We start from the raw sequence: 144,179 nt of genomic DNA, 5'->3' as shown, positions 1-144,179 counted from the left end.
GAAAGTGTTACGTGTTGACTTTAACAGTGGTTCTCAGAGTGCAGTGTGAGCAGTAATCACCCAGGGAACATGATAGATGCAGATCCCTGGCCCATCTCCAATGATACCGATACCTCTCGGTCTGTGTCTAGGTCTCTCTGTGGATGTCACTGCACTCCAGATAATTCTGAGGCAGTGATTGATCAGATGTATGGGCTAACATATAGATGGCAGTGGGGACAAAAGGATGACAAAATAAAATAATAAATTGAAAGGAAGAGACGAGTAGGAAAGAGAGAAAAGGAGAGCATATGTTAATTGCAAAATGCCAACAGAAATTGCCTAGCAGACCACGTGGTGAAATGGATGCCAATTTGCAAGTTCTGCCTTAGAACAATAATTAGAAGAAACTTATAGAGGTTTTTAGGTATGCTTTTCTAAATTACCAACATTTAGTTAGGCTGTATGCACCTCTCCCCACCTCTGTTCCTTCGATTCCTCCACCTACTTATTTCTTTTCTTAAAAAAAGATATATTTATTTGAGGTGGAGAGGAGAGGGAAGAGTCTCAAGCAGATTCCCCACTGAGCACAGAGCCCTAGGTGTGCTTGATCCCATGGCCCATGAGGTCATGACCTGAGCTGAAATCAAGAATCTAAACACTTGAACAATTGAGCCACCCAAATTTAACAGCTGAGACAACTCAACCCCTACTTGTTTTTTTAAATGTCTTTTAAAAGATATTACCAAGTTTTATAAAGAAGATTCTGCAAAATCTTTGGTAAATGTATTCTGGAGTTTTAGTGCTAAAACTTTTTTCAGATGTTTTTATGTTGCAGCAATCATAGAATACATCTGTATGTCTTTGATATATGCCTGCTTTGTGTCTTTACATATTTCATAAGCTTTTCTATATTGTGATGTATCTTCTTATGATACCTACTATGGTACCAAAGAAGTACAAGGATTAGCATATTCAGTGCATGTAAAGCTCAATAGAATGAATGTCATACGATTAGTGTTCATTAAATTATAACATTGTTGTATGCCCTTTACTAAGCTCAGATTTTTATAGATGCCCAGAAGAAGAGTTACTGGGTCATTGTGTATGAACATTCTTTTTGCAAAAACATTTGAAGGTCTTAGTACAAGATCTCTGTATGTGTATATGTGACACATTGCTTTTCAGAGTCATTTTAATTGCAATGCCACTAGCACTGTTTGTGACTGTCCATTTCATTGGCCCTTGTTAGCATGTGTAATTTTATCATTTTTAAAAAGCAGATATTTTTAAATTACATTATTACATTGTGTATGTGTGTGTGTGTGACAGAGAGAGAGGGAGCGAGGAAGATAGGGATTTGTCTGTCACCTGTTCCCATATATTTTTTGAAGATTTAGTATTTTCTTATTGTTTTACATGGGCCATGTAATATACTATGAGCTGCACATATATTTCTAGGGTTTTTTTTTCCTATTTATTTTGCTATGGGTTTTTTTTAAATGCATCATAAATGTTTTTCTTTGTCTTGAGATCCAGTCTGTTGATATCTCAACTGCCCCCACACTTTCATCCCTAATACTTATATCTGCCATTTCTACTTTGCAGAGTATATAACATTTATGATTAATTTCAATATTCATTTCCATTTTTTAAAGATTCATTTATTTTTAGAGAGAGAGAGCGAGAGAGAGAGAGCAGTGTGTGGGGGAGGACCAGAGGGAGAGAGAATCTCAAGCAAACTCTCACTGAGCATAGCGCCCAACACAGAGCTCAATCTTACAACCCTGAGATCATGACTTGAGCCAAAACCAAGAGTCAGCCACTCAACTGACTGTGCCACCCAAGAGCCCCTTCATTTCCATTTTATTTCTATAGTTAAACCTATTCAATGCCCACTAGTGTCTTTTTGTCATAGTTTCTCCAATTACCCCTTTGTTAGAGGAAGTTTGTCCTCAGATAGTTTTATCAAGAAGAGCTTATGGGGAAAATCATCTGAGTTCTTTGGTGTTCAAAACTGTGTGGGCTATGTGTGTGTATTTTATTTATTTTATTTTATTTTATTATTTTATTTTATGTGTGTGTATTTTAATAGCATTATTCTTTAAGGACAGTGAGGAGAGGAAGGATATAAAATATAAAGTCTTTGCATCATCCTTTACTTTCCTATTTTGTAGATGTTGCTTGACTCTCTTCTGATGTTAAAAATGTCATTGTGAAGAGATTTTGAGGCCAACATCATTTCTTTCCACTTTAACAAGTGGCTCAACTTTTTGTCTTATTTTCCACCAAAATTCCTTTTTTCAAAAGTTTATCACTAAGTTCAAAAAATTTACAGAGATATTATTCAAAAACTGTACAAAGAAGGATCTTGATGTTGACTGCTTCTGGCCAGTTATCTATGGCTCATGGTGTATCCTTTCTTTAAGGAGACTCAAATCTTATTCTGTCCAGGATATTTTTCTTGCATCAAACCTTTAAGTGTATTAATTTTCCATTGCTCTGATCTTCTTCTGAAGACTCTAGTAATAGAGATGTCATATCTCTTTTTCCTACATTCTATAGCTATTATTTTTCTAATGTAAACTTGTCTTTTCCTTATTTTGTGTGTGTTTTCCTCTCTATTCTCCATAACTTCTTCCATGCTTTCCATGGTAACTATTCTTATATTCTTTGTAATGTTTTGCTTATTGCTTTTGTAATTTGGGTGTTTGTAAGAGTTTCTTTTTATATTAAACTTTTCATTTTGAAATAGCTGTAGATTCATATACAAGCTATACAAACTGTAGTACAATACAACACCACAGTATGATACCACACAATATCACACTCAAAATATTAACTTGGATACAGTTAAGATATAAGAAGTTTCCGTCACCACCAAAATCCTTGAAATTGATCTTTGATAGCCATACCCACTTCATTCTTGAGCACCAAGCCCCCCTACCAATAATAACCCTGGCAATCACTCATTGCCTATTGTTCTCTATAATTTTATCATTTCTAGAATGTTATAGATATGAAATTATACAGTATGTAAACTCAAGATATTTTTAGATGGATAAAAAGTGTGTGTGTGTATGTGTACATGAATGGGGGGAAGGGAAGAGGAAGAGGAAGAGAAAGAATCTTAAGCAGGCTTCACACTTAGTACTGAGCCTGATGAGGGGCTTGATTTCATAACCATGAGATCATGACCTGAGCCAAAATCAAGAGTCAGACGCTTAGCTGACTGAGCCACCCAGGTGCCTCAAGATTGGACTTTTTGACTCAGCTTTATTCTCTGGAGATCTCTCTAAAATGTTGCACATATTAGTAGTTTCTTCCTCTTTATTGCTGATTCTGATGCAAGGATACAGTCTTACTGCAGTTTACTTAATCATCTACCTACTGAAGGACATCTGAGTTGTTTCCAGTTTTTGGCCATTAAAAATAAAGGTCTTAAGCATTATTTACAATAACCAGTATATGGAAACACCCAAGTGTCTATTGATAGATAAATAGATAAGGAAGATGTGGTATACATATGCAATGGAATATTATACAGGCAAGAAAAAGATGAGATCTTGCTATTTATGACAATGTAGATGAACTTGGCATTATACCAAGTGAAATAAGTTAGATGGAGAAAGTAAAATACCATATGATTTCACTCACATGTGAAATCTAAAAAAATTTAACAAAGGAATAAATAAACAACTCTCCCCCCAAGAATCACACCTATAAATACAGAAAGCAAACTGATGACTGCCAGAGGGAGAGGGGGGTAGAGGAATTGGCAAAATGGGTGAAGGTGAGTGGGAGGTACAGGCTTCCAATTATGGAATGAATGTCATAGAATAAAGGATACAGCATAGGGAATATAGTCAGTGGTACCGTAAAAGGGTTGTATGGTGACAGATGGTACCTACACTTGTGATGAGCAGAGAATAACATACAGAGAAGCTGAATCACTGTATTGTACACCTGAAACTAATGTAGCATTGTGTGTCAACTATACTGAAAGTGAAAAAAAAATAAGCTGCTAAAAATATTTGTGTATCCACTTTTCCAGGATAAATGCCCAGTAGTGCAATGTCTGGGTCTTATGGTATTTGCATTTTTCATTTATTTCTTTTTTTTTTCTTTTTGGAGGGGATGCCCTGGGCTCATGTTGTATGTTTCCTACCTGAGTTCTGGAATCAGCTATTTCTCCAAAGATCTCTGGTTCTTCTGTTGGAGAATAGTTTTAAAAAACAAGATCTGGGAGTTACATGTGCTCTTTGCTACTGTTTTTTTTTTTAAGATTTTATTTATTTATTCATGAGAGACACAGAAGGGCAGGAAGGGCAGAGACACAGGCAGAGGGAGAAGCAGGCACCATACAGGGAGCCTGACGTGGGACTCAATCCTGGGACTCCAGGATCACACCCTGAGCTGAAGGCAGGCACTTAACCGCTGAACCACCCAGGCGTCCTGCTACTGGAGTATTGTTTCTAAGTCCTCTCAGCTTACAAACCAAGGAAATATATATGTGTACACTAATGCCTGTATGTACACATATCTCAAGATATATATACATATAAGTATCTCTATCTATATTCGACCAAACATGAATTGACACTGTGTCCAATTTTAATTCATTATCACACATTTCATTAGAGCTTCCTTCCCTTCCTTATCTCTAAAATATCCTTCTAGCAGTAGGAGACCTGACTCCCATCATTTGCCATCCATTTACCTTATTGTTATTTCCAGCAAACCTTTATACGGTATTGGAATTGTTAGCCAGTGCCCGTGTAGGAAATAACTTTATTAACTAGAGTTTAGTATTTATATATGGGTTCTCTTGTCTTTCATCCTAAAAAGTCCATTCATTTCTGGTTACCTAGATCAGTTCCTTGGAGCAACCCTTTCTCTGAGTTGGATACACTTGGCAATCCACTCAGATTGTTTTGTCACACTCTTCATTCTATTCTGTGATTTACTGACCTCCTGAATGCTTTTTATTTATGTGTAATAAGGTTCATTCTTTGTGCTGTAAAGTTCTATGTATTCTGAAAAATATACTCTGTCATATATCCACTATTATACTCTCTTACACAATAGTTTTGCTGGCCTAAGAATACCATGTGCTTTTGCAACCCACTCTGCTTCCCATTGAATACCTGGCAAGCTGTAGGAGTGCTGACAACACTGACTCTATCTTTGGCCCCCCATCTTATTCAAGCCTAGTTCAATGACTTCCCTTGGGGCTATATGTTCCGGGCCCCTTAGAGGTTAATGTATGCCCAGGTGGGAATGTGGGGAGGCTTCTTCTGATCTTCCCTAAAGAAGACAAAGGCTCCAATTTAAATAACTAGTAGAGATAAAACTCACACACAGGTGGCATCCCTTTAGATAACTACACTCTGACCTCACCACAATGCCCGTTGCTCTATAAAACCTGTGGATTGATGTCAGCATGGGTGGTGGAGGATACTTCTGTTGTGCCTGGATCACTTACTTGTCTCATCCCCCATCAATAAGTTACTGTGAATAAAATTGTGTCAACAGTATGGAGTAGCTTCCTTCATTTTCCCAGTCTCAAAGTGCCTTCTCCATCTGGAGAATAGTTTACTGTCACAATTCCAATTCTACCTTCTTTTTTTCTTTTTCCTTTTTTTTTTAAAAGATTTTATTTATTTATTTAGAGAAAGCATGTGTGTATAATCAAGGGGAGGGACAGAGAGAGAGAGAGAGAGAGAGAGAGAGAATCTCTAGTGAACTTCCCTGCTCAATGCAGAGCCCAACGGGGGACACCATCTCATGACCCTGAGATAATGACCTGAGCCAAAATAAAGAGTCAGATGCTCAACTGACTGGGCCACTCAGGTGCCCCCCCCTCCACCTTCTAACACAAGCTCTGATCTTTTTAATGTTTTTGCCTTTTCCTAAAGCATCATATAATTGCAGTCATGACTTATGTAGACTTTTCATAGGCTTTGTTCATTTAACAACATATACTTATGATTCATCCATGTCCTTGTTTTGTTTTGTTTTTGCCCTAGCTCATTTCTTTTCATCACAGAATAATATACTAGAGTGTGGATGTACCACAGCTTGTTTATTCAACTGTTGTCCTTCAACTGTTGAAGACATTTAGATTGCTTCTACTTATGGATAGTTATGAGTAAATCTGCCATAAATATTCATGTGCACGCTTTTGTGAGGACATAATTTTTAAAATCTGTTAGGTAAATACCTAGGAGTAAAATCACTGGATTCTAAGTTAAGACTGTTTTAGTTTATAAGAAACTGCCAAACTGTCTTTCAAAGTGACTGTATCATTTTGCTTTCCCACCAGTGGTGAAGCAGAGTTCCTGTCACTCCACATCCTCACCAACAATTGGTATTGTCAATTTGAACCAAATATATGTGTTTCATATCAGTATTTTAATTTGCATTTCCCTAATGACAAATGATGCTGAGTACATTTTCATATTTTCATATTCTTATTTGCCATCTGTATGTCTGCTTTAGTGAGGTGTCTGTATTGTGATTTTGCCCACTTTCAAATGGAGTTGTTTCTTATTGTTAAGAGTTCTTTGTATATTTTGAATACAAGTTCTTTATCATGTTTTCTGCAAATATTTCTCTCAGCCATAACTTATGTTTTAATGTTAAGAAAATTAAGGGGCACCTGGGTGACTCAGTGGGTTAAGCATCTGCCTTCGGTTCAGGTCATGATCCCATGGTCCTGGGATGGAGCCCCACATCAGGTTCTCTGCTCAGCAGGAAGTCTGCTTCTCCCTTTCCCTCTCTCTCTCTCTCTCAAATAAATAAATGAAATCTAACAAATAAAAACAAAACAGTGTCTTTTGCAGAGCAGAAGTGTTTAATTTTAATAAGAATGAATATCTTATCAAAATTTTTCCTCATGGATTATGCTTTTGGTGTTCTATCTAAAACCTTATTACCAAACCCAAGAGCACACAGATGTAAAACTTCTAAAAGCTTTATAGTTATGGATTTTACATTTAGGTATATAATACATTTTTAGTTAATTTTGTGTAAATTTAAGATCTGCATCTAGCTTTATCATCATCATTATTGTTTTTTGCATATGGACCTCCATTTTGCTAGTACCATTTGTTGAAAATAGTATCCCTTCTCCATTGATGTGCCTTTGTACTTTTGTCAAATACCAATTGAGTATACCTGTGTGAGTCTAGTTCTAGACTCCTTCCTATTCTACTGATCTATTATCAGTTCATTCACCAACACCATACTGTATTGATCATTGCAGCTTTATATCAGGTCTTGAAAGAGTATAGTGTGAATCATCTAGCTTTGTTGTTCTCCAATATTGTATTGGTTTTTCTAGGTCTTTGTCTTTTTATAAATACTAGAATAAGTTTGTCAATATATACATATATTACATATATATAATTTCCAGAGTTTTAAGTTGTAATTAGTGAGAGGAATAATGAAAGGCACATCTACTTCTTCTTGCCATAAGCAAAAGACCCTCCCAATTTATTTTTTTTGTTCTACTTCTAAGTACCATCCACGCACACCACATTTTATATCTTTGTTTTTATATCTCAGTGTCTCCCATTTTTATATCTTCTTTTTTATATTTCATTGTTTCCCCTAAATTCTTGCTTTTATGCTTTGATAATGTTCTTGCATTCATGCAGGTGTTCTTGCATTTTTCTTTATGGTCTTCTTAGAAGCGAGTGCTACCTCACATTTTCAGAACACTCAATGATATTTTCGGTTGGAATTATTTTCTGCTTCCTGGCAGTATTTTATGGTAAATGTATTTTTACCTCTTGAACCGTTTGCTGTTCTTTGCCACCAATTTCATGTTACATTTTTGTGTTGATATTGTTCTAGAATTTTTCTTATCACTCCTAACGACTGAGTGGTTATTTGCAGGGGATTTGCCACGGTGTGAGAGTTTAGGATGGGGAAGAGCTCGGGACAACCTCCAGGCTGAGAACCAGAAAGCTCTCTCCTCTGTTACCACAGAGACAAATATGTAAATATACCCTTCTTAAAAGCATAACACATCAATGTGATTATTTGTAGAGGCCCACCTCATCTACTTCTCTGAACCAAACTAGGTCAGAGTTGTTCTATTGCCCGTCCTGTCTATCTACTTCATTTTCTGCTCACTTGCTGCTCATATAGTATATGAAACTTTTTCACTGCAGGTGAGGCTCTCCTTTTCAGGAAATGTATTATTGTTAACTCTTTCTGATAGTTACTTTGCCAGGTTCTCTCAACAAACTTTTTTTTTAAAAAATTCTCTTCACCCTTTCCCACTCTAAGCTGTCTTTGGCAGATCATCTCTATGTCTCAGGGTTATATCTATATCTTAGCTTCATTGTAATTGGACTTTGCAGACATTTCCCCCTTTTCTTTGTGTTGCTGTTATACAGTTTCTAAGAAGAGAAGGTAAAAAAAAAAGTGTTGACTTAAGTAGACATTTTCGGAGTGGAAAAATTTAACCAGCATTTATTGAGGACCTAATGTTTCAATCTTTCATTTTCATACTTCAAAAGAATCAAAAGAAGATGTATATTGGAAGATGAGACAACAAAGAACATGTTGATAGGGTTTGTTCAGGGGTAACAATTTTCAATTGGCAATTTAGCCTTCATCAAAATATTTTCTCAAGAATTCACAGAAAATTTTTTTGAGTTAACTAGGCGTTGTCTCCAGTTTATTCTCTGACTAGTTGGTGATTTCAGGTAAAGTGCCTTCAAAATTTCCACATGAAGCGTTTATTATATGTTGGAATGAAGTTATAAATGCCCTATACACTAATTGCTATTACTTCTCATGAACTCCAACATAATGCTTATGTTGGAAGACTGAACTGGTGTGCTTATTTTAGAGTTTCTGTTTTATAAGGAAAGAAACGTTCTACACATATAATGGTGCTATGTAATTTGACTGAATCCATCAGACACCTTGTCATAGAGGGTTTTTTATAGGTCCTTCTGTGACAAAATGGGACTTTGGCACAGAGCAAGAGGAGCTACTTATTTTTCACTATTGATTCTAGGATTCCTACTTCACTACCTCTTTCAGGAGGCAAAATAAAAGAGTTTATATGCTTTTTTCATTCAGAAACATGCTCTGGGTCCAAACCACTGCTAAAAGTTTGGAAGCTATAGAAAATTATACATGGTAGATAAAGATCATCTACAATTTTTTTCCTCAGATATTCCACATTGTTAACGTTTTAGAATATTTCCTGTCAGTCTTTTTTTGCACATTTGAACTTAATTGGCATCATGCTTTCCATATAATTTTTATTTGTTTGTTTTTATTTACTTTAATAGTAAATGTTATTAAGTCCTTTTTAAAATCTTTACAAACATCATTCTAATAACTGAATAATATTCTTATTCAATCTTGTTGAAAACACAAACCTAGACAACAAGAAAGCAAAGGCATGCCATTCTTGGATAGCAAGATATGTCATAAAAATGTCAATCATCTAAAACTTAATGTGTAAGTATATTTCTATCTGTATTAGAAGTCCAGAGGTTCCTTTAAAGTATTTTTGAAAAGAGTGAAGGAAGAAGGTAAAATGCTCTATTATCCATGTGGAAGAATAAATATTCAAAATATCTAAAAGTTATATTAAAATGGAATAAGGTGATTAATTTCTAGAAATTAAAATATGCTGTAATTTAACATGCTACTCAAAATATTAATGGATTAGCATTAGAACAGACAAATATATCCGTGGAAAAATATGCTTGTGTATACTTGGAAAATTAAAATATAATGAAGATGGTACTTTGAATTCAGTAGAGAAAGAGTGGTTTATTTACTAACTGTGCTTTCACAACTGGCTATCCATCTAGATAAATGGCAATATAAGACCCTCACCTCATTCAATAAACAGAAATAAATTACAGATGGGTCAAAAAGCTAAAGCTTTTTTTAAAAAAATCAAGAACCTGATTTAGAAAGAAAACTTAGGAAAATGTTTTTATAACTTCAGGGTGAAAGAAGATAATTTAAGTAAGACAGAAAATCCAGCCCCCCCTCCCAAAACCTGTAAATCCATAAAGGTATTTTGCATGTTAAAGTACACCCCAAACCAAGTCAAAAGACAAATTATAAGCTGGAGGAAAATGTTGTAACACATAGGACAGAAGAAGAATATTAGCCATAATATTATAAAATACCTATGATTATATGAGCAAAAAGTAAGTGCCCCAATAGGAAAATGATCATGGAATATAAATAAGCAATTAACAGAAGAGGAAAATCAAAAGGCCCATAAACATATGAAAGAACACTTTATTTCATCAGTAACAATAAGATGCTACTTTTTTACCCCATCAGACTGGCAAAACATTTAGTAAAGTATATGGGATGAGGACATTTTCATCCCTTGCTGGTGGGAATGTTTACTGGTATGGACTTTTTTTTTTTTTTAAAGATTTCATTTATTTACTCATGAGAGCCAGAGAGAGAGGCAGAGACATAGGCAGAAGGAGAAGCAGGCTCCCTGCAGGGAGCCGGATGTGGGACTTGATCCCTGGAACTGAGATCATGCCCTGAGCCAAAGGCAGATGCTCAACCACTGAGATACCCAGGCAGCCCTGGTATAGGGACCTTTTAAAAAAGTAATATGGAAATAAGCATTTCAAGTTAAAACAGCATCCCCCTTTGCCCCAGCAATTCCACTTCTGGGAATCCTTTCTATCTAAAACACTCAATGTAGTCATATGTATAGGGATGTGTATTTAGCATAGAGTGGCAAAAAACAAAACAAAACAAAATCACCTCTCCATTCCCCCAGACCTTGCAATCATCCTGAATGCCAATAAATGAGAAAATGGTTAAAATAAAGTATGTTTCAATGCTTTAGGAAATATAATTCAGCTAACAAAGCAAAAGAAGGATTTAGAATGATATCTGATGGCCCCCAGTGATGACCTTGACATATGCTATTCAGTCAGACAAGATACTTACTGAGACATGTCTAAAGAATGATCACATTTATGTAAAAATAAGCAATGAGCAAAATGTTCTCTGTATGTGAATTTATGCATATAACTTAGGTGAGTAAGGAAGAAGGTGAGGAAGGGAGGATACAAACCCACCAACAAGTAAGCTAATCTTGGTGGGGTGAGAATGAGGTAAGAAATACCAAGGCAGTAACAATATGGAAACATATTGATTGTTTGTTTTGTAAAATGCAAACTACCAAATTCTATGTTATTGTAACTTTGTACAAGTTGCATATACATGCAGCAGCACTAAAGTTTTCTTCATACAAATGGAAATTGTGGATGGGTGATGAAATTCCAGAGAATTTTCCTTTGGGTTGTCACTGTTATTTTGATAGCAGGTTTGAGTTAAATTATTTAAAAATAATATTCATTCTTATAACCACACAGCATTTTTTACTTGTGTCCAAAATTTGTGCTATGAACAACTTTGCATATAAATCATCCACATTTCAGACCATTTTCCTAGAAATGATTTTAAGAGCATAGGTATAAGACTAAAATACACAAACACTTTGAAATTTCCTAATATCTCTTGCCAAATACATTTTAGAAATTACTTCTACCATACTATTCAGGTTTTAAGAGAATAATGCTTCCAACTTCTGTCTGCTTTTTCTCCCCTATTATTTCTAACTTGATTATGTTTTTAAAAAAAATTTTTGGAGAGTTTCTCATTTTTAAAATCCAAACAATAATATATAAACACTTAAAAATAGTAATAATTTTAAGCATGCAATGCATTAGAAAAAAAAGACTCTGTAGTAAGAGTGATCAATAATCCTCTGATCCAGAGAAAAGCAATGCTAACATTTTTATCTCTATCTTTTCCACCATACCATGTTGGCACAACCCTCATCGAGGGGAATGGGCAGTATTTAATAAAATTGCATACTTGCTCTTGATGTGGCAATCCTATTTGGGAGAATGTACCCCGAAGTGCAATGGTACAAGTACAAAATGATATTTAATTTAAGGACTACAAGCTATATTTTTAAAAGATTTCATTTATTTATTCATGAGAGACACACAGAGAGAGGCAGGGACACAGGTAGAGGGAGAAGCAGACTCCCTGCAGGGAGCCTGTCACAGGACTCCATCCCAGGACTCTGGGATCACAACTGAGCTAAAAGCAGTTATTCAACCAAGAGCCACACAGGTGCTCCACGACTACAAAACATCTTAAACTTCATGATTACAGGTGCTATTATTTGAGACTATAATACATATATTGCAGGATAAAGAATTATGCTAATTTTCAAAACTTGAATTTTCAGTGTAAGAAAAAGGGAGACACAATTACTAAAATCAAAGAATTTAAGTAAATATTCTGCAACATTATATTTGAAATGGAAATATCAGAATGACTCATTAATTTTTTCCCCCTCGTTCCCTGTTCCTACATACAGATCCATGTACCTAAAAGCACTTAGTTCTGTGCACTGCAAAGCCCCAGAAAAATGGGACACCCTAGGTGCCATTTGTACTAACTGCTCAGATTGTGGTCTCTAAGTACCATTCTTTTCTAAAAGGAATTTGGAGCTCCTTGAAGAATATCAGAGAGTATATGAGAAAGTAAGGTATTTTTCAAAAATTAATGTGGTTGTGTTAAGAGGTTAAGAAACCAAATCTTTACTTTGAATGTGGGAAGTAAAGCATTTTTTTTCCAGTCTTTTCCCCATGAACTAGATTTCAGTTCATATTTACAGCTTTTGGTCTAAAGTATATAGATTTTGAAGCTCTTTCTTTTGCAAGACTTGAGAGGGATTGATTTGAAAGAAAATTAGAGAGAACATATGAGAAAAGAGTATTTCAGTCATTCTCTAGTTTATAAAATGAAGGTGGTTGCTGATGTTTTTGTTGGCTTATTTTTTAGTTCTCAGTAAGTGAAAATTGATCCTTTCTGCCTTTTCCTATTTTCTTCATCCCTATCCCCTCTTTTCCATGCTTATTCTCTAATAGGTAACCTCCCTTGATAATCCTTTTTCAGTAGAAGATTAGACAGGAGGAATCCCAAAGCATAAATCTACTATGTTTTAAATATTTTTTTAAGATTTAAAATTTTTTAAATTTATTTGAGAGAGAGCAAGAGAGCACAAGCAGGGGGGAGTGGCAGAGGGAGAGTGAGAAGGAGAGGGAAAAGCAGGCTCCCCACTGACCAGGGAGCCCGATGTGGGGCCCCATCCCAAGACCCTGAGATCACAACCCAAGCAGAAGGCAGATGCTCAACCACCTGAGCCACCCAGGTGTCCCTTAAATAGTTTTCATTAACATTTTTTACATTTAATTTGTGTACTTCTCTGAAAATCATAAACTAACAAAATAATCAATTACATACAAAGCTACATCACTCCCCCAGTGCCTAGCAGGGCTTAATGTACATTTGTTACATCTATTGACCATTCTGCATGGTTTAAAGTGTAGCTGTATTTTTATAATTGTTTTCCCTTAAAAAAAAAAAAAAAGAAAAAAGAGAGAGAGAGAGAGAAATCCTTATGGTCCTCTCAAGCCTAACAGGTAAAAGCGAGAAGTCATATTGGGAAATAGCTTTCATTTTTAAATAAATGCTATAATTAATCATTTGAGGAATAAAACTATGGCAGTGACCCCTCATGTTCTTTAAAGCTTCCACACCTACTTTCTATATGAGTTGGGGTGTTAAGTCCTGGTGTCAATGCCAATTCTAACTTAGAAATTACATTCTTCCCACTCAGAAATTCCTCCTGGAGTTTCAACAGGAGAAATTATTCTTCATTTTCCCTCCTGAAAACTGTTGTGTAATGTTGCTGGCAGAGGGAGGATGTTTGGTTCCACCCCAAAGGTAGCTGGATTTCAGCAGTGTTTGAAACGGTATCTATATATAGAATGCAAAAAGCCTTAGGCTAACCGTAGATGAAAAGCACTCTAGATATGTAAGGTATTATTACTACTAAAGCATTATTATTTTAACTTTGCTACAAGTTACAACGAGCCTATAAAATCTGCCCAACAGTATTACAGCAAGACATGCCTTTTGCTTTAGGTTCTTCGCTTCTAACCAGTTATTTCTCTTGTATCAACACTACCTGTCAATTTTTATTAAGCAACATCATTTGAGGCATTTTGAGTTTTTTTTTTTTTTCTCTAGATGTCCTTGGTGAGGAGTGAAATGACCAATAAAACCCTTGGTTAAAGTTGCACCACTTGAGTGCCATTGAATAAAGGGGAGATAGCAAGCCTTGCCAGATTAAAAAAAGGCTGGGGGTTTGGTGGGGGGGGACCTGGGTGGCTCGGATGGTTAATCTGCCTTTGGCTCAGATCATGGACCCCACATAGGACTCTGCTCAGCAGGGAGCCTGCTTCTCCCTCTGCCAGCTTCTGGCTTTGCCTGCTGCTCCCCTTGCTTGTGCTCTTTCCGTGTCAAATAAATAAAATGTTAAAAAAATAATAAAAATTAAAAACACAACAGAAAAAGACCCTAGGAATAAAATAATTGACTCCCGTCATACTGAGTCTTAAACACGATTCTGTTGCTACCTGCTGATTTGATCAATCCTTTTCAGTTAAAAAATAGAAATGAGAGTGTAATATACTTGATGAAAATTTTTAATAAAACACATTGGAATTTTGTTTTCCTTAATGGAAAATAAAAATGATCTGAAGGTGGCTAGTGCACCTTTTAAGGCTTCCTGAAAGGGGCACCTGGGTGGCTCGGTTAGTTGAGCATCTGACTCGTGATCTCAGCTGGGGTCTTGATCTCAGGGTCATGGGTTCAAGTCCCATGTTGGGCACGACATTGAGCATGCAGCCTACTTAAAAGTAATTAATAATAATAATAAATAAAACCTCCTGAACAAGGAAAACCAAATAGTATGAATGCATCAAAGCCTACTTGCAGTTCTACATATTTATTAAAATACAGAAATGGTGAATGCTTTCCTCCTTGCAATCAGAGAGATAAATATGGTTCAATCTGATGACCTGCAGCCAGTTGTTTCTTTGAGGCATTTTGATCTTGATCTCCAAAACAATCAAATAGTTTGTTTCTCTGGACACAAAACCAATCAGCTCACTCTCAAACTGGAAGCAGGGGGCAGAAAAAAAGGGCCTGGGCACAAATTATTGTAAATCCCTTTCCGTTGTCACCAACAGGGAGAGTCTCTTACACTTCTGACCAGCAGCTGGCTGGCAATACCTATAAACAAAAGACACATTTTCATTAATAGATCCAAATAAGAAGGCCGAATAAAGAACAAACTGACTAAAAATTACCTTTTGTCTCTCACCGAAAAGTGGTAGAATGTGGATTTTTTTTCTCAGAGTCCTAGGAACTAAGGGTTTATTTTCTATTAAGCAGTTGTGATCTGATACAACTTCCTCTGCTGCTGGAACTGTTCTATCCCCACGGAGGTCAGTGCTGTCCACATGTGGCTAGTGAGCACTTCTGAAGTGAATTTTATGCAATTCCAGTTCATCTTAATTGCCACACACAATTTTAATAGTGGCCAACATATGGGATGACACGTGGAGGCTGCAGGGAATGAGTTAGCCAAAGTGGTAGACATCTCCAGCCAAGAACGTATCCATCCCTTCTAAGGAAAGGCTGGGCCATGCACCCTGATAGGCAAAGTGATATACAAGTAAGAGCCAGGGGGTAGTGGAGTCTGAGCGTCTAGGTTCCAGTCCTGACATTCCACCCTTCGGACAACTTTTTCTTCAAGCATGGATTTCTGTAAAAATAAGAATAGTAACACTTACTTTGTTAATCCACGCTGAAGATTAATGGAGAAAACGTTCTTAGGACCACTAGAAAAAAGCCTGCCATCTACGAGGTGCTAATCAAATATTAATACTTCCTCAAAATCATTACAAATATGTTCATGATGGAAGACCTAGGCCTAAATTGGGCACAGCCATTAGCCAAAGAGCATTTAATTGGTGTAGGTGTGGGTGGGTTCCTGGGAAACTGGCCAAAATGTGTAAACTCATTCAGAGGTTAGATTTATTCCACTCATTCACTTAATATATAGTCAGTGCCAGGCTGCACACAGCCCTCCGGTAGGCACTGCGAGAGTGACGAGGAGAGCGTTACCAGCTCTTGAGTTGTTGGGGTATGTAGGTTAGGACAGTCTGTGATTATGTGAGTTGGGAGGCCACAGCAATGGTTTGTCGATCTTGAAAATTTTGACTAATGGCATGACCTACGTGATGACGGGTGTCAAAACCAGAGCTACCTCATTAGCTGCAGTAACTCAATATCTTCTTTCTCCTCACTGTTGTCCATTATTGATGTTAAGCTCCTAAAGGACAGACACATTGTCTTAACTTGATTTACATAGTGGCAGAGTTCACGTTCTGTTTTTTGAAAAATTCTTTTGGATAATGGTAAAGATTAAAAAGTGTCAAACAATGCTGGAAGGACACCATTAATAGTCTCTTTTCAGCAGTGTTTTTCCATCATGAGTTTTGAACTAGCAGTGTGATGCCCAGAACAAATGAGGTAAGCTTTTGAACAAACATCCAGACAGGGTCACAAATCTGCGAGAGTTAGGAAGGTTATTCACGGTGGAGAATCACACTGGCTGCTTGCCTCGGTGCTTGGGGAGCAGGACCGCACAATACTATTGGCAAGAGAGTTTTGAAGCAGCCTGGAAAACGTGAGTGAAAATCTCAGCCTTATGCTATCAGGTCAACAATTTAAATTCAAGCCAGACATAAAATGACAGAAGTTCCACTGATTGTCAAGGTCCCTGGCATGCCCTGTCTCCCATTTCAAAGTCAACAGCTCTGTCTGGCTCTCTGATTTCAAGAGGGGAGTTAGGTTATCAGCCACTATTACCCCCCTAAGTGGTTTACTTGAGGCAAATGGAAACAGAAAACATGTGATGTTAAGACTATATCCCATTTGTGAAGGGATTTAACTTCACTTTTAAGTATGTAAAATGAAAAAAAAAATAAAGCCACTTGAACTCTAATAGAATATGTGATAAGTGAGAAATAAACCAAAGAAATAGAGATTATATATTACAACCCGTTATTGATTACTTTAACCAGGGGTACTGCAGGAATTTGACTATGATTCATCTCATGTTAAGTTTTTGGCAGATGGGGAATTTGGAGGTGTCAGTTAAGCCCAATGTAATTAAAAAATGATTTCTGAAATTTGGAGTAGCAATGGCTATTAACCGATTCAGATGCTAAATTCCCATGTAAAGCCCTAGTGGAGATGCATGAGGGAAGTCTGGATCTTTGTAGCAGATTCACGAAGGTAAAGGGAGGTAGCTTGGAAGGAAATGTCCAAAGGAGTTTTTTAGTTAATGAAAAAAATTGACACACAAAAAATCCAGGCATGAGGCACTTGATTTCTCAGTTGGGATGTATTTCAGGAAAAGATGGCACCGTGCCTTCCCCATCAGGATTTGGTAACCATTCCACTATTCATGAACAGATGCCTTGGTCAGATCCCCAAGTGTAAGTGAATTCATTAAAAGATCTAGGGAATTGGGGTATTAATTCTAAATCATTACATATTATAGATTTTCTGGAAACAAGTAGGGGGACATGGCAAGGAGAGGAAATAGTGGAGATTGTAGCTAACTCTGGGCCAGAAGTTGGTCTCATGAGATCACCAAAAGAGCTCTTTTTAGCATAAGAATTAAACTCTTAAAAAAAAAAAGATTTGCGCAGTTATTGTCACAGTGTAGAAGGCTGATATAAGACAAAATAGAATCATGAATGCTGCCTGCCATATATGGGAAATAATCTATTGGATAGAGGCATGTGCACAAATCATTTTGTTTTTTGCATACTTCAAAAAGAAACTCTTCTGCTATAATTTTTATAAAGGAGACTGTCCTGGAGAATGCTTGAAATGATGCTGTTTGTAATAGTAAGTAGTGTTCTAAATATATTGTGACATATTTTGTATTGGGGCTTAGTTGCTCTCTTTCCAGATTTTTATTTTTTCACTCAGACAGTTTGGCACTGGTTGATGTGTAGGTGGATATATTTTTCTCACCTGCACAATTAACTTGAAGTTATTTTTGGAGTCGTTTTCCTTTTCAGCTATTATGATGATACCATACTTGGGAAAATTCTGTTGAGTTCAAGAGATTCTGACTAACTAGGGGCAAAATGTAACAATCAGGTCACATGGAGAACTTCAAAATAGCACTGAGATTGTTTTATCAAGGATAATGTTTTTTGAGTACACAATTTTCAGGAATATGCTCTTTCTTGTTTTATGGGGATAGGGTCCATCGTAACAGTCCTGCAGAGGCTCTATGAGATGCTTCTACTTGCCTCTCAAATGACTTAATATCATCAAGATACAAGAGTTACTTGAAGAGCTTACATGAAATTTTATTGTAGAGCATGATCAAAATGTATTTTTAAAAAAGGCTGTCTTTTCTTGTAATGAAATCCTGATTTTACATTAGTTCCATTTAAGCCTATTCCTGTTTGTTTGCTTTGTTATTGGTTGTTTGTTAATTCCCTACCGACAAAAGCAATGAGGTGACGAATGCTTTCATGGCACGTTGGTCACAAATAGAAGGGTGGTTCTTAGTGACTTTGTGGGCCACTGAGTAGAGGCATAGGACTCTGAGAATGTAGTCGGTTGGGCACTATCTTTGTTAAAGTTGGTGTTTTAAAGCAGGGGTGAGCAAATAGTGACCCAAGGGCCAAATCCAGCCCACCACTTGCTTTTGTAAGTAAAATTTCATTGGAACACAGGCCCATTGGTTTACATGTTGTCCATAATTTTTGCACTACTGTGGCAAAGTTGAGTAATTTGGGCAGAAATACATGACCTTCAAAGTATTAAATATTTCTTATCTAGGACTCTACAGAAGAACATTCCTGACTCATGATACAAAAGATAAATTTTTATTTGTATCTTTTTATTTTGTTTTGGGGGGGTTTCTTTTAAATGGATATTACTATAGATTCACAAATGCAAAAACTAGTCCAGCTCTCCTCTCCACTGTTGTCTCTAAAATGTAGTCTGAAAAAATTTATTTACTTGCTTTCTAATTTCTTTTATAATTAAATGCAGCTGTGTGACTCAGGTCTAGTCCTTGATATTTGAATGAAAGGTGGCTGTGGAATTCTGAGGAACAACCATGGCTAACAACATCCCATGCTCACTCGTTTGCCTTGAATGTGAACATAAAACCTTCACTTGGAGCAGCTATGTTGATCCACATGGGAATGCCTAAGGAAATAGCAAAAGTACCAGTCCTGATATTTTTATATTTTTGTTAATCAGTCATAAGTAAGCCTATCTAATATAAAATGATAACTTGAAACCTTATAAATCTTATTTTGGGGGGTACAAAAACAAAAATGGGGAGGAAGTGTTGCCACAAATTCAGACTAAAATAAAATAGTCTGCATTATAAGCATATAACACTAAATTATGACTATTTTATTTAAATGAGACATAGTTCCCTTTGTCTCCTCTTATTCCATTTTCTTTCATCCACTTATTTAACTGCTATTTATTCTTGAGGTCTATGCTCTTGTCTCCAAAGATGGCTGTCCACAACTCCTTCCCTCCCGGTGCACTTATATAGTGAAGTCTATTTCCCTTCCCTTGAATCTAGACTGGTCTTTGTGACTTGCTTTAACCAACTAAATGCAGCATATTTGACATTCTGGGACCATAAAAAGATTGACAAATTTTTCTAGAAGCCAAGAGAACAAACTGATTCAAAGAGGGAGGAATTAAACAACTGTGTCAAATGCTGCTGAGAGATCTGGTAGGTTGATGACCAGGAACTGATCACTGGATGCAATCAGGTGGATATCACACATGACGTGGACTGTAGCGGTGTATGGGGAGCATTTGTAGCCATGTCCTGATGGAAGTGTATTCAAGAAAAAATGGGAAGAAAGAAATGAGCACAAATAAGTACAAATAACTCTTTATCTCTTCTAAAAATCCAAGAGCAACAACTGAAGGAGGGATGACGATATGTGAAGAACAATTTTTAAGGGGGAGAAATAGAGTCAACTTATCTGAATCCTCTAATATAATTCTTAGACTTAACCTACAATTTAGGAGAGTATGGCCTTATTGTAAAAACAGGATTCCTAAAAGCAAGGTTAATGCTTGGTGCATGATATCTTGGCAAATTATCTTCCTTGTATTTCAGTTTATTCATTTGTAAAATGAAACAAATGATCATTTTATAGAGTAATTGCTCTGATAAAATTTCTTCATTTGTGCTTTTAAGTTTGATGGTTCTCATTGTTACAGATTGTTCTATTCGAACTTGGTAGAAGATACAAAAGTTGATGTCAAGAAACATTATTTAAATAAATACAATTTTTCTGTACGTAAGAGAAACCAAATAAAAAGTAATTCTTCACTCTTGTGATTTCTCCTAATTTTGGAGTAATATATAAGTTAAAAAATGGGGGAAGGAGAATACGTAGGAGATGAAAATATTATAAACAAAATTATAAAAGTATTTATCGCTATATTAAGATATCCTGTTAATAAGTTTTTATTAAATTGACCTAATTGTGCCCCTGCAATTTGCAAAAAGTGCTACTGTATTTTATCATGGTCAGGCCATATCTTAGGTAGAATCGTTGGTGGTAGAGAAAGGCTAAGTGCTAATATAAAAGAAGAATCCTCACCTCTACAGTTTGATCTATATACCCTAGGAATTAACATGTTGCATGCTCTTTTATTTGATTTGAGATCACATCTGAAGACAGTAGTTTAGAAAAGTAAATTGCCACCACTCTTTTGACAAAACTGTATTAAAATAGGAATGGTTAAGTGAGTAGAATATTTTGAACTTAAAAGATTCAAATTAACTGAATAAATATTTATAATCATTTTGATACATTCTTTAGAGTTATGCCCTTTTTGGCATAATATTTTGTAATATTTTGTGTACAATTTCAGGTTCATTTCATGTTGGCACCTGTTATGGGTTCTCAATGGCACAACATGTGTTTTAGGCAAGTGCCAGTAATGTGTGTCTTTCATGGTATTTGTAGGGATATTCTTCTTATAATTGCAAGGCGGAAGTTGTCTGTAGTCCAATGATATGTGCATAATTGTCTGTGTTCAATATAGCCAAAGTTTGATTGTCAGCAGTATTGAGGGTTATGCTGTGGTTCCTTTTTAATTTAATAATTAATTGCATTTCCTGATAAAGGGGGTTTGGAACAGAGAATCCTGGTTTTTTTCGAGCTTGCTTATTTCAGTTTCAGTTTCAGGGTATTAAGCTAAAACGTATCCCCCTTAAAAGAATGGGACTTTTAACTGTATCAACTAATATTGCTCTTTATTTTTGTTACAGGAAGGCAACCTCACCAATCATGACAAATATATGTGGCAAGAATTTGACAAATTCTGTATAAAATAATAAAGCCTTTTCAGTTATCAATAGACCCATGAAACAAAATTTATAAGATTTACTGGTTAGCTTTTACTATATGCCAAATATTCTCCTGTTACATCAGAAGAACCCTACTATTTCTCTCCATGAGTGCTAAGCCCATCTGCTCACAAATACCAATCTTCTTCTGTCCAGTGATAAAAGAAGTGGGTACATCACCACCTAGGCAAGCTCTAGACATATTGCCAGTAGATGCAATTTTATCATGGAAATTTGTCTTCTTTCTGAAAATTTAAATAGAAGACAGAAAAATATTAAAGAACTTAATCATAATAGGGCTCTGATTTTTGAACACTTACTCTGTGACAAGCACCATATGATGGTTTTCCATCTTTTAACTCCCTCAGAATCTCGCCATCCTGAAGAGAGGAGGGTACTATTTTATCTTCATGAATTTGAGACTCAGAGAGGTTATGTAACTGAGCCAGGGTCACACAGAAAGTTGCAAAAGACACAAGCCTATGGTTACCTGACTTCAAAATCTGTAAGTAAATAATGTGTCCATGGCCCTCCCTGTAGGGAAGATTCACTAATGGCAGGCATTCAGGGCTCTGCAGCCTGACGGGACTCATGCCAGACTAGGCTTGCTTTGCAAGATCGTGGTTTTGCCCCCACAGAAGTGTCACAGAACCACCCTGAAGAATATTCAAAGAGTTACAAGCTGAGGCTCTGGCATAGTTATACCCACATTTGAATTCTGACTTATTACCAGCTTCATGACTTGACTAAAAAACTCAATTCCCATTACCTCATCTGTAGAGTGGAAATAGTGATAATATATACCTCAGAGGGTTGTCGTGGAATGAAAGGAGATCAAACTTGTGTTAATTCTGACTCACGCCAGGTGATGATGGGGCCGTACCAGGTGAATGCAATATGAACAAATTGAGGATTCAGGTAGCAGAAACCACAGGAGCATGGGATGGTGGGAAGCCAGGGGCTTCGGGGTCAGGCTGATTTTAATTCCCACCACAACGTTAATTTTGCACATTTTGGGATCTCCACTGAAGATTTTGCTTAGAATAGGTAATTCCTATCTCTTTTTGAAGAAACGTGATTCAAGCAGGAACAGAGTAGAGACTGAGTAGAATGTTTTTGGAAAAAGCTTGAATATCTGAATATTATTGTAATAGATTCTTCAGTAGTATGCCATTTTATGATCTGTGCTGTGAATATCTGTGGTAAATTTTTATGTTCACTTGGTATTGATATGTTTTCTGGGTTCCAAAATACTGGCACACCAGTTTTTAATTCACATTACAAAGCTCAACTTCACATGTTTTCGGCTTTGGGTGAGTCCATAAAACTCTATGAGCCTCTGTTTTTTCACATTAAATTGGGACATTAATATGAGATGGTATATGTAAAGTGCTCTGTGCAGTGTTTGGCACTCAGTTGATTGCAACAAATGGTGGCTGTTTTACTCCTTTTCATAAAACCTTTGTCACTTGTTTGTCATTGTTTCAACAAGTTGTTTGAGTACCTACTGTATGCCATAAGCAATGCTAAAGGGTAAGGAGAAAGCCATCCCTGAAGGAGTGGCACTTATTTTCCAGAGGTAGAGAAAAATAAATATATAAGCCATTAAACAGAATAATATAAGTATAAGTGTGTGATAAGAGCTTCTTAAAAAAATAAGATGTGAAAGAACTTGGTGCCCTTCTCTAAAGAGATGATACCTAGGCAGAGGTTGGAGAGATGGAAAGGAGTGAGCCAGGTACAGAGCAAGGGAAACAGCAGATGCAAAGGTCTGGAGGTAGGAACAGGTGTCACTGTTCTGTCTTTAAGCAAAGGAAGAAACCTAAGACAGAGGTGGAGATGAGCTCAGAGACGTGGGCTAGGCCAGGCTGCCCAAGGTTTGCTGAAGAGTTGGATTTATTCAATGTATGTAGAACAGCCACTCATGAGTTTTAAGCTGGGTAGTGACACGATTCAGTATTTCTTTCTTTATTTTAAAAAAATCTTTTATTTATTTATTCATGAGAGACAAAGAGAGAGAGGCAGAGACAGGCAGAGGGAGAAGCAGGTTCCCTGTAGGGAGCCCAATGTGGGACTCGATCCCAAGACTCCAGGATCATAACCTGAGCCAAAGGCAGATGCTCAACCACTGAAACACCCAGGCATCCCCAATTCAGTATTTCTTAAAGATGGCTTTGGTAGCTGTATACAGAACGGATTGGGAAAGGTATGTGTACAAGTGCTGAGAGGGGAAGCATCTGAAAGTGAGTGCAGGCACAGCATGGTGATGGCTTGGGTTCAAGCAATAGCAGTGGTGCCTGTCAGAAAACTTTGAGTCTTTGAAAGTTGAACCCATGGGAAATCTTTATGGATCAGGTGTGTCGATGTGAAGGTGTAACAGGCTGAACTACTAAGCCTGAGACTCTTTTCTGGTCATAGGTTTTGCTACCTATAGAAGAGATGGCTCTGTAATATCACTTAAGAGAAATGTGTAAGTTTCTAGCGTGCTGGGTCAATTATGTGTGGAAAGTGGAGGTTTTGTTTGGTTACTTTATTTGGATGAATCCTAGCCTTTTTCCAGGATTGCCCAGAATACCCTGATGACTGACTAGAAGTGACACATGCAAAGAAAAGCAGGTAATAGCCTGCAATTTCCTTTGCAGTGTTTTGCCAAGTCTATTGGAGCCAAAAAGAAGTATGCTTGCTCCCATATATATGTATCAAAACATATTCTCATATTTTGAACCAAATGGAGGATGTTAAAAAAAGCTCAACAACCAAACAACAGTCTATAGCAGCTACTAGGACTGGGGGAGGGAGAAAATGGGGAGTTCATGTTTAATGGGTGTAGGGTTTCAGTGCAGAAAGATGAAAAAGTGCTGGAGATGGATGATGGTGGTGGTGGTTGCATGAATGTGTGTATATATATATATATATATATATACACACACAATTCAATTGTATATTGAATTCAATATACACATTCAATTATTTGAGAGACACAGAGATGTGAGCACATGGAGAGGGAGGGGCAGAGGGAGAAGCTGACTCTCTGCTGAGCAGGAAACCTGACTTAGGGCTCAATCACAGGACCCCGAGATCATGACCTGAGCTGAAAGATGTTTGACTGAGCCCCACAGGCACCCAGTGTGTGTGTGTGTGTGTGTGTGTGTGTGTGTGTGTGTGTATCGCCACAATTTAAAAAATTTCTCCAAGAAAGAGAAACTATATAAAGGCTAGTGTTGTCCAGTCTTTCCAACCTCAGTGCCAATCCTTTATAAACACACCCATCAGGGGACACAGCAGCAGTTAGAGGCCAGGAACCACAGGGTGATTGGAATTGATGGTTCCTCTTGCATAATAACCACAGCTGTAAAACAAACAGCCAACAACAGTTGATCTTTACTTAATATTTTGATGTTTTGTTCATCATTGTTTTTCTGCATTAATTTTTATTTGTTTGAGATCATACATTCTGATATTATTTATTTTGAATAATGGGGTTTAGGGACTCCCATAACTGTTGTGCCCAAGGCCCAAGACTTCATTCACTTGTTTCTTTGTTTATGGTGTGAGAATCATCATGTAGTTGCTTAGTGGTCTTGCTGTGGACTAAGGGTCTCTCAGAAACATGACCTTTCTCTGGCTCACTCTGGGGGACAGGACACAGTGGTCCCTATTGCTATCAAACTTCCCTAATCCTGTTAGGGATTATGTTATTGCCTCTGGATTCTGTTCTTCTCTCTCCCCAGGACAAAAGCCAAAGTGGGAAGGGGTAAAAACCCATTGCCTGCATCAAAGTTCTCCTCTGTCTCTTTGCTACTATCCACTCCTGTGCCTCTAACCTGCACAGAACTTTGCTCTTGTCTGTGTATGGCGAGAAAGTAATTTCACAAAACCCACAGTCTATGGTTTGAATTCTATGCTTTGGGACCTCTACAGTTGTGATATTATTATTTTAAACCAAGCTGTAGGAATGCCAGCAAAACTCTTCTGTTTTCTCCCTAAAAGTACTTGGCTCCTGGATTATGATCTTCTGTTTTAGGTTCACAAAATTCATCCAGAAACATATTTGATGGTTTTGTTGTAGGCTTTTTGTGACTTCCTCTGAAGCAACTAAATGGTTAGGAAAATACAATGGGTTCAGGGAACCTGGAGTGGCAGAGACAGCCACATAATAGCTCAAATATCATAATCCCACTAAATAAAATTAAGTAAACTTGTGGTGAAGTGTAAAGGGACTCAGGTCAGGAGTCAGCAGTCTGATTTCTCGCTGTGATAAGCACAGGAAAGGGCCGAGTTCTTCCCTTGGAGATTGCATTGCATGGTGTTTAAAGGCATGAGCATGGGAATCAAATGACCTGGGTCTGAATCTTGGCTCATCCAGCCTCCCCTCTCACTGGCATGTTATTTCATCTCTCTAAGTTTGTTTTCTCCTCTTTAAACTTCCTAATGATTATAATCCCCAGCTTATAAGGCACGTTGCTCATGAGGATACTGAGCTTATTCAAGCTTGTTTCCTCATCTTTAAAAGATGTTATTTAGCACCAAGGATTAAACATGATCAAGCATTCCAAGCACAAAGCATACTGCCTGGCATACAGTAGGTGTTTAATAAATGAAGGTTATTACTATTTTATCCATTTATGACATTTATGTATATGTACATATGTATCCATGTATGACATTTATGTACTGTGGCTGATTCATAGTTTGTTGAAAGACTGATGAAAAAAATATGAAGTGTACATTATAAAGTGCATTATAAAGGGTTAGGCCAAAATAGGGGATTATTTTGCAGTGATTTTCAGGGATCACTCAGTGACTAATAACCATAATTGTAGTGTACTCAATAAATCAAATCCTTTAAAGATCCTTGGCCATGTAGAGGTGCTCTGTGACTATTGCAGGAGCTCATAGGCCCTTGGGGTGATAATTCGGGTATTTATCCATCCAGCAAACATTTAATGAGCATCTACTGTGTCCACACAGTACAGTTTAGGCATTCTTTTAGGGATATCCGGCATGTGTAAACCACAACCTGAGTATTTTAGGCTTTGGATAGAGTAACTGAAAAGCCTATAGATATCTAATTTAAGGTTTGAAGTGGACAGCTGGTTATGTGTTTCTAGAGTTGTAGAAAGAAACCTGGCTTAGGAACATAAATTCAGGAATAATCAGAGTATACTTTTATGCAAAGTCAATATCTAGAACATGAAAGCAAAGGGATCATCTCTTATTCTTACCCTTTACTGCTAGGGGAGAGAGGGCAGATTTTGGGGAAAGAAAAAGGAAGTCAGGAGGACTCAAGAAGATAATCTAAAGGAAAATGGTACTACTTGCTTATCTTTGTAAATTTTAATTTGGCTTTGAATGGAAAAATATTTCATAAATTTAGCAAATACTTAATGAGTCCTTTATTTGGACTATGGTCCATTACATGAAAACAGACAACAGAAGCATTCCAAATTATTATATGTATATACTCTTTAGTATTTAATGTGATGAAGAAGAAAAGGGCAAAACACCACAAATCTCACCATTAAGAGATTTTCAGCATTATGTCGATGTATTTCCTCACAGTTCGTTTATTTTTAAAGATTTTATTTATTGATTTGATAGAGAGAATGAGCATTGGGGAAGGCCAGAGAGACAGAGAGAGAGAAGCAGACTCCCTGCTGAGTAGAAAGCCTGATGTGGGGCTCCATCCCACCACCCAGTGAACATGACCTGAGCCAAAGGCAGGTGCTTTTTTTTTTTAATTGAAGTTCGATTTGCCAATATCTAGTATAACACCCAGTGCTCATCCCATCAAACGTCCCCCTCAGTGCCTGTCACCCAGTTACCCCAACCCCCTGCCCACTTCCCCTTGCACAACCCTTTGTTCATTTCCCAGAGTTACGAGTCTTTCATGGTTAGTTTCCCTCTCTGTTTTTCCCACTTATTTCCCCTCCTTTCCCTTATAATCCCTTTCACTATTTCTTATATTCCCTGTGTGAGTGAAGGTGGGTGCCTGAGCAACTGAGCCACGCAGGTACCCCCACAGTTCATTTTTCTTGAGCAAAATGTACAATTTTTAATCAAGACTTTGAGTATTGCTACATGTTTAGTATTCCATTTTTAGCTGATTGTTATATCAAAAGATTTTTCATATATCAAAAGATTTTTCATTTGTTCTCTTATCTTTTAGGAAAATGATTTTTAATGTTTGGTAAATGGAGGGATATAGAATGATTATTTCTCAGTTATTGAAAATCAACTTTTTGATTAATGTGCATGAATGTATATAGTCATAATGAAATATAATTGTAATGTGATTATAATAATATATATTTAACTTCATTTAATTTTCTTAGAAAAAAATCCTAAAAGTAAAATTATTGGATCAAAGGTATAAATATACTAATATTTATGATCTAATTACCTTGAGAAAGATGATATCATTTACATTCTCAACATTGGGAAAGAGAAAGCTCATCTCACAGTACCCACACCAGTGTATTTGGTTGTTATTTCCTAGTAGGTTAGGCAAAATACAATATCACAACTTCTTTGTACTTTTTGTTGTGCATAACGTTGAATAGGCTTTAAGTTCTGATTTTCTTAGCTTTTCTAACATCTTAGCAAATATTTATTATTTTATCTCCTCATTTCTAATAGTTACATATTACATTTTTCCTAACTGAATTCTCTAGAATTTCCAAAACAGAGTTAAGTAACAACGGTCATAGTGACCATTGTCTAGAAGCAAAATGTCTGGAAGCAAATTTATGGGACACAATGATTACACTAGAGCAACTTAGAAAAAAATTCCATGAGCTATAGAGCTGATATTTAAAAGAAAAATGTAAAATTACCTATTGTATGAGTGTATTGTATGAGTGGTTTGAATATGTTTGTCATTTGAAAAGAATGTGAGGTAGTTACTCATATTATGAGTACTAGAATCATTTACTGATCTCATTTGAGAATTAACAAGATTTTCTGTATATTTTGGACTAAATAAAATTAAAGACTTTCCATCTGAAATGGATTCAAAATAATTTTGTAGATCATATCTTAACGTGTATCTCCAACATGTATTCCTACATTTCCATAATTTATAAATTTGTTTTTTTAAACAAACGGAGAGAAATTTCTAAAGCAATGTATTTTTTAACAATGCAAATAAAAATAGCACATTCTTGTTACTAATTTCTTTTTCAATAGGATGCATCTTTGTGATCCTTAACTAAACCATTTTTTGACCAGTTATGTAAATAACAGATGTTTCTGAAGCATTTGTTAAATATTAAAAGAACACAGTACAAAATAGCTTTTATATATAATGACCTGAAATTACTCTTCATAATTTGTGGAATCCTAAAGATGTCCTGTAAATTTTATACTCATCTCTTCAAATTTGACTTTTCACTTCATCAACAACATAGGGAGTGTGTGGTAGAAAATGTAAATGCTCGATGCTCTGCTGAGACTCACATAAATATAGATTTGTTGGAATTACTACAGCTATCTGTCAGCCTCATGGCTTTTGGGAGCCAAAATTTCCTAACTCCAGAATTATGAGCATGTGACAAAATATGATTTATATTGCTTTGTGAAACTAAGGCCTCCATATAAATAAGTTAATAGACTGAAAAAAAATAGACTTGGGCTAATGAGAAATATACCTTAATTCATCTTTTAATGATCATTTGAAAATGTGAGGCTTAGATGAATTCTGTTTTAGAGCTAGACACATCTGAAAGACAATATATGAATCTTGCGATTTCAGTCTTAGAGACATTTACAATGGAAATAGAGACGGAAATGTTTTTACTTGTAATAAGCAGCTGAACTCCTATTCCATGACTTCCTCATTGTCTTAGTTTTTAGAGGGAGACTTTGTAATAGGATAGATAATGGGTAAATTTCAGTTGATTAGTTCTAAGCAAAGTGCTTAAATTCTTTAAACCCAATTTTTTTTCATCTGTAAAATACAGCAGGGGACAGGGCAAGGGGAACAGCAGGGAGGAGGTACCAAAACCACTGAGTTATCATGTGAATAAACTGTAGTTTAGTCAAAAGCCTGATAAAATGCCAGCAAATATGATAGTGGATAATAAAAGGAGCTGATTATTCTTTACTGTTAGATTTCCCCCAGGCTGTAGACTAACTAAAGGTCCATGCAATTAAAAAAGTATGTTTATTGATATTATTTTAGCAAAATGTTCTGTAATTATAAAAACATTTTCATGGATGTCAGTTTTCTCATCAATTCAAAGTATACTTTTCTAATATAGGTAGTTTTTCTTTAAGTGGGGGGTAAGCAGAGTATATGATGATTTTATGTGATGATATTGATAAGCATTTTTAATAATACTATTTTTATTTTAATATGTATTCAAAATATTACCAGAACACCAAAATCTTCATTTCATGGTGATATTAAGTTTTCTTTTAATCCATTTAATCCAGAAAAAAATCAGGTTGATTACAATTAGTAGACTTTGCATACAAACATGGTGAGAATCATGAACTTGATACATGAGTCATTGTGATTTGGAAAACATTAACCTAGCAGAATGTTGGAGAGAGTTAGAGATGATTGCCATTAAGAAACTCTAAATATATAATTTTATATTACAGTTAAGGATTAACATCAAAATAGGGCCCACCAGTGTTGGAAGCTGTTTTATTACTTTTTATTCTTTTTCTTTTACATTTGTTCCTTTCATTTTTTTTAAGTTTTTATTATTTTATTTTATTTACTCATGAGAGACACAGAGCAAGAGGCAGAGACACAGGCAGAGGGAGAAGCAGGCTCCATGCAGGGAGCCCGAACGTGGGACTCGATCCAGGGTCTCCAGGATCACGCCCTGGGCTGCAGGCAGCACTAAACTGCTGCGCCACCGGGGCTGCCCTGTTTCTTTCATTTTTAAGGCCAAATTCTTTCCTTGTTCACACTCATAATTTATATAAAGATATTTGTATTTTCCCCATGGGAAAAACATTTGTCTTCTATTAGAAATTAGAAATGAACAAAAAAAATTTTGATAGTCTTCATATCAATATATACCTCAAGACAGGAAAGCCAGAATGAAGATCTAACCACTCATTATCTAGATTAGGCCATAATTTAGGTAAACCCTAAACTCTGTGATGCTTGAGAAATTCTAGACAATCTCAAAATGCATGTTTCAGTGTAGGCTCTTGCCCTACTCCCACAAAAGGCAGTCTTAAGTGCTTTGGGTTAAAGGAGTCTCATTAATATTCTTTGAATAAAAGATAATCCTTAGGAATTTGGATAAAATAACTCAGTCATACATTTATTGTGTACTGTTTTCCCAGAATAATATGAAAATGAAATAGAAGCACAGATCAGTTTATTTAAAAAAAATTTTTTTTTTTTTGCTAATTCTCAATGCTAATTTTTCCATAATTTTGTTCCAATTTTTTTCTGGAATTTTTTTTCCTATTTATTTTCACTTTTTTGCAATTCAAAAACATTATTGAAAATGTGGTTAAGATTTAGTCTGAAGATCTATTTCTTGCTAAAAGAAATATACCTTTTTAGCTTAGGTTTCCTTTTTGAAAAGCTCAAAGCAAATTCATTGGCAAAAAATCTTCCTTTTGCCTAAGGCAAAAACTAGTGAAATTATGCCATATGAAAGAGATTATTAAATATTTTATTTTTGCCTTTTTGAAGAAAGTCATGAGCAAACATTTACAAGGTTCTTCTTTATACTGAAGTTTATTTTTATAAACTTTGGCTAAAGCACTTCTTGTTCTCCTTTTTCTAATCGTAATTCTTTAGTATGTCTTTAGTGCTCACGAACATTCAACAGATAATTAACCAGCCCCCTTTTTCCAGGTTACATAAAAGCACAACACTGTACACTCTAAGTCTTGGTCTATTATGTGCTTGTCTTTCAATGTGATCCATCATCTCAGACCTGTTCTGTAGAGGTAACATGTATATTTATATACAGTGCCTTCTAGGGGAATGTGTGGCTATTGCCAATGTCTTGGTTCCTTATAATTGCAGTTGTTAGTCCTTCTAGAGTAATCAAACTTGAATTGAGGAATAATAAAACACATATTTCTTACTAAAGCATCATTTGAAAATATACATTTCTTTTAACAAATTGAATTAGTTATTGAGATAACTCAATTGAGATATTTTTTCCTGCGTCTGATACGTTACAGTAATGGAAGTAGTTTTGAACGCCGACCATATGACATATATTGTCCTGGGCAGTTTATATATATTGTCTTAATTAAAATTTCACAACTCATTGTTTTATGAAGCTCATCACACATGGATTAGGTTGGCATATTTTTCAGAAGGCTGTAAATAACAAAACTGGTGGAGTATCCTACATATTCTCTTAAAAGTATTTATTTCAAAATTGCAAACCATGTGCACGATGGACGTTTTCCCCTAACCAACCTGGCCTAAGCCACGACTTCTGATTTATAGTCACAGATGCCCAGTTCAGAAGCCATTTTCATTTTGCTTCTGAAGTTAGTTTAGGGAGGCCCAGAAAAAAAAAAGAAATGGTTTGGATCACATTATTCTGCAGAATAATCTGTGAAATTAAAATAAGAGTCTTAAGAGTCCATGTGCCCACCCCACCTTGCTCTAGGTAGATTCACCCAAGGTTTAGGACACAGATAAAATAGCATTTGAAAAAAAAAAATCACATTTGAGTTTCCTGCCTCAAGCACTCCAGAGCAGAAAAAGCCAGAGAAGAGAGACCCAGTCAAAATTTTTTTTTCTAGAAAATTGCTGGAGAGACCAAACAAATATCCAAAGCCAGGAGTGGGGGCCAAAAAGGAAAATGGAAACAAGCACACAAATGGATTGAAATGTGAACAGATAGATACGCATCTGGGTTGATTTCTAGCCCTTCAATGTTACCAATTCCATATTGTGCTTACACAAGAGATGGGCACAGAACTTTGTCTTAATGGTTCAAAGCTGACTCTACATAAGGCATCTATCTTCAAGTGACTTTAGGACTTTTGGTTCTCTTGTACTATATAGATCACTAATTGGCAAACTATTACTCACAAGCCAAAACTGGCTCACCACCTTTTGTGTAAATAAAGTTTGATTGGAACACTGCCCCACCCACTCATTTCCTTATTTTTTATGGCTGCTTTCCCACTACAATGGCAGAGTTGAGCACTTGTGACAAAGTCTAAAATATTCATGATAGAGTTCTTTACATAAAATGTTTGCTGACTCCTGCTGTAAAGAAATCTTGTAATAGGATACCAAATGTCCTCATTTGGATCCTCTGATCATAGATAAAGATATATAGATAAATGTACACATATGTGTATGTATGTGTATGTAATGCATATGTGTGTGTGTATTTTAGTAGAAACTTCCTTACATTTGCTAAAAGATTTTTCTTGACCCAGAACAGCTACTATGCATTCTATCAAATTTCACTTTTAGTGTCTATAAAAAATTTCCAGATTTTGACAAATAGCTTATAGTTTTCAAAATATAAGGTCCATGTTTGGAAGCAGTATCAAATGTTTTTTTCATTAACTTTCAAAATAGTGATTTTATTGAAACATTCATGAGTTGTGAATGAATTTTTTGGTTATATCTTGAATATCTGAGGGATTAAAACTTTTTACTGCTATTACCTTAAAGCTGATTTAGCATGCAGTCATCATGGACACTATATAGTGTCTTATTTTCCTGATTTCATTACCATCATTATCACAATGCTTCCTTATATTTTTTTTGGGGGGGGTTGTTGATATTTAAAGTCATGCAATTGAGAAATGACTCATTATCCATGACTTTGAGACCAAAGAATGTTGTGCATCAAATTTAACCCATATAAGACATTAATGAACCTTATATTGACCTAGACCCTTGTAGATATGCTTCCATATGGCAGTTTTGATCTTGTCAAGATTCAGAGATACCCGGTAGACAGAGAAGACCAGATGGGAAGGAGCTATGCTGACTTGATATAATTAATCTTCTTGGGATTCAAGCACAAGAATAAAAACCATAGTAATGATTGTATATAGTTTGAATTAGTTTAGATATTCTATTATTAAATAAGTATGATTCTCCTCTGCTTCTAAGTATGGTAGAGTGGTGGTACTAGATTTGTACTCCAGTCATAAACCAGATCTGAACAAAATATAAGAAATGAAACTAGATAAAATGCAGCACAAGACTTTGATCCCTAAAAGAAGGTGGGGAAAGGCAGCAAGCCCTATGATTGCCCTGGATTTCTGTATGAGACACTTTCTAGACAACAGTGTAGGGAGGGAGCCTAGGCAAAGCACAACAGTCTCCCTTAGTTGAGGACACAAGTTTCAGAGTTTGGTGAACTTGAAACATCTGGAATTTGATGAGCAGAATACAGGAGAGAAGGGAAGCTATGCTGAGAAAGAGCTCCAGAAATCTATAAAGGGTCACCTTGCATCTTTGGCAAAATAATAAACGGTTCATGTGTAAAGTGAGACTCACTGAGGGCAGCAAAAGAACAAAAATACTGATGAAAGAATAGCTGCCAGGTGGTTTTAAATGGAGCAATTGCCAGAACTCTCACAAGGCTGAGAGACATCCAAATTCCAAACGAGTAAAGTGACAAAACCTCATTAAAACTGTGACTTTTAGTAGATATCAAAGAAGGGTCAAACCATAGTAGTAGATAAACTAAACAAGCCCTAAATCAAAGATTATTCTAGACCTGTCCTAGCAAAATTTTGAAATAAGAACCATAGGATAAAACTTAATGCTGGCCTGAAAAAAAAAAAAAGAAAAATCCTTGCTTCTTTTTAAAAGAAGTAAAAATCCAAACACTCAACAAAATTTTAAAATTACCAGACTCTGATCAAAAATTACTTCACACACATGGTCTAGTAAAAAGAATAGGAAAAGTGTAATCCATGACCAGAAGAAAGGCATTCAATAAAAACAGACCCAGAAATAACAGAGATGAGAGGACTTGGAGATAGCTGTCATGAATATGATGAGAGGCTTAAAGGAAAATATGAGCATAAAAGTAGATAAATGGAATTTATGAAAGGATAGCCAGATGTACCTTCTAGAAATGAAAATAAAATAGCTAACATAGAAAATTCACTGATTGTGCTTAGTAACAGATTAGATGCTAGGGAGAAACAAGCTGATAAGCTTGAAGACATTGCAGTAGAATAGAAAGGATCCAAAACTTAGGCACAAAGAAAAGGTAAGGAAAATAATGAATGGAGTCAATGATTTGTAGAGCAGTATCAAGCAGTCTAGCATACATGTTGGAGTTCAGAAGGTAAGGGAGAAACAAGTGGCAGAAAAATATACTTGAAGGAACTGTGTCCAAAATTCATCCACATTTTGTCAAGTTATAAACTCAAAGAGCCAGGAAGTTCAATGAACTACAAGCAGGATTTTTTTTTTTTAAAAAAAAGACTTTACATAAACCACATCTTCTTTATCCATTCATCTTTCGATGGGCACCGAAAAAAAAAAAAGACTTTATTTATTTATTCATGAGAAACACAGAGAGAGGCAGAGACAGAGGCAGAGGGATAAGCAGGCTCCATGCAGGGAGCCCAATGTGGGACTTGAGCCCGGGACTCCAGGATCACGCCCTGAGCCAAAGGCAGATGCTCAACTGCTGAGGCACCCAGGCATCCCTACAAGCAGGATTAATGCAAAACTGTACCCAGGCACATGATAATAAAATTTAAGAAGCCAATGATGAAGAAAAAAAGAACTTTAAAGCGGACATAAAGGTGTATTAAACATAGGAGAGCAAAGATAAGACTTGCTACTAATGAGAAGTTAGTAATAATTCTAACCAGAAGACAAAGGCACAACATCATTAAAGTGCTGAAAGAAATACACAATTGAGTTAGAATTCTATATCCACTGAAGACATTCTTAAAAATAAAAGTACTGTAACTTTTTAGACGGATGAAATCTGAGAGAATCTATTGCCAACAGACATGTACTTAAAGCAATATTGGAGGATCCCAGAAATGGTATCTATGTGAAGCAAATGTAAAACACTTTGCTTTACTGGTTTTAAAAATTTCTTCAAAGGTAATTGCTTAAAGACAGCGATAATGTATTAAGAAAACTTGAACTTATATAGAAATAAAATTTATGATAGCAAGAACCCCAAGGATCAGAGAAGAAAAATGGAAGACTTTATATTATACATGATATAATGGTGGCTGGTGATAAGTTATATATGCACACTGTCACCCTAGAGCAGCAACTAAGAAATAAAGCAAATAAGTATACCTAAAAAAGCCAAGAAGCTGATAGAAGAGATTAATTGGAATCTAAAAAAAACAAAAACAAAACACAAAACAAAACAACAACAAAAAACTCAGTTCAGTAGAAAACAGGAAAAGAAGAAAAAGAGAACAAAGAATAGATGTGATGAGCAAAATACATTAAGTAAGATGACAGACCACGTACAATATTAAGATTATATGTAAATGTTCAGATGATTGAGAATCTTGCTGTGAGCCCACATTCCTTTTTTTTTTTTTAAGATTTTATTTATTTATGAGAGACACATGGAGAGAGGCAGGGACATAGGCAGAGAGAGAAACAGGCTCCCTGTGAGGATTCTGATGCAGGACTTGGTCCCATAACCCCAGGATCATGACCTGACCACTGAGCCACCCAGGTGCCCCTGAGCCCACATTCTGATGAGCCAATATAATTCTTGGTATCAACCACTATTTGTGACATTTCCTTGAAAATAGATTTTGTGATACATTATTGGCATTATAAATATTTGGGAATGAAGTTTTAATTTTCTTGGGGATTAATTTCATGAAATACAATTAAATTTTAAATATAACATGTAGCAAATTTTGCTCCACCCAAAAAAGAAATAACTTAAAAGAGAAAAAAGTTCTCAAAGACTAAGATTTTTTTCCCATTGGAAAAGAAGAAAAATTTAAAATATTTTAGTGCTGACCATTGAAGATCTAGGCCTGTATTCTGGTTATAAAATGGTCCCTAAATAACAGTGTGACCTTGTCTGTTTCATTTCACCTTCCTGGCATTTAGTTTCCTCTTCTGTAAAATGAGGGGGTGGTCTGTGTTACTAAGATGCTTTGGGACCACAGATAATTTTAAGGCACAATTAACACATCAGTAATCTAATATTTTTAAAATATTATCCTCCTCTTATTATCCATTTTGACTTTAGGAATTAGAAAAAGAAAGTCTCACAGAGTGAGATATGTTTAATTCTGGTGTCATTATGTCCTTAAGAGACGTGGCTTTTGGTACTGAAGCATCAGGATTTTGAATTCAGAACTCTTTTCTCCCTGAATTATTCTCCATCTCATTTTAAAATGTCTTCCTATCTCCCATTTTCTTTGTGTTCCTCACATCTATGTTTGACCTCCTCATTAAACTCTGCTTGTGAATTTTTCTACAACTTATCTTCCACCAAGCTAAATGCCATATTCTGATAAACCAGGTCTTCTGTTTGTTTTACAGCTACAGAAAAGAGGATGACACAGCCCTCCATCCTGATGTTTAGTGTCACTCACCTCTAGTTCCTAATCCTTTTCCCAGGCTTCTCATCAGCTAGGATTTAAACAACAACAAAAAACGAAACAGACAAACAAAAAACAACAAGACATTGACAGTCAACACTTGGAGCCTAGAAAACATAGTCCTTCTTCCAAGATGCATTTAGAACATGACTCCTAAAGGTCTAAATAGTACGTACTTGAGAAGGAGGGTCACCTGGCTAGCTCAGAGGAGCACATGACTCTTGATCTTGGGATCAGGAGTTTGAGCCCCACATTAGGTATAGAGATTACTCAGAAAATAAATAAATAAATTTAAAAAGAAAGAGAAGGTACTTAAGAAGGATAAAAAGGGATCCAGAACAAACAAGTTAGACACTGTGATAATAAAGGCAAAACAGATTTCTGGACTATAGGCCTTTCTAGACTCTTCCATATGGTAATAAGAATTATGAAGGGGCAATACAATTCAAGCTCCACAGTTCTATAATTTAAAAAGTTTGGTGAAGGGGTACCTGGGTGGCTCAGTGGTTGAGTGTCTGCCTTTGGCACAGGTCATGGTCTCAGGGTCCTGGGTTGAGTTCTTCATTGGGCTCCCTGCAGGGAGTCTGCTTCTCCCTCTGCCTATGTCTCTGCCTCTCACTCTGTGTTTCTCATGAATAGATGATAGATAGGTAGATAGATAGATGATAGATAGATAGATAATTTGGTGAAGTTCTAGCTTAGAACAAAGCAACAAAAGAAACTTGTGAAATTATAACTTAATCTTGTACCACAAAAAATAATAACCATAATGTTAAAAATTACTACCAGACCTGTTTTTAAATGACGAGGCCAAGAATGACTTTATGAATAATAAAGTCTCTTTTCTTAGAAACTCCAAATAAATGTCCACCTTTCATTTTCTATCTAAAATCTGTTGGTGTTGTAACCACTCCATAGCCTCTGTACTTGTTGAGGACCTGAACCCTGTCTCAGTAACTGTTGTAACTAAGAAGGCAGGGGCATTGAGATTATCACTATTGAACATTATTTGTTCACTCTTCCATCTCCCCAATTAAATTTCCTTTTCTTGGAAGGCCACCATTGATCTACCTAAAGTAGTACACTTACAGACCCAAAAGGTAGTACAACTACAGTACTTTATTTTTTAAAAATTTTGTTTATTTATTCATGAGAGACACAGAGAGAGAGGCAGAGACACAGGCAGAGGGAGAAACAGGCTCCCTATGGGGAGTCTGATGTGGGACTCGACCCCAGGACCCCAGGATCACGACCTGAACCAAAGGCAGATGCTCAACCACTGAGCTACCCAGGTGCCACAATTACAGTACTTTAAAGCCAACGGAGGCCAGAATATTGCAGAATTGTTGAGACTAAAACAGAGGCAGATTGAGATTCCTTGTTCATTATCAGAGGTTTTTATATTTTGTCAGATTCAGCCTCTTTGGATGGCTTTGATTTGAGGCTGTAGGTAAGGATTTTAAAAACATGAACTAAAAAAATAATAATAAAATAAATTAAAAATAAAAAATAAAAACATGAACTAGTTCTTGATTTGTGGATAGCAAATTCATTTTATAGAAGAGTCTTCATTCAGACGTTTCCTCTACCCACAATAACATTAGATGAGAAACATTCAGCATGTCCATTCGTGATAAGAGAATCAACAACTTTTTTTGTTAGATATTGAAAGCTTTGGTTCTTGTACTAAGTGGCTATGACAGTATATATACCATGATGGAAATAATTTTGTTTATGCTTTTTAATTATGGAAAATGTATCTACCCAGAAATAACTAACAAAACGTGCTCATGATGTTTGGAAGAAAGAAGGACATTTCCTCCTGGTTTTGAATAATTTTAATGATCTCACAATCCATTCTATTCATTTTTCCTCTCAATTTCCTTTCACATTAATGAGGGGAAGCTTTTAAAGGACTAATTCAACACTGATGAAATTAAAAGAAGCAGTTAAACTTCATGAATTGAATATGTAAAAACATATTAACCATTATAGACTTATCTTACCAAAGTTATCAGACAGACGTCTTTAAATATGATGGAATGTAGGACTCAAGCCCATAATATATGGTATATCCACCCTCGTTTAAAAATATCAGACTGACACCCTTCCTCTGATGATATGTTTACTAATTCTTATTATATGGGCACATTTAACAAAATATTTGATCATTAAAGTAGTTTTTGAAGCAAAAAAAAAAGGTGAACTGTCTAGAGGCTCACTTTTTCCTTAAGCTTTTTTTTTAAGATTTTATTTATTAAAAAAAAAGATTTTATTTATTTATTCATGAGAGACACAGAGAGAGACGCAGAGACATCAGGCAGGGAGTCTGATACAGGACTCGATTCCAGGACCCCGGGATCATGACCTGAGCCAAAAGCAGATGCTCTACCACTGAGCTACCCAGATGCCCTTTTCCTTAAACTTTAAGAAAAGTTTTGGTACATGCAAAGTGATCAAGGCAAAAGAACATATAAAATATACGAAAAGGCAATTTCCTAAGAGATAGCATTGTGCATCCAGTCACAAATGATACAGAAATGTTTGATTTAAAATAAGGGACAACAAAGTCTGCTTCTTGGGTTCTGACAAGGACCTAAGAAGCACAGATCAACAGTACATTCATGGTGTTTAAAAATCAGTATCTTCTTTGTCTGCAGTGATGTCAGGGAGATGACCTGCTGTGATGGCAGAGATTATACAGAATATAGTTGGTGAGTTTGTGTCTTCCTAGAGCCGATAGGGCCTCATTTATATACCTTGAGTCAAGAGGTTGGTGACATCTTGAATGAAGGGACTTAAATTACTATGCTGAATAAAGGCATTCCTGGGACCCCTGGGTGGCTCAGCGGTTTGGTGCCTGCCTTCAGCCCAGGGCATGATCCTGGAGACCCAGAATCGAGTCCCATGTCAGCCCATGTCAGGCTTCCTGCATGGAGCCTGCTTCTCCCTCTGCCTGTGTCTCTACCTCTCTCTCTCTCTCTCTCTCTCTCTGTCTGTCTCTCATGAATAAATAAATAAAATCTTTAAAAAAATGAATAAAGGCATTCTTAACATATCACTGGTATACTTGTATCTTGCTTCTCTTAGAGATTGCAAAAATAGATATATTTTATACTTAAAATGCATTACATATTTGTTGTATATATTACATATAATATATACATATATGTATATATACACACAGTTTAACCAACCACAAGATATTTTAAGCCATGTATGAGGCTCATTTCTCTTTTGTTCAGCCTCATTATTTTCCATTATTTTGTCTTCTATCTCAGTAATTCATTCCTCTGCTTCCTCCAGCCTGCTGTTCATTGCACCAGTCCTCTTTCCAATCTCATTTATTACATTCTTCATTTCTGACTATTTTTTAACTCTTTTATCTCTGTGGTAGGGGTCTTGCTGATGTCTTCTATTCTTTTCTCCAGGCCATTGAGTATCTTTGAAATTATTACCTTAAATTCTCCATTGGGCATGTTACTTACATTCACTTAGATCTTTGGCCATGGCCTTATTTTGTTCTTTCATTTGGGATGAATTCCTCTATCTTGGGATTTTGTCTATGTCTCTGCCTCCTTCTGTGTGTTTGAAAAGCCAGTTATGTCTCCTGTTCCTGAAAGTAATGGCCTTTGGAAGAAGAGGTCATGTAGTGCCCAGGGCCTGGCACTTCAGGGATTGTCTCTAGTGTGTGCCGTGGGTGCTCTCTCCTTCAGGCTAGTCATCTGCAAAGACTGTCTTTGACTACTGGCGTTGGTATTTGCTCCCTGGCCATTTTAACTAGGTGTGCCCTGGTCTGCTTGTGAAATGAGACATGACACCAACTTCACCAGAACTGAGGCCCTGGGACTGAGGAAGTTTGACTTAAAAGGGCAGTCCACCAGAGCACAGAGGGTGGGACTTGGTGTAAACAAGTTTAGGCCTGGAAAGCTGACATTGGGAATGCCAGCATTTTCATCTTGGCAGCTTATTTTTTTTAAAACATAGATTCTGCATTTCTTCAGAAAATATCCTAAAAATAAGTCCTTTGAAACTTATTTTTCCTAATTTAAGTAAACTGAGAAAGAAGGAATCAAAATATCAAATAAATGGAGTAAATGTCAAATATTTGGTGTTCTGAGCTTTTACCCTGAAAAATCTTTGATGCACTGTAATTCTAGATAGCCACAAATATGGATTATTTAGCCTTCTTTACTAATCTGCTCTCGTGGTCAGTCTTTCTTCAAAGATTTTACTTAATATTTGAGAGAGAAAGAGGAATGAGAAGAGGAAGGAGCAGAGAAAGAGGGACAAACAGGTTGTCCACTGAACTGGGAGCCCAATGCAGGGCTCCATCCCAGAACCCTGAGATCATAACCTGAGCTGAATTCAGATGCCTAATTGACTGAGCCAGCCAGGTGCCCCTAGTGTCTAGTCTTTATTCTCTCCCTATATCAAGCTGAACTTTATTGCTTCAATAGAAATTTAGGCCACACTTCATTTAGCCTCGACAAATATTCCTATATCAGTTGTTCTATGTAAATAAGCTTTCTAAAAACACTCTATGTGTGATAGCACCAGTGGGTCTGTCCAAAGTCACCCTGAAAAGGACCAGAAAAAGTCCAATCAGCAGCCAACTGAAGTGCCTTATTGTAAGCCTGTCCTACAGAAGCCAAATTAATCGCAGAAGCAGAAAATGTACGCAGAGTAATCAAAATACAACATCAAATATTAAAATTACATAAAAAGAAACTGAAAGCTGAATACCCCCAAGAGGGCACAACTACTAATTTGTCCTCGAGACATTTCTGAGACAAAAGGAACCCAAATACTTCTTATAAAACATTTTGTGGAGATTCTGCTTGCCATGCAAATTCTGTATATTTTCAGAAATTGTGTGTATAAATAGCATGTCAAAAGAGGGCACTATTTAGGGAAAATAATAGGCATTAATTAAAATATGGACAATAGGGAATGAAGGTTCTTCAGTTTCTAAAATTAGAGGAAGATGATTCAATAATAAATAGCTCTGCCATTATTAGTTTGCGGTAGCTTCTGTTAATTGTACCTTTTGTTACCTTTACAGCCTGTCTAAACATAGTGTGCTTGAAAGCTCGATATTGTTTTCTAGCTCGTCCTTTATAGAAACTGTTCTGAAGCTTATCGGGCAAAGAAAAAAATGGAAGAAGGGAAAATCCAGTCTTTTGTAGCAAAGAGCTTAATAAGTAGAGTACCAGAATAGTTTTTGATATCTGTCCTACATTTGTTTTGGATACTTTTATTCTATTGAGAGCTCTCTAAAAATTTCTAGTTTCTAATCATTAGACAGTATGTAAAGTCTTATATGAGGGGTACAAATTTTGAAAAGTGTAAGAATAATTTGCTTTGATCAATAACATGTACAAATCCATTATCATGGTGTCACTTCAGCTCATCTCAAGATGTAATGCCTGGCCCATTTTTTTTTTTTTTTGGTAGATTCATACAGCTTGTAAATAGAATGAGATGGTACTCTTTACCAAGGTGATTAGTTTATTTGGAGTTAGGTGGACATGACTGACAATGAAGGTACCATTTAATGTGAAGTTAAAGATGGAAATTAATATTTTTATGAGTAACCTACCTATTGTGGTTTGATACTAGAGTGGCATACCACAGGGCTATACTTGCAGTCAGCAAGACTGTCATTTACTGTGTGACCTCGGGTGAATTAATTCCCTTCTCTGAGCCTGAATTTTTTTTTGAATTTTATTTATTTATGATAGTCACAGAAAGAGAGAGAGAGAGAGAGAGAGAGAGAGAGAGAGAGAGAGGGAGGGAGGCAGAGACACAGGCAGAGGGAGAAGCAGACTCCATGCACCAAGAGCCCGACGTGGGACTCGATCCCGGGTCTCCAGGATCGCGCCCTGGACCACAGGCAGGCGCCAAACCGCTGTGCCACCCAGGGATCCCCTGAGCCTGCATTTTTTTTAATCTACAATGTGGTGATAACTAATGCCTGGTTTTCCCAAGAGGTTTTGAGAGATTCAAAATCAGAGTGCAAAATACAATTGAAAACAGTTTGCTAAACACTTTTAGTGACAATGCCAATGTTAGGTATTTAATGTGACTTTGATTAAACCATGTAACCTTTCTGGATCTCAGCTTTCTCTTTTATAAAATGAGGAGGTTGCTGTAGATGTACCTTGACAACTTCTAGTGTTAAAAAACGAAATCACTCAAATTGAATCCTGTGAAAACATCTTTCAAAGAAAGAAATTTTAAAATTAAGCATGATTTTGATTAAGAGTATTTCCAGTGATTTTTTTTTTAACTCATGGTCCCAGTGGCAGAAACTAGACAATGGCAACTTACTTGATAACAGAAGAGAAGTAGAGAGGAGAAAAGATCCATGAATACAAAGAAAAGATGAAGTAGATGGGGTGATGGGGGTATAGACAAACTACAACAATTACTGTCAACTGTAAATGGGGAGGATCACAAGGGGGCAAAAGAAGGAAATTACACCTCTGTTGACTTCTGCCGACACAGCCCCCTTCCATTCTGTAAAACAAAGGTGAGTAAAGCGTGCCTGATAATATTTAAGATATTATGAATTCATTTTGTAGACAAAATTTAGACTGGGAATGAGGACTCATCTGTCATCTCCTCTTCTGTCAAATGCATGTTGCCCTTGGCAATGGGTCTGCTGTTACTAATTTCGTTTTTGTTTAGAAGCTTGCTTTTCCTCTTTGGTTCTCTGAGTTGCTGTGAATTAAAAAAAAAAAACCCTCACAAAAGAAAAATGTCTTTGATTGATTTCTGATGGTGACTTTGACACTCTTGTACTTAATGTCAGTGCCAACCTGATTGTTTGATGTTTATTACATAGGTGAGTGGGAGGAGCTCCCCCTCCTTTTTGGTTGCTGCTATTGTAAGATTGGCTCTGGTGTTTAGTTAGATCTGGCGGGGGAAAAGCAGTAGTTATTAGTCTGTGACAATTGGGAAGACCCAGTTTTGTTTTCAGCCTTTCAGTATGCTAATATTTTCTAAAAACTGTCAGGAGAGGTCAATGTCCTCATCAAATTTCAACTGTCAGAAGCTCTGAAAAAAATGTAGATTCTCCTTCTAAGATACGGAACACAGTCTTCTGAAGAGTTATCATAGAACACCCCAATCCTATTTGAAATCCTTTTGGCTAATTACCAAATAATTTGAACCAGGGTCATGTTGTTAAATGTTGGATCCTAAGCTACTTTTTATTATATAGTCTTACAAGTGACCCTTTAAAACAATCTTTCTGTATATATTTTACTTTTTTTTTTTTGCTATTGAGTTTGGATTCTGTGTATAGCAAAATGTCTATCTTGTTCTTCTATCTATCATTATTTTGCTGTAAAGACAGCAGAAGATCTATTTTAAATTATTCATAAGCTTTGGATAGAAACCTAAGCAAATTAAAATGTAGGCCAATATAGAGGAAAATGATAATGGGCATATAAGTATTTGTAGCTACTATAGCTTCCATTGGGACAATCATAAAATTAATTTCATACCTTGCACAGTAATTTCAATGGGAACAATTTCTTAGTTCGTGGTCAAACTTGTTTCCAACACTGATGGAGATGAGCACTAGAGAAAGTATTGAATTTTCTTTCTAATTAGCTTTTTCTTATGAAATAGCTTCTTAATAATTTCCCTTCGTGTCCAGTACATAAAGGTATCTATTCCTTTTAAACTGTATGTGAATTTAATTTATATGCCAATGATGTTTAATGCATTGTCTTGTCTGCATCTCATTACTGTCATTAATAAGCACTGGAGTACATCTAGTTACAAGGTTAATTGGGACAAATCTGGACTCCTTCTTTCTACTGTAAATATGCTATATCTTAGCAGAGTATTACTCATGGATGGGTGGTAAAAGTTATGGCATTTTACATTACATTTCTCCTTCTGTTGTCATCCAAATCAATCTAAATACAATTTGAAGTGATTTTTCTGCATGTATTGTGCAGAACTTGGTCAGTTTTTTTCTTTTGATTTATTTTTAACCAGACATATAGTTTTATGGCTGATTTAAATGGAATTGCTACCCTTTTGTGTGGTATATACTTTCCCCCCAACATACACACAGATACACACACACACACACACACACACACACACACACCCCTCATCGTTTTAAACTGTTTAAAGGGATATGTTACACCAAGAAGAACTCCATTTATTTATTTATTTATTTATTGATTTTATTTATTTATGATTTTATTTATTTATTTATGAGAAACAGAGAGAGAGGCAGAAACATAGATGGAGAAGCAGGTTTCCTGCAGGGAGCCCAATGTGGGACTCGATCCCCAGACAGGGATCATGCCCTGAGCCAGAGGCTGAGCCACCCAGGCATCCCAGAACTCCTTTAAATTCAGTGAAATTCATAAGAATTTTCCATGTGAGAAAGTTACAAGCCAAGGATTAAATCTTTTTAGTTGTAATGTTTGATATTGCCCATGTAAATAAGCTAGCTAACAGAGCTATTGAGTTTTTTCACTGGCCCAGGAAATTAGTGTTAGATAAGCTATTGCTCAAGGGCTCTGCTTCTGAAAGTGAGACTCTACAGCCAGATCAGAATAGTGAAAACACCTGGCATAGATCCTACCATATGCCCCTCCAACTCTTGTGACAGACATCACTAATAGTCAGAGACTACTTTTCTATGGAACCCACTTCCAGCTTCAGAATGCTTTTCTACCCATTGTTCCAGGCAGCAACCTGGAACAAAGCCATCAAATGGCTTGGCACAGGAGTAAAATCCAGTATCCTTTGCAGTATAGGAAGACCTTACCCCTCAGAGTATTTGCTCCCTTTGTCAATTCCAGTCATCACTGGGCTTGGTCAACCTACTTCCTAGAACCAAGGCATCAGTCAGGTGAAAATGGTTTAGGAGTAATTTGAAATTATCAAGTATTAAGGAGCCCTAAGCAGAACAAAGTGTTAAAATTCTATGAAAGTGTATGTTACACAGTCTTTCTCTAAGGCAATGGCCAATTTGAAGCCACTGTGTATAGCTTTGTCTTCAAAATAGGACCGTGAATCCTTCTTTAATTCAGGGCTTTCCAAGTATATTTCTTAAGAGTGCTTTCCTGTAACCCTTCTGCAGGCAACTTCCTGAGTGGGAGTCTATTTCCAAGGAACCTAGTACAAGAAATGCTCAGATTTTTCAGAACATACTTTTGATATTCACCGTTAAAATTTTGCAATAGGGCATATTTTTGTCTCTCACATGGCCCAACTCAAAAGTATCTTCTTTTTCTCTAATAATGAAAAAATACAATAGAGCTCCAAGCCCAAGATACTGATTCTTTGTTCTAACTTCTCAATTGAGGCAGTGAGGTAATGCATGAAGGTAAGAGAGCTCACTTGAGACCTTCACATGTTAACCTACTGCATAGTTGCTCCCCTCAAATGGTTCTCTTTCTGTTGGATAAGACTTCTTCGTATTGGCCAACCTGATACTGATTGGAAGAAGGGAAAGTCAATTCCAGGATATAGGTTATAAAGGTAGTGAAAACAGATTTCCTTACATGTTGAAGCCCTACCACAAGTATACTTTCAATAAAATGGTATTATACCTTACAGAGCTTGTTCTTTGGCTTTGGTTTATTGTCATATTCTTCACTGAAGAAAGTAACTAACAGTTCTCCAAAAACTTTTTGAAAGGGAAGCAGGAAAGATGGGAGAGGGGCCTAGACCCTCTATGAAGAGCCTTTCTGGGGAAAGATACCTGGATTTCATGGCTCATTGTCCATGTCCTAGGTAGCATAAGCTAACTGACTTGTAAGTAGTCATAGCCATTCCACATGTTTTCTGCTGTACTGGGTGGCTTTTGTTGTACTTTCACAGTGGTTTTCCCTGAGCATCATGGATTTCATTATAATACCCAAAGCAGGAAAGACCTGCCCATAGACATTCCAAACTCACCACAAAGTCAAAGTGGCTCACCGAATGTTTTTAGGAGAAGGAACCATTTGTTTCTGGAAGTATGCTGGTGGACTGATGCCATGATTTGATCGTGCTATGATTAAATTGGAGGGTTACTGTCTCTTGATCTATATTTTCTCAGGTTCAATGAACAATGAGAACCACTATTTTAATATATTATTGCCAATGGTAACTAGAGTTGAATAAAATGTACAGTTAATTGCATTGACATATGATCATAATATTAAGAAAAGGTTTTCTTAAAGTATTTGAACATCTCCAATAAAGTATTACAAATTGCTTGTGTTTTTTTTTTTTAATGTATTACAGGAGCTCCTGGGTGGTTCAGTTGGTTAAGTGTCTGACTTTGGCTCAGGTCACGATCTCCTGGGATGGAGCCCTGTGTTGGGCTCTATGCTTCTCCCTCTCCCACTGCCCTTCCCTGGCTCATGCTTGTGCTATGTCTCTCTCTCAAATAAATAAATAAAATATTTTTAAAAATATTATAAAAATAATACATGAATATAAATGCCTTTGCTATAAAAATATTTTTGTGCTAAAAATATAAAATATCTCACCTCTATCTCCAATGAGATTTATGGGATTATTATCCCTTGGTGTTGGTGTTTAGGAAAATTAAAGATGGTCTAGTTCCAGAAATAAAATAGAAGAGGAAATAGTGGGAGCTTTAATACAGATAGTTGGCCATTTTCCTCACAGAAGACAGGTATTTGGTGGAAGTAAGTGTGTGCCAGTGATGGAGAACCTAGAGGGACGACCATAAACTCAAAAACCCTCAGGCAACAAAAGCATAAACAGGGCCATATGTAAAAATAACAATTTTTATTTTATTTTATTTTATTTTATTTTATTTTATTTTATTTTATTTTATTCTGTATGAGCCAGTCGATTGCTATCTAAAATATTCAAAGTGTTTAAATATTTGGATAAACAAAAATTACAACTCTCATTTATGTCATTTATTAAGTCTCCCGGTATATATATCTCTCATTTAACAATCTCAATCTCCCTCTCCCAAAGCAAAAAAGATCTTACAAAGAAATGGGCAAAGTAACTGCTCAGTTTTCAGTGAGTAAAGGTATTTTTACTGTAATTCGTCCATTTATGCTAGCCATACTAGCTGACTATAGGTGTAGAAGAAACAATAAAAGACCAAATGTTGCATATGCTGAAGTTAAAAAGAAATGTGTTAATCTGAGAACTGCTGTAGATATGGAAATATATCTTTATGAGTCACTTATACATAGGCTATAATTATTTGGTAATTAATGCTCCTAAATTAATCCCTTTCCTAAAGAACCTCTAGTGGTTCTTACGCACCAGTTGACATAGAAAAGCTAGATCTTAGGAGGATTTCCCTCTAAATTCAGAGAATGTTCATCATCGCAAGTTTCAAAGGGCCTACAAATAAAATCTAATCAAGCAGGAAAGCAATCAGGTCCAACCAATCAGAAATCGAGCTGTGGGGCAGAAAATCAGAATTTAAATAAAAGTTGCAATTAGAACCCACAGAACTGGCGTGACACTCGTTTCAGTTCTTAGCGCTCAGAGACAGTTTGAAAATTATCTCCACAGTAGGAATAAGAAGGGCTGGTGAAGATTTTTGCCTCTTGATAGAATATTGAAAATTATCTTCATCAGTGGGTTAATTGGCTTAATTTTCCTTCAGATGGTAACTTTCAAATGCTTGGTCTTAATTAGCATGGGTAAATGAGAAATGTAGGTGATTCACACTTTTCAGTTTTCTTGTTCTCTAGAGATTTCCATTCCTTTCCCCTAAGATATTTGAAATGGCTGAGGGCTACATTGATTAAAATAAATTATGCCGGTATTTTACACCAGTAAAAATGTAGATGGAATTGACTCGTGCCTTGTCCATTAAAAAAAAAAAAATCCAACCCACAAATACCATAAAGGAGAAAGTCAGTGTGAACTAGAGATAAACCTTGTATTTAGTATGCTAAGAATTACAAAACTGTCATTTTTCGGTATTGTGCTAGGTGAGGTAGAGTGTTCAACTAAGAAAGTAGAAAAAAATCCAAGGCATTTTGTGAGTTTAATAAAGTGTCTATGAGGGAAAACTACTCTGAAGGAGGGCAGTGGAATAAAAGGAGAAAAATATTGTTCATTGTTCTTAGGTTATGTTCCTTGATCCCCATTTGTTTCACTCTTGACTCTCTCAACTTGGGGCTAATAAGGAGATCATCAACACCAAGTACTGTTTTTAGAATTTGACAATAGTTTTGGTCTTCATTAACAATCACACATTATTAATTTCCCCTTTTTCTCATGTTAATCAATATTACATTCTAAACAACCTATTACTTAATAATCTCGGATTTAAAAAAAGGAGTCTTTCAGATTATGGAATTTGAGCTGCCTGAACACAGAAGCACATCTGAGTTATTTGGGCATAAATTTATTGTGTGACACTTTGTGAATTCAGAAAATGAAATAACATCCACATTGTACTGTGCATCTTACATAATAATTTCTGTAAATTACATAACAAATGGGAGACTTTCTCATTTCACTTCTGTTAGATCCACCTATTAAACTCTAATAAGGGTGATGATAAAGCTAAGGATTTATTTAAGAAAGTTTAAGACAAAATCATTTTTGAAATTTCTTCAATAGGTATGTATTTTTTCCTTCTGCTGGCACCTATATAAACAAGCAGTAATTAAAGTTTTAAAATCCTAAATTTTCATATATTCCAAAATTAGACATAAGAGCAAGCAATTATAAATTTTTTATAATTTTAATAAAACTTTAATATAATTCATGTTTTCCTTAAAATTCATGCACCCACTTGTGATGGAGATGCAAAAATTTTTAGGGATTGGGAAAGATGTATCATTATATCAAAAAACAAGTGAAAAATTAGCTATACAACATATACTAAAAACGAAGTGTTTAAATAAATCCATGTATATAAAAAAGGGAAAACAATAGATTGTGAAAGATAAATTATATGAGGGAAAAAGAAGGAAAGAATTTTATCCTAATATATTAGCAGAGTTAATCTGTGAGCTTGGGGAATACAATTGTATTTTGTGTTCTTTGTTCTTTTCTCTGTTTTACAAATTTTCTGGCACAAATTGATTTCTCTTTTAATCAGCTTAAATGTTTGAAAAAAAATTGACCCTTTTTTGGCTTTCCATGGAGAAATAGGACCACAGTGGTTTCATTACCTATAAGAATTTCAATTCTGGAAATACTGTTGCACCTTTCCAGGTAGGCATGCCGAGCACTCGACATGGAGATCACATTTTACCCTTCTACCTGATAGCATCTCCGTTTCCAGATTGCTCCCCAAATAAAAACAAGCATTGAACCTCCAATCAGTGATGATAATTTAATTTCCCTCTCGGCTGTAAGTACCAGAAAACAGTCAGGCAATCAGTGAGAAAAACGTGTTCTCCTGGTTTATTTTTACATTAACTAATTAACATTTTCTTCTCTACCTATAATGGGAGGTCTAAAAAGTATAGGCTCAGCTGACCTAATTGTGTAGGGCTTCTTAGCAACGGTGCTGTGTGTGTGTTAGGGGGTTAGGTGGGGCAGGATGCAGGAGTGAGATCATGAAGTAAAACCTGGAAATGACTCTGAACCCTTATAAGGGTTCTTCATAATAGAGAAACTTCAGGACTGAATAAGAAATGGGCAAGAGAGATTAGTAGGTATCTTTCAGTGGAGTCCTGGGCACCTTTCTGGTCTGGGATTACTAGACTCTATGGGGATATGCACCCTTGACGGGTTATTTTCTAAGCTAATTTACAGCTCTATTGGGATAGAGGTTAAGTTGCAATTATTTGGCTTCATAATGAAGTAAATGAATTTTGTTCAGTAGAGATAAAATTTCCATTCTGTTAGAAAAGATGGCCCCAAATATTACATTTTATTGCCCAATGGAATAGTACCTAATTCTTCCATGTCAACGTTTCTTTGTGTGTGTGTATTATTTGAAATCTTCTTTGAACCAGTTCTGATGTTTTACTGGTTTCCTCATTAATTACTTTGTTGACACATGTTCATTTTATATTTGTATAAAAGTCTTGTGTTTTATTTTTTTGAAAAATCCTACCTCAACCCCCAAAAATATATTATTTGAGGTTTATAGCAGATCAGAGCAAAAGATGGTCCACAGAACTCTGGTGCTCTGTAGAGGTAATTTAGGAATCTTAAGAATGTTTGATTTGGGTTTTACTTTTAAACACATTTTCACATATTTTTTCTATTTTTAAAAGGATTTTATTTATTTCATGAGAGACACACACACAAAGAGAGAGAGAGAGAGAGAGAGGCAGAGACACAGGCAGAGCCAGAAGCAGGCTCCATGCAGGGAGCCCAAAGCTAGACTTGATCCCAGGACCCCGGCATCATGCCCTGAACCAAAGTCAGATGCTCAACCGCTGAGCCACCCAGGTGTCCCTACATATTTTTTCTTTCTTTTTTTTTTCTATATATTTTTTTTCAAATGCCAATGAAAAACAACAAATGGACTAAAATTAGTTAATGCCAAGTTTTTTTTACTTTGGATGTCACACATGAACTGTGGCTTCCATTGCATGACTTCATAATAGGTAAAAATTATGGATTTGAGCTCATAAAATAAATATCCAATGTCCAAAAGAATACCACTTTTATTTGCGTATTAGAGTTATGCATAAGAAGTCATCAAAATATAAAAGTTCCCGCTTTTAAAAAAATACCTCAGTTATACCCACATTTAACCACTGCAGACTGTAACTAGAACAAGCTTTATCAATTTCTACATTATTGAAGTTTCAATCTGGATAATTCTTTGTTGGGGAGGAGGCTATTCTGTACATTGTAGGAGATTTACCAGCATGCCTGGCCTCTACTCAACAGGTGCCAATAATACCCCCTCCTCAGTTGTGACAACCAAAAGCATCTCCATACATTGCCCCCCTGAGACACAATATTCCCCCAGTTGAGAACCCCTGAACTAAGGGAACAAGAAAGAAAAAGGAAGAGAAGGAGAAGGAAGAAAAGTAGAACAAAGAACTTTGCGGAAGACCAATTATTAAATTACTAGTTACTCATACCCTAGGCCATAGGTCAAGAGCTCAGTGTTAAAATCACTGTCCTATTTGAAATAAGCATGGAGAATGTGATCACATCATTTAATTTTCTTGGTTTTCAGCTTATTCATTTGTCAAATAAGAATGTTACACTTAATGGCTTCCAACATATCCCTTGTAGTAGACCCTTTCTTAGGGGCACAAAAGAAATTGAACCAAGAACCTCCCTAACAGGTCCTCAAATTTTTGCTAATATACTCACTTATCTAGCAGGCTAGTGACCAATTTCAAATTGTCTATGTTCTATGCTAATGGGTCGAAATACCTAGGAACATTAATTGAGCAATTGGTAGGAAATGGTAAGAATTATTTCCTCTTCTTTGAGGCCTATGTGAGGACTCAGGGTGATGAGTGACCTCTAAAATGTAGTTGTACATTATTTGAAAGGAAATATTTCTCATAATTTTGTTGGGGTCAGATCCAACAGAAATATTTTTGAAGTTATTTTTGTGCCATCTGCAGCCAGGGCTCTTAAAACTCAGTGATATTGTCAGGAACCTTTATTGGTCTAAATATATAGTTACTGTTAAAGACAGAAGCAATACTGATTGGAAAGAAAGGTTCAGAAATATCTGAGATATTTTATTTGATAACTACTTGCTCAAACCTTCATAAATCATTCGTTAATTCAAGTAGCATCAGGTTGTTCTGTTGAACATGGAACAGTGTGACAAATAGTAAGTATCTTGGCAAGCCTGTTGTCCTGTATCATCAAACAGGCTGTTTCTCAAGGCCAAGTCCTTTGATCCTGACCATTTACTTGACAGTGAAGAGACCAAATGTGACAGCTTAGAGGAGGTTCCTGTCCCCAAATTCCTTAAACTCAACAGAGCAGATCTTTTATTGCAAACAATAGTGTATTGCAAGCAACCACTGTGATCACTGAAGCAAAGATTTGAAGAAGAACTACAGACACTAAATGATTTTGAGGAAGTGCCTCACCTTGAGGTGCTCTCCCCTGTGAAATATTTCGAAATTTGCTAGGATGCTTGGGTTGAGGATTGTAAGGCTGCTCAACTTTGTCACATAAGTGAAAAGGCTGGGATTTTGTATTTTGTTTCCCCTCCCCTCTTCTTGTCTGTCTTCTGCTTCTGACTCTTCTGCTTCCACTTCTGCTTCTCCTTAAGTGTGGCAAAGGGTACAGTCTACATTTCTTTCCCCCTATTATTTTTTTATGTCAGAATATTTAGTCATTCACAGACTGAACATATTATAAGATAGTGGAATTATTTATATGTCCTGAACAGCACAAATCTATTGCTTTGGGTTCTTGGCATCTTTGAAAACTTAACAGCTGAAAGTATAATAAATGTGAAAATAGGAATATGAATAAAATTGAACCTGCTTAACTAGCTGGATCATCCAGAGAAACACTCATGATCAACTGAGTAACTGATCTTGCAACCAGATCACCATTCAAAATTTCCCAAATAGGTTATATTCAGATTGTCCAAGGTAATTGTGAAATAAAATTTTTTACTTTTGCTTGAAAGGTATATATGATAAAGATATTAATAGTTTGTGAACATTTAAATTCTTCAGAAAGCTATTCCAGTGGCCACTCAGTCCATGAAGTTTGAGACAAAAATGAAACATGTGACTCTTGTTAATCATTTAGGGTGATCAGATAGAGGTAGGAAAAGCCTTCTAACATTTGAGTTTCTAAGAAGGAAGAGCACATTGTAAAGTCTGTGGTGGCAGACAGTTGAGAATTTTTTATGTTGAGGTTTGATTTTCCATTCATTCAAATATGAGATTTGTTAGTAGTGTCTCCTATTTGGTATTTGTATATAATTTTGAGGTTTACAATGTGTACTTAGTCCATATTTTCTCAGGCGAAAATACTGAATAAAATGTTATAGTGATACATAGCAGTAACATACAGAAGTTAATTCTCATAAAAATGCCCTAACCATCTCTATTATTCATACAAATGAAAAACTCCTGGCTTATGAAGTATCTGTGGAACATCTTTATTTCAGTGTTAATTTCAAGGATATTTTTATCAATCAACATATACTTCTATTTGTTTACAAGATCGAGGGATGAAATATCAGTATTTGAAATAAATTGTATTTAAACATGCTAGCAATGAACAATCAGAAAATAAAATTTAAAAAGCATCATATGATTTACAATAGTATGAAAATATATGAAATACTGGGGATAAATTTGAGTAAATATGTGAGGAGTCATCACCTTGAAAGCTATAAAATATTGTTGAGGGAAATTAATAAAAACTGAAAAGAATGGAGATAGATGCTTTTCATAAGTCAGAAGCATCAATATTGTCAAGATCACTTCTTCCCAAATTGATCTATATATTGGATGTAATCCATTCAAAATATCAGCAGGTTTGTGTAGAAATTTACAGCTGATTGTAAACTTCATATAGAAATGCAAAGGACATAGAATAGCCAAAAATTTTTGAAGAAGGAAGAATTAGGGAAATAAAACGATCTGATCTCAAGAATCAATAATCAAAATAGAATCAAAGGGGCTTCAAGGTAGATAAATAAATCAATGGGAAAGAATAAAAGATAGAAATCAACCCACATGTAGATAGACCACTGACTTTTGACAAAGATACAAAGGCAATGCCATAGAGAAATTTTGATAAATGGCACCAGAACCACTGGATATTTATGTGAAAAAAAATGAACTTGGAATTTAATAGATTTGTGCTAGTGGTGATACTATAGTTTAAAAATGTGATAGGTCACTAGTGTAGGATTTTGTGAGGGCTTTATATAAGTCCTCCTTTTATCTTAGGATAATTCATTTATTCATTTAACAAATATCCATTGAGTAATTAGACAATGCCACAGACTGATGCCACAGTGATGAACAAGGTAAGTGTGATCCCTACTCTTACAAACCTTGCAACAGAATAAATAATGGAGACAGGATAAATAAATCCTCACGATGCTAGTTCTCTAACTAAAATGATAGTAAGTTGAATTGAAAAATGCAAGTTGTTAAGAGAGCATTGTGACTTGATATCAATGTAGTAGAAAAGTGCAGGAGGAGGGGGGTGGGTTGAAAAAGGTTTCTTAGAAAAAGACATTGAGTTTGAGACTTGAATGGAAGTAGCCAGGCGGAGTATGCAGAAGACCATAACAGGACTCCTTGAATTGACACAATCAAAGAAGCAACACAAGTCTTAAACTGTAATCTTCTAATTTCGAATTCAGGAGAATAAAGGCCATTATTTTTATTGTTCACAGCAGCACCAAAGACTATCCACTAGGCACAAACTCAGACAAGATTAGGTTTTAAAAATACCCTTTGTCTCATAATCATCAAGAATTTGGTTGACATCAACTATTAAATAGGGTTTTGCATTTGTGCCTATCACAGTATAGTCATAATTTCTACTCATTCTTATTTTATCTTTACATTTTGGTTTTGAGACAATTCCACCAGAATTTTCAACAAAGAGGATACCTCATTTAATTTGTTACTTGGGCTCCCGTTCAATTTTTTTCACTTGAGAATATATTTCAGCTGTTCAGTGTTTGGATATGGATGGATGATTACTGAATTTTTTCTTTAAGCTCTTGGTTTCTTATAGAATAGTTTGGACAGTCTATCAAGTTCTTTGTTGAAAAGAATAGAAACTCCCTCAAAAAAGCTCAAATGAGAAGAACAAAAAAAGTATAAAAATTATATGAAGTCCTCAGAAAAGCTCAAAATGTTTTAAATTTTTGAAATGTCCCTTTTCAGCAAAATAACCATCACTAAACTGTTGATTCTTGTGAGTTTTAAATTTCAAATGTTAAGGTAATAAATTGTTCAGAAATATGGCATTCCTAACTACAAAAGTTCATCAGCTTTAGTTTGGAGTAAAATAAAATCTATGAGACACCTCATCAGGTACAATATACATTTGTCTCTTTGGAGCATTACATGATTCTCTTGGGATATCCAATTTTGCTTGTTTTAATATAGAACGAAATTCTCTCAGGATAAGAATCCTTGAGAGTAATAGGAATATAATAAAATATTTCAATCTGTCTCCAAAATGATTAGTTTGGGAACAGGGTCTGCCCAAATTCTATAGTAGGAAACATTTTAATTCATGTGAATATATTTTATTGTGCTGGCATCTGGGCATTTTTATTTAGCTATAATTAACATACTATAAAATACATAGGTCTTGAATGTTCAGTTCAATGAGTTCTGGCATTTGTATACATCCATATAATGATCACCCCGAATGAGATAAAGAATGTTTCCTAGAAATTTCCTTTCGTGCTCTTTCCCAGGCAATTTTCCTTGCAATGATTATCTAATTTTTATCACAATGGGTTAGTTTTACTTGTATTTGGATTTCATATATATGGATCTGGATCACATAATATGTGTTCTTTAGGTTCTGGCATCTTTTGCTTAACAGAATGTTTTTGATACTTTTGCATATTTCTGCATGTATAAGTAGTTCATTCATCTCATATCACTGCATGGTTATATATTGTATAGATATACCACAATGTATTCCACTTTTCACTATTATGAATAATGCTGCTAGAAAGATTGAGATATAAATCTTTGTGGGAATATCTGTATTTCTGTCTTTTGCATGAATACCAAAGGGTAGAATTACTTGATCATGGTGGTCATGAGGGAAGAATGCTTAGAAGAAATAGCCAGTTTGCCGGTGAAGTTGTATCATTTTACATTCCCATCAGCAAGATTTGAGGGTTTCGGTTTCTCCATAACTTAACAATTGGTTTTGTCAGTCTTTTTTATTTTAATCTTTCAAGTGGGTTAAAAGTGTTAACTCATTGTGGACTTCTTCTCATATAACAACTGGCCCTAATATATTTTCTTATATGAGGTATATGTTAAAAGCTTTATGCTCATTGTTTTTTATGCTATTCCTCTTTTATTGCTGATCTTTAGGAGTTCTTTATATGCCTACGTGTGTGTGTGTGTGTACATATATACATACATATATATGCATATACACATACCTGTTACCAAAGCAATGGTTTTATTCTGCATTCCCTCCAGTTATGAGAGTTCTTCTTGCTCTACATCCTTGCCAGCATTTGGTGTTTTCAGTGTTTTGCATTTCAGCCATTTTAATAGGTGTCTATTGGTATCTTATTATTTTAGTTTGCAATTTCCTAATGACATAAGATGTAGAGTATCTTTTTGTATGTTTATTTACCATATGTATTTGCATCTTTCTTTGATAAAGTTTGTTCAGATCATTTGTCCATTTTTGAATACAATTGTTGAATTTTAAGAGTTCTTTGTATATTTTGGATACTAGTCTGTTATCAGAAAGATGGTTTGCAAAGATTTACTCCATGTCTTTGACTTGATTTTTCATTCTCTTAACTGTCTTTTGCAAATAAGTTTTTAATTTTAATGAAGTCCAACCTACCAATTTTCCTTTCATGGATTGTGCTTTTGGTGTTGTATCTAAAAAGTTATTACTAACTCCAAGTTCCCCTAGATCTTCTGATCTTCTGTGTTATCTTCTGGGAGTTTTATAGTTTTGTTTTTAGTCTGTGATCCATTTGGGGTTAATTGTGAAATGTTCAAGATTTCTTTCTTTCTTTCTTTCTTTCTTTCTTTCTTTCTTTCTTTCTCTTTCTTTCTTTCTCTTTCTTTCTTTCTTTCTTTTTCTTTCTTTCTTTCTTTCTTTCTTTCTTTCTTTCTTTCTTTCTTTCTTTCAGATATCCAATTTTTCCAGCACCATTTGTTGAAAAGACTATTAGATTTTATTAGAATTGCTTTGGCTCCTTTGTCAAATATCAGTTGACTAGGTTTGTGTGGGTCTTGCATTCTCTATTCTGTTCTATTGTTCTGTTCTTTGACCAATACCACACTGTCTTGACTACTATAGCTTGATAGTAAGTCTTCCAAATTCATTTTTATCTTTCAATGTTATATTGGCTATTTTGAGTCTTTTTCTTTACTATGTGAACTTAGAATCATTTTGTAGATATCTAAAAATAACTTTCTGGGATTTTGATTGAGATCGCCTTAAATCTATAGATCAAGTTGGGAAGGACAGATCTTAACAATATTGAGTCTTCTTATTCATTGACATAGAATATTTTCCATTTATTTAGGTCTTTGACTTTTTTCATCAAAGCTTTACATTTTTCTCATGTAGGTCTTATAACATTTTGTCAGATTTATACCTAAGTATTCCCTTTTTTCAGTGCTAATATAAATGGTGTTACATTTTTTAAATTTCAAATTCCAACTGTTCATAGCTAGTATATAAGGAAACAATTGATTTTTGAACATTAACATTAGATCCTGCAACTTTGTTATAATTGCTTACTAATTCCAGAAATTTGGGGGTAGGGGGCTTGATATTTTCTACATGACAATTATAGCATTGGTAAACAAAGACAGTTTTATTTTTTTCTTCCAAATATATGTACTTTTAATCGCCTTATTGCATTAGTCAGAATTTCTAGTATGATGTTGAATAGAAGTGGTGAGAGGAGATACCATTGTTCCTCATTTTAGCAGAAGAGGGTGTGGTTTTTCATCACTGAGTATATTGCTAACTGTATTTTGTAGGTGTTCTTTATCAAGTTGACGTAGTTGCCCCTTATTCTGAGTTTACTGAAAGTTTTCATCATAAACGAGTATGGGATTTTGTCATATGTATTTCTGCATCTGATGATATTGTATGATTTTTCTCATTTAGCCTGTTGATGTGATGCTTTGTGCACTAATACAGTTTCAATTAAGCTGAGTTTCAGTTGAGCAGAGATTGTATTCTTGATCAAGTACCATTTCTCTTCTTTTCTTTTATGGTTTTGGCTTTTTGTGTCCTTCTGGGCTTCTTTTTCCTTTTTTTTTCTTTTTAGGTTTCTTTTAATGTGATTCTCTTTCATCATTAGATAATGAAATGGTAGTAAATAGGTTAGGACTTTTTAACAATAGTGTTTTGGAGTTGTTAAAAATTACACAGAATGAAATCTTTTATGAGCCATTATAACAAACAACTACAGCAATTGAAAAGAAACAGAACATTGACATTAAACCCTAGAACCTCTGGCAAGGCAATCAGTGAATTTTTAGCTTGTTAACCTCTCAGAGTTCATCTTAGTTTAGCGTATTATTAGCCTGGCTGAGAAACAGGTAGACCTGAAATCCAGGCTTACCTCTGCTCACCAGGCAGCCCTGCTGGAGGTAGGGGCACTATTTTCTCCTCAACCAAATGTACCATCCTTCTTATAAGCCCATTAGTGAGGCTGCACCAGTTCTGAGGGGGTTTATTGAAGCCTCTTAAAATCCAGTTGTCTGGGTAAGGCTGGTTTAAATCTTAAGTTCAAAACCAATGCAAACTACAGCAGTTCTGCTATAATATTTGTTTTGAAAATGTGATTTCTTACAACATGAATAATATACAGGGGGCAGTTCAGCAAAATGTGAATTTTGCATTTGTATGTGTGTGATTTTGTCAGCAAGACATATTAGGTAAATGCCAGAAGTGCACCTTGCTAAACTGGGTCACATAGATCTATACAGAATGCACACACAGGCAAACCTTAAACATCTGCCTCAGTTTATCACATATATTATGCACACCCATTCATGGTGGTGTTACAGCATTCCAATCAGTTCCAGATAACAGTATTTCTACCATTCACAGTAACTTACAAGCTGGAAACCTTCTCACACCCGTTTTGGTTCCATAAGCAAACTTTAGTTGTTTTCACTGTAAAGTGTCATGCTTATTGTCATACTTCTGTGTTTCTTAAATGTGTACAATTTTGCCATTGCTCTTATTATGTTCCTTTGTATTTTTATGTGTCACTGTTTTTTTTCTTTGTGTCACTGTTTTTGAGTGTTACACTCCTAACACTATTTTGCACATAAGCTTTGCGGTCTTTATTGTGTGAATTTGAATAATGTGGGTGATTTTTAAGTACTTCTGTGTTATATTATAGCAGAACTCATGTATTTAATTTCACCCATGTAGAAGCCATATCCCAAACATACCCTAAACCTAACATAGCAGAAATTGTCACAAGGTAGAAAAGAAGACAAGGTATATGTGTTATAGCAAGTATTTGTCACTATTCTCATCTTGTGGTAACAGGAAGGAGATTGTTCTCCTCCTCTCCCTCCTTTCTCTCTCTCATCTTGGCATCCTGAGTCTTGCTCATTTTTCAGAACTTACCTCTTTGCTGCCACAGGACTATGCTCAAGGCTCTATCTTGGCCTTTATCCCTTCTGCTTCATATGATTGTGAGACATGTGTCCTTCTTGTACTAGGGTTTAAGGGTAGAAACTCTCTTTATTTCCTGTTACAACTTGTTTTATTGTGTGAATCCTTGAGAAATACGTTGTGTGAAATTGGGAGAGCTCACACTACAAATAGAGGATCCAGAGATCACCTTAGGTGAACCAGGATAAAAGTACATGTTTAAGAAAAGTAAGGGTTTATGTTTAAAATCCAAGCGTGTTAAAACCTAACTACCAAGCACAGTGCTTGGATCATAGTATGTACTCAAAATATTTGATGAAGAAATGAATGAATGATTATGAAGGCAATTAGTAGCCCATAGATCTGTTTAAATCATTTCAGTCCCCCCAAGGAACATGGAAATTCAGAGATAATAAGAAAATCTTCAATAAATAATACTACATATTATGGTAGTATCAATTGCAAATAATGAAACAAGAATAATATGAAAGCAATTATTTTGGCTAGGAGGGACAGGAAAAGGAAGCTATAAGAATTTTGTGTAAGTTAGGCTTTTTAAGAAAGACCTTTCTCCAGAATTTTATCTTAATCTGAAAACAGAAGTGTTACCCTAAATAGTTTCTGATTTCCAGCTAGCTGTACTTAAGAAAAGCATTTAGGTATGTGTCAACAGTGAATGATGTTAAATTAAGCCTACATTTTTGTTTCCATCACAGTGCCACTTCTTAGACCCGAGTTTGATCTTCCCTCCTCTCTCCACCAGATTCCTACCATCATCTCCCTATTCCATGCATCATCTCCTGACGACTTGCTCTCATGACAACACCATTTTTACATGATCTTCTCAAAGTGTTAGTTAGATGTGTGCAGGTTCCTCCCAGCTCAGCACCTGCCATCTTACTCCCTGCTCGGTCTCCCATCTTACTCAGCGTGCAACACCAATATCCCTATGTTGCGTTCCTCCTTCTTCCTTCTCAGACCTGCCCCATATCTCTTACCCTCTCTCCTCCACCCCAACTCTCACTTCTGCTCCAGCATTAGCATTTGCTGACCATCCTTCATTCTAGAAGCACTTTCCATCTTTTTGTGCTCAGGCTGTTTCCTCTGCTTGGAACATTATCCCCATAGATAACCAAATGGCTCCTTCCCTAACCTCCTTGGTATCTTCCTTCAGATGACCCTTTCTTAGTAATCCTTACCCAGATTATACTATTTATAGTGTGGACCTCACCCTCCCTTGGCCATTCACCACCTTGGTTCTTTCTTTTTTGTTTTTCCATACCAATTTCACTTGTAAGCTTCCATGTAGTTTACGTTTTACTGTATGTTAATAGCCTATCTTTCCCATTCTAAAATATAAACTTTATAAGGGCAGGGATATTTATGTGTTTTGTTAACTGATGACTTATCAGAGCTTAGGATAGACCCAAGAATATAATGGGTACTCAATACATACTATTGAATGAATGAGACCATAAATAAATGTTACAAATCCTTTTACTGTTTCAGCTGTATAATTCCAATGATTTCAAAGTTCACTGACAACATAGCAGACTTAAAACTAGAAGCATAATGATGAAATAGAAAGAAAAGGTTTTGTTTGTTTGTTTGTTTTTGGAGGGCTTTTTTGTTTGTTTTTAAACATCCAAAGTTTTAACTAAACCCAGACTTAATATTACAACCATAGTTTTGATGATGAGAAAAAATTTTTGAATAAAATGTAAAAAGCTGTGAATGTTATTAAGATGATGTGTAGCAAGAATACATAAAACATATCTTTTAAAATTTGAATTAGTAGGAAATGCTGTTTTTCTCTCACTATTCTAGTAAAGATAAAAGGTATTGATTATAATAATATTGATTGACTTCTTTCAAAGGCTGAAGAAAAACTTTTAGCCTGTTTTTTCCATTGGGATTGTGCTATTTAAAATAGTATGGCAGGAAAGCAAGTGAGCATGGCTGTTTAATTACAGTAGAACATGCTACCAATTCAACTATTGATTTTACTTCATTTGCCATCTTATAATATATTATATACTTTTTCATCCATTCTACATAATGTTCAGTATGGAATTTCATATTTATAAATTCTTTTAAATATTTAATGCCTTCCCATTTAGGTTCTTAAATCAAATGATTTCTAATAGGCTAAAATAATCAGCACCATCCTGAAAATTTAGGAAATAGATACAGAGATAGATCAAACCTGACGATTCGTAAGGAGTTTTAGAAAACACAAAACCATGTATCTGAATATTAAATGTGTCAAATTATATGTATTAATTAGAATTTATGGGTTAATATAATAGAAACTCTAATGGTATGAATATAGGACAGCAGTATATAATGAAATGTAGTTCATATATGCAGGTAAGATGGAAAGTGAAATGTAAATTTATGTGATTTAATAAGGTTGTTATCGAACAATGTATAAAAATTGAACAAGAAAAAGCTTCACTTTATTAGCATACGATGCAAATTATTTTAAAAATCTTGTTTGAAACATAAATTTTACTGCCATGTGTAGAAATTCTAATTCTCTTGGACAGCAGAGCCATGATATTTTAGAAAGTTCATTAACAATAAGTTCATTAACAATAAACTAAAGATCAATATAGATATTGCATATATTCATAAGTGTGGTGTCACATGCGTGTGCATATTGTAGAGTGTGTACTTAAGCTGACAACCAGTGAGGTTGTATGATAGTGAGTATTAAATGAACCAAACTGCCATACATAGCTACGCAAATTGGCAAGTGATATTTAGTCATTTGTTAAAAGTTGCAAACTGGAAGAAATATCTGACTTATATATGGTGGTGTTATTCAACACACCACTTTGGCCTTGTCTGCAGGTTGTTTTCTTGATCTATGAAGGCATTAGGGAATGACCACTAATTAGTGTTATAAGACCAAACGATGGTCATATTGGGTGCCACCACCCCGGCTATCTAAGTTGCTAATGTACAGTCCCATTCCAGAAGAGCTGTCACTATAAAACCAGGTCAGCATGGCAGCAGAAATCTATAAATATCGTGCCTATGTCATATCCTATCATCTCTGGAAGGAGCACGCACCCTGTCTTTTTAAAAGAGGTTTCCATATGCTGCAGAAGACATGTGTGATAAATTAAGCACTTCTTTCTAGACACTGAAAACATAATAGTGATATAATTAATTACAGTCATATTCTTGTTAAAATTGTGCAGAAAAATTACACCTTTTTCGATTAGCATGAAATATAAGTGTCAAATCCGTAATAAAACCCTGATCAATAAAACAATAATAATTGTGTTGTTAAAAGCGGACATTGAAAGGTGTTCATGGCAACATATTTTAAAGGTTAGAAACCCTTTTAAAATAAACGGATTTCATCTTTACACTATGTCATCTAAATCATTACTGTGTTTGTATATACAATTATAATCAGACGATAAATTGCAGCTATTGAATGGATTAAGTCTGCACTTCTTGACCTCATAAATCTGAGATTGTCATAGCTTTAGAAAATGCTTGTGTAACAATCAGTTGATTACATGGCATGAGCAGCTGCGTGCATGTTAACTGGAAAATATGAAAGGGGAAGGGTAACACAGAGTTCAGTGGCAGAACTTTATAACATATTTGACACTTTCTTTTTAACACTTTCAGACTCTCCCTTTGGAATGTGCCTTACATTTTAGTAGGTTTAAGCATTTAATAGAAGGATGTGAAGAAAGTCGATGACAACAAAACAGGGTCCAACTGAAATGTCAGTGTTCATTAAGATGGCCCCAAAATATCCATTCATGTTAAATCACCGTATTTTTTGAAAGCCTTAACAGAGCATCATAAAGAGTGCAGTGGTGATAAGTACCTCGCAGTACACTCTAATTAGTGATTAAGGAAAAAAAACAAGATCTTCACCAATCCAAAGTGACAACCTGTGCCTAAACACACCATTTGCAATAGGTGTGCAATACCTCTCTGACAAAACCTCAATTTATGTGTAAGAGAAGTGAATCAAAGGATGGGTGATGCTGTACATTTTTTTCAAATTTCAAAATTACAAAAGTGATTACCTCACCACTAAAGAAAATAACATTCTCAAAGTCGCCATATACTTGTAGTTTTTGTTGGAAGGGGCTACCTGCACCTGCTATTTTATGCTTAATGCACAAAGCATTATGTGCATTTTAGATCTTCTGAGAAGTGGTTTTAACTCAAATTTATCTATTTGTATATAGCTTCCACCTTCAAAAATTTATATAGAATATGACCCAATTTTGAAAATCTCATATATTAAAATGGTATTAATCAAAGATTCAAAGAGAATTAGATTATTAATAATGAAATATTTTCATTTACTTTAATTTTCTCAGATGAAAGGAACTAAAGCGTGCTTTAAGCGTTAGTTAGGAATTTACAGCCTGCTCGTAAAAGTGGCATTTTTCTCATTTTGCATAAAAAGTTAGAGTACAGAATAGCTAAATAACTAATCCCAAGGTCACAACGAAAAGGGGAATGAGGGGCAGCTCAAAAGAAAATCCTCAATTTCAAGCTCCTAAGGAACAATTGCCTTTTTATAACCTCTATTTAATAACATTTAATGATTAAATTACCATGAAAATAAAACATCTTGTTCAAAAGGCATTCTAGTGTGGAAAAATAGAAGACAGTGATCTATGATATGCACTCAACTTCGTTAAAACAGCCTTATAACAGATTAGACCCAGCATACTCCCACCTGTCTAGAGAGCTAGCCAGCTTTCAGAAAGCTGTGTAAAGGAATGTCCTCATCCCTACACAAGATGGGATTCTTGGCTTCTATGAATCTGACCCAGATAGTTATTGATCACCAACAATTACAGAGATGTCTCATTTGACTTCCGGCAACATATCCACACAGACTGCTAATTCATTTGATGTTGAAATGGACAGATTTGTGAGGTGCCATCAAGGAGTTCCATGTCGTAGGCTGTTAACTTTGTTAACCATGAAGAGCTACTTTAGATCACCTAATCATAATGGCAAAGACTGGAGTGTCAATATTTGCATTAGATAATTTACTTATATTGTGTCATTTCACCTTTCAAGAGATCTGCAATGGAATTATCATTGTCCTCAACTACCAGATTAGAAAATTAAAGAGTTAAGTGTATTGTCCAAGGTCACAGAGCTGGAAGGTGGTATAGCCAGATGTAGAACCAGATCTTTAAACTTCCAGAACTCAGATTCTTAACAGCTGGGCAATTCTACCTCCAGGTTTTACAGTTTCCAGCTCCAGTTGATGTCCCCAGAGTTGAGCTTCTGAACCTCAAAGATCAATGCCTCCCAACAGGCAGCTTAATTAGGTTCTCTGGTTTAAAAGTGACTATTTAAAAATTTTGTTCTAAAAGTGACCCATAGACTGGTATGGCTGGTTTTACTTTTTTCAACTTTCATTGACTTGACTAATTGTATGATAAAGTGTAGTTACTCCATTTATTGGTGTTTATGGGTATTTCATTCGAGTAAAAAACACCATCAATAAAGTTTACTATTTTAGTCAAAGACAGAATGTTTTAGAGATAAGTACATTAAAGCAATCAAACAGCTGCTGTGAGGAATTTACTCCTTGATACAGTGCTTGTGTGTGCCAGAATGAATTGAAAGGAATTTATTCAAATTTGTCAAATCAGTTTGTTGTGGTTTTTTGACATCATCAACAGAAGCATTCAATGATTAGCTTAATTGATTAGCTACTTTTTAGGTCAAAATGCCAAATGAAATAACCCAGAATTTCATTTTGATCTCTATAGTCCTATGATATGAACACAACCTTGCTTAACTTAGTTTTTTCTTAACAGAATTCATAAAGGTTTTTCCATCATGTTCTCCCTCATTCTCTGGATTCCTCATGTCTTCTGACTTTTGAAAGTGCCTGTCTCCACCAACACAGGACTTTTGAATATGCTCTTTCTCATGCCTGCATGAGTTTCCCTGCTTTCTTGCCCCACCTCTTTCCCAGTTTCAATATGTCTTCAGAGCTCAATTCAGTGATTCCTTCCCTAAGAATGAGTCCCTGACCTCTGTGATTAAGTTGAAAATCCCTGCTACCAGCTGTTGGAACACATAGCTTACTTCCCTCTTTTAGCACTTGTCGACATAATTGAGTTACATTTAATTCCATTATAAAGGCCTGTCTTTGAATATTTGGTTCAATATCTTTGTCAACATCTCCATCCCCTAGGGAATCTGTTCACAGTTCATATATAAATCACCACATTATGCATCTTCCGTATACTACAGTTATGATTGTCAATTATACCTCAATAAAGCTAAAAAAAACCATATTTCCATACCCTAGAATGAAAAACAGTATTTAGACCATGTCAACCAGAGTCATAGTAGCTCTTTTCCATTAAGGGCCTCTGAAGCACAAAGGTAGAAATTAAATATTTCTATTTAAGGAAGAAAATAAATAAGGGCAACTTCAGGAAAGGTAAAAATGTCTCTCTTCTTTCTACCTGCATTTATTGCTTCTTCTCTTCATCCTCTCCTTTTCTCTTTATTCCTTTCTGTCTTCCCTTCTTCCTTCCTTTCTGGCCTCATTATTTTAATAACAAGAACGAAAACAGTACATTGATCTACTTTTTGAATTTAGAGCACCAGATAACAAATTGTTCACTAAATGTAACAATTTAAAACATACTCAGACGCTGTTACAGGGATGGCAAACAGAGAACGAGTAATTGAATAAGGAAAGGAAATAAAAAAGGAACAAAACAGACAAGCAGTGAGAGCACAAACTGCCTGACAGCCTAGAACGCCCCATAGAGAAAGGGAAGAAAAGAGGAAAAGCAGAGAGAGACTAACACAAACCACCACCCACAGGGGCATGCATTTTGATGAAATAGAGGGTCTCTATTTTTAGGTGAGACAAACCCAGTTGTGAATATTTAGGACATTGATTCTCAAATGATGTCCTTGCACTGGATAGTTGAAGCTAAATATTTTTAAATGATCTAATTCACACTGAAAAAAAATATTTCATAAGTAAAACAATGTCCCTCTGAAGATGGTTCTCCCATTATTTCTTAATTAAACCTTTACATCTGAATCTGCTTACCTTTCCTATCATCTAGATTTAGCATGAAAGTAAGTATATGTTTAGTTATATTCAGAATAAAAAGATCTGTATTTTAGGGTAGGCTCTTTCAACCAAAAAATATAAAAACTATTCATTCAAGTAATTGATGTTAAAAATATTTTCCCCAATACATTTTATCCTTTGTGAAATTTTAATAAAGGAATCCATGCACATAGTTAAAAAAATCAAATGGGACACAGGGCTTACAATGCAAGCAGCAGTTGGCCACCCCACTCCTTAGTGCTTTTGGTCTTACTGAGGAAATCGCTTTAAATGGTTTCCTATGTAGTTCTTTGGAGTGATGGCCTCCAAAAGCTAAATACTATGCTTAATTACTGTATCACCACTTATCAGATTTAAATTAAAAATATTGGACATAAAAGATGAGAAGATTACACTTACCTCCCTTATACTACCCTGCTAACTTACATTACCCATCTTAATACCAATTTTTGATGGGTTATTTTTTGGCCTCCTAAAAAAAACGTTGTATCTTTAAATAATGTATTTGAGCTGCCATTTTATGATCATTGACTACTCTCAACACCCCAAAGATACAAGATGAAAATACCAGTACTCCTCTTTTCTCTCTACCTATTCTATCATGTTTCACTTTCTAATGTATACTAGTTACAGGATCACATCTTAACTTGACATAATTTTCAATCTGTTCTACAAAGTTAATTTAATTTTCTACTTTGGTCTATAGAAAAGGAGACCTAAAGCAATCAACAAAAGATGTTTTATTTATTTATTTATTTTTTATTTTTTTTTTAAAAGATGTTTTATTAGAACAATAGTACCTAATGGGTTGGAATGGTTCTCCAAGGTAGGGGGCAGTATAAATCCTATTGCCTTCCTTCAACCTTTTTAGTAAAATACCCATTTTCTTATTAATGTAGTTTGGTGTAGAAAATGCTCTTTAAAAGTGCCTTCATGTGCTGAGTCTTGGTGAAAGGAAAGATCAAAAGCCAAGAGTTTCAAAGGTGATTCCATTACATTTGAGTTATTAAGAGTATTACAAGTCTTGAATCATGTCTTAAGTAGGTCTTTAAAAACTCCTTTAGATGGGTAAATTCCTGATACTGATGGTGGTGTTGTGAATCACAAAGCAGTTTCAATTAAAGTATGTGGCCTGGGTCAAACATGAGAAGGCACCTCGAATAGTGTCATATTAGAGAAGTTAAGAGGAGAGCAAGTTTTGTTCTTAGAGATTTTTTTTAAAAAAAATCAAAAGTCTGCAAGATATGGGGATTGAATGCAGAAGTGTCACAAGTATTCTTTGAAAGATCAGTTTGGGGATGGAGTAAAAGTAGAAGGGAAATCAGCTAGAAAGTGAATGAGTGATGAGAAAGGGAATCTAGAGAAGTTGCTTGAAGAATTGTGGAGTGAAACTGATGGAAGAAATTGGAAGGAAAAGCAAATCTCATCCCAATTTCTAGTGCCATCTTTGCATGAGACTCTCTGTTCTCTGCAACCATCTTTCTCCCTTGTCATGGTCATTTGTCTATGCCTCTCCTAGGGACCTTGTCTATCTTTTGCTTTGTGTTAAGTTATTCACAAGTCTATAATGTCTTCTCTATTAGGTAGAAAATTACTGTCTAATTTATCTTTACTTTCCCCAACACCTAGCCCAGTCTTGCATGTAGTAGGTATTGAAGAAATTTTTTTTTCATGTAGGAATATAGGAATGCTTGACTAAAAGCAAACTGTGTCCAGTTCTTTTATTTCCTTCGTTTTGTTGTTCCTTCTGTTTTCTCCTTCTCACCTTTGCTCCATTTATCTTCCCTTTCTAACAAAGAGAAACCTGTGCATGCATGGATAAGTAAAGACGTTGTCTGTAGGTTTCAGAGAGATTGAAGACTTGAGAAGGAGAATGAGAAGTGAATGAGAATGAGAATTGATAAAGAGAGAGGAAATGGGATCCAGATATTCCAAAAATAAATAAATAAAATTAAAGAGAAGAAGAAGAAGAAGAAGAAGAAGAAGAAGAAGAAGAAGAAGAAGAAGAAAGAAGGGCAAGGAAAGAAGGAAAAAAGAAGAGAGTACATAGTCCTCTTTCTGAGGCTGGAGGGGCCGGGCCAGAATATCCACATATTCTCTTAACTGAGCTTGAATGGAAATTTTTCAATGATGCTTGCCTGGATATAAAAGTAGAGAAGTGTTTAAATTCCTGCCATTCCTTTATACTAAGAATAGATGGAAAAACAAACAAGCATCAAATTACCATAAACACATTTCAAATATCAGTAAACAAGAGATGATATCCAAAAGAGAAAGAAATGCAGAAGTTTGTATAGTTGCTGGCTTAGAGTCCAGCGGTCCGTAAAACTACGATCTGCATTCAAACTAGCTGTCAAAATTGAAGGGCATTTTTCTATTGACTAATATTACTTTTTTCGTTTCGGTTTATTTTTTGAGTTTTATAGGCTTCCTACAGATTTAATTAAAGGGAGTCTCAAGAAGCTAAAGAAAATCATGGCATTTATTTTATTTAAAATGTAATCAATGGCATAAAAATTTTAAGTAAGAAGATGCCAGGTATTTGCCAAACCATGGCTGAGGTATCTTAGTGAATTGAAGAAGTTTTAGGAGCCTGTCATCACTTTGAAATCTCACAAACTTTATTTTATTCACTAAGAATTGAATCACCTCTTACATCAACCAAGTTCATAACACACACATTTCCTCATCAGGAAAACAAATTCTCAAATTATTATGATAAATTTAATTGTCAAGTCCTTACATGTTCTTGTTATTTGCTTGGCACATTGTCTTCTTGCAGGCTAGCTCTGTGAGAAGGTCTGTTAGAACTATAATTCTACTTGATGCATTTGGAATTAAAGTCAACAGATACATGTTTATGGGTTAGACGCATGGCTCAAGAGTTTCTTGAACCCAGTGACAAATGTTCAGTACACCTATAATCTTTGAGAGAAATAGGTCTGCCATTAGAATTCCACAGGTCTCATGAACTGGATTTTTTTTCACTTGGAATTCCTATAGGACTTATTGTAAATATCATATTTTATGTCTTTCTTAGTATCATTATACTATATCATATAATTGTTTACATTCACAAAAGACATTTATTTCATTTACATGATGATCTCCATTGCAGTTCATATTAGCATTACCATCTACATTTCAGAAAGGGAAACTGAGGCTCAGAAATGTTAAATGATTGGCCAGAGATCCTATGGATACTAGCTTATGAACCCCTGAAAACAGAAAGCAGAGCTTGTATTTTTTGTAGTCCCAAGAATAGTGCTTTCTAACAAGAGGTACTTTTGACATATTTGTAGATAAGAGTAGGTTTATAGAAGTATGTAATGTCAGAATTCATATTTGAATATTGATAGAAATAATCTTCACTTTTCTCAATATTTCACAAGTATTTCTTTTATTATTGAGCTTCCCACTTCCCATAATGCATTTAAAACATAATTTGCTTTATAAAAATTGGGCGCTTTTGTACAACATTTTAGGAACCTGTCTGTGTTTTAAAGATGAATGACTTTGAGCTATTATTTTACATTTAAAAAACACAGATGATTTTCTTCTGTTGGGTGGCATATCAGTGATTGTTTTGAGTTGCAAACAACAGACTCCACTCAGGGAAGCTCGAGCAGAAAGGAAATTTATTGGGGCATCTGGGTGATTCAGTCACATGAGGGGCCGATTCTTGGTTTCAGCTCAGGTCATGATCTCACGGTCCTTGGATAGAGCACCTCCCCCCAGCTCTGCACTCAGCGGGGAGTCTGTTTCTCCCTCTCCCTCTGCTCTTGTCCATGCCCTAACTCATGCTCACACTCTTGCTCCCTCCCACTCTCTCTCAAATAAATAAATAAAGTCTTAAAATGAAAGAGGAAGGAAGAAATGTACTAATGATATGGTAGGCACAACCCAGGCTTTGCTCAAATTCCCTTAAATTCCTTTAACTTTGTGTGCTTATACACAGATACTCCAGTAATATATTTTTTAAGGTTTCACCTGCAACTTTGTTCACACTCCTGTCCAGAACTATGATCACTGCTTTGCCAACATGCACAGGTGGCCTGAAGTGCCAGGGAGATTAGGTCAGGTAGGGTGCCCCTCAGCCAATGACTGACTGCATCCCCTTATAGGGAATATACAAGTTAGCTCCCTCACCTGCACTTGGGGCAAATCTGGATGTAATTTAAACTCTGGAGTACCTTGCAGGATTGGACTGAGGCTGGGACTTTGCCTGAGATCTTACACTTACTTTGCTTTTAATCTTTCCATGTCATGCTTCTTTCCTTCCTTACTGGCTTCTCCAGGAGTAATTTCTTAAAGAATTATGTGCACCAAATCCTTGTCTTAGGCTCTCCTTCTGAGGAACCCAACTGTATTTGCTTCTTAGGGTAACCATAAAAAGAAACCACAACCCACGTGGCTTAAAACAACATAAATGCATTCTCTAATGGTTCTGGATGCTAAAAGTCCAAAATTAAAGTTCCAGTAGGGTTATGCTCCCTCTCAGCCTCTTCCCAGCTTCTGGTGGTGGCCATCAATCCTTAGCATCTCTTGGCTTGCAGCTGCCTCCAATGTCTACCTATATTGTGACATGGCATTTTTCCTATGTGTCCCTGTATTGTCACATAGTATTCTCCTCCAAGTGTCTTTTATGTTCTCTTTAAGGACTCATTCTAGAACTACTCTCTTGATCTTGAGAGCCAGGAGCCTATACTCTCATGAGAAAATGAGCTCTGTATGTATGGCCCCAGTTTCTCCATGTTGCTACTTCCAAAGTGAAATCTCATGTGGGCAAAGCCAAGATCTGAAAGGGAAGTGAGAAAGCATGTTTTTTCTGCTGCTTCTGTGGTTATGCATCTTTCCTAAAATGAGAAATTCTTCCAGTACAGGAGAAATGTTCAAAATGTGTCACATAGCCAGAAAACATGAAAAACCACCACTACAGTTAGTCTCAGTGACAAATTAGAATGCCTGAGGGTATATAGAATCTTCTCTGCATTTTTAGATATCAGTTTAATTCTTTTTTGAAAGAGAAGAAATAAAACTTCTTATTTAAGGAATTTGTCATGATTCTTTATATTCTCTACCGTAGAATGCGATGTTACTCTTTGTTAAAGCTATAGGTAGACATTTACTCTATCATTCATTACAGTACTAAAGAGCTGCATATGTATTAAGCTTTTGGCTATGTGATTATTAATTAAAAAATTCTTAAAGATATTAAAAGTATTTGTGTAGGAGGAGAAACTGATATTTGAAGGTAAATTGAAAGGAAGGATTTCATGTGAGATTTGTGGCGATTCTATGAAAAGCCATGTTTAAACCTTTTATATATTGTTTCATGAGACCTATACTTATATTTATATGAACTAGGAAGTATCACTTATAAATGTTACAGTTTTTAAATGGATTTAGGGTCTGGTTAGGTATTGTTCTTTCTTTTATTTTTTTAAGATTTTATTTATTTGAGAGACTAAGTGAGTAAGAGAGAGAGAGAGAGAGAGTGCACATGAGCAAGGGCAGAGGAAAAGGTTGAAGCAGATGCCCCTGCTGAGCAGAGAGCCCGATGTAGGGCATGATCCCAGGACCCTGAGATCATGACCTGAGCCAAAGGTAGACACTTAACCAACTGAACCACCCAGGCACCCCTATTCTTTTTTCTTTTTTTTTAATATTATTTATTTGAGAGAGCATGAGTAGGCGGAGAGGCAAAGGGAGAGGAGAAACATTTTTTAAATTTAAATTCAATTAATTAAACTAATATATTATTAGTTTCAGAGGTAGAGTTCAGTGATCCATCAGTCTTATATAATACCCAGTACTCTGGGTGCCTGGATGGCTCAGTCAGTTAAGCATCTACTTTTGGCTCAGGTCATGATTCTGGGATCCCAAAATTGAGCCTCATAGTGGGCTCCCTGCCCAGTGAGGAGTCTTCTTGTCCCTCTCTCTCTGTCACTCCCTCTCCACTAGTATGCTCTCTTTCACTCTCTCAAATAAATAATAAATAAAATCTTTAGAAAAACTCAGTGCTCATCACACCATGTGCCTTCCCTAATGCCCATCACCCAGATACCCTGTCCACTTGCCTCCCTCCCCTCCAGCAACCCTCAGTTTGTTTCCTATGATTAAGAATCTCTTATGGTTTGTCTCACTCTCTGATTTTTGTCTTATTTTTCCCTTTCTTCCCCTATGATCTTCTGTTTTGTTTCTTAAATTCTACATATGAGTGAGATATGATAACTGTCTTCCTCTGACTTATTTTGCTTAGCATAATACCTTCTAGTTCTATCCACTTCATTGCAAATGGCAAGATTTCATTTTTTGGTGGCTGAGTAGTATTCCATTGTATACATATATCACACCTTTTTTATCAATTCATCTGTCCATGGTATGGTTCTTAATATCTCTTTCTTTTACCCATCATAAAGCTGGTAAATGTAAAGGGCAGTAAGTATTTGTTGACTGAAAGAGAAAGAGCAGGATTCTTTTGCATTCTAATATTTTAAGTTGAAAGAATACAATGTAACATGAAATTTCGCAGGTCAAAATGGAGATGATTTTTGAACTGTGTCCTCTATCTTGTCACACAAACAAAATTTAAGTCACTAGTTGCAAGTTTTGATGAATGTCCAGACAACTGTGATCTTATTTTTGTTTAATGGTCAATACCCTAGTGGAGGGATAACCAAACAGTGGCCAGATGTTGCCCACCACCTATTATTGTATGGTCTGTGAGCCAAGATGGTTTTTGCATATTGAAATGTAGCATGTAAAAAAGACTATTATTATTTCAGTAAGGAAAGTTGTTCAGAGTTAAGGACCTTCTTTCTTGGCCTTCCAAGACTAGAATACTATTCACTGGCAGCAAGAGTTTGTTGCTTCCTGAATAAGAATATATCCAAGTGAGACTACTGTATTAAAGCATCGTGTTATGACAATGAATTAGAGTTTACCAATGTGTTGCTGGATTTTTCACGGAGAAAATCAGCTCTAAAAGAAAAATAATTATGCTTTGAAAAAAACAAGGTAAAAAATGAAGAAAATACAATCAGGGCATAATAAAATTAAAGACTGTAGAATTCTGTTCTCCTCTTCCATCTCTGTTCTAGAAATGCATAGATGGAGTAACCTTGTCCACCCTAAGGCAACAGATAGTTATTAAAAATGATTCCTTACATTTGTATACCACCTGTAACTTTTCAAAGCTCTCTCATGATGGTATTTAATGTCTTATGGCTGTATTACAGCAATAACTCACTTTTTTATTGTTTAGCACAATGAAACTCAATTGTGTGTACATTCTTTTTATCTTTCATGATGACAGGTATTCTGCTGAACCAAGAGATGTAGTTGGAAATCAAGAAATACCTTGAAAACCCTACTTGCCTGGAGCTTTTTCTGGCTGAAGCCTGTGCATGAGGCTCAAAGGTACTAGAATAATCTTAAAATTAACTTTATTTTTAAATTTAGTAGACCAAGGATATGGTGTTGAAAAAACAAGTTCCTCTAAACTCTGAAAAAAAGTACTTTTTTGTGTAAATCTTATATATAGTTTGAATATAAGTATTATTCTCAAGATCTCAACACCTGATGCAGAGGGTAATTTAAAACATGGCTATTTTGGTTGAGTAAGATGGTTTCAAATGGTGTGTTGAGGAATCCTATTTAAGACCACTGTTATTAACCATGTTGATTGGCAAAAATTTCCAAAGGCACGCTAATTTTATTTCAAGGAATTGAAGTTGGGAATTATACTTTGGGATCTAACATATAAAACATTCAAGATGCTGTTTAACAGCAACCTTATGGAGAAAGCCTCAAGCTTTAGGTGATTGCTAGCTTAATGTTTGTCAAAGGCATGATGCAATTGCAAGAATATTTATGACCTTAGGCTACAGCAGTTTAGGTAAAGCAAGGTGAAGTCCCCTCTCTATTCTGTGAAAGCCTAGTCACATTAAAGTACTAGATCCATTTCTGTATAACAGACTCTAAGAATATAGAAGATCAGGGGTAGCAAATAGATTTTACATTGTGTGTCATTTTTTTAATAAATTAATTTTTATTGGTGTTCAATTTACCAACATACAGAATAACACCCAGTCCTCATCCCGTCAAGTGTCCCCCTCAGTGCCCGTCACCCATTCACCCCCACCCCCTGCCCTCCTCCCCCTCCACCACCCCTAGTTCGTTTCCCAGAGTTAGGAGTCTTTATGTTCTGTGTCCCTTTCTGATATTTCCCACACATTTCTTCTCCCTTCCCTTATATTCCCTTTCACTATTATTCATATTCCCCAAATGAATGAGAACATACACTGTTTGTCTTTCTCCGATTGACTTACTTCACTCAGCATAATACCCTCCAGTTCCATCCACGTTGAAGCAAATGGTGGGTATTTGTCATTTCTAATGGCTGAGTAATATTCCATTGTCTGTCATTTTTAATTGTTTGTGGCCTAGAGAACTGGGTTGAGAAGAATTCTGAGGCTTGATGCAGGCCAGTGGGGAAATGGTGCTCGGTTTGTCTGGCCAGGTTTGTCTGCATTATTATTGCCGTTTATATCCATGATTGGTCTAGAAAGAGGATACAACAGTGCTGACAGGAAAGTCAGCTCTTTCACCTCCTGCACACATTTGTTTTTGCTCATTAAGGGTAAGCAATCTCTTAACATTTTTATGTGCCTCTTAACAAGGTCATCCCTTAGAACATCACCAGCTTGCCAAATCTATGCCATTGCCTCTTTTTATATTTTAAATATAAATATAAAAGAAATATTTTACATTTATTTCTTGGATTATATTTGGTGGATCTCACAAAATGCTATAAATAATAGTCTCACTTTTATTATCTCCAAAATAATTTCTAATTTTGTATATTATTTTAGACCAATAGTTTTTTGGGAGGAGGTAGAGGAGAATAGACTGCTCTTTAATAATCCAGTTTTTACAGTGTTTATTTTTAATATTTTATCTTATACTCAGAGACCATATTCTTTACCATGTGTTTGAAAAATGTATCTATTATTTTTCAGTCTGTTACACATTTTTTGAGTAGATATTATTAAATATCTTTAATGGTTAGAAAATAATGGCTTTATAGAGCATATGAACCTTGGTACATGGTTTTAACTCAACATTATTAAATGTCATTTAAATCCCTTCATCCTTACTTATTTTTGAATAATCTATCCTAGACTGGTAGTAATGTGTGAGAACATCTCACGAGACTATATATCCATTTATCTTTGCAGATGTAATTTTTTTTCCTGTGACCTTATAATGAATTTATACAGAGGAGCTATTGAAGGTAGGATTCTGGTTCTAGGTGACTCAGAAAAGAGTCAGCTGGTCTGCACAACTTCTATCTCTGATGGAAGTGCTGTTAGTGAGGATTTTGTTCTCAGACCAGGTTAACAGAGCAAGAATTGTTTAGCCACCTTTCTGCCTAAAAGATGGAGTTGTTAGAAATTCTATTTGGGCTTTGGATAGCTATGGCTTCGCATTTAACTTCTTGAGTGTCTTTAAAGGGAAGTTTAGAGGGAATGGATGAACCCTATTTGTTCAACTATTTGGTGAAACCTCATCTTTCCACCAGGTCTTCCTGTAGTTTAAACTAGCCAGGAATAAAATATTCTGTTCAGTTATACATAGACTCTAGGTAGTTGGTCTTCAAATAATGTTAGCCATAAAACAATTATTCAAATGCCATTCTCAAAGGGAGCTATCATCCTGAACAAACAGGAGTAAAGCTGCCTGCTGTCCTAGAGTGGAAATAGAGGGTGCAGGACAGGACGGGGATGGGGCTAGTGAGGGGGTGGGGGGGTCTCATGAGAGGACAGATGCTTCCGAGATTTTTGAAATGAAGATGAGTAGATAAAGATATGTTGCTAATTAAAGGCATATAGATTATTGTAAAATAGCTTAAAATATGTTTAAATCATAGTATTAAAATGTTAAAATCCGGCACAAGAATCACCAAAGGTACATATGAAATCCACTGTGTTTCAAATGATGGTACCTCAGGAGGTGAGTAACTTTTTATGGAAGTAACATAAACACGATCTACTAGGACTACCGTGTTTAAACTGTAGTCCCTGATGAAATTTTAAAATATGGGACAATTTCCATTATTTCAATTTATTTTTGCATAAAGTAAGACTTAACTAATAATTCTATGTTGCACTGCAAATTTAGATTTTTCAAGTTCTCATAAAATTAGATCATACAACATTAAATATTAAAACCATACACATGTTTTGCTTTGATGCAAATACCAAATTAAGGAGGGCCGGGTGCTGTTTGCCAGACATTCTCTTGCTTCCCACTCTTCAGCAGTTATATGTTGTCTTCAGAAAATTCCAAAAGGGAATTTTCAAAACCATAAACCTAGATGGTGGTAAGGTTTGAGTTTGCTGGAAATGATGCGTGAAATTCCATGGTTAGTGACGGAAAAGGTGATGCAAGCAATGGAAAGCTGTTATAAATTAAATTCTTACAAGATAGCAAATAAAAGTAATGGGTCTACACAGAATGATCTGCAATGAGTTAGTAACTACAAAAAAAAAAAGGCTTGAACAAATGATGACGTGGGACAGAAGAGTATATGAAAGGCCAAAGTCGAAAAAAATCATTATCTGCAGTTTTCAAAATGCTCTAAAAATAACTTTTCAAAAGAAAATTTTTGTGGAAGTTTGGAGGAAAAGGAACCACTGGAAAGAGGTGAGGCTGATGATGTGTTACTAATGACAACGAGACAGCAAATTCCTAGATGCCCGCTATCCTTCTGCTTTCTCAACCAGAGATGGTGTTCAAGTGGGATGAACAAGCATGAGACCCAGGAGAGGAAGCCAACAGACTGCTTGTGGCTCTTAAAGTGAGTTGTCAATAAGCCCAGATGGATTTTGTCCAGGGTACCACCTGTTTTTGTAATACTAGAATCTGTCTCAGTTGTCTGTAAGGGATGTGGGAGGATGGCAGAAGTGTTGGAAAACTGGTGATGAGTAAATCACATTCTAATTTTCCAAAATGGAGAACCATGCAGATTCTAGAAGAGAATGAGGTTGTACTGAGTTTGTACCAATAGCTAGCAAGATTGGGCGACTCATTCCTGAAGTGGCAGATCGGAAGATTTGGAAAGCAAAGTGTTTTATGTCATCCACAATGTAGGTGAGGACAATGAGTCATGTCAATCAAATTTCTTTTTACAGGAGAAAAAGTTAACATAATAAAGTGTTTCGGGGTTTGTGACTGCTTTTAAATCTCTGGCAACCATGATGCTCTTCTGGGAAATGGTGAAAAGTATGTAATAATAGCCATAGAACATAATAACTTTTCAAAGGATGATTACTTAAAGCATGCTGATTACTGATCATTGCTAAACAGGTGTGAAGCTAATTTTACATGTCAACTTGACTGGGCTACGGGATGTTTACCTAGCTGGTAAAACGTTATTTCTGGGTGTGCCTGTGAGGCTGGTTTTGGAAGAGATTAGCATTTGAATTAGTAGACTAGTGAAAAATATTTGCCCACACCGATTTGGGTAGGCATCATCCAATCCCTTGAGAGCCCAATAAAACAGAAAGGTGAAGGAAGATGAATTCCCTCTGTCTTCTGGAGCTGGGACATCCGTCTTCTCCTGCCCTCCAACATTGGTAGTCAAGGTCCTGGAGCCCATGACTTAAATTCCGCACTTAACCAGCAACGACCCAGTTCTCAGGCCTCTGGTTTTAGACTGGGAGTTACACCAGTGGCTTTCCCAGTCCTCCAGATAGTAGATGACAGAGTATGGGCCTGCCTGGCCTCCATAACTGCATGAGCCAATGCCTATAATAAATTACCTCGTATGTATCTGTATCTATCTATCCTACTGGCTCTATTTTTATAGAGAACTTTGACTACTGTATCAAGAAGAGTATTCTCTATAGAAATCCAATCATGGCCCAAACCCTAGTCATATTATAATTTGTGATTTTACCAACAACTTACACAAAAATAGTGGCATCAGTTTCCTCATCTGCAAATGGGGAAAATGACAGATTCATAAACTGATAAAAAAGTGATAAATGGTGATACATGTAAAGCACATATTACAGGGCATGGCACACATTAAATGTTCAGTAATGGAAGCAAATAATTGTGTTACCAACATGAACTAGGACATACAGCTGAAGCAATGGACATCTAATAGATATAAAAAGGTAAAATTTCTGACCTTTGTTCCAGACTTAAGTTTAAAATAATTTAGTTACATAAATACAGGATGAATGAGAAATTCCACGTGAAAAAGCCTTAGGATCTTTACCTATTTACAAATTCAGTATCAGCTTACCATGTAATCATGTGAGCAGGCTGGTTTTATTTTTATCTCCAGAAAGAGAAATTGTATTAAACCATTGTTGCATTTTGGACCATATGTCATAAGATAACTGTTCAGTATGGGGTATGGTAACTTAAGAATACTAACATCAATAGGGGCGCCTGGGTGGCTCAGTTGATTAAGCATCTGCTTCCTGCTTTCAGCTCTGATCATGATCTCAGGGTCGTGGGATCGCACCCTGAATTGGGCTCCACACTCTGTGGGGAGTCTGCTTGAGACTCTCTCTTGCGCTCACCCTCTGCCCCTCCCTGTGTTTAAGCTGGAGAAGAAATGGCAAAAGAGGTTTGGACCAGCTGGTCATTTACATACAGCGAAACACCATGCAGGCGTATAAAGGAATGAGAAGGATCTCTGTGTACTATTACTGAAAGATTTCCAAGATAGAGTAAGTGAAAAACAGCAAGGTGCAGAGTACTTGAGAGTAAAATTTGCTATATTTCAAATAAAAAGACAGGAGTAGCATCTATATTCGTGACATTAAAACTGGGAAAAAATAAAAACTTCTCTATTGTTGGTGTGGGAGGTTGATGGGCAAAGGGAGGATGAGGACAGGGACTGGAGGGAAACTTTCTACTTTGTGCTCATCTTGAGTGATTCCCCCAGAAGCTGACCCTGAGGCCATGATGGTTTTCATCCAGGGAGCTTTCTAGATGTTCCCAGGAAGCGTCGGTAAGAGGACAGACAAGTGAAGGAAGCAGTAGATCATGAATGGTTGAACAAGTTACCACTAAGAGCAACTGGAGCTCCATAGCCCTGGCCCCCTCTGGCAGACCATGTGAACTACCCTTCGGGGTTACCCACAATGCTCAAGAACCCCTCACAGATTGGTGACTGCTGCAGGGCGGGGACAGGGCTGCAGCAGCTCTGAAGTCACAGGCACCCAGTGGTAAACCCAGTACCCCCAGTACCCACAGCATACATCACAATACCTTCTGATTCATTCCAAGTTTTAAAACAGCAGAAGGTATTCTGTTCAAAAAAATTTTTTAGTTCTTTTAAATTTAAAAAAATAGAGGCGCCTGTGTGGCTCCATTGGTTTAAGTGTCTGCCTTCAGCTCAGGTCATGATCTCAGGGTCCTGGGATTGAACCCTGTGTTGGCCTCCCTGCTCAGCAGGGAGTCTGCCTGTCCCTCTGCCCTTCCCTCCCCCTCCCCCTACTTGTGCTCTCTCTCAAGAAATAAAATCCATAAAAATAAATAAATAAAATAAATAAAACAAAATTTATAAAGAAAAATAAAATAACCATACACCATGAAATATTAGCAACAGTAACCAATAGAAAGGGGTTAGGTTTCTTTTTTGGTCAGTTCAAAATGCAAAACTGAAAGCAAAATTTCTAATTGCAGGATAGCAGCTATCAGCTAAAGTAGGAAGCACTTGCCAATAATTAGATCTGCTGCCTTATAAGGTCTTGATAATTGCCTATCACTGGACCCACTTACTCAGAGACTAGAGCCTACTCAAGGATTTGTTTTAAACTAACACTTATTGGGTATTAAACCCAAGAAATAAACAGGGTAGATAATCCTCAAAAGTGGGTGTCAAAGACAGAGTTGTTTATTATGCTAAACAACCCCTTACATGAGTTTCTCAGTTAATTATCTCAGGAGAACATCCTTATAAAGTGGTTAGTGCTAGGAAACTACTTTCCACAGAGTGGGAAATCTCGAAGCAGCCAGTAGGTGTTTGGATGGCCACAGTGGTTCCCTGCAGCGTGGCAGGTTCACCCATCAGCATCACCTGGCATCTTGAGAGAAACACAGAATCTCACACCTTCCCCCAAATTTACTGGACTGGAATCTGCGCTCGAGCAAGATATCAGGTAATTTTGTATGCACAGTAAGGTTTGGAAACCAAGTTTCACAATGTTTGGATTCTACAACTATATAAGTATAACTGGTCTTACCTCTAATGGAAATATATTGGCCTCTACTTAAACACATATGATTTTAATTCAGCTAAACATTTTAATTTACAACTCAAATTCCCCACAATAACTATCATACCCGATGATTATATGCACACCTAAAAATATCATCTCAAATATACTGTACTGATGTGATAGGAGTAGATCATTGGGGATTTTTATTTTCTCCAATTTGAGCGTAGTGTTAAGTAGTGATGTGGATATAGTTCCCATATGTCCTCAGGGCCAACTAGGTGACCCATTAAAATCCCACAGTTAGGTAGTTTGCTTCAGTTCATTATCAACTTCAGTCGCAATTGTGAGACACTCTATTATGATCTGAAACAATGGCACCTGAAAACATGAATAATACATAGCACTAACAATGCTTTTGGAACCATTATGGCGTAGAATATTGTATCAATCCATAATTTGAAGATGGAGCTAAATGGATCTTTCATCTAAAAGACCTGCTGTGATGTGTCAATTTACATCTGATGTTAATAAGAATATACTATCACTTAAAATCCATATTAAAATATTTTATATAAGATGTACTTGCATTAATAGATATCTGTCATTTGTTACTAAATACAGCTGTTAAAAGAACCTCTTACGCGTTTTCAAAATTTGTTTTTAAGACCGTGACATTAGATTGAATAAAAAGTATTATGGAACCAATCCTTCACTGTGAAAGTGGACATAATGGATGAAATACTGTGTGTTGCTTACTTCGTTTTTGCTGGGTCAAATTGAAATTCTCATCAGCATTTGACACCCCTTACATGACCACATAATAAATGAACAAGAACCTAAATATGGACATTAAATATGTCCACAGTATCTTTCACATTTCTTCTTTGAACATTATAGTCTTTCGTTTTGAACCTCTCCTATAATAGGGGCGTAAAATAAGGTAGCTCACTCAATTATGAATCATTCTGGATTATAAATTCATGTATCATTAACCATGAATTCAACAAGTACACAGTGATCTGTTTGATCTGAAATTGCATCAGAGTATGAAGTAGTACTTTAGGAGGATTAAATTAATAAAATAAATTGAATAAATGTTCAATATAAGTGAAATATGGCACCCTCACCTAAGGGTAAATAAATAAATCCACTGTTTACATTGTTCCCCTTTGACTTCATTTTCTCCATCATCTTCTTGCTGACACTAACTGTTCCTCCATTTGATGGAATCAATATTTTAAATATGAATCAAAATGCAAAGTAGGGGGGCTTAGGCACACATAAGTTTGCAATAATTTTTTTCTAATGGCTTGGAGGCATTTATCTTAGTTTGAAAGGCTTTTGACTAGTGGTGAGAGAATTACAGTACTTTTCATTTTTATCCAAGTGGCTTTTCATCTTCAAAAATATTCCCTTTATCATTACGTTTAAATAAAAGATGCTAAGAAAAAACTGAATGGAAAAAAAACACCACCTTTTATCATCCCCATCATCATCGTCATCATCATCATCATCATTTTACAGAATGAATATGGACCATGATTACTGTGCTGCCTTGATATTAGAATTAGTAAAATATAGTTTATTTTCCAAGAAGTTTATATCATTTGATATCCCTCATGCCTGTATCTTCTCTTCTGGGAGGGACTCACCTGTGAGAAGCATGGTAAAAGGCCAGCTTTACCAATCCCTTTACCAAGGGATTTTTAAGAAATCACTTTAAATGACTAGGTGACACTTTGGGGAACAAATCAGACTTGAACATACACAATTAAGTTTAATTCATCAGTTTTTCTGCCAATTGCTTAACGATTTCCATGTGTGGTAAAGTGTCTGCCTAAATGTGAGCAGACGATTACCATTGCATTAGCATGTGCACCAAAGTCTGGAAGTCCTGAGACCGTTCTTTACTCAGAACTGTGTAGAACCTGAGTTATTAGATTAGCCAGAAATAAATTACTTGGTGTTACCAATGGGGTTTAAATTCTAAATAATCCCAGGGCAACCCCAGTGGCCCAGCGGTTTAGCGCCACCTTCAGCCCTCGGTGTGATCCTGGAGTCCCAGGATCGAGTCCCACGTCGGGCTCCCTGCATGGAGCCTGCTTCTGTCTCTGCCTCTCTCTCTCTGTGTCTGTCATGAATAAATAAATAAAATCTTTAAAAAAAGAAAAAAAATCTAAATAATCCTAACATATCACAAGCTAATCCAGCTGAATGATGCCCCTTCTCCCCTCTTGACTACTTTGGTCCAGACCCTTCGCAGCCTGCAATGGGGTAACTTCAATAGCATCACTTATAAAGTGCACTGTGGAAAGTAGAGTCTTACTCAGGAAGGAAAAGAGAGAGTGTTTAGAAACTACAAAATCAGCTCATGCCTAACAAACTTGTATATTTCCAAGAGAAGATAAAACCCCGAGGCTCCAGCTCGGGCAGGTTGCACCTGTCCGTTGTTCTTTGCTCCTACGGCTTCTGCCTGTCTCAGATTTTCCATCACAGCCTTTGCCTCAGGCGCTGGTCTTCTTCCTCGGTTGGCACCCGTGGCACCTTTATTTATTTATTTTTACTTAATTTTTTTATTGGAGTTCAATTTGCCAACATATAGCATAACACCCAGCCCTCATCCTGCCAAGTGCCCCCCTCAATGCCCATCACCCTGTCACCCCAACCCCCCCGCCCACCTCCCTTTCCCCCACCCCTTGTTCATTTCCCAGAGTTGGGTGTCTCTCATGTTGTGTCACCCTCTCTGATATTTTCACTCATTTCCTCATTCCCATTTTGTCATTCGGCAGATGAGCTCCAAGCTTCATAGCCCCCTCCTGCCCCTCCCGGACCTGCCCCCCCATCACTAACACACTCTGCCATTACTTTCAGGCGCACAATGTCACCGTCTTCATGCTTTTCGTTGTGCTCTCCCAGCTGATGTCCCACATCCTTCATTTCGCGGCATCTGAGCAGAACCACAAGATGACAACGTTAGGATCATAATGCGAATTAGTTATGCCCTCACCATTTCCCGTTCTCATTAAATCATTGTCAGCACAATGGATTCATGTGGTACCATTTCCTGTTCTCATTACAATTTTTGTCACAAGAATGAGGTATCAGAATTGCAATGCTTCATGTAGTCTTTGAAAAATAATAGTTAACTCTGCTGCTTTGACCTCCTCCCACCCCCCTCTGCATTGGGCTTAGCCCTGCCCTTCTCTCCCCTGCCTGTTTGTGGCTTCGGCAATTAGCAGATGAAGATGAAAGAGTCTGGAATGGGGCAAAAGTTAAGAAATCACAAGGATGGGATGGTGTTGAGACTTTGCCTTTCTCTTCTCAGTGCCACAACCAAACCCACCCCTGCAGCCTGCATTCTACAAGAGTCCCAGAGCAGACTCACGGTCCTTTCTTTGGAAAATGGTTCATTAATATTCTTTTCCATGAGCGTTTTTACCTTTCTTCAACTTAAATAACAAAGGCACAACCTGTCCTCAACACGAAGCAGAGATCTATCGTTCATATTGTCGTTGTTGTTTTTTAAAATGATTTCAAATTTGTTACTTTCAGTGGGGGGAAAAAAACATTCTTGCTATTCTAATGTACAATTTGAATATATTATTTGATTTCCCCTCCCTGCTGATCCTAGCCGCCTTTACCGGGGTTTGTTTTACAATTGATGGCTTTGTTCTTCCAAGACAGTTACACGTTCTGTTTGGGTTCAGGTAGAAGTCTTACAAACACTAAGTAATGATTTGTTAACTAAACGCTCCTGTAGCTGTCTGTCAGCAATCCCTGCGGCATAATAGTGGCTTCACCTGTCTGCAGTCACTTCAGGGCGCTCTAATTAAATGCAAACTATCTGAAACCCCAGAGAAGAGCAGGGAATGTGGAGATGCTATAGGAATGCCTCCTCTTCCCTTTGGTAACAATCTGTCACGGTTTTCTTGTTTTTGTTTGGTTCCGAGAGTGTGATAAGATGTGAGAAAAACAGAGATCATTTCATTGTTAACAGATCAGTGACCCTATTTGTAGAAAATGTTTTCCACTTGTAATGTGCTTCAAGCGAAATTTCAGTTTGCCTGGGATTCAGGAAAGAAAACCGAGTTCAACTGGATCAGTATTTTTTTTTATTTATTTATGATAGTCACAGAGAGAGAGAGAGAGAGAGGCAGAGACACAGGCAGAGGGAGAAGCAGGCTCCATGCACCGTGAGCCCGACGTGGGACTCGATCCCGGGTCTCCAGGATCGCGCCCTGGGCCCAAGGCAGGCGCTAAACCGCTGCGCCACCCAGGGATCCCTGGATCAGTATTTTTTAACGTGTTTCCCTAGGATGTCACCTTTTCAGTATTGTTTTCATGTGCTGCTTGTTTTCCGTAATTCTTTTGGGATTATGTATTTAATGTCTTCAATTTGCAGCCCAGCACAGTGCCTGAAATAGAACACACACACACACACACACACACACACACACACACACACACATAAACACACGCACACACACAATAAACGTTAGCAGGTAGAAGGGAGAAGGCAGGGGCGGGAGTGGGGAGCTGGGGTGGGGGGGTGGGGAGAGTTCACTAGGACAGGTTAGAAATGGCATAATAAAAACTCGAAAGTGGAATAGTTTTCAGCTAATACTTGTATTGGTTCATAGTAAATATATTTTGTCTTATTTAAGTAGTTCGTTTCTGGTCCTATTTGAGTTTTCTTTTTTTTTTTAATTTATTTATTCATGAGAGAGAGAGAGAGAGAGGTAGAGACACAGGAGGAGGGAGAAGCAGGCTCCATGCAGGGAGCCCGATGTGGGACTCGATCCAGGGTCTCCAGGATTACGCTAAACCGCTAAACCGCTGAGCCAACCAGGGATCCCTATTTGAGTTTTCATCAGAAATAGCTACTGAATTTTGTCAAATAGCTTTGCACAGTCCACAAATATTATCATTAATTCCTTTTTCTTTTAACTTATTGAGGGACTATTTGATAGACTTTACTGATACCAAGTCACTTGCTTGATCACATGTATTAGTTTTGATACACTGTTGGATTTTATTTCTAAGATTTAGAATCTTGCATCTCTCTTTAAAAGTGAGTTAATTTTCTAGTTTTGCTCTGTTTCTTCTGTGTTGTCTTCTCCAGGTTTTGATATTAATACAAAATTGTCTTCGTGAAATGACTTGGGGAGAATTTCCGTGTTTTTCTGTGGCTTGAATCATTTGTTTAACAATGTGTATGTCCTTGAAAGACAGATAAAACTTAGTGTTGAGGACATCTGGAACTTGATACCTCTTTCATGGCACATTTCAAAGTACCTTATAATGTCTTCTGGGGTAAAGGGGTCTATTCAGATTATCCTTTTTATTTTGGGGTAACTTTGTTAATATGTGTTTTGCTAGGTAATCACTTATTTCTTCTTCTCTAAGATTTCTAATTGGCTGCCGTAAAATTTCAGGCAGTAGTGCCTTCAGATTTGTTCAATTGCTCCTCAATCTACAGTTATATGTTCCACTTCTCATTCTTAGTCATGTCTATTTTTTATATAGTTTTTGCTCTGACGGTAATTGTAAGAGGGCCAACTATTTTACTAGGCATTTCCAAGAATCAGCTTTCAGATTTACGTATCAATTCCACTCAATATTCATTTTTTATTTCCTTAATTTTAAGTCTATCTCGTTCTTTTGCTATGTCTTAAGATGCTATATAACTTTTATTTTTTTTATCTGTTTTCTTTACTAATGAAGGCATTTAAGGTCAGAAGTAGTGCAGGTAGAACAGCTTTCATTAAATCACTGTATTTGGGATAAAATATTCTCTGTTGCCAGTATTTTCTACACTGCATTTATGTTCATATTTCAGAATTATCCAGGATATTTCTTTTTAATTTTTAAATATAACATTGTTTTGATCATCTCTTGCCTATATCCAATTGCATCAGGCACATGAATTAGATTGTGATTTTTTTTAAAAAAGTAGCCTGAAAAATAGAGTTCTGCTTCTAAGAAATATATTAGAATTTTTAATTTTAGTTCTTATGCATAGTCTATGGACATAGAAAAAACAAATATTCTCTATTTGAGGGATGAAAATACCTCTGTGTATTTATTAAGTGAGTTTATTAATCAGTTCTGTGTCTTATTTTTTATTTAGATCTGTTTCATTCTTTGAGGGCTACTGAAAACTCATTATAATTTATAATTCAATTTTTTATTAAATTCTTTGTGGATAACAAATGGTTTTTGCTTTAGATATTAGTTAGCTTGTCTGGAAATGCAGATGTGTTAGTTATATCCACGTCATAAATTGTGTCTCACTACATCTCATAACGTCCCTTTATCTTGTTTTATTTTCAGTTTAGTTAACACAGTGTAATATTAGTTTCAGGTGTACAATTTAGTGATTCATCACTTCCATACAACACCCGGTGCTCATCGTACTCCTTAATCCCCAGCACCTGTTTAATCCACGCCCCCCCACCCCCACCCCCACCCCTACCCCCGCCTTCTGGTAACCATCAGTTCTCTATAGTTAAGAGTCTGATTCTTGGTTTCTCTCCCTTTTTTCCTTTGCTCTCATCATGTCCATCTTTATTCAGCTTACTGCTTTCATTCTTTAATTTCACTTTGTCTACTAGTAGTACTACTTCTCCTATTTTCATTTTCTTTTTCTTTATATTCACTAGTATTCCTTGCACATCCTTTGCTTTGTAACATTTTCTCTCTTAAATAAGGAAGAGGATCCAGCTAGCTGTTTTAACCCAGTGTCATAATCTCTGCCCTTCAGTGGGAGAGTTCAATCACTCAAATTTAATTTAATGACTACTATATTTAATTTTGTTACTTCCAAAATTAAGCATTAATTCAAGTGTATTGGTAATGAAGGAAATTCAATCAGAGTAGTTTTGGTGTTTAGCAGCAGGCTCACTCATTCAAAGCCCTCACTGAGCTTCACTAACATTGTCCTTCCTAGAACCAAACCAACATAGAGCTGAGCTGATACTAGACTGTTCTTCTTCTTATTAACTCTTATTTATATTATTATTCCTAGCATTGATTGAATTCTTGTTTCTGGCAACCCTTTAAGCACATTACATACCCGCAATACTCTGAGGTTGGAATGATTATTATCCTGATTTTATGGATGAAGAAATCGAACATTGAGAATTTTCATGATTTGCTGCACAACAAACACAGTTAGTAGAGCATAAAACAAAGTGTGGAACCAGGAGACAAGGTCTTAATGACAATTGATTTGTTACGTGAATTTTCATTTTTCACGTTCCCACCATGGAGATCCTATCTTGAAGGAAACACTGCATTGCATGAAAATATTCCCTATGAACTGACCAAATAACAAAATAACTTCTTCTAAACATTCAATGAGCACCAAGATCTGTTCTGGCCTGGGAGGCATCTGAGTCGGTAGAACAACTGGTATTCTTTAATTGCTAATAACAGAAACCAACCCCGGCTAACTTGTCTTAACATTTAATCAAAGGATTTTATCAGGTAGCTCATAGAAGGAACTAAAGGCTACAAGACAAGACAGGTACAAGGAGGATTTTTCTTGGCTTGTTTGGTCCCGTGTGTGCCCCCATTATGCGATAGCCATGACAAAAGCCAAGCATACAATGGTAACCAAATGATAGTTCCTGAGGAAGGTGATTCTATTTGAAAAAACAAATTTGGGTATGCCTGGGTTGCTCAGTGGTTAGGCATCTGCCTTCAGCTCAAGGTGTGATCCTGGAATCCTGGGATCGAGTCCCACATCGGGTTCCCTGCATGTGGGGAGAGCCTCTCTCTCTGCCTGTGTCTCTGCCTCGCTCTCGCTCTCTGTGTCTTTCATGAATAAATAAATAAAATTTTTAAAAAAAGAAAAAACAAATTTGTTGGAGAGTTCTGAGTAATCAAAACACAGTGATCAGTTTGAGAATCTGATCACAACAATAGCAGTAACATCCTAATTTATGGAATACATGGATCACACTAGGACTATCCCAAGGTCTTTATCGATAAATCATTTGGTTTCACAACACCCTATTCATCACTCCCATTTTATAGAACAGAACACTGAGACTCAGGGAATAGGATTCATTCCCAGACAGTCTGGCCTCTATTTGTGCTTTGAATATCCCTTATATATTAAGAAAAGAAAGCTTGTTAGACCAATGTGTGGATAAGGAGATGCTGAGATAATGAGTCATATTCCTTATTATCATGTCTGGATTTTTATCACAATTCAGTTTGTGTATAATATATTTCTGGTCTGCCGAGCGTTACTTTCTTTGGATGATAAGGAACCTAGTATGACAAGATTTCTTCCCCTTACAGTTTCTGTCTTTTCAGCATCTCTAGTCACTTCATTGGTACAGAACAAAGGTGGTCCAGTGGTGGTCACAATGTGAATTCTTCTTGCTTATTCTACAGACAGACATGAAGGTTTAAAGAAAAAATAACTGAGGGAAGAATATTCCCAACATATTTACAGAAAGCAAATTATAAAATATTGTGCACATTTCTGTTTCCACTTATGCTTTGTTTTTTAAAGATTTATTTATTTGTATATTTGAGAGAGAGAGAGAGAGAGAGAGAGAGAGAGCAAGGGGAGGGGGGAGAAGCAGAGGGAGAGGAACAGGCAGGCTCTGTGCTCAGTGCAAAGCTCACATGGGGTTCGATCCCAGGACCCTGAGATCCTGACTGGGGAAATCATGAGTCAGATGCTTAACTGCCGGAGCCACCAAGGAGTCCCCACTCATGCTTGATATAAACATGTAGACATACAAACACTTGTCTAGATGGACATACCCACATTTTAGAAGGTGCGCAAAATTCTTAATATTGCGTTCCTCTGCAGGTAGGTTTTAAATGGTTGTTATTATTTTCTTCTTCTTATATCTCTTTGTAAATTTTCTTCTATGAAAAGACTTTGCTTTATTAATTAAAAGAAAATGTTTTCTTAATGATTTCTTATTTAATTTTTTTAAAATGATTTTTTAAATAATGAATTATCTTTAAAATTATATAACACTTTTGAAAGGTGTGTTATCTTGTCACAAAATAAGGCTTCTTTGACCAGTAAGAATGCAAACCTGTCTGCTCTCTGATGATCGTGTAACCTGTGCCAGGTTTGCAATTGGTATTGACTATCTGTCTGGGCTGAGCTATATAGCAAATGCTCAGAGAAATATTACTTTTATCCATCTCTCCCCTTCCTCAACAGTCAATGTTTTTTTCACATTTAGTTCCTGAACTTCTACTTTCTAGCATGAACTCCCTCCCTCCTATCTTCCACTGAGTGTGATTCTCCTGGGCCAAGTGTACCTATCTTGTATCCTTTTCCATAACTACCCTCTCTCCCTCTTTCTCAATAAATGGGGACAATATGGTTCGTCTCCGAAAACTTTCCCTCGGAGTCTTGCTCTACCCATCTATTTAAATACACGAGTTCACAAGGAAAATTCAGTGTTAAATTCAATGCTGAAGCAATTACATGAGATTTACCACTGTCTTTTAAATTAAAGATTTCCATACTTGCTCTTGCTAAAATAAAACTATCATTTTCATTTTTCAAAAATAAATACAGACCAAGAGAGAACGGCAGTAATATTTGTGAGCGGTTATATTAGAACCACATTTCTACTTTTGGAAATCAATATATTGTTGGGGCACCCTAAATTTCCACTGACATTCAAATAAGCTGCCTGAAATTACTAATATTATGGTAAGGGAATCTTTCTGTTGAAAGCATGTGCCCATAAGAGTTCTAAATTCAGTGTAGTATGATGACTTGGCAGGACAGAACTGTTGCTTGAAATATAATAACAAGGAAGAAAACCAGGAGAAAGATGCCTCCATTAAATTTTCCATCTAGTCCGTATGTTCTCAGTATTAAAATGGACTCAATATTTTCATCTGTTTTCCACACACAAACCTTGTGACTAACCACCTCAGCTACGTTTGAATAACTTGAATTCCAACATTAAAATTGAATACATGTCATTTCCCCTTCAAATATATCTAGCCTCTCAACTTGATCTTGAAAGCTGTTCGAGTCTTTCATAGCTTTTACATCTGATTTGAGAATCTGACACACAATTCAAATCTTAGTACTTGAAAGTTCTAGCAAGTGAAAAAGATCGGAAGTCCTTGGAAATTATTTCAAAAGTTCATTCTCTTTTATGTCCAAAGACATGGTTGACATCTGAAGAATAAAATTGGAGGGACAATAAACCCAATGCTCTCATTTAGGTTCCTGGTAAGGCAGAGATTTGTCCTAGAAATGCCTCAGGTGGAGGTACCTCTCCTAAAGAAATTTGAATTCTCTCATGTCCACATAAGGTTAGGAAGGTACGGTGATCATTCCTACAGCAAGGAGAATCATGCCAAGCAAATAATTTATAAAAATTAGTGACCGTAGATCAGGGCTTAAGAGCACAGTCTCTGAAGGCAGAAGAATCTGATTTTCAAACCTGGACTCTGGCCACTGGATGAGTAACTTAAAATCTTTATGCCATAAGGTTTAATAGTTACTGCCCTATAAAGTTACGTGAATTAGATGACATAAACTACATGAAGGGTTTATCAAAATGCTACCCTGTAATAATTTGCAGCCATTATTATTACTACTGTCATTATTGCAAACAGAAAGAAGTTTTCACGTTGGATATGTTCATAAGGGAGTTCTCAGATTTGCATATGCAAATCTGAGATCGTTATTGACAAATGTGTTTAAATAATTCTCCAAGTCTTGTTTTAATTGGTTTTCTGTAAGACTTCCAATTCTAGACTTGGCTCTAAAGTAGTTCCATTTTCCTTGACCATGGCTAAGCTTTGATACTGCTGTTTTCTTTCTAAGGAATTAATTGCTTCTTTGGGTGTGGGGAGAGAGGAGTTGGGTCAGTGTGTGAGGCCTAGTCTCTGAATTGAAATTGCCCATGAACCTTTTTAGAAGAGCTCATCTACAAAATCACACCACTGCCCGTGGATTCAGATGTGTGTCCTCTCTTTCTTCTCATGCTAGCTTCCTGCTGAGAAGGCAAACTATGAGCCTGCCCTGTTGTTATCCAAATTCTATTTTTGGAGGAGGCAGGTTGGCAATAGAATGGGAAATACACAGGAAGATTCTTTAAAAATTAAATTGGACATCTGTCCACCTACAATAATGTTGTCATCACCCAGACTTCTATGGTTATGTTTTATTTTTATTTTTGCAATATTTACCAAGCATTTACTGTGCTCATCAGAATGCTTTCCATGGTCAGCACATTGAATCTTCTTAACTCTATGGGGATAGATATGAACTGTCATCCCATTTTACTGATGAAAACACTGAGGCACACAGTGGTTAAATAATTTGCCCAAGATTATATGGCCAGGAGTCACAGAACTGGGATGTCAGCTGAGGCAGTCAGGCTCCATGTCTGAGCTCTTCACCACGACACTGCCTGTCTGATGCAGGTAGCTGCAGTTTTAGTTTTGCAAATAAATGAGTTATAAGTAGAGAAATTTAATAAATTTCCAGCATATAATAGAGAGTTATGTTGCTTCCTTTTGATTTATAAAAATGAGAAAGAAAAAAATGACTTGTCTCTTATGATATCGTTTGAAATCTGGCAATACTTTTAATTGGTGACTTTGCCTATGAAAGTGCTCTGGAGGAAAGTGAACCTTCTGTTACTCTGTAATTGCTATTTTCCCAGCAATAGGAGATAAGGACAATGAGGTTTGGAAAAGAAAATGCTGATTTGGGGAAATGAATGGTTCTGTGTTTTCCTCCTTACGTTGACTTACTCTTTTAAAAAAAAGTCTCTAACCCAAAGTTTTTTTAGTGTTAGTCTACAAATAGGAATTGATTCTTCCCAAGAATTTGAAAGGAGGGAAAAATTATTTTCTCAGATTTATATGATGCCAGATAAATTGTCTCTTATCCCATGCCTGAAATGTTTTGAAACCTGATGACAGTAAAAGAGAATTCATTTAGATTCAATTGGGTATTAAATGATAAATTTTCTATTTGCATAAGTTTGGCTTCTTTAACTTCATATTTAACATGTCAGTTTTCAATGTAATTAATCCATCTGTTTGTGCTTGTAGAGTCCTTTTCAAAAGAGCATTTCAGAATAGAATATACTTATCTGAATTCAGAGTATAAAATAAAGCTCACGGGAATGAGCATTTTAAGTTTCACGTAAAGTGATATGTGGTAATCTGTGTCTTTTTGGACACATTAAATAGACCCCAGAATAATATTCTCAGATAAAAACAGAAGTTTTATTAATCGGTATAACTGAATACAAATTGAATTCCATTCTTCCCTCCATATTTTGTAAAACCAGAATGGTATTGGGAAAACAAGGGATATTTTAAATAGCTCAAAAAGCTCTCACATAGTGAGACTGTTCCATTTTGCTCCTTGGTGAATGCATGCATTTGTGCAAAATATTGAGCTGCTAAGAATACAGGCAGCCATTGCTTCAGGGAGGACATAAGGCATGAGCTTCAGTTAACACAATGCCCTACAAAGCAAGGAGTGCCTGTATTGAAATATTTTTGCTGAATTTCTATATTATGAGTTTTTAACATAAAATTCTGTACAACTTTTGGTCAGATAAGAAATTAATTGATATTTCTTTCCTTAAGTAGGTAGGAGTCAAATATAACTAGTTTTTGCTTAAGCCTTTCTCCTATCTTAGAGTATCTTACTATATTAATTCGATGATGAAAAATGAAGTTTTTCCCTGAAATCTCCCTTAATGCTTACCTAAATTCCCATTGGCTATGTGTAAGTATTAGGATATGAACCATGTGGACATCAATCATCTGGATATTTAGCATTCTAGAGACAAGGCAGTCTAGTGATAGGTTCAGGTTTTCCTTTTTTGTCCCTGTGACTTGGCCTTTTGTGTAAGTTAATAGGAAAAGGTTAAGGATTACATTTTTGGAAGAATTCTTATATTTTAGTTAAATAAATCATCTCAAGATATTTGTTATAATTTTATTGATTAATTGACTGATTGAGGGGGAGAGAAAGAGAGAAAGCACATGTGCCTACACATGGGCAGACCAGTGGAGGATGGGGAGGCGTGCATGGGGAGAAGGAGAGAGAATCCTAAGCAGGCCCCATGCCTAGTGTGGAGCCTGATGCAGGGCTTAATCTCCTGACCCTGAGATCAAAACCTGAGCCAAAATCAAAAGTTGGACACTTAACCAACTGCGCCACCCAGATGCCCTGTCATAATTTTAAAAACATACTGAGTTATCATTTGCTTGCCTGTTAAATCTCATTCACTTGTTTTTGTGTCCATGTTTATATTCGAAGATGAAGGTAAGCTTTACGAGCTACTTGACTTCACTGATTTTAATATTTCACAGCTGCTTCTAGGCCTCAGTTTGTGGGTTTGACTCCATTTCAACATCTTTCCATGGATCTTTATGGAGCGCACAGAATAAAGTACACAAATTGTGTTTGTCTTTTTATCACACCGCATTCCAGAAATAGGTTCGAGAAGCTGAGTATTATAAAGCAGCTAGTATTTTCACCTAAGAACAGTTTTATGATGGTCAGGAACTCCATACCAAACAGTTATTAAGGAGTAATAATATTTTGAAAAACATTACAGGTAGAATCTCAGGAAATTAAAAATAATAAATATATCTCTAAGATGTAGAATGTTATTCAGGTATTTGATAGTATCTAGTTTTTAGTGTCCCGAATGCTATGCTTCTTCATTCAGATGTTCCTTTTCTCCTTTATCTACTTTCGAACAGTATTATTTTTATTTAATATGTTTTATTAGCCCAACTTACTGTATAAAGTTTGATTTTTAAAACTTTAATGTATTTTTTATAGTCTGTACTTGATAACTCCTGTATTTGAACCTTTGCATTTCTCTTGCAGATATCACTTATGTTCACTCATAATGCTGTGTTCCCTTACGTACTTGGTTGTTTTTTAATGATCTGTTCATTTTTCTGTCAAGTAGTCTTTCCTAGATTTGCTTCTGCCAGCTTCCTAGGGTCACTACCAATGTGAGATCTTTTTTTTTTTTTTTTGAGATCTTTTTAAAATAGTTGAAGGAAGGTGGAAAAAATCTCAAATATTTAACAATTGAGTGGATAAACAAAACGCACTAAATCCATACAATGGAACGTTGTATGTCCATTATTCTCTCTCTGCCTCTTCCCTACCTTCCCACTCACTTGCTCGGGCGCTATCTCACTCTCAAATAAATAAATAAATGATCTTTAAAAAATGCTTTGGGACTAGTTAATACCACTGAATTGCACACTTTGAAATACTTATAGCAAATGTTTATGTTCTACGTGTTTTGCAACAAAAATAACAGTAATAATCAAAACAGTTCAAGGTCTGAACATTATTAGCAAGAAGGTTTTTGGACTACAGGGGTGTTTTGAATACTTTGTCTTCAGTATCTCTGCAAGGGCCAGCCTGTGGTCCTAATTTCTCAGAGATTTTTTTTTTTAAGATTGTATTTATCTATTCATGAGAGACACAGAGAGGAAGAGACAGAGGGAGAAGCAGGCTCCATGCAGGGATCCCGATGCGGGACTCGATCCCGGGTCTCTAGGATCACGACCTGAGCCAAAGGCAGATGCTCAACCACTAAGCCACCCAAATGCCCCTCTCAGAAATGTTTTATGTTCCTGCTTTGCTCAACAGCAACACCATTTCCAGAAATATTTTTGGGTTTGGGAGGGACATAGCGAGTCTCCCTTTGATTTGTCCTTACACAGAGGGTGCAGCCCTGCTGGATCTCAGTGGTGCAGACGGAAGCTTTCTTCTTAGACTTCAGTCATATGTGGGCCTAGGGCTTTAGCTTCTCTGGATCCTGTGAAATCCCCCAAAGAAGAGTAAGTGCTCCTGGCTGTTCAAGTATTCTGAGTTCTCCTGTCTATCTGGGTTCCCACTTCTCCTCAGATATTGTGGTGATAATTTCTAGTAAGTCCATGTGTCTCAGGCGATGCTTTAACATTTATTTCAATATTTTTCATTACTTTCTGCAGGAGGATGGGGGCTGAATGATCCTACCCATCAGTATTATTGGATATCAAGATGTACAAAAACTTCATTCTGGCAAACTTCTAATGCATTTTGACTGTCTCCACACTGTGCTCTCCCTCTATTTGTTCTCCTCTCACTGGGAATTCCCTTTCAATTTTTTCACTTCAGTTTCCTGAGAACAGACTGTTTCTGCCTCACTTCATCTTCTACCCCAAGACCGCAACCTATCTCCCTCTCACAGCCGGGGCTCAGTCAGTGTCCACTCTGTCAGAGAGCAGTCAAGTTTACCGGCAGCCTTTCTTGCAAAAGAACACTCTAGAAAGACAGATAGCATGATTCAATGTGGACCACATAAGTTCCAAAGCACTTGGCTAGGCTCTCTGATCTACTGGGGATGTAGGTGGTACAGACATTTTTCCAGTCTTAGAGTTGGTGCTAACAAGGCTCAGAGAATGTTCATTAATTGTCCAACCTCACAACATGAGGAAAGAGCAAACCAGCCATCAACTCCATGTGCCTGTTTCTTGGAGCCCTCGTTCTTGAAGCAGGACTGTGCCACTTCACATTTGATGGAGGTCCAGAGGTGTGAGCAGATGTTGACTGCCAGCCAGGAAGGAAGGGGATGGTCTTTATTCAGGCAACATTGAGAAGTTCACTGTGAAAAAGGGGAGAGGAAAGAAGGCTGAGAATGTGAAAAATTACTGGAGAAATTTCCCTTATACATTTAATTTTATTTGTATTAAATGTATAATGAACAGGTAGGCATTTTTGAGATTTTAAGGCTTTCCTTCCATGCTTTCTGTAATTTAAGTGCCACACATATATGGTACTTGTATAAAATATATACAATGATTATATAGTATTTCATGTTTGATATATACATATATCATTAAAATCCTATATATTCTTGATAAATCCCTTTTGGTGTTTTATATTTATGATAAATAGCCTTTCCATTTTTTAAAAATACTTTATTCATTTATTTGAGAGAGAAAGAGAGAGAGTGAGCAGGGAGGGTGGCAGAGGGAGAGGGAGAGGAGAGGGAGAAGCAGGCTCCCTGTTGAGTAGGTCCCTGGGATCATGACCTGAGCCTAAGCTGAAGGCAGATGCTTAAGCAACTAAGTCACCAGGTGGCTTAAAAAAAAAAAAAATCATTTCTTCCTTTTTAGATAACATGGCTCCTCTGGGCAAACCTAAGTGTTGTTTACTTGAATGGTATCGGCATGGTTTGTAGGGCACCACATTGGCTCTCAGTTGATTCCAGGGAATTGCCAGTAGGTATTGCTTGTGCAAATGAAGAGTGGGTGGCTGGATATTCCCTGTATTACTGAGTGCAGGGTGGGGGTGGGGGGCCCATCACCAGGCTTCTGCCCCTTACTCCCTTCCCTCAGCATCTGTCTTCCGCACGCCCTATAACTGAGGAAATCTCGTGTATTCTCAGGAGTCAGAGGTGAACATTTGCTTTGATTTGCTTACATTCTCCGAGGCCTCTTAGCTGTGCACATGGGTGTTTCCTGTTGATCTGAGGATTAAGCTTTCACAATCTCAAATCCAAAATCATCCCCTTTGTTCCTTCTGATTTTTTGGATGTGTGTGATCCCTTTCATAGCACAATAAAATACAGATCATTTGTGAAACAAAAGGGAGAAGACCGACACAATAGAAGAAAATGCCCAGGAAGTTGGAGGAATAATACTTCCGAAGTATTATTCAGATTAATAACCAGGAAAGAAAACCGAGTAAGCAAATCATTACTTTGTTCTTTGTTTATTCTTCTACAACCAATGGAAATATTTCTGTGATTATAGTCATTATTCTCGTAGAGTACATGAACTGTACAAATACATTTCTACTCCCCATCAGCCTTTCTTACATCTAGGAATGTTGAGCCATATCCTCTGTGTCTCCGTGTGCTAACACTTATAAACAACAGTCAAGGTTTCCTTCATTGAAGCTAACAAATTACTTTTCGTAGTAGAAGTGTAGAAAGAAACCAGCTTCATGAACACGCTTAGAGCCCTGCCTACTAAGGTTATGTGGACACACACACTTGACTGCTGAGCCTTTGCTAAAACTTACAAGCCCAGTTTAAGTGTTAAGGAGACCTTATTCCTGTTCTCAAAGAATTCCTATACTCAGTGAAGCAGCAAGATTTCCAAACTCTAATTTTAACATAGTAGTTCCCCCTTATCCACGGTTTTACTTTCTCGGGTTTCAGTTCCCTGCTGTTGCCCATGGTCCAGAAGCAGATGATCCTCCTTCTGACACATGGTCAGATGATCAGTAGTAGCCTGAAGCTACGTCACAACATCTACGCCATTCACCTACCGCATCTCCTCACGTGGGCATTTCTTTATCTCACATCATCACAAGAAGAAGGATGAGTGTGATATATACACTGATGCATTTTGAGAGAGAAAGGGGCACCTTCACCTGCCTTTATTACAGTATGTAATAATTGTTCTAGTTTAGTTATTGTTGTTAATCTCTTACCATGCGTGATTTATAAATTAAACTTTATCACAGTATGTCTAGGGGTCGGTACTATCCATAGTGTCAGGGATCTCTTGGAACACATCCCCCACAGAAAAGGGGGGCTATGATACTTGGAGTTCTGGAGAGATTAATGTGAGTACTGGTATCCCAAGACAGGTCCTTAGAGAGATGATGTTGGAGTCGTGGTAGACTGGGAAGGAAACAACACGTTGAAAGACCTGTCTTAGGAAAGGACTTCCAGCCTGGGATGCTTGGAGCATGATATTTCCTTTACAGAGCTGAAGAAAGACAGGAATGGGGGCTATGGAGATTCTAATTTGCATGCAAGATAAGATATGGAGCTGCAAATATATGGCAGCCTTTCTGAATTTCTAGCGATGACCTAAGATCTTCTTGAAGAGATAAACGTGTGACTGGGATGAAGCACTTTGAGATTTAGAAAAAGATTAATATGCTAGTAGATTAAGTGAATGAGGGGAAGGAGAAGAACGAAAAGCAGAATTATTTATTCACCTAAGATAAGAGGCGAGTAGAAGAATAAGGAGATAAGAAAGTGATAAGCTTCATGAAACAAGTGCAGATTCAGCCAATCGCTGCTTCATATATTATTCATTTTAATATTGTATTTCTCCAGTGAGATAGTTACTTTCAAAGAACACTATTGGCCCTGTTCTTCTACAGTGAAAGCGTGCGTGCCCATTTATTGAGCATCTACTGCATGACAGGCACTCTACTAGGCACTCAGTAAACATCCCATATAATCTCTATATCAAATCTGCCAAGTGTGTATTGTTATCTTCATTTTGCAATCATTGGAAAAGCTTGCTCAGTGAGGTTTACCCTGCTCTCCAAGCTCCAAAAGCAAGTGCAAAGTGGAGTTAGGATCGGAACTCCCATCCCTGGCCAGTGGACTGGCCCAGGTGGTATCAGGCCCACGGCCTTCTCACCGTCCTGGCTGGGTGCTCTGAATGTGATGCTCTGTAAGGACTGGGGAGCGGCTTAGCCAGGTAAGCAGAGAGGAAGTCCTCAAACATGCCCATTCCATGCCACCACTTCTGCTTTTTGCAACTGTCGTCTCCTCTTGAGGATGCACCTGGCTGCCACAGCTGTGCACATAGGACATCTCTTTCTCTGTGGAATCCGTCTGCAGAGAAGGGCCTCAGGGCTGTCCTCAGGGTGGCAGTGTGTCAGCAATGCCATTCTCAGTATGATCCCCACACACTCGCTCTGTGGTCTGTGAACAGATGAAAGGAATTCCATGAAGAGCAGGTAACCCGCAGGACCCCGGGCAGCTACATTAAAAAGAATTGTAGAGGAGCGCGGAGGTGGCATGTGGGACACAGGTAGTTAAGGAGCCAGAAAGAAATAAGCCTGGTACATTGTATTTTATATAAATAACAATACCAGTTCTGGCACATGATAATCCTGAGGGTTACATGCAAAAATAAGATGGTAAAGGACACACCGTGTGTGCCCAGCTCCGTAAAGGAGAGCTTTTATTATCATGGCATTAGAGGTTTGAATGGAAAAATTGTCCTCGCTCTTTTCTGGAAAAAAGCCTGAAGTATAAGAACGTATGATGATTTCACTATTTATAATTTCAGTATTTACAGTTGACATTTAAGATTTTAATGTTTTAAACATATAAGTGTTGCAACATGTTTTGTTAGATGCCTCTTTTGGTATCAAATTACATTGCAACTGTAATTTCTATGTTTGTCTCCTTCACACACCCCCCCTTGGTTTTCTAGTTTTACTTTTCACAACCTCGAAAGCATGTCTCGCCCAGGTTTGTGGGTTCACCCTCCTCTGGCTGATGCTCACAAGCTGCGCCCAAGAGTCCTTCGAGCACTGCCAGCTGGTCGCTTCCTTACTTCCCCGTCATTGGGCCTCCAGATTCCCAGCAGGATCACTGGGCTTGGAGGAGTTACTCCATTCACTCAATTGCTGCTCCATTCATTCATTGAGATTTTCATTCAAAAATGTTTCTGAATACCCGCTCTCCTCCAGGCCCTGTGGGGACTTTGGGCTGTAAGGGTGAGGCTGCCCTCCCCAAATTCCCCAAGTGGGTATTGCCCTGGGAGAGAATTCTCCAATGACCCCAATAAATAATCACAAGCGGTATGATGCACTAACAAGGAAAAAAGAAAAGAAGATGTCATGTTTGGGAAGCAGGGGAGGGGGGCTCCTGAGGGAAGTTTTGGTGAGCTATGAATGACCCTGGGGTACCCCTAGGGCCCATCAAAAGGCAGAATGCGGTGGAAGGCATTATAGCATTGGCACTGAGCTTTCTAGACTACCTTATTCCCAAACTCCTCTGCAGCCCCCCAAATTCACCCCAACGTTTTCTTTATGCATTCATAAATGACCTTCCTTGAAGAGTGTATTTCTGTCCCTTTCCCAAACTTTGGCTGCATTGATTCTTCTTTGCCCATACTTAGGATTAATATTCTGTAACCTTTCCTTCTCAACTCTCTGTAAACTGTAAGTAACATTTTTTTTCTTGGCTTTTGTGTCTTTTACTTAAGGAATAATTATGCATCCTGTTTTCCACTCACCTCATTTCTCCTTTTTTTAAAAAAGATTTTATTTATTTATTCATGAGAGACACAGAGAGGCAGAAACATAGGCAGAGGGAGAAGCAGGCTTCCTGCGGGGAGCCCGATGCAGGACTCGATCCCAGGACCCCAGGATCATGACCTGAGCCAAAGACTGAGTCTCAATCGCTGAGCCTTCCTGGCGTCCCTCATTTCTCCTTATTATTCTTTTCTGGCTCAGTACATTTACCTGCCAGCTGTTTCCCTTTGAATTTTAGGGCTTCTTTTGTACTTTCACTCCACCCATCAACCAATATAATAATATATCCTCTTGCAGTAAATGTGTCAGATCATGTATAGCAGTTAATTCCTTAATTTCCAAAAAGGTGGGGCTTTTACAGTATTCTCTGTGATTTTTTCCTGTATTTGCCTTTGTGAAATTAAATCATTTCAATTTGCTAAACTGGCTAATAATGATTAATACAAATATCAAATCATCAAATCTAATGAGCATGCCTTTTTTCCATGAAATCAAAGCTTTCACATGTAGTTGAAGAGTGTGAAGCCTGGCATTAGTGCTCATTGAAGGCACAAAAAGTTTTCAACCATCTCAAAGAAAGCATCAGTATTCATTTTCAGTGCAGTGCCTTATGAATCCTTATGTTTAGAACACTTCTCCACTGGAATAAATCTTATAGCTGATTATCACAGCAGTTGGCCCGGTGCCAAAAGCAATTCTGGGAACGGTATTCAATCAATGTGTAAACCAGTGAAATGCCAGGAACTTTTGGAAGACCAAGAAGGGTGATTAGTTATTGAAGAATAAACATAGTAAAACATTAAGCATACTCTCTCAAACAGTGCAGAAAAGAATTTTCCATGAGTTCATATGAATATAGACCTGGTTATATTTTAGGATGTGGGTTCCACCAGATGATTTATATTTTGTTACATTGTTGGAGAACATTTAACTAGCACGAAGTATGTCATTTAGAGTTTAAAGGAAATAAACACTCCTATTATTCAAGGTAATATGTTTAGAATACCACCATCAACATATACTTTTATTTATAATATAATAAGAAACTTGATATAGAAAAATAAAAACAGTAATAAATCGATGAAAGTAAAACCACAGGAGCTGAAAACCGAGAATTGTGACTGTTAACAATCAGCTAAACAGAATGTTAAGATGCCATGTTGTAGTATCTTTAAATAGAGAAAGAACCCTCAGGTTATATAGTCTATATGTGGGCCATATTATCCAACTCTTCTGGAATATATTCCATTTGTATTCTAGAAGACTTTAAAATTCTAATAAAACTCTTACTGGAAAAAATCATTGCATTCAGGCACAGGTTCATTGTTTCCTATAACTTAGACTGGGAGATGGAGAGAGGAAGGGGGCTCTTGCCCCAATGGCTTCTCAGCCAAGTGTAGTCCGTGGGCAAAATCGACCCACTGCCACTGAAAGAAAGCTTACATTTTCCTGTTTTATGACTAATTGAAAATACTTCATTGTTATTCTTATCTGCCACTTTGAAAATTACATTGGCCCACATAGCTTCACACTTAGATTTTCAGAAGGAAATTGTCCTTCTTATTCTGCATGTCTTTATTGCAACTCCACTTATGCAACACACACATGTGAAATGGCCCAGGACTAGTCTCCTTACTCAACTGGTAATCTTTAAAATGTATGTGCAAATACCAAACAATGACTTAGCTTGTGACAATCAATTAAAAAAAAAAAGGATGACAGAAATTAACCATTTATTTCATTTTTTATTCTATTTTATTTTTTTGTTTTATATTCTATTTTTAAAGCTTCGTCTTCGATTAGAGATAGGCACTGCACACCCGTGTCCTGTACACAGAAGCACACAAAGAAACACATAATGCCTTCGTTACCATCAAAGCAAGTATTTTACCTATTTTTGCTTAAGAGTTCATTTAGCAAAATAAGATGTAAATCTTTTTTTAAATAAAAACATGAACGGTGCCGATACATGACAAAAATCAAGCTGAGGTTATTTAAAACTGCATGTAAATGACCTTCAGTGGTGTATATCATGGTGAGGTTTATGCACCACCATACATAATTCTGGAAAAGGTACAAAAGCAGTATTTATGTATAGCAATATTTTAGGAACCAATGTATTAACTGAAAATTGTAAAGTGGATTTACAGTTAAGACTATGCAATGTTTTCTGGCTTTCTAGGATCGGGGCATTGTCCTATTAGCTGAATGTGTTAATTCCTAAAAGGTCCCGTCATTTGTCAGTTTTTCTTGAAATCCATTATACACATCAGGTGCATGTCAGGTGTTCTGAGGGGGAAGGGAATTCACCCAGCATATGTGCACTCATTGACACTTACATAAAAGAGAACATTTGCAGATGTTTTGATAATGCAAGGGTTCAAATCATTTGTCCTAAGGCAGTATTCGTAGTAACACTTTGATCAGTTTTACGGTGGTTAGACTATTTTCCCCACAGAAATTACCACATGACCCCAAAGGACAAGAGAAATATTATGTGAGAAAATTGGAAAACATCCGATTGGCATGTTTCAGCAAGTAGACCAGAATGAATTGTGTTCAATCTGATTTCAACTACTTAATGTAATACGTTTAATACCACAGTGTGTCAAGAGAAGCCAACAGATAAAACCCACATAAATCATAAAAATTGCTTCCCTGCAACAATATTCATAGACCTTTAATTGTGATATCTTTTCTTTTAAAAAGTTGTAGTGCCCTGCTTTCCTCACAATTATTAGCATTTGCGGGATCTTTTATGATTTACATGCACAATCTTATTTAATTCACTCTTGACCTGAAAAATATTTTTCTGTCTCCTTTCTCTATTTGCATAAGTCAGAGAGTATTGAGAAATATAGGACTATGTTACCGTTTTTGTATCTTGACAGCTTTCATGATATTAATTTGTTGAAAGGATAATATAATAATAATCTCAATCTTCTTAGAGTGTGAAAATTGTTATCATAGAGTTTCACATTAAAATATTAAGATTGGTTGTCAGGTACAGCCTATTCTATAATTTTAAAGAATTTCCAAAAACTTGGAGCAATGCAGGATATTGAGTGTTGATGCTCCTGTTGACCCCTAATCGCTGGTTCAGAGAGTGAGAAGAGGCAAGACCACAGCTTCTACTCTTATCTCTCAACTCAGTATTTGATTGGCAGTTGATTTTCTCTCTTGTTGCTTTAGATATATATACAAACAGTTCTGTTTTCCCCAGTGGGTAGAACTTTAATGTGTTCTGTTATTTCTTATAGAAAGTGAATCCGTATATTGGGACAGTTTGTTCAGTAAGTGAATTGCTACTTTCATGGTCCTGTGCAAGATTATTAACCTCTTTATGTTTCACCAGTGTAAACTTATTTTATAACATAAAAGGAAGCCATTTTTTAAATGTTTATTTGCTAAAGACAGAACTCTCAGTCTTTTTCCCAAGAGAGGTATGTGTTCCAATTCTTGTGGTGGTTTTTTCAGAACAGTTTTCAGAAAGAATATAATTATATTTGTAATCTCATACCATTGGAAAACAAATAATTTTTATGCCCTATGATTTGAAAGATTTTTTTTTTATGTTCCAAAGGATTTTTTTTAGTTTGAGTTCTTTCTTTTGGGAGCACCTACAATATTTATTGCTAAGCATGAAAGAAGCTCAGTTGTACAAATGAAGTCACAAATAAAGTAGAAAATGAAGTTGGTTGGTGGTGAAAGCAGGATGACTGTAAATAAATGTTCCATTCAATGTTGTTTTAAACAGTTAAGTTGAACCCATTAGATAAATGCAACTTCATGGTGGCTCTTCTTAGAGTAATCCAGAGCCATTCAATTTTTAAGACAAAAAGCTTAATATCTATTTGTGCAAACCCCCTTTGTTTGTATCAGATTTCTTAGCTAGTTCATTTGACTCTGTAGGTATCTCGATCTCGATCTTTTATTTGGTTAGAAACACCTATCAGTGAGGCATGGACTTGTCTTGCTACTCTGACGTTGATTTTACAAAAGAAACAATGACAGTCTTTATGTTGCTAGAGGATTTTAGCCACTTATTAAATAGGATGCTGTGTTTACTAAATATTTGTTATTGTGCACAGATTTTATGTAAAGGGCTTTTTAAAATTAAAATCATGTTGTTGCCAGGATTTTTAACATCTTCTGTTAAAAATCTAATTTTCCTGAATTGTATTAGTTTGTCTCTGATTTTATCAGCATACAAAGATCAAAATTAGGTTGCCTGGTCTTGTTTTAGAATATTTAGTTACATTGGAGACACCCCCTAAATGACAGCACTTTGGAGGTTTAAGCTTAAGAAGTGTTAAATATGTGGATCAGATCCTTAGATTTAAATCTTTGAAATTCTAGTATTTTTTTATATTTTCATCTCGTTAAATGCTTTATTAGGAAGAGGTTGTTTAAGAAAGCATTAATGATGATAATTTAATTAACTCTTCATTTTTAAACATTTTTTTCCAATGCGTTGCCTGAGATATGAATATTTGAAAAATAGTAGTTGAGCAAGCTGATAGAGAAAGCTGCAACATCTGATTTGTTACACTGGGGTTTGCCTAAATTCCAGTGTAAAACTCTTCCTGTGAAAATGGAAACTTTTATTTATATTGCTGAGCCTGAAATTACTTCAGAGTTGATTTTTTTCTTCTCTGCTTTAAATATTGCAATATTGTAGGAGTAGAGATGGTGATGTCTTTTTCCGGGTTCTAGAAAGATGGGCGCATACTCGGACCTAATCCATGCAATGTAGCACATGCCTAAAAAGAGGATATGGTAATACGGCTTTTTTATTTTAAGATTTTATTTATTTATTTGAGAGAGAGAGAGAGCACAAGCGGGAAGGGGAGGCAGGCGGAGAGGGAGAAGGAGACTCCCTGCTGACCAGGGAGCCACAAGTGGGGCTCAGTACTAGGACCCCAGGATCATGACCTGAGCTGAAGGGCAGATGCTTAATCGACTGAGCCCCCCAGGCTCCCTGATAAGATGTCTTAAATTCTCATTGTTCAGATCTTACTATAAAAGCTTTTCTCAAAAACCATCATTCTTTTGCACTCAGTAGGTGCTCAATTATATTTTTGGTATGAGTTATAAAAAATTCACGTGTCTTTAGGACAGGTGAAATTCTTGAAGCTACCTTAGTAAGACTTCGATGAAATATGTATCAGAATTAGGAAGCAGTCAAATTCTTTATCTAGGTCTGGGGGATAGAGTATAAAATACTGTAGTATTGTTTGTCATACCATTCAGGGATGACCATACTTAATATATATATATATATATATATATATATATATATATATATATATATATATATAAGGCAGAATGGTTTGATGGAAGCCCTGATATTCGACCTTTTATTGAAGTTTCTTTTTCCACAGTATCTGCGATGACTGTGACTTTGGCCAATCAATCCAAGATTAGCACTTCAGAGATACCAAAGTAAATTATCCCCCTCTCCCATATCATGGTCTTTAAAATGTCCATAAAGAGCTTTTCACCTGTCTCCTCTCACTTAATTGATTCTACAGGGAAAATCTGGTTCTTCTGACTGTTTTCATTCCCAATGGGGGCTTTATCAAATTACCATATATTTATTCCATATATATGAGAATATTGACTTATCAAAAATAAAGGTGAGCCCTTGGCTCTAACCAGTTTAACGCTATTAGAAAGGCAGGGATTAGGGCAGGCATGACAATATTGTGTCCCCTGGCACCAAGCCCAGTAATCAGCAGATATGGAGACACTGAAAAGAATCAGCAACACATTTATCAGACTTTAAACATAATACAAAGATAGGCAGAAGAGTAGATAAAATCAGAGAGCTGAAAATTCAAAGGTAAAACTATTTAGGTTTTATTGTTGGATGGAAACGCGTAGGAAAGTTATTGTATCTTGCTCTGTGCAGCTCAGATTTTTCCTGGAGTGTCCATAGCCATCAGAGGCCTTCAAACGAGCATAGGCAAAAGGAACATGACCAAAACAGTGAGGTCCTGAAGGGCTTCTCATTTGAGGAGGGACTAATGGCTTTGGGATGTTTAGCTTGAAGAACTGTAGAAATTTGAAACCTGTCTCGAGATAGCAACTGGCATTATTAAAACCAGCCATATAACCATGCACGCAGACTCTCTCATTGGCACCTACTTTATAGATAAGAAAGCCGCAACACAGAGAGATTAAGTAACTTGCCCAAGGTCACACAGCTAGTACTATAGTACCTTTCCCTTCCTTTCTTTTGGAACAGCACCTTCAAGGAAAAACTGCTAAGAAGCCATTTCACACTAATAATGAAGAAATGAAACTTACTGCAATTCTGTGCCCCGACATACTCTGCTCCATTCACGTAGCTCCTGGTCTTTCCCTCACGTGTTACCTACTGAATTTCACCTTATTCCTTTTTGTTTCTGGACTCGTAAATCATCATAAGTTCTTCTCAATGAATATTTGTGAAATTGCTCATGTCTTTGTTGCCTTATGTAATTAGAATTTACTTTAGAGATGTATTTTTCCAGATGAAAAAAAAATAATGCAGTAACTTTATACATATAAATCTCTGTGGCAGATATAGCCTTGACCACCTCTACCTGCTTTGGAGATGAATTAGGGCATGAAATTGGACAGAGGGAGGATTTAACAGTGTGATGAAAGCACCATGTGCCATTTAAATACAAGTCAGGAGCCCAGAAGCTTTGGTTCTTGGCCATTCTGAGCCTTATCAAAAACAGTTCTTGAATCATCAATAAGTTACTGCTGCCCCCAAGAAAAAAAACACATTTAGTCAATCTAGGTAAATGCCTATTTATTGTCTTGCCATGTCTGGGGGAAAAGAAAAAAAGAGAGAGCGAGAAAGAGAAAAGAAAAATAACAGTCGTTTTGCTCCAGAGAACGTTAATTATTTATCCTGATACAAACATAATTACCTGGCAGTTCATGGAAAACAAAAATGGGGCATTAGAAAGAATGAAATAATTAAAATATATTGATAATGAGCACACACTGCTATATTGACCCAACGATGGTTAAGATATCAAAGATGTACGCTTCAAAAGGGTATTATTTGGTAATTAAAAAGAACTGTAGAAAAAGAAACTGACGACATGATAATTACACAGTGCATTCGGCATAGCTGTCAGTGGAAATGCCATTTGAGGAAAATAATACCATGCAAAAAGAAGTTAATGTGGAAAAAAAAAACTGAAAAGGAATTTACTGTTGATACAAGTAGGATCAATTATACATGTCTGGAAGGCGATAGTTATTTATGATAAATTTTTAAATACCAGGCCCAGGATATGGTTTCATGATCAGCAGCTTGGTTTCAGTGGAGGTAGAAGGTTCATCATTTCCTGTATTTATCATCACCGACTTTCTAGACACCCTTCAATGGAAACTGTATTATTCTATGATCACTGTTACATTTTTTTTCTCAATTTTTAAATATGACCTTATTCAAGACTGGTAATTCCTCACTGATAGTAGATACGTCGTTGCCCTCATCAAACTGAAGGACGTAGTACTACTTACGTTTTCAAAGGTGCAAATGCTTGATCAACGCAGTGGGGGGAAAAGAACTTGAAACCTCTGTTGGCATCCATCAAGGCAAAAATTCTTTTACTCTTTCAGCTTTCTTCCAGCTGGGTGGGCATCCTCTTTGTGGAAAGTAATTGCTACAAATTCAGAAAGAATGAGTGGTTTGGACCAACCGATGTCTGGTCTTTTTGATGATTTTGAGATTCAGCCAAAATATTTTTATTGAGGAAAAGCATTATGAATTATAAGCAGCTAGCCACGTCTGCGAACTTTACTAACTGATCGTTTGACACTGTATTAAAATGTTTAGAAATTAGTTTAGTGTGTCCTAGGAATTCAATAATAATTTTACAGAGTCTGATATTCATTTTATTATGGCCTTTACATCAAGGCACCGTGTAGAGATAAACTTCCACTCCACTGAGATGCAGATTCATTTTAACTATCCCACGTCCCCATGCTTCCTCAAGTAAAGCCTTCTGTATTCAAGAACAGGGAGTCAGATAATGTCTGGTTAGAAGATGGACCTCATGGAAGGCAGGCTGTTTTTAGAGGGGGAATTATGGTCACCTGTAGACTGATAGGATTTAATTCAGTCTGCTGGGTCTTACTGTTTTGAAGACCTAAATGGCATATCTCCCAAACAATTCACTAAATATTTGAGTGTTTGCTGTGTATTAAACCCTATTGGGGGGGATCCCCGGGTGGCTCAGTGGTTCAGCGCCTTCAGCCCAGGGTGTGATCCTAGAGTCCCAGGATCGAGTCCCACGTCGGGCTCCCTACATGGAGCCTGCTTCTCCCTCTGCCTGTGTCTCTGCCTCTCTCTGTGTGTCTCTCATGAATAAATAAAATAAAATCTTAAAAAACCCCTATTGGGGTGGTGGGAGGGTTTAAGACTGGAATGACCAGTACCTAGTGTGGGACCCAGGACACACCCACCAGCATTGTCCTGCACTTGGAACAAGCAGTGAGTTCCTTCTTAGGCTTCATGTTCTCCGCACATATATCCCTGGGGTAGAGAGGGCTTCCCTCGGACTCTGCAAATGCCAGGGCTGCTCACACCTGCTCCCTTCAGGTGCACTGCCCTCTCACAGCCGTGACATTATTTGTGTGTTCCTTGGATACTTTGTTACTTGTTCATCCACTGTCTCCCATCCTATGGTACAAATTGCTCAGGGAAAGCTCTGTTTCAGCTCCTCCTCTGAGCACCTGGCACAGAGTTATCAATCAATACATATTTGTTAAGGAAGGAAAGAAAGGAAAAAAAGGGAGGGAGGAAAAGAGAAAGAGAGGATTAATAAAGTCAGGGAGACCACCCAGGGCATTATTTCAGTAACCAGGCAGCAGATTATCTAAAGGTGTCTTACTGGGAAGAAAAGGGCTTCCCTAAACCATCTCTTCCAAATTTAATAAAATTCTGACAAAAATATAACTCAGTGTACTTTCTATCTACTTACATTCTTGCCCAAAGATGCCAGAATCTATGTTATTAACATAACAAATGCCTTTCTTAGGAGAAAATGCCTTTATTATGCTTTTCACCACATTTTCATGATTATTAAAGAAATAAATGTTCAATGTGAAACATTTGGGAAATGCATAAAAACAAGAAGATGAAAATAAAAACAGTTCATAAGCCTACTACCCAAGAATAGTTATTTTAAATATATTGATATATTTTTTTCAGGTTTTCTTTTTCTCTGCCTGTCTGTAAGATATTCCTAGTTGAGACTGTGTAGTATACATGCAATTTTGATTTTTTATCCGTTTATCATAATGATGTACTTTTACTGTGTCACTGGTTACTTAGTCCCCTATTAATGATCGTGAGTATTGTTTCCATTTTCCACGAACACAAATAATGCCATAATGAACCTATTGATAAAAATATGATAAAAAGATTTCCAACAAATCGAGCCTCGTATCATTATGCATGCACTCATCAGGTAAAAGTGACTTTACATCCCTTAACTTTCAATTTTCCAGGAAAAAAAATGAAATATCAATAAAAAGGAATTAATAACCAAAACCAAGAAAAGTTTGCCAAACATGTGCTGTCTGAAATGTAACCTGTGATTTGCATCTGGTCTTTCTACATACTCCTAACTGTATCATCTCATCCAAACAATGCAGCTCAATATTTAATGAAAAGAAATCTTGCTTTGTGTGATTTGAAGGCACAACTTTGTGTCACTGTGATTCTTTTTTTGCCCGTGTTTCAGGTAAGGTTTGCTGTGAGGAATAACTAGAGAAAAGCAAAAATGGAAGCATGACTGATTTTTTCCTCATAATATAGAAACAAACACCTACGATTGTCCTTCCAGGAGAATTTATACAGAAGTTCTCTCTACTCCATCTACTTCCTCCAGCCAGACATAACACCCAAACATCATACCTTCAAATGGCCATTTTGTTTCTTTTACAAATCTGTACCAAAGTTGATTCTGTAGCCAGAGCTGATAAGCCCTAAGTAAGTTGAGAGTTCATAAATGCTGTAAAAGCATCTTAAAATGCACAAACCAGAACACTCATGTTGAAATGGACATTGGAGCTAGGGATGAAAACCTCCAAGCACTGGGTAGTGTTTTGCACACCAGCTGGTCAAATATAACAAGAATTTGCCTGTGGTGTTCATGGAGAATACAATACGGATAGTTTATATTACAGTAGGGTACCGTAGCTATGTTTCTCTGATCGTGACTCTCATATGCATTGCAGCTGTCTAACAAAGACAGGTACAAATAAACCTGGGTTTTGCATGTGTATAGCTTCCTCGTTCTGTTTATTTGGGTGATCTTTGGGGGCCCCGGGCCCATCGGAAGCTCCAGTATCCTGCTTGGACTTAAAGTCAGCATTTCTCCAGGTCACGAGAAGGCGGCTTTGCTTGCTCTTGAAGTCTGCCTACTTTTGAGAAAGAACAATTTTAGAGACGACTGAAGGACCAGCATCTCAGTGATTAATAAGGAAACCAGATTCAAAATGCAGCAAAAGCTCACCAGGATTTGAAAGTCTCTTAAGTGTTTCTCCACAAATGCTCAGTAAAAAATTTAAAAAAAAAATAACAATAACCAAAAATCCTCCATCCTTGTCCCCATCTCCATTTCATGTGAAATGGGAGAAACTGACGGAAAATTAAGTGAGAAATAATTTCTTTCCTTAGGACGGCGGTTTCCCCCTCGAGATCGTTCCTAAAAAGTCGAACGCCAACTATTTAAACCCTCCACCCCAAACTTTTTCCTTGGAGTTGCAATAATTAATTCCAGTTAAACATCACACATCAAGTATAAAGGCCGAAAAAGAAAAGGAGACAACTGCGTGATCTGAGTCATATTTAGTTTCGCAAATACCTCTGTAACCTAATTAGTTTTTCATTAATGTGTTCCGTGGAATCTTTTGAAAAGATGCAAAATGTCCTTTTCTGTGTAGAGTTGGACGTTCCTTGCCGAAGGTGATTTTTTTTTTCCCCGACGCATCCCACACATTAGTGGGAAACAATTTGTCTTTGTGTCAGGAGGAACCCCTTGAACAAGCTGGGGGTGAGGCCTGCGAACAGCAGCACAGGCTGGCCTGCAGTCCTACCTGGAGATCGGGCCGGGCTTCTGTTCCGCGGGCTTCAGCTGTATAAATACATCGTGCCATCTGCACCTGGCAGGGGAATTGAGCCCGTATAAGCTCAAGACCTGTGTCAGTGTTTTCACAGAAGGACTGTTTATGAACAGATGTTACGTGGTGTTTTTCACAGAAACTGGACTCTGGAGAGAGAAAATGTCTATCAATTACCGAGGTATTATGTAGAACAGCAATTTTTAACCTTGAGAATGATACTTTTAAAGTTCTCCGCAAAATATTTTCGACTGCGACCACTGTCTTTGTGTCAAGGAAGACCCAACCTTGGGTCATATGCAAAGTGCCCCCCGATGCTAGGCCTTCGGAGACTGTGTCCTCTCGGAAACAAGGCCCACTCCACGCTGAGATGCTTTCACCATCAGAAAACCTTTCCTAGTCTGTAGGCGCAGGTCTTCCCTTTTTTGTCCTTTCGGATGGAAACAAACAAACAAAAAACAAAAAAATAATAAGTAAATAAGGGAAAATCGAAGTGTAGAATTGGATGGCCACTTAGATATTCTTTTTATCAAGTTTGCTCTGCATTTTCCGTGCTCGCATAAGAAGACATTTGAATTGTTCTAAATGTTAATTATGCCCTGGACAGTTAAGCATTCAGGGTTCTACAAAATAAATTATTTTCTATAGCGTGCTTCCTGGATTAAATCTAAGACACGCACCGTGAGAGGAAGGTCCAGGACGCTACAGACACAGTGTGCCAGAGATGGAATTATCTCCGACAGCAACACCAAAAGCATCGAGGCCCCTTTGTGACCTGTTGACAGACACCATGTTTTGCATAATATATATATTTTCATTTTCCCTTAGCTTTCTTATTATTTATTCAATAAATCCTTTTTTCTTGCTGACAGCAGTTGTATTTATAAAGCTAAATCCAACACAGCAAAATGTTCATCACTTTATAAACTAAATGCTAATGTTTTATTTATGTGCAATGAAGAGAGAAAAAAAGAACTGAATTGATGTTTACCTAACAAGCAGCACAAAAGTGCAGTACCATAATAGTGGAGTTCATAAGCATTCTGGCTTGTAATTTTGGGTGTCAACATTTGAATTGCAGAAAGAGTTTATGCAGACATAGCACGTACACAAGTGCAGTTTAGATCCACATCTATAAAAATAACATCTGTTTAAGCATACATTACATTTAAAAATAACTGTACAGTGATCAGCTGGTTAAGTACAGTTAACCAGATGTCGTTTTAAAGGGCCAGATGGAACTATGAAACTAAGATTGAAAAATTAAAAAATACTGTGAAAGGTCAAACCAATTAAGCAACCTGTTTTGTTGGCATGTAACAGTTAAAAAGTAAGTGAAACTACTTAAGGAGTGAACAACACGAAGATGTGCCAGTTAAAACCAGGTCCTGCTCCTCTGAAGACAAAGAAAAATCCACAGGCTGGGGCTGCTCACTTACTGGAATCCAAAAGGAACTCAGCCCAGCAGCAGAAATGGTGAATTTTCCTTGCTGCGATTCCAAAGTGGCTGAGCCATCTTTCAAGTGTATGTTTTCTAACAAGAATTAAACTTCTGTTAGAAAGTCACAGGATACAAACACATTTTCCAAACACAGGCGACTCCCAGGGTAAATATCTGAATGGTCAATAGACCACCGAGTCAATAAGATGAAACATGTCCATATATGACTTACTAAAATCTGAGCCTTAAGAGTGAGCAATTGGATGCTGTTCTCGAATGCTCAAATCAATTATTTTTTCTTTTCTCATCCTGGGTATCTCAGGCAAGGAAAAGATGAGACGAATATTTATGGAATATCTGTAATGAGGCAGGTTCTGTTACAGACATGTTCACATGTATCAGGGGTCACAAATGGAGGCTCCCAGGGCTTATGTGGCCTGCAGATGTGTTTTGTTTGGCTTGCAGGGTGCTTTAAGTTTGAATTAATTGCCAACGTCTAAAAATTGGGAGGCTTCACATAAAAGTCCGGATTTCCAGCTTCCCGGAAAATCTGGCAACACCAGGTCCCCATTTTTTTCCATTGCAAAAACTGGCTAAAGCCAAATAGGAACAGCTGCCCCTTTGATGGACACAAAATCTTGAGATTATGACAGGCGATGCCACTCCCTTCGACTTAGAATCTCAGCTGCCATGTACTGTCTTATACCCGGGCCATGTTATTTATATCCAGCCAGTTTTCCACCCCAATATTCATCCCCTTGAATGCCCACATTATACTATAGGAACTGAGTATTGTTTATAAAATAACAACAATAAATAATAAAATAATAAAATAACAATAATAAAATAAATACTATGTTATTTTATAGGAAACAGGGCAAAAATCCTGTTGAATCCCTTGGGTCTTACAGTTGGGAACTGACAGAGATGGGCTTCAAATCATAGTCTTTTGATTCTCATGTTCTTTCTCAAACATCCCAAGTCTTCAGAGGGCCAAAGCACTGGGATTCTCACTCTTGATCCTCTACGTGGTAGTAGGCACTACTCAGCTGCAATGAAATAAATTGGTCCATTAGAAAATAGTTGCTGAATCCCCACATTAGATACTTTAAATGTGGTCCCTGTCCACAGATGATGAACTATTTGCCTGAGAGTCAAACTCTCATCAAAGAGCACAGGAGTGCCAGAGGGGTTACATCTCTCCAGGACGTGTCATTCTCTTGTCTTTGCCTGCACAGGGTTCTGGAGGGAAGAAGGAGTCTGAGGCTGCATTTGAGCTAAGCGAGGGAAAGCAGTAGCTAAAAATGGAAAAATAAAATGACCTGTGCCAAAATTTACTTGCTTTTAATCAATTAATTGATAAGGATACTTTTTTTTTTCTTTTTTTTTCTTGGAAGGAATTTCCAAATTGTACTTCCTCATTTAGCATTAATTTTTCTGGAGTAAAGAATAACGAAACCCCTTATATCTGCTAAACTCACTTTATTTTCTATCTAAATACTCATTTATCAAATTGCAAGCCTCTTTGTTGTCCAAATTAAAAAAAAATATTGAAGAAGAAAGGAGACAGATCATTGTATAGTTATGTCACTGAACCAAACGAAAGTCAAGTGTTTCTTTGTATAGGGGATCCAGTTATGCAGTTGAAAAGGAAGGTAATATTCAGAGCAGTTTGAAGTTACTGTGATCTCAATTAAATATAATTATGATTTTCCTGGAGGTGAAGTGTCTTACATGGGAGTGAGAGGGGTTAGAGGACACGTTTTAAGGGAAAGACAAATTATGAGGACAGAGAAATGGAAGGTTCCACCTATCCTTTCCTCCACCCAAAATACAACCCATGAAAAGAAGTTCAATAGAAATAACGTTCAAACCGTCTTTCTAAAAAACCTCTAGAACACCTATGTTAACAGGACACATTTGTGGTGCTGTTCAGTAAGAACCCAAATTATTGGATGCAGTTCAAAAGCAACAAGAATATCCCAGAAGACACTGTGTACCAAGCATTTTAAGTATCATGAGTAAGTGATTGTTGGTGGTGAATGTGTTGGGGTCAGTGCTGGGAAGAACTGACTCACTAACCATCCAGGAGGAGCATTTCTTTGCCAGGAAAGAAGGGGGGAGGGATTAAAAAAAAAAAAAAGAGTGGGTTTGAGACAAGAGAAAAGAGGAGGAATTCAAAAGGACCGGTCAGAAAGAAGAGCAGAAAACCGGCAGTGAAACTTCACCAATACCAAAGGTCTCCTATTCTGAATCCACTCCCTCCTCCTCAGTTAAATGAACTGTTAAAAGACCCAAACCAAAGCTATAGCCACTGAGCCAACAATAACTTGGGAAGTTAGAGCAGATGGCTCCACCTCTCCATCTGATTGCAGCACATCCATAACCTCCCCGCTGCTCACTCCTGCAGCAGCAGAGGAGGACAGGCCTGCAGCAGCGGGCGCTCAGAAGAGGAGGCAGGAGAAGCCCAGGCTGTGATTGTAGGCCTAGGAGTGATGCCCCCACTGACCGCTCAGTTTTCCGCTGTCCAGAAATGGACTAGAAGCAAGCAGTCTTTCTTGATAAAATTCATCTCTTGCTGCTGAGCCCTCAAACACGAATATGTGGCCCCCGGAAAGCTCTGCTATGGCAGTTGAAAGCATACATCATACCTTCTTGAGGCTGCTCGAAGTGAAATCCAGGGAAGAAAAAAAAAAAAACACATTTCTTAAATGTCGTGAATCACTGAGCTATTGTTCTAATTATTTGAAATATCTTTCGTCCAAAAAAAAAATGCAGATGGTCTCCAAGATAAGGGGGAAGACAGTCTTTTGACTGAATCACTGTAGAGGCACTGGTTAAAAATAGCCTTGCTTTCCAACCCCGTGCAAGGTTAGTGGTGCACATCTGCTGCAGTGTTGGCGGTGGAGATAGGTGAGTTGGTGTGGTTGGATTTGGAACAACCAAAGGTTTTCTTCAGGGCTACCCAAAACAGGGGATGAACCCTAGATTGCCCTCGGAATGTTGAATGCAGTCAAGTTCAAGTTATTTATCCAAAGGCAACTTTCTGGTGATCAATTCCAAATACTGCTCCCAACAGGGAAATGAAGAGGATTTTTAGAGAGGGAAAGGTCTTAACAGGTCAGATGTATAAGGCCTTTAAGATCAGGAACTGAAAAGAGAAGAAACCCCAAAATACAAGTAGGAAATCCAAATGAGTGAAGCAAGCCTGGTATGACTCAATCAACAGTGTGAGTAAGGCAGTAAGTGGCAACCAACACTCCCTTAATGTCAAAGGGGGCATTAAGGAGTGATGGGGACAGTGGCTCAATGGAGAGGGAAGGGAACTCCCTTCTAAACTGAATGACCACAATAGCTCCATCCAGGGGGTCCGATATCACAAGGTCCTCTACTTGCTCAGAGGAAGACAGAATCTAGATGTTTGCATGGAATCTCCTGATTTTTAATTGCTGCCAACTAATTCTCCATTGCCTAAATTAAACACTAAGCAGAAAAAAAAAAAAAAAACAAGTATATCCATAGGCTAAATGCAGCTTGGAGGCTTTAAGTCTGGCATGTCCAGTCACACTTAGGACACTTACCTTTGTGTTTATTCATGAGAAACACGGAGAGAGAAGCAGACACACCAGCAGAGGGAGAAGTAGGCTCCCCCGGGGACCCAGATGAGGGACTCGATCCCAGGACCTGGGGATCACAACCTGAGCCAAAGGCAGACGCTCAACCACTGAACCACCCAGGTGCCCCTACTTACCTCTAGATGTATGTATCCCAAGACATTAGAGAACATAGCCCTGAATTTAAGAATAAGAGGACACAGGTGCAAGCCTCAGCTTTGGATATTAGCAGCTACATGTCCTTGGCCAAGCCCCATTGTTCACCCAAGCTTCTGCTTCCTCATCTGTGTGAGAAGCACTTACTTTTGCATTACACTCTCAGGGAAACTTAAAAATCCTCTTTGCCCACAACCCCCGAGCTCTACAATGCCAGATATTCTTTGATTTTCAAAGTCTTTTATTCTGTTATTAGAATTATGCATTCTAAGGGAAATATTCCAAAAAAGTAAATATTCCTAGAAGAGCCAATGAGGCAACTTACTCACTAAATTGCAAATATCTCACAGAAACCTTAAAATTGTTTCAGTAGGAAGAGGAAAGGTAATAGATGGCTGAAGACGACAGATTATGCCACCAGAGGACTACAAGAAGGGACTTTGGGAGCCCTGAAATCAAGCCAAACTTATCTTCACAAGGTATCTCAGAGCAGAGTCTCCCCAAATGTTACACGGAATACTAATTCCCTGAGAATCAATGTTCAGGAAATTCAACATCTGACTGCTAGCCCTGAGTGAACAGTGTGATTACGAGACCTTTCAGAGTCTTTAATTTTGCTTCCGGGAGCTGCATACCTGTAAAGGGGGCATATAGCACTCTGTATTCTGAAACCTTTGACCAGAGAACATTTTTTTTCCTTTCTTTTTAGAGGGCATGGGGTGCCAAGTACACATCTTCAGAAACATGGATCTATAGTAAGAAGATTGTAGTAACTTTACTCCCTGTCTCAAGACCTCTTTTTCCCTTCCTGTTTTACTTTTTTTTTTTTTTTTTTTTAGGAATTTCTACTTTTTGTGTGTGTGGAACCAAAAAAAGGCATGCATTAAATATTTTGGTTGTGTTCTTTCCAAGTATCTGGAATCAGCATCACTATAAGCTTCGTAAGTCCAAAATTTTCCCATCAGTCATGTCTCCATACTTCAGTCCTAGCAAGAAATGCCTTTATTTGTGTGTTTTTTTAATCCTCTTTTACCAAGTGTACACTTACTGGATTAAAGAAATTAATAATATTTCTAAAAATTCTAACTTACACCTAAGCCTTAAGCTGGGACTTCAAACACACGGCCCTTTGAAGGCCTCCGACAAATTAAGGCAGGATTTATGAATTTAGACTTCATATAAATTTGAATCGCTTCTAAAAAGAAAGCACATCTCTACGATTTTTCAGTCTTAGTTTTTATACAAAGCAAATTCCTGGTCACAAGACAATACAATAAATATTTTAAAATTTGAATATCTGACATGGAGGCTAATAAGGACTTTCAGGCCTCATTTTGAACATGATCACCAATGAACATCCTAATGTGCTAGCATTGTTAAATATTATGGTCATAATTTTGTTTAGGATTCCTAAAACTCCTGCTATTGGCATCTGAGTCTTCATTTTCCTCTTTAATTTAACTGATTTTCAAATAGTAAATCCCAACTAAAACAATTTTTAGAAATATGGTCAGAATTTTTTTTGCCTCTCCTGTTACAGCTTTTCATAAACAGCCTTCTGTTCTAGTGCCTCAATTGTTTTTACTGTAATTGTTTAATTTTATTATATGCGTATGCACATAATTACATTATTCATTAATCCACGAGTACCTGGCATTTGCTCATCCTTGTATTTCCCCTTATTTATTTTGCACATGTGAGGCTTTCCGTTTTTTAAAATAGATTCTGTGAGAGATGTGTGTGAAAGGTATTTCATTAAAGTAACTTGTTTAGTTTTCTATTTGTTTGATTTACCACACTCCCCTCTCCAGTAAAAAGAGGCTGAATTTATGTGGGCTTTTTATTAGGTCTAGTGTCATTGTAATCCTTTCCTTTCAATCATAATTTTCCTGTAGACATGAAAGATTTCGGCAAAACATGCTGAACAGCGAACTCACTGTGAAACACGGATCGCTTTTTCAAAACCTAAAACAGTAAGAGTACCCTGAGAATAGAACAAAAGAAATTAAAACGCTAGATATGCCACAGTTGTCTCATGCAGCAGTTAGAAATTTAATTATTTTATCTCGTAGAATAATGTGCCCTTCAGAAATCATTTTGGACTAGATGTTTCAAACCAATGATCTGTAGTTAATTATCTTTAATAACTGTTGCACATTATGGTTAGATCTATGTTTTTGCTAAACCAATTAATAATATCTTCATTAGTATAAAGACAAGGTAGCAGGATCCTTTCATTTTTCACATTGAAAGAGTAGATATTTTAAACACTGTAATTTACTTTGGCCATACATTTCCAATGATATGACTAATTAATGAAACTTCAAAGACATAACTTCCAAAAAGCTACTTATTTTAAAGTCATTGTTGAACATTTAATGGCATTAGGTTGGAGGCATGGCTGACACCCTGACTATCCATGTCCTGGAATCGCGTAAACCCATGTAAACTTACCAAAACGTTTCATGTTTAAAAAAGAAAGAAAATGAATAGAATATTGTCTCTTTAAAAGACCTGTTGATTACAGAAGAAAGGATAAAAAATGGAGGGCCTCTCTTTCTCTACAGTGGTTGTAATGACCACAGGACAAAAATATTTCCTTTTTAGTTAAAAACACTGGTGAGCCCATAGGATTTTATACTGATTGCGGGGGGGGGGGCTGGCAGTGGGCTGAGAGTGGTATTGCCTCAACCCCTGTCAGGCTGGCCTTTCCCTTCCCTTTGAAGTCCTGTTTACACTCACATAAGGGGTGGCCACAGCAGGGAAGTGTTCTCCACCATAGTTCACCAAGGTCATTGCTTTCTATCTGACCTCGCTGTCCTAAGATCTGATCAGATGCACAGCCCATTTAGATCAATTATGGAGGGGGCTGGGCCAAATTCTAGCATCCCGTCTTGTTGAATCAGGGGTGGAGGGTGGAGGATGGGGACGCAGTAGCTGGGTTACTTGGGTTGCCTTGGACATTTCAATCCCAGCTATTTCAAAGTAGGAAACATGATTTTGACATATTATTTGACACATACTTTAATACATGTAAAAGGGCCTGCTGATAGGGAGTTCTCATTGGGAGCATCTAAGACAGCAAACAATTTATGTATACTTCCACCTTGTTAGAAAAAAGTTACTTGAAGTGACTTATAGGAATATGCCCATTCGAAGCAAAAAGAGAAAATTTGGGCGACAAGATGAAAGGAAAATTTAATGCAAGTTAATTGTAGGTTTATTAGGCTACTGAATGCCTAGTAAATTTCATTCGCAAGACGGCCCTGAATCTGGCCTTGTGATGCCTCGCGGCCAAAGCAAAGAGGGCAGTGCATCCTGTAAAGCTCATTCACCAAAAAATGGGAAGTTCTGTTTTTTCTGTATAATCGGGCCCACTGTGTTTGATTTTCTCTCAACAACCTGAAGAATTGTTGGAATAAGAGGAGCAGTTCTCTTCTTCTGGGACACAAACTCTTATGTCTCATGCTGGGGCATGTACGATCTCTAATAGTTGCATATATGAAGTAGCATATACTTCTTGAAAGGTACTATTAGAAAACCCGTTTATGTCCTATGACTCAAATCTTCTGGGGTTCTGAAATAGGATGGGGGGCATAATTAAAAGAAGGTAATTTAGTAGGAGTAGTTTTATTTTATTTATTTTGTTTAATTTTTTTTTAGTAGGAGTAATTTTAAAGGCTGCTGACTAACTGGCCTTAGTTCTGGTTAGCTCTGAAAGAACTTTCACAGCTAAATCCTTTTCCATGTCCCTTAATCTGGCAATCAGACTACTTAGCCACTGAGGAAAAAAAACAAAAAAACAAAAACACACACACACACAGAAAGCCAATAACTGTACAATTCTACAAAAAAAGTCGGGTGAAATCAGTTGTCAGAATGAATCTGCTTGTTATTGATCTGGCAATCAAAGACATGAAGCCAGGAGTCCTTGTTGCCATACTGAAGCAAATAAGGACAAAGACATAGAGTTTCATGACAAGAATGAAAACATTTCACTTATATTTTACGCATGTGTTGAAAGCCATTCTCTATACAGAGGCCTGACTGACCATGGAAAATTCAGATCTGGTCGTGTCATCCCAAATGAAAACTCAGCAGTGGCTTCCCCTTGCCTGTCAGATAAACATTTGGCCTTCATCTCGAGGCCCTCTGGCATGCGGACACCCCTCTGGGGTCATTGCTGCCATAGACACTGTTGCACGTGTTCTTTGCCTTCAATCCTGCTCTCTATCAACTCGGAGTCTTAAAACCCAGCTAACCCCTATTCATCTGTGTGATCTCAACTTAAAAGCCACTTCCTCAGGGACATGGTCTCTGACCACCAGCCCCACTTGCCTAGGTCAGCTCCATCTTTCATATGTTGTCACCGTCTCTCTACTAATTATTCTTTCTTTTTACAATCTTCTTCAAATTTGAAATTATTCCTTGACCTCCTCCTGACATTCTTGCTGTGAGGGTGGACAGTGTGTTGATTTCCATATTTGCAGAGCTTCCAATTAGGACTCAGTAGACATTCAGTAAGTGAGTGGAGGTCTCAACTAACGTGTCAAATTTTAGGGACTCTATCTGGCAAGATAGATCGAAACACCATCAAACAGAGGGACATAATGAAGTTATTTTTCTGTAGACTTAATTTATGGACTTTGGATAAGATAACGTACGTGTTATTGTGTTAGGGATAAAAATAAACTGTGGCATGACTCTCAGCCATTACTATAATCCCAACTAATCAAGATACATCATCAATCTGAATGTTCCAAAGACCCTTCTCCATAAACTAAAAGCTGCAGATGGAAAAATCTCCCTATGTTACTAAATGAAAAACACAAATCCTTAGCATTCTGGTCATTCACTAATTTCAGGGGGGGAAAAAAGGATATCCTCAAGTCATGAAGTCCTGTGTTTCCCCTTGCTCTATTCTGCAACTGCTTTGTAAAAAAAATCCGCAATAAAAAAGGTCGCTATACATTTGCAAATAGCTTTTAAAACCAGAGCCCTCTCCTGGGAATATGATCCTAATAGGATAGAGACAAGGCTAAGTTGCTGAATGCTGCTGGTCATTATTCTTTTGTTTCAACTCAAAGAAAACATGCACAAATCTCATAACTAGACTCCCGGGCATGTGTTTTTGCTTACTGCCTAATGTGGTTCTAATAACGCAAACATTCCAGCTAAGTAATGATGACACATCTACAGTTATAGATATTGGAAGCTTACGCAAGGGAAACATTTTGGGAAACACAAAGGAAAAATACAATAAACGTTTTATTTAAATTTTCTTGTTACCATCATATTTAAACTCATTCTGGCCTGTATTCGCATAAAAAATGAACTTTAAAAAAATATGAACTAAAGAGGAATTCTAGGAGTATGTGTTTCAGAAGTAGCCTTGAAATATACTTGATTCAGAGTTAAGTCCTTCCTTTGTGGATACACTTGATGAATTGGAGAATAATTTTTTTTTTTTGGAATTCTTTTTAGCTATATCATTCATTGCTGTATCTCAAACATGTGCCAATGATATACTCCTTGTGTAAAAATGGGATAATATTTTTCTTGTTCTCTTCTTTTCTCCATTTCTTGTTGGTTTTGTTTAATTTAAAAGAGTTGGTTGCCAGCCCTTCCAGGGATTAGCTCTGATTGAGACTCCAGCGTACAAGGGGAGAGTGTTAGATTTGGGTTGGTTGCATTTCTCCTTTTGGCTAAGAGCTCCCATATTTTACTTACTCACAGCCACGTGGTCGGGGTGGAAGTGTTCCTGGTCTGAGGGAGTGCTTATGCCAACCAGAATATCTTTCTGCTAGGACAGAGTATTTGGTAAAAGGATGAGCATGTGACCCTAGCGGGCCCAAGAGACCTGACTTCACTTGGCAGACGTGGCTGCTGCCAAGAGCAGAGCCTCACCTGTAGATGACGTCACTGTGTGGAAGACAGGGGAGCTGGACAGAATAACTGCAGATGATGACATCTGATCCAACCTCACCTGAAACTAGTGTCGCTTTTGAATTTCCAGTCACTTGAACCAAAAAATATATATATATATATTAATTTATTCTTGTCTGAGTTTCATTCACTTAAACGTGCAAAGATTCCTAAATGATATGGAAAACATTTGTTACAGAATTCTTTACCAAATACTACCCTTAAACTGTGGCATATGTGACTTCTGAGAACTGACTGCCATCTTCTCCCTGTCGTCCATACCCCTTACTTTTGGGTCCTGTAGAAATACTCACCCATCTCTGTCTCTGTGCATAAAGGGCCCTGGGCCCAGCAGTCTTCTTGTCCTTAAAGATCCAAATCAAATACCACTTCTGATGTAACATTTTCATCACCCTTCTCCCAGCACATTGCCTCTCTGGGTTTACCAGCCACCTTTGTTAATACCATTAGGGTAGTACTTTTCACACGATCATTGAATTGTTTCCATGTCTCTTCGTCCCCCTGATCTGTTGTAATAATTGTCACTTTGCATAGAGCACCTACTTTGGGGCAGGACCATTACATACTTTTCAGGCCTCTGAATAAACCTGTTTGCACACAAGAAGAAACTAAGGACGGAAGACAGATACTTCTAACTTTCTTAGAAATAGAAGATAGCAGAGCCGCTTGAACTTCACGATTCCAAAGCTCGTGGTTTTTGTTTTTTCCCCCCCTTGTATCATGACAAACTAGGTCTTACTCATTTTTATATTTCTGGAACTTACTCATTGTCTGAACCATAAGCTCTGAAAGTGCAGTTACCCTTCTGGATGTGGCATTACCGTGCCCCTATTCCTAGCACTGTGTCTAACATAGAAAAAGCATTAAGTAATTATGTAAGTGAATTAGCAAGTAAATAATAAACAGATTGAGCATTTATTCAATAATTGCCTGACCATTCATGAATGCTCTTTGGTCAAGAGCTCGGAGGACTGCCAAATACTGAAAAAATATGTGATGTTAGTTTCCCAAAGATATGTCAAGGAGGAGAGGGCCACACAAAATTGATGATGCTGCCAGAAGAACCACTGAAAGGCTGTGTGACCACAGCCAGTTTACTTAACCTTTCTGAGCCTTCAATTTCTCATCTGTAAAAAAGGAGATGGTAATCATAAAGCCTATCTCTAGGTTGTAATGAGGTTGTAATGAGAATAAAAGTAAAGTGCATAGCATATAATGAACTCTCGATGGCACTGAGAAATAAATGATTAATATCGTAACTGAGCCCTTATTTTAACAATAGGGATCACTATATTTATCAGTGATCTTGAAACCATCTTCACAACAGATATGGGACAGATATTCTGAAAAAGGTATTTACTTAAGGTTTGTCATGTTCCTGGCCAAGAAAAATATCAGAAATGTTTTGTACACTCTGCTTTGTAGCTTTTGGAGTTCTGACTGTTGTTTGGTAAGGAATATGAGATTATATTTGCTTAGCTTCAATACTTTCCTTGTATCCACCTCTCACTCAAGTTAAGATAGTTGAATAAAAGGAGATGAATAGTTTAAATTTTAGATTATTGAGCAAAATTTAGATTACTCATGTCTTTGATTTTTCGGACTGTTTCATCAAAGATAGCTTCCCCCACCTCTGGCCAATGAAAAAAATGTGATGACTCAGTATTGGGTACAAAATCACCGAAAATCATGTTCTAAATTTTACAGCATTTATTTTATAACTTGATATGCTTTAAAAATTTATTAAACATCTCTTCATTTGTTCTTTCAATCTTAGATTAGATTTACTACTCAAAAAGGGGAAAGAAAACTTCTTCCTTAATGAATTAGTTAGCATTTCTAGTATTTATCCAACAGATGAACAATGGGATATTGAACATTACAATATATTTGTTGATGTTTTGTCAACAAGGATTTATGTGGTGCTGGAATGCTGCAAGTTCCAGGATTGTGTATCTGTGATATTGGCAGCTGGACTTAAATTAAGCATCTACCTGCACATTTGTTTGTAATTAGAAATGTACCCAATGAAAATTTATTTTTCATGCCAGAACTTAAGAAGAAGGTGGTTTACAGAAGACTCTCTTCACGGGAAATCAAGCTGGACTTTTTCAACCCAGCCAAAATCAGAAAGCACTATAAATCTCCCTAAAAAACAAGTTTATAAACTCATGTTATGTTTAAATAAACATTCTAAGCTAAAACTCTGGCCTGAACCCTAGAATATGTCCAGTTTTTCTTATCACTGCTTTTCTGGTGCTGCCTTTAATTTTATAGCAACTGACTGAGATTTTTCTAAATTTTCTCGAAATACAGTGGGAACATTCCTTCCGGTGTCTGTGGAGCTCCCCTGATTAAAAAGAAAAGCAGGTCAGTGGTCTTCTGATTAAACTTTCTTACCAATATTTAATTCTATCCCAGTTTCTCCCCATCTGTTTGTGGATTCAGGAATTTTTTGAAATACAGTAGCATAATTGCCTGAAGACTATGGACCTCCTTGGGTTTAAGAAAAGCTGAAATATTATTCTGACTAAGCTTAATTAATATTTATTTCTAACCCACCTCTCTCTTATACTTACTTTTGTTTGGTTGTGTTACTGACCAGGATTCACAAATTAACCCCTGGTTTGAATACTCAGTTTTTCAAAATTGTCCACAAGGCGGCAGTAAAACATCTTGCTTCCCCCGATATCTTAGATTCCTAAATGTTCATTTTCTAAACATTTAGATACTATATTTGCGTGAATTACACTAAAAATTATCCTGCCTTTAAGTCTCTACTTTGCCATTCGATTAAATTTACTAGTAAATATGAGCCGATCATGATGAGACCCTTAATTAATTTCTCCTATGATAGATGAGTAGAAATCTTTAAAGTTTTGATAACATAAATTACCTATTCATATTGATAAGCAATACTCCCTTACTGTTCTTCAAGGTTATGATGAGTCCCTGTAAATTTTCTAAGAAAGAAGAAGTTGCTATCTGAGCAACATAAATCTTGATTTTTCTTCTCTCTCTGCCTCTCCCCCCCCCCCCCCCCCCCCCCCAGGCACATAATGTGAAGATCACATTCGCATGTGATTTTTCGACTTGGAGTTTTCAAATAAAATGTAAAATTGGATGTTCTCATTTGTTTAGCAGATGCCTTGACAAACCATTGCAGTAGAGAAAAATACACTTTTAATAGGTGTCCCTTCCATGTGAGGAAGAAAAAAAAATCTAATGATACCGAGAATTGAAGGCTCACTCAGAATTGCTCTGGTAGGTTTCCCACCCACTGATGGGTACTGCCAACTATCTTGGCAGTGCTATTGCTTACCTCGTATCTACCTGAGCTGGCGACTGTCTTCCATGACCTCATGTGTCAAGCAAGTGAAGGGTACCTTGGAGCTCATGCCCCATACAAGAGAAGGGGGCGGAGGACCGTGGGGCTGGATGACCTTGCACTGCTCACTGACTTCCTGCTGCCAGAACAATGGTCGCCCTGCGGACGAGAGGCTGCCAAAAGCACCTCTGGCATAATATGTCATCCCAGTAAACACCTGCCATTCGGGAGAAAAGCAGACAGGTGTGCATGCATTATAGAAATAGAGAGGGGAAGAGAGAGAAGAGATGCCTTGACAAAATAAATTCTAACCGTACTTCAATATAGGAGATCTAAGCTGCAGTCTTGGTGCTGTGTGCATGCCTGTGAAAGCTGCAGGGAGCTTGGCCAGAGCAAGATTGTGAGATTGAGTCCAGCATTTTGCCAATGCAGGCGTAGCATGCTAGCGTGTGCATGTGTGTGTGTGTGCAACAGCAAAGCAAATTATTTATGAAGTATATTCATATGGCAAAATGCAAGAGAGTTGGTAATAAAGCATAAATAACCAGACACACACATACACAGTTTCCATTCTGTCCATTGTCTCGTTTAAGATACGTACTGCCTAATGCCTTTAGAATTGAACATTATTTTGCCAGTAATAAAAGACATGAAGTTCATAGCAATTTGTGCCTTCAGAAGGATGGTTTCCTATTTAAAATACTCTAAATTAAAACATACATCACCCACATAGCACTTGATTTTTGAAAATGCATATACTTGTATAACTAGCTACTCTAGGAAAAATGCGCTGAATGATTTAATTTCATATTAAGGTGCAAATGGAGTACTGGATTTGTGTTGAGACACAAGTGTTTTGTGACCGAGAGCAAAGCCTTCTGAAAGATTTTCACCACCACATTCAAAACTACGGAGTTCAACATGAGAGTAATGACATGATTCTCTTACTTTAAGAAAAGCACATTGATTTTAGACATATTGAAACTCACAAGTTTTAGAAGTGTGTTTGGGTGAAGGTTAAGTCGTCCTTGACAGTATTAAAAGAAAGGTTTGAACTGTTGAATAACCACCTTTCACCCATCCCTAATTGTAATTTAAATGACAATATGCTCTCAATCAATAGCTCTTTGTCACACTTTGAAGATCAAGGGATAAGATTTCACCCCATGAGTTTACAAGGCAAAAGCTCCCTGTTCATAACACTCAAATGTTGCATTAGAATAGTCTTCTCCAGCAATTCGTCCTGGATAAAGGCATTTAAATGCTACCTTAGAGATGTTAATATTAGAAAGTGTCAGAAGTCTTTATTTTTGTCGTATCATAAGAAAAATATTAGCCCATTCAAAAAGCCAAGTTTTCTGTATATACTAATTTCACTGGCTTAACCTCAGACATTTCTCCGGAATAGCTAACACTCTGAGTCTTTACTGTGTTCTGGGCATTGTACTGTGCACCACGTGTCCATGGTCTTTATTCTTTGGAGTCAGCCTCTGAGCTAGAATCTAGTATTTATTCCCATTGAACAGACGAGGCTCAGAGGGATGGAGTCACTTTGCCCTTGTGTCTGACTGCTCAAGAAGGCAAGAACTTGGACAGAATCAATTCAAAATGTACCTCTAAGCACTTAGCAAGCCCCCCCCCCCTCGACTTCTCATGGGATGGAAACTCAACGTGAGCAAACACAACTGCTTCTTTTTCCCCAAATCCCTATGTGAAAGTTTATAAATATATCATAAGCACTTTGCTTATGTACTATTATAATGTAAAACTGCACTAGCACTTATAGGATATGCTTTATACATAGAAACAGGCACTTTTTGTTGTTTTTTTTTTTTCCCCTCCCGCTTTCCAAGTGGAATGCATTCTTTGTACACTGGCATATGCGTTGTGGTTTGTTGTTATGTTCATAGGATGATACTGAATTTCCAGGCGGGCCTGGCTGCATCTATTTGGGTTTAGATAAGACAGAGCTTGCTTATGCAGTCACTACCTGATAAATTCATAATGAGCTCTGAAAACATACAAGACCTCAGGCCATCAGTTAATTTTAAGGATTCTAACATCAACTTTATTATATGATCAGACAATTGTCATACAAATGTTAAAAGATTTCCAATTGGAGTTGTTTTTTTGCTAGTGGCAAAGCTAATGATAATACTAACAGCCATTATGTGTTGAGTGTTTATGATTTGTTAGGCTAGAGGTGGATCAAAGGCCAGATTCTATTCTAGGTCAGGTTCTCTCTCGTCTACCCAGTTGACCTGGCAAGGTTTCTACAACATGGACTATTGGGAAACATCACATAAAAATGTATGCCTTTTGAATACTTTGAAAAATTAGAAGACCTAGAAATATTGGGATAGAGTCCTCCTTGGCAGAAATTGCCTGGAGTGCATCATGGATGCCCGCTTTGGATGATCATGCTCTTTCCCCATCATGTCAGGTCTGACAAGCTCAATTTTATTCTTAGACCAAACCAGCTTCTCTCACTTGAAATGACCAGAATGCACTTAATTTTGGAGTCCAGGTGCAAAAAAAAAAAAAAAAAAAAAAGTCAATTTGCATCTACTACACAGTGTGTACCCTTGTACTCTCTGTGAGGTAGGTGCCATTAGACCCATTTTCCAGATGAGAAAAAAAACCCAGAGAAGTTAAATAGCCACCAAGTGCCATACTTAATAAATGGTAGGGCTGAGATTCTACTTCACATCAAACAAAGACCGTGTTTTAATTCCTATGTTGTCTGAGACATTCCCTCCCTCATGTGGAGGGCTCCCCTTCTTAATTAGCCATGTGCCTTTTTAGGAAGGCCATCCTGGATTGGTAAGAGCACTTGGGGGACTGAAGATCGCTTGCATGTACTCAGAGACACCCCCATTCTTATCTATTATAAGAAGGCGCCAGTGTTTGTCTCCAGGCATGAGTGTGTGCTGGGAAAATAGTACATGTATACAACAAGAACATCTAACTTAATGACTTCCACGTTACATGATTGGTGACAATAACCTGTCAAAAAGGCGTGGGGGGAATTAATTTCAGTAGTGCCAATCATTCCACCTGCCATTTCATGCTGGAGTAAGAGAGAGGTGGGGGACACCTGGGTGGCTCAGCGGTTAAGTGCATCTGCCTTCAGCTCAGGGTGTGATCCTGGAGACCTGGGATCGAGTCCCACATCAGGCTCCCTGCATGGAGCCTGCTTCTCCCTCTGCCTGTGTCTCCGCCTCTCTCTTTTTGTGTCTCTCATGAATAAATAAATAAAATCTTTAAAAAGAGAGAGAGAGAAAGAGGTGGGAGATGGCAGGTGGCTGTTCCCTGAGCCAGTCTTAACTGACTTGCTTTGTGAGTCTGTTGTTGAAAAGCAAGCATTTAGCCATCATATCATTATTGTTAATGTTATCTCGAGATAAAGAATTTGCAATTTTAATACCATCGCAGCATTAAAAGTGTGAGGTATTTTGCAGTCACATAACAACCACCCCTCTGGGCTACCTGTGCCATTTTCACTTATCCAAAGGCCAGGTAAAATTTGTAAAATTAGTTGTCTCTGGAAACAGGACATCTTGGGATGCCCTGCTTAGAGCATTTATGTGTCATATCTGTTAATTCACATCACCTAGCTAATAATAGCCAAACTCTAATCAAATAAGATTTAACAAAGCAAGTGGAAGAGAGAGATATGTGACCAGGGCCATATAATGTCTGGGCACTGACTGGACAGTCAATACTGTTCACAAAGTTTAGACAAGAGGAGGTAAGTAAGTGTCCTGCAATCACCCTGGGCTCAAAGCAGACCTTGCTAATCAATCTTCCCTCCTGAATGTGCAAGGCCAGTCAAACTATTAATAACCCAACATAAAAGAAGGATATGTGAGGTCCTACCTTTCCATGTGGGATTTCAGTCTGGCCTTGCCTGGTCTCAAGCCAGGTCCCTTCCCTGTCCCTTGCTCAGCTGAGTGGCTGAGCTGAGAAAGGATTGTTGGCAACATGCTCTGTGATGATTTCTGTGTTGCTGTGAAGACAGTCAAATGCTTATTTTGTCAGAAACAGAGGTTGGAACAAGAAAAAAGTAGCCATTGGAAATCATTCAAATGTAGAAGATTGGGGGGAAAACCTTCCAAAAATATTACAAGACAGAATGCATGTATGTTCATGTCTCAGGACAGAGAAATGGAGTAAGGTTAATTGTGTTAATCTGGAATCTGGGGAGTTACCAGCTCCCCAGTCACTTGATATTGAGAGGGGAAGGTAAATAGTCTTCAGGCTCTAGAAGAAATCATTGTCAAGAGGTCCACCCCATGCCCCCCACCCTCTGTAGTTCTCAAGACCGCCATTAAAGTGGCATCAGGCAGGAAATCTTCAACTCGGGAATAAAAAATCCAAGTCCTCTCCTTCCTTTCCTTCCTTCCTTCTGGCCATTCTTCTTTCCATCCTTTCTACCTTCCTTTCTTCTCTTCATTCTTGAATCCTTCCACCCTTCCACTCCTTGTGCTTTCCCCACAGGAAACATAAAAGGTGTTCTGAGCTTTTCTTTCAGCCCTGAGTAAATGGATGTGGGGTGATATAAACCTTAGCCCCGGTAGGTATCAGATCTCTCCTGTGTTCTGCCTGAAAATCTTTTGAGGTAGGAAGAAAAAAAGCTGGCAACTCCACAGAAAAAGGTTTAAATGCAAATGAGAGCTCAAGGTAACATTTGAGTGTGAATGAGTTTCATTCAGAGAATGCCAATCACTCAGCCATCACAAATGATTGACAAGAATTCAGGGGGCTCCTGGCACCAGGAGGAGTGTCTCTGAGAGGTGGGGAAAGGGGCAGAGAAAGGTTAGAAGTCAAGAAGTCTTGTGCCTTTCAGAATTTGCTAAGGGTCATCTCTTGAGTTTAGTTGGAAAATGAGCCGAGACCGTTTTATTTCTAGAATTTGTGAAGATTTCTTTTTAACTTTTGATTGTTCCAGAATTTGTCCCCAGAGGGTATATGAAATAGAATCTCTTCCTTATCCCCATGGTTCCCCAAACTAACCCCCAACCAGTGTTACCTCTTGATAAACCTCATGGTCATTTAGCAAGATTGTAGCTGGACCCACTGTAGGATGAGGGCAAGTCGTTTCACCTGCAGAGCTATACATAACTATGCTAAAAATGAGCCGACCCCTCCCCTCACATTGTCAGGAATCAAACTGATCTGTCAAGCTTGTCTTACAAAAGTCTGTGGCTCTGCCAGAGCACTCAGATTTTGCTTTATAAATGCTTGAAATATTGGAAAAACACATGCGGACTCTTTGTGAAAAACTAAAACCCCTGAGTATTTTCCCCTCTCGGTCATTTTTATGAGTTGTTTTTGGACTTGAGTAATCTACAATGAAACCAGAATCTTTGAATCATATCTTCAAATGGAAGGTGAAAACAATATCCAATTAAAAAAATAACTTCTGATGATCTACTGTTTGGAATCTAAAACCTGCCTGTTCTTCTCAGTTGCAATTCCCTAAATATCTTCTGTCTGCAAGGGATGTTAGAGGCCCCAAAACAGAGTCTAATGTGACCTCTGTTCTCATATATGTAAGCATCTCAGAAAATGTAGTTGGTGCCTCAATGGTAATGGCATTCCCCAGTAAGGACCCCACTTCAGTGTTGATAGCTCCAAGGAAGAATGTGCCTCTTCCCCGAAACATGTTTGGAAAGCACCTTCATATTACATTGAACATAGGGCGATGGGAAGAAATCAGATTTACATAAGGAGAAGGCAAGTTTTAATTCATTTACATTTCTTGACGATTGCATGAGTCTGTTGTTCCTATTTTATGAGGATCATGAGGTACAAGAAGGTTAGGTATATCTTGGCCCAAATCACGTCCTGAGTAAGTGACAGCACCAGGATATGCACCCATGCCCTGGGAAGTAAAATGAATCACACTCCGAGCATTTTCTCACCTATGAATGTGTCTAAGAATTGCCCCAAAATCTTTCCAAAATGATTTTTCCTGGCCTCTAGCTCTAGGGATTCCAATTTAATTCAATGAGAGTAGATGAAATTTTGTCTTAAGAAAGAATAAAAGAGCTACAACCATCAGAAGAGGCAATTTTTTTTAAACATAAGGAAATAAAACCTTTTGAAGAAATCAGTTGATTAAATATTCAGAATACCTTGGGCAAGTGTATAAACAGGGGTGGAAGCTCCTAATGAAGGCCTTGAGAAGAGGGCTTTCCAGAACAAACCGAATGACCACATGGCACCAATACAACTTGGTCCATAGAAGGACACCTAGAACAGACCAGCCAATGGCAATTCCCATAGGAAATGGTTGCTGTGTAATGTTATCCAAGTTCCTCTGAGTGCACAGCAGACCACAGAGCAAAATCACTGTGGGTTCCTCGGTACATAACATCCATAGATGGAAAGAGTCAATTCCATGCCAATTCTCTTGATCACTGTAGGTTCAGCTAAAAAAAATTGGAAGGAAACAAATTTCTTGAGGTTTAATTTTGTAATATATGAGATATAGGTATATGGAGCTACAGAGATAGATGATATGACATAGTATGTAAATGTGCTAATACATAATTTTATATGTTATGTAGATTAGGGTGGCCCCTACTCAAGTACCAGTCACGATTTGGCTACCACAGTGGGAAAAAAAAACAGGTTGACAGCTGCTGTTAGAAAACCTGTCCCGAGGCTTAGTACTGTCTCAGAGTGCTAAATGTTACAAAGTGCTCTAAGTGAACAAAGAGTAAAACTGATGTTTGTAGCGTGGGAGAAAATTTTGAGCCACCAAAACTTTGACTTGACAATGACATTTGATGAGAGTACTTGAAATAAAATGATCTTATTGTCCTGTGTTTGTACTGTGCCAGCTATTACCCTTAGAGGTAAAGATAAGAAAGAGACATTTAGAAAATATTTACATTGAAGTGAGGGCAGAAGCATAATGAACAGACAGCACCAGGCAAGTGGAGCAAAGACTCTGTTTAAGGTTAAATCTATACAGTTCTGTTTCTTGTCATCACAAAATCACAGTTCTTCTGCCTAATGTTGACAGAAAATGTGCACACGGCTCCCCAAACTACTTACCTTCAGATTTAAAGTTTTGATTTCATGTCTCAAGAATATACACTTTAACTTCAGAGCATGTATTGACCACAAAACCTGAGAAGCATATTTTTTTTTGCAGAAAAACTAAACAAAAAAAGGTTAACTAGGAAACTACGAACTGTCTGGGTCTATCCTCCGGCTGATTGGTAGAAAGGACTTCGATTGATTTATTTTTTTTACAGGTTGGGGAGGAGCAAAGAGAGAGGGAGAAAGAGAATCTTAAGCATGTTCCACACCCAGCATGGAACCCAGTGCAGGGTTCCCATGACCTTGAGATCATGACCTGACCTAAGTTGAAATCTAGGGTCAGATGCTTAACCAGTAAACCACCCAGGTGCCCCTAGAAAGTACTTTGAGAAAGCACTTTAGAAAGCAGTAGAACTTTCTGCAGTGATGTAAACACTCTATGTCTGAATTGTCCAAAACTGTAGCCACTAGCTATGTGTAGCTATTGCACACTTGAAATAGGGCTAGTGCAACTGGGGAACTGAATTTGTAATTGTGTTTAATCTTAATTAATTTAAATTTAAATAACTACATCAATGCTGCATTGGACAGCACAAAATACTAAGCAATCACTGTGAAAGAGTGATTAATCTTATAGATTATAGATTAATCTTATAGATTAATCAAATAGATTAATCTTATTTATTGTTAATGGACTATTTCTCATGGATTGGGTGTTTATATGTACATATACATATATATGTGTATATATACATATATAAATAAATACCACAAGTCATATTTTCTGCTAGTACAGTTAGTATTCATAAAAACGATTGAAATGTAAGAATAGTTGCTATTGTCTTATTAAAGCACTGAGATTTTCAGACAGGGGCACCTGGGTGGCAAATTCAGGGAAGCATCTGACTTTTGGTTTCTGCTCAGCTCCTAATCTCATGGGTGGGGGCACTGAGCCCTGGGTGGGACTCCACCCTCAGAGCGGAGTCTGCTTAAGACTCTCCTACTGCCCTCACCCCTCTCTCTCAAATAGATAAAAGAATCTTTCTAAAAATAAAATTAATTAATTAATTAATTAAAAAATATAAAGCACTGACACTTTCAGAGAGTCCACACGTAAAGCAAATTTGAGAACTTTTGGACCAATGTGTAGGCATCTCCTTTCCATATAGAATTGGTAGGAAACAGAACTTCGACTCTCCAAGTTCATTAATAAAAATAAGGACTTATTTTTTATTTGCTTTGCAAAGTTATCATTGGGCTTTATCCCTTACATCAACATTAGCTTTTTTTGTTACCTGCATATAGGTATACCAATATTTTCATAGTAACTTCATAGTTTATTAACTCATCTTTTGATATGTTTTGTAAATTTCATTGCAATATAGTGTACTGAAAAGTGTACAGGTCATACCTGTACAATTCTATGACTTTTTATAGTACTGTTAATTAAGAGTTTTTTTTCTGATTTAAGCAAGGTGAATAAACTTCAAAAGGTTGGTGAATGGGATATGTGATCCACTTCTTAAAAGAATCTCCAAGTAGCAGTTGTGGGGCTGATCTAAGCCTATTCTAGCTCTTTCTTTCCTCCCATGCAAAGCCTGCCACCACTGACTCCCATCTACATCTGTATCTCTGCAGGTGCTAACAGTTGCTGACTTCCCACTTATTCAGAATAGAGGTCAAAGGCATTTGTGTAGTTGTGCAATTGCATCTTGTCTTCAGCTCACCAAATATATTTTCATATGAATCACCTCCTAGGTTCCAGAAGCTGAGTAAAGAATCCTGGGTCTTTTGAAGAATTAATACTAAACATTTTTCTTCTTTACTTGGTTACAGTATTCTCTCTTACTGTTGTTTTTTTTTTAAAGAGTTGGTAAGCTATAATAATTTCAGTTACTGAATATATTTCATTTTAATTTTTTAAGTGCTTTTCTAATTTGAATTTAGGCCTTCACACAGATTTGTCACCTAGGCTGTTTTGAAATATATGATTTTATTTTATTTTTTTTTATATAAATTTTTTTAATTTTTATTTATTTATGATAGTCACAGAGAGAGAGAGAGGCAGAGACACAGGCAGAGGGAGAAGCAGGCTCCATGCACCAGGAGCCCGATGTGGGATTCGATCCCGGGTCTCCAGGATCGCGCCCTGGGCCAAAGGCAGGTGCCAAACCGCTGCGCCACCCAGGGATCCCGAAATATATGATTTTAAATGCATGAAACTCATCTTTTAAAAATGATTGGTGAGTGTACATTTGAAAATGGTTAATGCTTATTTATTACAAATGGAATAATTACAGCTAATGGAACAGTGCCATTTAACATTAGTATAGTGGTGTGGGGGAGCTTGATAATTAGCAGCTCGATAAGTGCCTTTTTTTAGATTATGGAATGACAGCCCCGGAACACCTTTCCGTGAAATGTCTCAACGTGCTAAAATCTCTCCTATTTATTCTTATTGGTTGTGGACAATGGACTTGGGGAGCATTTGGATTTAATTGATTTCATCACCACCTGAGTTCTCCTCTGACTTTGAAGATAGCCATTTTTTTTAAAATGTGCAGGATAGAAATCATTTAGCATAAAGAATAAGGTTTTTCTTTTTTTTAAGAATAAGGTTTTTCTATGCAAAAAAATGTTATTTCCCTTTTTAAAGATTTTATTTATGCGAAAGAGAGAGACTGCATGAGTCAGGGGAGGGGCAGAGGGGCGCAGAGAGGGAGAGAATCCCAAGCAGATGCAGAGTCCCACAGCGGGCTCAATCTCACAATGCTGAGATCATGACCTGACCCTAGTCCATTGCTTAACCAACTAAGGCCACCCAGGTGCCCCCCCAAAATTATATTTCTTAAAGTTCCAAAGTACCAGATGTGGCAACACCTGCTTTTGAACAGGCTACTCCTCTAGATAGAGGTTTAAAAATTAGCATTTTAAATGACTATGTTTGTGTTACTACTTCCTCTATTTAGAAAAGACCGGAAACCTTATTTTTTAACCTGGCCATTTACTATGCTCTACAAATTTCCTAAAGCAGCTTTCCTAAAGTTTGCATTTTGGCTTTTCTGCAGAAATCTAAGCCCCTTAATGGTTCCAGATGCCCCCCCCTTTTTTTTTGCCTTTTGATTAAGTGAAGACTACTCTTCATTCTTCTTTGAGACTCCAATATTAATGATCCTGATAAAAGTAAAAATTCTATCCTTATCAAAGACCTACCTCTCTGCTTTCATTTTCTTCCTCATTCTAAGTTTGACTCAAGTGTTAACTAAGAAACTCTATTAAGTGACTTTCAGGAGGAATGGCCTGAGGAACTGCATTTAAAATTAAACTTTTCCAAAGCATAAAGTTTATGTATTAAGGCTTCTGTTAAATAATGTGCGTACTTTCTTCTTCTCTTTGAGTGCTAAGAGATTGTGATACTGGACCTAATACTACCCTTAGAACTTCCATGACATCAATAAGAAAGGAAATAACTGGTAATTTATTCTGAGTCGGGAAGACATTTTCTAAAATGCAGTGCAACCCTAATTTAGAATAGAGGGGAAAGGGTTTAAATTAGGTTTTTTATAGTGGTAAGTATTTGCAGACAATGTAGAGATTTATGGATTAATTTGTTTTAAATTAACTTTTATAGGGTGACTAATAGTCCACAGGGATAAACCAGACTTTCAATTGCCCATGATTTTCAGTCAGATCCTAGAGAGGAGATCATTTCTCTCAGGAAACGGTGACACACTTTTTAAAGCGTGCCATACAATTTTTTTTTTTGTCAGTGTCCAGAGAAGATAAATAAGTTCTGGGACTTGGGCAAAGATATTCACAACTGGCCAACATCTGATGTCACATTTCACTCAGAAAAAGAGAAAGACCCTGACCTCCACCCTGGCAGGGATCTTTCATCGGCTGCTTTCACTGGATAACATAACAGTGGCGCCCAAAGAGTGTTCATAGAGACAAATGCTCTGCATTATGGACGCATAAAGCTGTTGCCCTGCATTTCCTTTAGCCCAAGAAACACTAATCAGTTCTGGGAGCTAAAAATTCAGAAAAATTAGCATTTGGGACTCTGTTGTATCAGATTCTGCCAAAGAGGGGTCAGAGACAGATGACAAGAATTAACTACAAAATATATGTATCTATGTAAATATGTATGTATGTAAGTATCTGACTAAATATATAAATATGTATCCATCCTCTATTTATGTGCTTCCTGAGCATCTACAATACACTCAGCCTAATGCTGGAGCCTGAAAAAGTGATCTGAGTTTTTAGTCTAGACTGTTCACAGCTATTGGGGCCATATCCATGACAAAGCACATGTCATGAACAGAGCAATTTTATTAACTACACATTTAAAATCTCACAAAGGAGGGTGCCTGGGTGGCTCAGTTGGTTGAGTGCCCAACTCTTGATTTCAGCTCAGGTCATGATCTCAGAGTTGTAGGATCGAGCCCAGCATCAGGTTCCATGCTCAACGAGATGTCAGCTTGAGATTCTCTCTCTCCCTCTGCCCCTCCCACTTGCACACTCTCTTTCTCTCTGTAAAATAAATAAAATAATTTAAAAATGAAATAAAATAAAATCTTACAAACAATTGAAGGGTACACTGTGCTATTTTTTTCAGAATATCCTGGTTAAAAGAAGAGTACCTTGATATGATATCTTTATAGACACCACAAAGTATTTACATGCTTCCATTCTATGTAACTCTTTCTCAAATTAGACTGTTCTTAGATGGATAATTATTTTCTCTCAGAAATTTTGAATACATCATTCTGTAATCTTCTGGCTTCCATTGTTACTGCAGCCTAAAGAATTTTTTTTTTGTCCTAAATTCCACCCTTTCATTCTTGTTGCTTTGAGGATCTTCCTTTTATCTTTGCTAGGCCCTAATTTTTCTATGATGCATTTTGGAGTATGTTTCCTTATATGATTCATCCTTGGGGATTATTTCCTCCACATCCAAGGTTCTAGGCTCACATTAGTTCTAGAAAATTTTTAGTCTCTGACTTTAAATATTGTCTCTCATCTCTATTAGCTCTTTTTGGGATTAAATAAATATATATGTGAATATATATATGCATATATACATAAATCTATACATATATGCACAGGTATGTTAGATCATTCTTCTTAGCTCCCCATATCTTTCTTTTTTCATGACTTCCATCTCTTGGTGTCTTCAAACTTTGTTTTATAATTTCTTTGGATGCAACTTCTGTTTTTGTTTTTTGTTTTTTTAGATTATATTTATTTATACATGAGAAACAAAGAGAGAGAGGCAGAGACATAGGCAGAGAGAGAAGCAGGCTCCCTGTGAGGAGCCTGATGCGGGACTTGATCCCAAGACCCCAGGATCATGACCTGAGCCTAAGGCAGATGCTCAACCGCTGAGCCACACAAGTGCCCCTGGATGCAACTTCTGATTCATTTTCTCTTTAAAGGTTTCTAGTTTATTTTTTGGTTTACTTGTTGACTTTTTTTTTTCTATTTTTGCAGCAAGTCCATTTAAGAGTGGTATATCCTCTGATTTACCAGGGATGTCCTTTTTCATGGACATTAGGGAATTTCTACATGTGAGTGATTTGTGTATGTATGTGTGTGTGTGTAAACTTTTTACTCAGTTTCAGCATACGTACAGAAAATAACACATATCCTAAATGTAGAGCTAGATGAATTCTTATGAAGCAAAAACACATTTATAACCATTATAAATAGTGCGGCTGTAAACTTTCTTGGGTATTTCTTTGGGGGAACATATGTTGAGCATTTTTATTGAGTTTATACCTAGAGAAATTGCTTTTTCATGGAGTATGTGTCATTCAGCTTTAGTGAATACTGCCAAACAGTTTCCCAAAGTGGTTTTACCAAGCTACCCTTCTATCAGCAGTATGTGAGAATTCCAACTGATCCACATCCTTGTGAACTGTTTAACTTCCAACATTACAATTCCTAAAAGTTGTATTTGATTATTTCATCTATAAATTCTAATTTATTCCTTTTCAGATCTGACTGGTCACATGACATATTTTCAAATCTTTTTATGAGCATGTTAAACATCTGTATACTCTTTACATTTGTGAGGTTTTGCTCATTTTACTCAGCAGTTTGTTTTTTCTTTCTTTATTTTATGATTTTTTTAAATTGTGAGCTTATTTTTTTTAATGTCATTTGTGTATGGGAATTCTTTGAAGCCTGGGTGAAAAGTATGTTCCTCCAGGTGGACTTTGCATTTATATTTGCTACACACCTGGAAGCCACCAATCTGTAACAATTTTATAATAAAAATGGTCTGAAAATCTATAAGAGGACAAGTCTGTGGTTCTGAATTTTCTGGGAAATTTTTTTTTTCCTTTCACCCAAAACCAATATTGAGAGAAAACTTCCTCACACCCTGTTCTATGGAATAGGTCTTTTCCCTCATTCACACATTTGCTGAGATGCATTTTCCCTTTGTGGTCTTGGCATAAAACTGAAAGTCCAGTTACAGCGCCATCTATTAAATTAACTACTTTGGGCCAGCTCTTACTTATTCTCTGACTTCTCCACCCAATGTATCTGTCCAGGTAAATTCTTTTGGTCACAAAAGATGGACAGGTATCCCCAGGCTCAATTTTCTTTTACTTCTCTGGATTTGTGCTTTCCCTTAAGCTTTTTTTTCTCTACAAATAGTGTTTAATTTCTTATCAGTTTAGCCATGAATTTAAGGAGATGTTAGGTAATTTCATTATTAGCACTATTATTTTTAAGGGGGAAATTGTTTAGAACAATAGTTCTTAAAATGTTGTTTAGAAGCCTCTGAGACCCTTTCAGGGTCAAAACTTATTTTTGTAATAATAAATAAAACACAATTTGCTTTTCCCCATTCTGTTTCCTTCCAGAGTGTATAGTGGAATGCACAGTGGCAGCATGCATGACATGTGATGATGTTATCAGCCTAACAGCTAATCGAATATATGCTTTTGTGTCCTTATGATTGAAAAATAGTCTCAGTTTTAATTTTGGACACTATATATATTGATAGGTATAATTCACATAACAAAAGCTTTTTAGGGTTCTGAATAACATTTAGGAAGTAAAGGGATTTTGAGATCAAGAAGACAGAGAAATGTTGTGTGGGGCTATCCTTCATGCTAAATTCCAAGCAATGGATCTCTTTGAATGCCAAACTATACAAAACCATCAATCCGTGCTATAAACAGTCATCAGGTAGAAAAGACCCATGTTAAGTTTCTGCAGAATTTTTATGCAAATATGTTTCTGAAAAGATCATAAGTTCTTCCACAGCAAGAATCTTCTGGAAGCCTGGCTTTATCATGCACCATGAGATCCTGAGCCAGCCACTCAACAATCTGATTTTCTATTTTCTTAACTTTTCAATATAGGACATAATAATCCTCACTCTCCCTCCCAATGTTAGTTCTGCATAAGGCAAGATGATAGAGAGCAAGATCATTCTTGGGTCTTCATAAGGTTTGAGTTGTTGGAAATGAAGGCATGTGAAAACTAGTAAAGATATGTCTTGGATTCCCATCTTAGATTTAAAAAAAATGGTTAGAAATTAATGGGAAGGTAAATATAACTGGTAGCTTCAAAACAGATATACAATATCAAACTATCCTCTCTTTTCTGAGTTAAAGATACAACCAATGCTAAAATGACAGTGAATTCTCTTAATATTACTAAGAAAAGTCCAGATGTGTTTCGTTTGATGGGAAGGAAACCAGTTTAAGGAAGCGTGGTTTTAATTCTGGCTCTACAGCATTCCAGCCCCGTTACAGTAGAATGTTACGTTTGGTGACTTGAGTGAACCCCATCTCCTAGTATTTATGCCCTTGGAGAGTCCCTCCTACCTTGTCTTCAGGCGTGCTTTGACAGTGGGACATTAGCAAGCATGATGGAATCACAGGTTAATGTAATTTTTGCATATTGGGGAAATGCTTCTCCTTGGAAGTCAACTGTGTTGTTAAAAAGAAACTCAGACTAAGCTATTAAATGATGAGTGGCTACATAGAGAGAAATCCATGAGGCTCAGAGATCACTGTGAGTAGTCCGTCGCCCATCGAAGTCCCAGTTAAATGAAACTTCATGAATGTCCTCAGTCTGTTTCAAATGGAGCAAAGATACTGTCCAGCTGAGTCCATTCAACTCATAGGATTGTGGAAATTAATAAATCCATTTCAATCATTGTTTTAGGGTGATCTGTAGTACAGTAAAAGTTAATACATTATTCTAGTCACTTTTCTCTAAAAGTCTTCCGCTTAAAAGGAAAAGTGGAAACATTGGTCCCAGTTACCTCAGAGAGTTTGTAAAAATATCAGATTAGTTAATGTGAAGTATTGATAGTATTTTTTTCCCAGTGAGCTAGGTATGATGAAATACTGTGGTTATATCTATACACGCAAACTGGTTTGAGTCTTTTGACTGACTTGACCAGTCACATCAATCTCTTCAGGAAAGAAAAAAAAATTACTTTTTGACTAACTTGATTATTGTTTTGACCTCTCTGATTTTTTTTTTGGTTGAGTTCAATGTTGTTGAACTGAATAACTCAATTTAGCCAGTTTAGTCAGCAAAATAATCAAAACAGTTTGGGTATATAGAAACAGTCTGTGTGCGATATGTTCCTCTTATTTAACTTTAGTGAGAAATTATGTGACAGAGGCCCATATATGCATAGCAAATATGGATATAAACCTCTACTTATAACTATTCAGTTTCAAATTACTGTATAGATTATAGCAGCATTTGTTTGGTAACAGGAAAAAATATGGTTAGTTTTTATTTCCCAATGGCATGCTACATTATAAATCCATTAGCTATTGCATATGTTATTGCTGTAATTCTAATAAGTGCCATATATTATTATGGCAATAATAATGTAATTCTTATAGTATGCAATATGTAATTTATTGAACATTGCTGGAATTTATTTTCAAATTGTAAATTTGGCTTGCCTTTCAGCACTAGAACTCCCTATGTCCTGCTTTGAGAGTTTAGTCATATTCTTTTTGTTTGAAGAAGCTGTCAGGAGTGCATGTCTGAGATGAGCGCGTGCAAGCGAGTGTTGAAGCTTGGCAGTCATTAAAGTCCTGGATTGGAAATGGAGTGAGTGATTGGAATGCAGCTTGAGTAGGTCCATTCATATGTGTCATATTGATACTACCAGAGCTGCTGACTAGGTGATTCAAATATAAGCCACCGTTATTGGAGTATTCATAGATATTCTACTGCGCTTAAGGTTATGACAGATGAAGCTTTCCTTATGAATTGTCAAAAGGATCACAAACCCTTCCACTGCTTCTATTTCTGTCACCAGTAGCTTGCTTGCTTGCCTTTTTTCCCCCCACCTAATGCCCTTTGAATATAGTTCTTCAGAATCCCACATTACAAAGGCTATGCAAAGAGCTTTTGAGTTTGCTTGCCTATTCCCAAACTGGAATGGTTCTAAACTATTCCAGGAAGATAGGTATCTATATTTTTCTTTAAGCAAAAATAAAATAAAATTTTAATACTTGTGTCAATGGCTTTAGCCTATTTCATGAAGTTGTTTTGGATTTATTATTTTGTATTTATTACTCAGATATAGCATATATATGATATTAATTTCAATCTGCTTCTTCAAAGCACATAACTGATATTCCTAAATTTCAGTCTGCATATATCTACTTCATTTAGTATAAACCAAATCCCTCTTTTCATGCCTAAATCAACTTATATCAGTGCTGGGGGTGGAGAGAGCCCATCATGCACCCTGAGTGTGCCTGCATGTTTTTACTAAGTGTATCAAACTACAAGCCGTACCTGCCATCTGATGTTCCACCCTTTCTCTAGCCAGTCGCATAGGCAATAAGCCCAGGCCACCACCAATAACTGCTATACAATTTCCTTCATTTTTTCCTTCTTTACTC

The sequence above is a fragment of the Nyctereutes procyonoides genome, unplaced genomic scaffold (assembly GCF_905146905.1).
Source record: "Nyctereutes procyonoides isolate TBG_1078 unplaced genomic scaffold, NYPRO_anot_genome, whole genome shotgun sequence".
NCBI classification, from domain to species: domain Eukaryota; kingdom Metazoa; phylum Chordata; class Mammalia; order Carnivora; family Canidae; genus Nyctereutes; species Nyctereutes procyonoides.
Note: the sequence above shows the minus strand (reverse complement) of the source record.